Source organism: Trifolium pratense, linkage group LG6, assembly GCF_020283565.1.
Source record: "Trifolium pratense cultivar HEN17-A07 linkage group LG6, ARS_RC_1.1, whole genome shotgun sequence".
In the NCBI taxonomy this organism is placed as follows: domain Eukaryota; kingdom Viridiplantae; phylum Streptophyta; class Magnoliopsida; order Fabales; family Fabaceae; genus Trifolium; species Trifolium pratense.
The window spans coordinates 23,791,553-23,905,778 of record NC_060064.1 but is presented as its reverse complement, the minus strand read 5'-3'; the positions used below and the strand labels follow the sequence as shown (position 1 = coordinate 23,905,778).

The following is a 114,226-nucleotide window of genomic DNA, read 5'->3' as shown; positions in this document are numbered from 1 at the left end:
TTTCTTGGAGAAGCTCTTGTAAGTTGGTGTTGCAGAAAACAAAACACCATAGCACTTTCAACAACTGAAGCAGAATATGTATCTGCAGCAACTTGTTGTTCTCAGGTAATATGGATCAAAAATCAACTTGAAGACTTCTCATTAAGGTACACAAAAATTAAAATCTTATGTGATAACACTAGTGCTATTAATTTGTCAAAAAACCCCATTCAGCATTCTAGGTCAAAACACATTGAAATTAAACATCACTTTATTCGTGATCATGTTAACAAAAATGATGTTGAATTAGTTTTTATTGATACTGAAAATCAGTTAGCTGATATTTTTACTAAGCCATTAGTTGAGGAACGATTCAATTTTATCAAGGAAAAGTTAAAAATCATCAGAAATCCAAGCCAGACTTGAAATATTAAATTACTTAGTCTTTTTGCAACCTTCTGAGAACGTTCTCAGATCTGCGTTTAAGTAAATTTTTGAATTTACTCTCAAACGGTTTTTTCCTTGGTTTTTGCTTTTTAAATTTATGATAAGCATTAAAGAAGATATGTTCTCCTTCCTCTCATTGGCTTACCACGATTGGTTTCTCTTTCTCCTTTTTTCTTTTCTAAAATCAAGTGCAATAACTCACTATTCATCTCTACCATCAAGTACACCTAGCCTACTACACTCTTCCTCCTTCCCAAGCTTCCACCTCTTTTTATACTCACCTAAACTCATCATTTCATCACATCACCTTCAATCAATTATCTTTTCTTCTTTCTTCAAAAAATGGCACGAACTAAGAATCCAGGAAGAAGAAGTACACGAGCTCCATTTCCACCTCTACCTTCATCCTCATCAAACTCTTCATCTTCATCAGAAACATCTGACTCCTCAAACCCTCAAACCTTTGATCAATCCAATTTCTATGATCCAAATGAACCCTTAGATCTGCAACTTCTTTCTCAGATTTTTCCACCCAAATTAATTGAACCTCCTTACAATCAAATGTTCAACCTCCTGCAGAACAAGCTGATGAACCTTCTGAGAACGATCCCTCAGAAGAAGAAACCATCCAACTTACCCAGAAACCTAACCCTAAAACGGATGGTACCACCACTCCTAAACCTACCATTGTTGTACCAAGTCAAGCTGAAACTCCACCAATCATTTTCAAATCTAAGAAAGCCAAATCTTATGATTCTTCAAAAATCAGAAGATCATCTCGTATTATGTCTGGAATTGGTACAGGAAAGAAACCTGTTGTTGACAACACTGTCACACCATTCATGATTCAGATTCTGACAAAACCATCTCAGATTCTGAACTTGAAAAAATTGTGCTTGAACCTCTCACCTCATCAAAATCTGTACCTGCAAAACATTCGCCTGTTTCAATCAAAAAGGGTTCTGCTACTGCTGTCAAAGTTCCAAAGAAGAGGAGCTTACCTAAAAGGAAAAGACCTCAAGGAGAGCTGCTTGAAGTTCCACTCATTCATCCTGATGAAGAAGCTAAGTTTGATCAATATTGGAAAACCAAACCTGTTGCTTCTGGAAGAGTTTATGATTTTGAAGAAATTGCTAAAGGAGGAGTAGACTTGCTCAAGTTTGTGGAACCACAAGGATGGACAAAATTTTTCCAGATGAAAGATACCACAATGCCTCTGTTAGTACAAGCATTCTATTTCAATGCCAAGGTACATCCTGACAAAGACTTGATCATCTCCAACATCAAAGGAGTTGAAATCCATGTTACAGCAGACTCAATTAGTAAGCTACTTGAAGTGAAGAGAAATGGAGAAACTCTGTATGGAAAAGAATGGTATGCAGCTCAAAACATAAACAAAGATGCTTTGATCGTTGAGATGTTTACTGATGAAGGAGCTCATAGGGAACAACCACCATCATCTCTGCTTAAGAAGGAGTTTAAAATCTTCCATAACATGTGCCAACATTCTTTCTTTCCTAGGACAGGAAGCAAAGATAAGGTAACTGATAATGATCTACTTGTCATGTATCATCTATCTAAAGGTATTCCACTTGATTTACCTTTTTTGATTCTTCAACACATGATCACAATTGCAAATTCTGGAATCAAAAAGATAGCCTTACCTTATGGAATGTTACTCACTAGGATTTTTAGAGATAACCATGTAGATGAGTCTAAACAACTCTTTGATAATCAATGGTTTACTTTTGGAACAAAAAATCTGAGTCACATGAAAAAGGAAATCACTCCTGGCAACACCTCTACTGATATTGGAAACAAAAGGAAGAGAATTGATCCTGATAACAACTTGGATATGCTTGCTAAAGCATCTGGAGAACAATCAGAGAACGTTCTCCCAACTGATGAAAATGTGGAAATTCACAACACCATTTCTGATACACAGCCAATCCATTTGAATACCTCATTGAATTTAGGACCAACCTTCTCTCAAGAAGTAGAAACTTCATCTCAACAAGCTGGGAAGATTCTCCAAGGGTTTCATTCTATAACTGCTCCATTTAACACCTCTGTGTTTTCACCACTCATGTCATCATCTCATGGAAGCTTGCAATCCATGTTTAGCACTGATTTTGTAAGGAACTTGATGACATCCAACAGCCCTGATCCATCACAAATACCTGTTCCCATCTTTTCTGCTGGTACACTACCATCTTTACCAAACTCTTTTGCAACTTTGGACTCTTTTTGCTCCTCTGCAAATGCTGCTGCTGCTGCTACTTGGTCTATGCCTGCTGGTTTTGAAGGAAATTTTCAACATGAGGCTGGTACTTCCACTGATCCCAGGCCTCCCAAACGTACCAAGATTGAAAAGAGAATGTCACAGATGAGAAAAGATTTAACTCAGCTGATGAGAGGCATGTCAATGCAAAATGACATGTTAATGTATATTATGCTTGAGTTTCAGATCATGAGAAACTGGTTGAATGAGTGTGTTTGTACTCCTCTTCAGATTGTTCCACCTCCTCCAAATCCACCACCACCTGTTGAGCCATTCCCACAACCTGAAAACTCCACATCCTCTGATGATTCCAGCCCCACCATTCCTGAATAACTTCTGCTGCAACCCTCTTTTTTCTACCCTTTTCAATGATGACAAAGGGGGAGAATGATTTGAGAAAATGAGGGGGAGATTGAGAAAATGAGGGGGAGATTGAACTTGTCTTTTTGAATGCTTAATCATGTTTTAATTTACCTGTTTAGAGGATTAGATATTTTGGGAAGTTCCTTTTGCTGCTATAAGAACTTCTCCTACTATGTTGTTATTTTCTAAACTAGGATTTGTGTTTTATCTTTTGCTTGAATCATTATGTGTTAATCATGAACTAGAAATCATGTTGGATTCTCACTTTGTGAGCTTGATGATTAATGAAATCTATTTTGATTCATATTATGTGTTTTTGCTCAATTCTTTATGCTTATGCAATTATGAAAATTGGATGCTTGAATTGAGGGGGAGCTTGAAAATTAAAACACTAAACAATTTATTTGTGTTTACTAAATTGATTATATCAGAATCCCATTTTTAAAACATAATTCAAGAAGTTTGTCATCATCAAAAAGGGGGAGATTGTTGAGGCAAAATGCAAAATCCCAATTTGATGTTTTAAAGATAACAAACATCTTAATTATATTTTAAATGTAATTCTGATCTCATTGTTATCTAACAAGTGCTCTTGAGTGTTTTAATTAGTCAGGAACAATTAAACTTCTAATCTCAATGATATTCATTATGTTTTGGCAAAAAGAGAAGCTTCAGGATCAGTCTGAGAATGATCTCTGGTTTAAGTGCAACATTCTCCTCATGAACAAGAATACATGCAAAAGCACTTATATCATTAAGTCAACCATATACAAGACAAAGAAGCACTTTATCTTGGTTTTAACTCACAAGATCACAACAGTTCATGAACATTTAAGGCAAGGAATAAGTTGGAAAGAAAGTGACTTTCCTCTTTGGACAAAGTTAATGATCAAGCATGTGCAACATGATAATTTCTCAAGGCATCATCTAATCAGGTGTATCAAGAATATTTGGACAAGAATTACATAGACCAATAAGGATGAGACAACACACATTCAACTCATAGTTGTCATGTACCTTCAATGTCATTATTTAATGAACATTCTCCAAGAGATTAATTCTTAATCAAGAAAAGGAAGTACATGGAAAGGACAAGTGAATAGTTATGCAAGGACATCACAGCTGCATTCCCTTCACACTACAGCTGGCCACAGGTCTGCATCATTCTACATTTGAAGATCAAGTGCAAAAATCGCCCAGATTGGAGAACGATCTCAGAATGATGCTGAGAATGACTGTCATTTGCTTTTGAAGTTGCAAGCTCATCTACAGCTGGCCAAAACGTGCCTAAATGATCTATAACGGATATACTTGGTGAGGAAGCAATGAACAACTATCTACAGCCCATTGCAAGCTGTCATTTTGGCCCTTTTAAGTGGAAATATGAAGAACAGCAGGGAGAACGTTCTGAGAAAGATTAGTTTGAGCTTATCCACTCAACAATTCAGCATGAGCTGTCTATTTTGAATCAACTAGCCGTTGGAGAACTTCCTTTGGGACCAAGGAACTGAAGACTCAAGGTTCAACTATAAAAGGAAGGCTTTGGCAACATTGAAGAGCAAGAGTTCAATTTACAACAATCAATCTACTTGTCTTTGTGACACAAGATTTTTTAAGCTCTTCTTTAAAGATCTCTTTCACTCCATATATTGTAATATCATACTAGGATCAATATCCATTTTGAGTGAACAAAGAGAGATTTTATTGTAACTAGCTTTTTAACTTAGTTCAAGTGAGAAAGCTTTAGATCCAAACCATTATCAAAGTTGTAAAAGATTGGCTCAATTCAATACGTAACTATTGATTGAGTGACACCTCATAAAGTCTAGGATAGACTTAGGTAGATCAAGCAAGTGAAGCTTGGAAGATTGTGATCTTGGATTAGATCAAAGAAGAAGTGTATCTTGAGATCGGTAGAATCTCTTAGTGGACAATCTCACAGGAGCGTGGGGACTGGAGTAGCCCATAGTATGTTGGAACAAAATTGATTTAAAAATGTTTGCCCCTAAATCTATAAAGGTTTTGATGATAACAAAGTATTAATTAACAATTGGAAGGACTAAAAATTTATTTTAAGTGTGCAGATATAAGCATCATATAAGCTCTGAATAAAGTTCAGAGGATGTGAATTCAGAAGTTCACAAGCGCTCAGAAGATGTTAGACTTCAGAAGTTACAACCTTCAGAGGATGAAGTCTTCAGAACTTCTTGACTGACTACTAAGCTTCATCAAAGTCTGAAGATCTCTTTGAAAGCTGTGAAGATTCCCTTCACCAGTCAACTCTTCTACCAATGGAGAAAAGGACCTTTCAAGCCTGATCAGTTCAGCTACCCTCAGTTTGTCTGTTCTCTTTTGAGAACGTGGGTTTTCAGTTTTGTTAGCTGAATAAGGAAAGTCCACTCTGCAGTAGTCAAAGTAACTGAAACTCTTTCTTAGTTTTGGATACAACCAAACTGCATCAAGACAGACTGCTTGAAGACAAAAGGTTATCAACTCCAACGGCTCCTTTTGCAACGACTCTTTTCTAGTGGTATATATACTAGAAGGATCAGCTGCAACATATATACAATTATCAAGAATTGAACGTGCGCTGAACAAACTCTGAACTCTGTGATATACAAGCTCTGAACCTTTCTCAAGTGTTTTTGCACTTTAGCCAAATACTCTGTAATATTTGTATTTGCTCTATTTAGGTTCATCTAAGAGTATTTGTATATTTTTATATACTTTACTATTTACTTGAGGAAACTTAAGCTTGTGTGCTTAAGTGTGAAACTTAAGCTTGTGTGCTTAAGTGTGAAGTCTTAAGCTTGTGTGCTTGAGCATTGTTGAGAAGTCTCTTGCTTGTGTGCTTGAGCAGGTGTAATCTTGTGTGATTATAGTGAAATCCCTTGGAAGTGCAAGGGGACTGGACTACTCTCGTTTTGTGAGAGGAACCAGTATAAATTGCTTGTGTGATTTCTCTCTCTCTCTTGTTATATTGTGTGTGATTTATCCGCTGCTAACTTAGTTAAGTTAAGAACTTGAAAAAGTTTTAACTTAGCTAAAACACAATTCAACCCCCCCCTTCTTGTGTTTTCACACCTTCAATTGGCATCAGAGCGCCTGGTTTGTTACTTTCACTTAACAGTGAGACAGTAAAGATCTTGTGAGAACACTATGTCTGGAGGAGATGATAGTAGTACTAGAACTACTGGTGAAGGTGAGGCCAGTGGTGCTGGTGGTGGTCCTAGAAATGCTTTTGGTTTTGACTACTTAAGTAATGAATCACATGAACATAGTGGCAACAGAAAAGCCCCTATATTCAATGGTGATGCTTCATTATTTGAGTGGTGGAAAGAGAGACTGTATAGCAATATTACTGCTATTGATCATGAGTTGTGGGATTTGGTTGAGTTGGGAGTAACTTTTGAAAACTTAAATGAACATGGAAGGTTGTCCATTGAGCATAGAAAGTTACTCACACCAGCTAACCTAAAAACCTACACTAAGCATCATAGAGTAAAGGACATTGTTGTTGGTGCTATTAGACATGAGGATTATGTCAGAATAGAGAACAAGTCTACTGCTAAATCTATTTTTGATTCTATGTGTGCTACCTATGATGGTAATGAAAAGGTTCAAGAGGCTAAGGCTAGTCTCTTGATAAGGCAATATGAACTTTTCACTATGCAACAAGATGAAAACATTGAGACTATGTTTACAAGGTTTCAAATCCTTGTATCTGGTCTTAAAGCTCTTAAGAGAAGTTATTCCACCTATGACCATGTTCAGAAGATTCTGAGAAGTCTTCCTATTGCTTGGAGACCCAAGGTCACTGCAATAGAGGAAGCTCAAAATCTCAAGACTCTGAGTCTTGAAGCTCTGATAAGCAATCTCAGAAGCCATGAGATGGTTCTGGATGCTGACTCAGAAACTAAGAAGAAGTCCAAGTCAGTGGCTTTACAGTCAACTAGGACTACTTCTAAGGCTCTTAAGACTCAGCTTCTTGATATTGAAGAAGAATCTTCTGCTGATGGTCAAGAGGATGAGATGAATGAGGATGAGTTTGCTTTATTCACCAAGTTTCAGCAATGGAACAGATTTAACAAAAGAAATTTCAGAGGTAACAGCTCCAGAAATTTTGTCAGCAAAAAGGATGATCAGAAGAACTGCTTCAACTGTAAGAAGCCAGGACACTTTATTGCTGACTGTCCAGAAATGTCTGCTAAAGACAAAAGCAAAAGATACAGCTCAAAGAAGCAACAATTCAAGAGTAAATTGAGAAAGAGTCTGATGGCTACTTTTGAAGAGCTATCATCTGAGGAAGAAGTTGAGGAAGAAGAAGAGGCAAATCTAGCCCTGATGGCTTCAGCTGACTCAGATGTAGACTCAGACGATGAATCAGAATCAGATTCAGAAGTAACTGATGAGGTATTTTCTGACTGCTCTAAATCTCAACTTATAACTGCACTTAACAAGGTCATTGAGAAACATCTCAGAGTGTTAAGTAAACAAAAAGTTTTACAAGAAAAGCTTAACACTCTGACTGAGCAAGCAGAACATTTTCAAGGTCTATATCAAGAAACTCTGAATAGAGTAGATGACTTTGAAAAGGGTTGTGCTGTTTGTCACAAACCTATTGATGAGCAGGAAATAGCTCTTCAACAGTTTGTGCATCTCAACCTTGGGAAGAGCAAAGCTGCTAATAGAATTTATAATGTTTTAAGACATAGAGGAGAAGGACTTGGCTATGAATATGGTAGAACATATTCAAAGCTGAAGACCTTTGCCAAAAAGGTTGGAAAATCTTGGGTTTATTATGTTGTTCCACCAAGTGAAGAGGGAAAGAATCATGGTAGTGTTGAAAATGACAATGATGATCTGAATGATTTAGAAGCTGACAGCTCAGAGGAACCAAGTGCCTCAGGATCTGGAAAGAAAAGTTCAGAAGATAGAAGCTGTTCAGAACCTGAGAACATTAGTTCAGATGTTCTGAAAGCTTCAACATCTGAGACTTCAAATTCTGAATCCAAAGGAACTTCAGTACCTGAAGCTAGTCAATCTAAAAAATCAGAAGTTTTTAAAAGAAAAAATTCTAATTTCAAATCTCAGATGAAGTACAGGACTCAGATTATTTATGATTCTAGAGTCAGTAGATATAATCAATCAGAACTTGGGATTGATGATAAATACAAACCCTGGAATCATAAACAATCCAAATCCTGGAATAATAACAAATTTCAAAAGAAAAGATTTCAAAAAGGTCATTATTCCAAACCAAGATCTTTCTCTAACACTAGACAACATAATAAGCATGTTTGGACTAACAAGCGTGGACCCAGAAGATGGGTACCAAAAGCTGAAATCATGTATCATTCAGATTTACCAACTAGGAAAGGATATGTCCTACCTAAAGTATGGAAACAAGTCCTATGCAAAGGAAGAAGGGCTTATGTCCTTGACCAATGGCTGACAAGTTCTCAAGATAACAATCAGAACTTGATAAATGAAGAGGAAGAATATTGGGATGACCTTATCATTAACTGTGATAAAGAGTTCCACCGTAGTGATTAAAGTTGTTTCTCATACAGCCTGTCACTCAAAGAAGTATCATGAATCATTCATGGTATCTGGATAGTGGGTGTTCAAGGCACATGACTGGTGATAAACAACTATTTTCTAAGCTGACTATGAAAGAAGGAGGTTCTGTTGGTTTTGGAGGAAATCAGAAAGGAAAGATAATAGGTACAGGTACAGTAGGTAATTCCTCCCTATCTATTAATGATGTTTGGTTAGTTGATGGACTTAAGCATAATCTATTGAGCATAAGTCAATTTTGCGACAATGGTTATGTAGTTGTCTTTAATAAGGAATCATGTACTGTGTCTAAACAATCTGATAACACCATGATATTCAAAGGTCTGAGAAAGAACAATGTTTATAAAATTAATCTTTCTGATTTGAATGAACAAAAAGTAATGTGTCTTTTGACCTTGAGTGAAGAAAAATGGATCTGGCATAAGAGGTTAGGCCATGCTAACTGGAGGTTAATCTCTAAGCTTAGTAAGCTTGACCTTGTCAGAGGTTTACCTAAAATTAAATATCACTCAAACACACTTTGTGGTTCATGTCAAAAAGGAAAGATTACAAAGTCATCTTTTAAACCTAAGAACATTGTCTCTACCTCAAGACCATTGGAACTTCTTCACATTGATCTTTTTGGGCCAGTTAACACTGCTTCAATCAATGGAAAGAAGTATGGATTAGTAATTGTTGATGATTACAGTAGATGGACTTGGGTAAAATTCCTAAGAACAAAAGATGAAGCTTATGATGAGTTTAGCATCTTCTGCAAACAAATTCAAAATGAAAAAGGCTACACTATTTTAAAAGTTAGAAGTGATCATGGTGGAGAATTTGAAAATGAACCTTTTGAAAACTTTTGTGAAAAATATGGCATTTTGCATGAATTCTCTTCTCCTAGAACTCCTCAACAAAATGGGGTTGTAGAAAGGAAGAATAGAACTCTGCAAGAAATGGCCAGAACCATGATGCATGAAACTAAAGTAGCAAAGTTTTTATGGGCAGAAGCTGTAAACACAGCATGTTATGTTCAAAATAGAATCTATATCAGATCTAAGTTGAACAAAACTGCTTATGAATTGTTCAAAGGAAGAAAACCTGATATTTCTTATTTCCATCAGTTTGGATGTACATGTTACATCTTAAATAACAAAGTCCATCTAAAGAAATTTGATGCTAGAGGTTATAAGGGTATCTTTATAGGATATTCTGAACGCTCAAAAGCATACAGACTGTATATTTCTGAAACACATACTGTGGAAGAAAGTATGCATGTCAAATTTGATGACAAAGAGCCTGACCAAGTGTCAGAGCTTGTGGAAGGTTTGTCCAGATTTCAGGTATCAGAGGATCAATATTCAGATATTCCAAACTACTCAGAACATCCATTCTCTGAAGTACCTCTGAACACAATAGTTCCTACAGACTCTGAACAACCAAGAACTGAAGCATCTGCTGAACCTGATGTTGATGAGTCTGAAGATGATGAGCCCCCAAGAAATACTTTCAAATACAAATCATCACATCCAGAGGAACTGATTTTAGGCAACAAGGATAGTCCAAGGAAGACAAGATCTCAACTGAGAAATGAGGAATCATTAGTTGGTCTTATCTCAATGATGGAACCTTCAAAGATTGATGAAGCTCTGAAGGATGATGCTTGGATTGTAGCAATGCAAGAAGAGCTGAATCAATTCCAAAGGAATGATGTATGGACTCTAGTGCCTAAACCCTCACACAAGAACATTATTGGAACAAAATGGGTATTCAGAAACAAGCTGAATGAACAAGGTGAAGTGGTAAGGAACAAGGCTAGATTGGTTGCACAAGGTTATAGTCAACAAGAGGGGATTGACTATACTGAAACCTTTGCACCAGTTGCTAGGCTTGAAGCAATCAGGTTACTTCTATCTTATGCTGTGAATCATGGAATAACCTTGTATCAGATGGATGTTAAAAGTGCCTTCTTAAATGGTTTTATTTCTGAAGAAGTGTATGTTAAGCAACCTCCTGGTTTTGAAGATGTCTCAAACCCAGAACATGTTTTTAAATTGAAGAAATCACTGTATGGTCTGAAACAAGCTCCAAGAGCTTGGTATGATAGACTCAGTAATTTCCTTCTTGAAAAGGGTTTTGAAAAAGGAAAGGTTGACTGCACACTCTTTAGAAAAACAACCAAAGAAGACATCTTAATCATTCAAATTTATGTTGATGATATTATTTTTGGTTCAACTAATGCTGCTTTGTGCAAGAACTTTTCTAAGATAATGCAGGATGAATTTGAAATGAGCATGATGGGAGAATTGAAATTCTTTCTTGGAATTCAAATCAATCAGAAGAAGGAAGGAACTTATGTTCATCAATCAAAATACACTAAAGAACTTCTGAAGAAATTCAATCTAGATGACTGCAAGATAATGAATACTCCTATGCATCCAACTACCAACATGGGCAAGTCAGATGATGAAGGAAAGGTAGATCAAAAGGTCTACAGAGGTATGATTGGTTCCTTACTCTATCTGACAGCCTCTAGACCAGATATTTTATTCAGTGTTTGCTTATGTGCAAGATTCCAGTCAGATCCTAGAGAATCTCATCTTACAGCTGTAAAGAGAATCTTTAGGTATCTGAAAGGAACAACTAATCTTGGGCTTCTCTATAAGAAATCCAATGATTATGTGCTAAATGGATTCTGTGATGCTGACTATGCTGGAGATAAAATTGAAAGAAAATCCACAAGTGGCAATTGTCAATTTGTTGGTGAAAACCTTATCTCCTGGGCTAGTAAGAGACAAACTACTATAGCTTTGTCTACAGCAGAAGCAGAATACATTTCAGCAGCTAAGTGTTGTACACAGCTACTCTGGTTAAAATATCAGTTAGAAGATTATCAGGTAAGCAGTAACAATATTCCTTTATATTGTGATAATACTGCAGCCATTCATTTATCTAAAAATCCTATTCTACACTCTAGAGCCAAACATATCGAAATTAAACACCATTTTATCAGAGATTATGTTCAGAGAGGCATTATAGATATTAAGTTTGTTGATACTGAAAATCAATGGGCTGATATTTTTACTAAAGCTTTATCTGTTGAAAGATTTGATTTTATTAAGAAACATCTGAACATGTTTTCAATCTCTGAATGAAAAAATTTTTTTGGCAATTAAAGTGTAAGAGGTTATGTATATCAGAACTTATGATTCAGAACATCTGAAACACAAGCTCTGAAGTACTTGACTCTGATAGAGACTTTTAAATAACTCAGAGGCTCTGAACTATTTAAGTGGGAAACGTTTAGTATTCACTGCTGAACAGTTGTCCATTAAAATAGCAGTTACCGAGTAAATTTCTGCACGTGGTCTACGTGTGTCAGGTAGTGGGTGGTTAATGATGACTTTTGGTATTCAACTTTCTGTCAATTAGCGTGACTTCCCAAATTTGCTATTTTCGTGTTAACTGTGTGCATTTAAATAAAACTTACACAATACACTTGCACACTATTCACTTTCACAACCTACACTTTCATATTCTTTCTAAACCTCCAACAAACTTTCTTTCTCTCTCGTTAGTTTTCCAAACCTTACCCTAATCTCCAACAATGGCTGGTGCTTCGTCTTCTTCGTCAAAAAGGATTCCACCGTTTATATTCAAAAATCTTCAGATCGTTGGAACGAGATGGAGTTTCCAGAATCTGAACTCACTTTTCTTTCAGAGAAGATGGTTGATTTCGACGGTCTACAAGCTAATGGGTTTGATGTTAAAAAGTACTTTATCACTCAGGGATGGGATAAGTACTTTGACATGCTCAATGGTCCCATTTATCCAGATTTGTTGAAGAAATTTTGGATGAAAGCAAAGGTATTTGATAAGCATGAAGCTAAGAAGGAAGAGCTTGCAGCAATAGAAAGGAATCCTAGTCTGAAGGGTAAAACTAGGAAGGAAATGGGTTTGCTGGATTATACAGGTGTACAAATTAGGTCTAATATCTGTGGGATGAACATGGCATTCTCGCCTATTCATTTCAATGCTCTTCTTGGTCTACCTAACTCTGGGATAGAGTTAGATGTGTTTGAAAAGGATACAAGATACAGAGATGACCTTCTGCATCTCATATGCACAGATTTCTCCTTAAAAGGGAAAGTAAAGGGTTTGACTGATGAATGTAGAGTTCTTTTCAAGATCATCTTAGCAGCTATCAGTCCAAGGGTTGGTGGGACTGATACAATCTCCTGGACTCATCGTCATCTGCTGTATTTCCTTCTGACAGAAAAGAAGGTTAATCTTGGAGATTACCTCTTTGAACGGATTTGTGAAGCTATTCTTGCAAGTAAATCTCAGAGGAAAACTACTATAGTTTATCCTAGGCTGTTGTCAGACCTTCTGCATCAAGGTCATGTTGTTCAGAACTTGAAGAAATTCCACCCTGAATTGGTTGAGAAGAAGTTCTATCCAGAAATTCTGAACGCTAACTTTCTGTCCAAGATGCGTTTGATTGCATCTAAGCCTGTTGCTCCTCCACAAGAGTTCACTGTTAGGCTTGAGGATCGTCTGTATGTCGAAGGCTACCCAGTTATATCTGAAGCTGATGCTGAGCATGTTATTCAGGATTACTTGGAAGTGCTCAGACAAGAAGGTTTTGTTGTTGATAGGAGTATGGTTCCTCCTGCTCCTGTAAATCTGTATAACCCTAAGAGGAAACCAAAGAGAAAGGCTGAAGCTCAAGCTGATCTTCCTAAGCCAGATCTTCTGGTTCAGAAGAAGATTAAGGTAGAAAAAGCTATGGTTGAGCAAAGGACTAAGAGGAAGCATGAAGAATCTGCTACCAAGGCTGCTGAAGGAGCTTCAAAAGAGCCTATTGTTTTTGAGGAAGATAGTTCAGACAGTTCATCTGAAGGATCTACGTCAGAAGATGAGACTGAATCTGATGAGGAGACTCTTGCTGCTCGTTTGAGGAAAAGACCTGCTCCTATTTCCAAAGATAAAGGTAAATCTACTAAGTATGTCTTCAATGAAAATGAGATTGGAATAGGTTACACCAAACCTCTCAGAACTATTTTACCAACCTCTGATATTCCAACCTCTGATAATCCTCTTTCTGAACTCGAAAAACATCTGAGTCCTGACCCTCTAAATAATCACCCTCCCTCTCATGAAACTCAACACAAATCTAGCTCACCTCCTAAACCTAAATCACCTCAACCTCAACCTCAACTTGAAATTTCACCATCTGAACCTCAACCAGATATTCCTGTTACTGAACCAACCTCTTCTATCAAACAACCTTCTCCACAAAAATCTCCTAACCCAACTCCTGAACAAATTGCTCCTGAACCAATCCCTGAACCTAAATCTCCTGAACCATCTCCTGAACATATTTATCCTGAATCAACTTCTGACATCTCATCACCTGAACCAACCCCTGAACCCCATCCTAACCCAAGTGCTGAACATGCTTCTCCTGAGCGTATTCACACTTGTGCTCCCAAGCCTTCAGATGCAGAAGTTGTGGTTATTGACAACCTTGCTACTGAAACACCTACTCTCTCTACCATTCCCAATCCTTCACCCTCATCATCCAATCCTTTTAGTAATCTATCCACTCAATTTCATGAAGATTTGCTTAGATTATCTACAATAAAGGACAGGTTCTTAGTTTGTCCTTCTGATGTGGACCTAGAAGTTTCAAGCATTAAGGCACGGATTTGCAATGCTTTGGATGTTGCTGCTGCAAAGATTAAGGCCGTTGTTAGTAAAAGGGATCTGGATGGTATAAGCTTCATGAGGAACAGCTTGGCTAGGGCTGAGTTGAAAAGGTTAACGCCGTTCAATCATGAAGAGCATGAGCGTGCTAAGCTTGTCGCTATAGCTGCTGCTGTGAGGCGTCTGTCTGCATTCAATGATTGCTGGGTTGATTCTATTCTTCTGAAACGTCTTGAAGATCAACGGATTGAGAATGAACGTTTAGCTGAAGCTGCTGCAAGGCTTGCTGAAGAACTTCCTGAGATAAACCAAGAGGATGCTTCAGATGATGTGCTTGCTTCTCTGAACCAGGATGATGTCCTGATGATTGACTATCCAGAGGAAGGAGAACCCTCTGATAAAGGCAAGGCACCTTTGGTTGAAGAACAAGCACCTGTGATTGAAGATCAAGCTCCTGTGATGGCTAATCAGTTGCAGATTTTTCAAGAAGCCCTGAGGGAACAGCAACAAGGTTTAGAACGTCAAAGAGCTGCTCATGAGACATTGGAAACCAAAGTGGATGGTTTAGTTTCCAATGTGGGTTCCTTGAATGATAAATTCGACCAACTCTTAGCCTTTCTTAAGAAACCCTAGGATTCTATGCACATGTTTTATGCTTTCTTTTTATTCTCTGTTTATCCTCTGAACAATTTTCTTTTTAAGCTATATTTTTATGTGGTTTGTTTTATGTTTTGTTTGCTTTGCTTGTGCTAATTTTCTTTGATAAATAAGAACATAAGAACACAAGATGCTTCTAAACGAAAATTTTTATTAATGCTCCAACCATGTTGAGTACATTGGTAAAAAGAAAAAGAAAAAGACAACCTAATCCTAATCAGATGGATAAAACTCAGAAGAAATCTCTGATTTCTCCTCAGCATCATCTGATGAAATTTCAATGGGATCCGGGTTTTGCTCTTGTTCTTCTTCTTCTTGTTCCTCTTCTGGAACATAGCTAGCCAAAAACTCAACATAGTCAGCATCATCTTCATTCTCTTCAGCTTCAGAGTCTGATGAGATGATTATTATCTCCGCATCTTGTGGTTTCTTGTTGTCTTCTTTTTGTTTCTCCTCGTCTTCGCGTTTTTCGTCTTCTTTCTTTCTCTTAAACTCTGCGATGCGTAAACTAAATCTTTTCATTATTCCTACCTTCTCTTGCTTCACTTGCTTATTCTTGTTTTTACGAAGAAGGAATGTTTACTCGTTCACCTTTTTATAAAACCTTGAGCGCGTTGGTTTTCGTTTTTAAAATTAATTCACCTTTTGTAACAACCACTCTTCTTCTTTGACTGTCTTGGTTATCTAAATTTGTTTTACTTTTTGATAATGACAAAAGGGGGAGTAGTTACGCATTAATTGATAAGTTCCAAAACTGAAACCATACCTTTTATCTCGCTTTTATCTGTTAAATTAAAAGTTGTTTCTTTTAAGTTGTTTTACGTATTTTAATGCGGAGACTAAGTTAGTTGAAACTAAAATAAATTTCATAAGTAAGGATAAGTTAAGAGTGCAATTTTAACTTAGCCTTATGAGACTTAGGGGGAGAGCTTGCAAACCTCTCACTCTGAAGAAAAAATATGAAATTTGTTTTATTTCAAACCATCTTAATCTTATACTAAATTAAAATATCATGGATAAAACATAAAGTTCAGACTTTATGAAGTATCAATCTTAGGGGGAGCTTGCAAACCTCATAAACCTAAGAGAAACATGATAAGTTAATTTAACAACAATTGTCAATTAATACTGATGTTTGTCATCATCAAAAAGGGGGAGATTGTTGGAACAAAATTGATTTAAAAATGTTTGCCCCTAAATCTATAAAGGTTTTGATGATAACAAAGTATTAATTAACAATTGGAAGGACTAAAAATTTATTTTAAGTGTGCAGATATAAGCATCATATAAGCTCTGAATAAAGTTCAGAGGATGTGAATTCAGAAGTTCACAAGCGCTCAGAAGATGTTAGACTTCAGAAGTTACAACCTTCAGAGGATGAAGTCTTCAGAACTTCTTGACTGACTACTAAGCTTCATCAAAGTCTGAAGATCTCTTTGAAAGCTGTGAAGATTCCCTTCACCAGTCAACTCTTCTACCAATGGAGAAAAGGACCTTTCAAGCCTGATCAGTTCAGCTACCCTCAGTTTGTCTGTTCTCTTTTGAGAACGTGGGTTTTCAGTTTTGTTAGCTGAATAAGGAAAGTCCACTCTGCAGTAGTCAAAGTAACTGAAACTCTTTCTTAGTTTTGGATACAACCAAACTGCATCAAGACAGACTGCTTGAAGACAAAAGGTTATCAACTCCAACGGCTCCTTTTGCAACGACTCTTTTCTAGTGGTATATATACTAGAAGGATCAGCTGCAACATATATACAATTATCAAGAATTGAACGTGCGCTGAACAAACTCTGAACTCTGTGATATACAAGCTCTGAACCTTTCTCAAGTGTTTTTGCACTTTAGCCAAATACTCTGTAATATTTGTATTTGCTCTATTTAGGTTCATCTAAGAGTATTTGTATATTTTTATATACTTTACTATTTACTTGAGGAAACTTAAGCTTGTGTGCTTAAGTGTGAAACTTAAGCTTGTGTGCTTAAGTGTGAAGTCTTAAGCTTGTGTGCTTGAGCATTGTTGAGAAGTCTCTTGCTTGTGTGCTTGAGCAGGTGTAATCTTGTGTGATTATAGTGAAATCCCTTGGAAGTGCAAGGGGACTGGACTACTCTCGTTTTGTGAGAGGAACCAGTATAAATTGCTTGTGTGATTTCTCTCTCTCTCTTGTTATATTGTGTGTGATTTATCCGCTGCTAACTTAGTTAAGTTAAGAACTTGAAAAAGTTTTAACTTAGCTAAAACACAATTCAACCCCCCCCTTCTTGTGTTTTCACACCTTCATAGTATTAAGGGGTGAACCAGGATAAAATTATTGTGCCTCTTCTCTCTCCCTTAAACTCATATCAATTTTATGCAAACACAAACACACAAATCACTTATTGTTTTGTTTGCAGCTCAGAGATCATTCTAAGATCATTCTCTTAACTTATACTATTTATTCTGAGATCATTCTAACATATGTTTTGATATCTAATTTTTAAAAGGACAATTTTTAAAGGTTCACAATTCAAACCCCCCTTTCTTGTGAAAAACTTTGCTACTTCAATAATAACAATAACAATAATAGTAATAGCAACATTAAGAGTAATAGTAACAACAACAGTATTGGTAGTAATAATAATAATACTAATAACAACAATAACAAAACCAACGGCGAAGCTTGTTGCAACAAACAAAAACTTGTTTTTATTTACAACGGTCTCCACACACCGACATACAACACCTCATTGTAAAGTCGAACAAATTACTCATTGTGAGAGAGAGGGAGCAAATAAATTTGCATGTTATCAATTGAATTAAATCACATCAATAGTATTAATCGTCAAATCCATGCAACTGACTTTTATACAATTTAATTTCTATTTACATTACTTGTCTGTGTTGTTCAATACCAAATCATCGACCACTTTAGGTTCCAATTTGCACTTGTAAAATAAAGTCAACATATTTATAAAATTTTGTTACTAAATATGTATTTTATGTCTAGTCAATTATTTTATTCCTCCAAAATCTTTTTATAGGGCCGTTTAGTTACTCTCTTTTTTGTCATCATGTTATGTTATAAGTATGAAGTTTCCATTACCGATAAGGGTGGCTAATCTTTGGTGTAGAATATGTTATTTAATCTCTCTCAACCGAACTTTTTCATACATATGAGCAGTTAGGAATCAAACTTCAAACAACATGCATAATTGGAAATATAATAACAACAACAACATTGAAGCCTGCTACAACAAACACCAACTTATTTTTCTTTACAACAACAGAAGTTTTCCTCCCTTCTTCTCTATACACCACCTCATTGTCTAACTGTTCCCCGTTTCATCGTCAAGTCATCTATATCGTAGCAGACTTCTTTGCATAAGTTTTTAAGATAATTGCATCAGTTCTTATTGTTATCATAAATAGCGGGATATCAGTGCTTCCACACGTGGCGCAACTTCGGCGCGTGTCGTGGGTACCGTACTTATTTAAAAAATATGTTTTCTTTAGTAAATGAAAAATTAGATTAAGTTTGTAGAAGACATTATTAATTTAGATTAGAAATGAAAAGTTGAAAATAGTTGAAAATGTTATGATGAAAAAAGTTACTCAACAGGCAACATACCATTATAACATAACAAGAAGACAGCGTTTTATATGCTTCAATTTACTGACATTAACATGCAACACAGTACACACTATTCTTTAATAATATTAGTTGCAGGTCTAAAATTTTAACAGTAACTTTCAATATACTGACACTAACAATAATAATAATAATAGCAACATGCAACAGGCAACCTGAGCCAAGCAACAATAACAATAACAACAACAATAATAGTAATAGCAACATTAAGAGTAATAGTAACAACAACAGTATTGGTAATAATAATAATAATAATAATAATAATAATAATAATAATAATAATAATAATAACAACTAACAACACCAACCGGCGAAGCTTGTTGCAACAAACAAAAACTTATTTTTATTTACAACGGTCTCCACACACTGACATACAACACCTCATTGTCTCGGCGTTTATCTATTTCATCTCGCCATCTTTGTAAAATCGAACAAATTACTCAGTGTGAGAGAGGGAGCAAATATATATATATATATATATATATATATATATATATATATATATATATATATATATATATATATATATATATATATATATATATATTATAACAAAGTGTGCTATTGCCCAAGAGAGCAAATATATTTGCATGTTATCAATTGAATCAAATCTCATCAATAGTATTAATTGTCAAATTCATGCAACTCACTTTTATACAATTTAAGTTCTATTTCTATTTACATTATTTGTCCGTACTGTTCAAGACCAATTGATTGACCATTTTAGGATCCAATTTACACTTGTAAAATAAGATAAGCATATTTATAAAATTTTGTTACTACATTTGTATTTTATGTTTATAGTCAATCATTTCATGCCTCCAAAATCTTTTTATTGGCTCTTCAGTTACTTTCTTTTTGTCACCGTTATGTTATAAGTACGAAGTTTCCACTACGATAGAGTTGACTAATCTTTGTCGTAGAACATATGAGACACACAAGGTGAGTTAATCGATCTCTCTCAACCAAACTTTTCCATGCATATATGAGCAGTTATGAATCAATCTTCAAACATCATGTATAATAATAATAATTACAACAACAACAATAACGACCGCGAAACATGTTGCAACAATCACAGACTTATTTTTCTTTACAAGGATGGAATTTTCCTCCTTTCTCTATACACAGCCACACACCTCCTCATTGTCTCGTTGTTTCGTCATTTCATCGTCTCTCCATCTGTGTCATAGCAGATTTTTTTGCATCAGTGTTTAAGATAACTTCTGACCACATGCGTAAATGACTCAAAATCCTTACACTTAGACCAATTTATTGTTGGTGGATCTGTCAGCTACTTTAAGCCCAACAAAACCATCTATTTAATAAATTACCAACATCTTTTGATAAAAAATAAATGTCACCAAGATCTTTTACCAAAATATCCAATTAAACAAGACTATATAAAAGCCAAACCATAGACTTATATTATCATCAAATTATGGGTTCTTCTCTTACTAATGTATTTGAGACTGACAATTACACTACTCAGTTGCTAATGGTAGATTCATTTTCACATACACAATATGGTACAATTTTGGTCTTTTCTATTATAATATCTCCTTAATTTAATTATAACTTTCTTTTTGTAGTTATGTATCTAATTATTGACATGTGTTGATCAGTTCCACCACCAAAATCTCTTTTGATAGCAACTCCTATTGAAGGTGGAGAATTTCCACTTCTACTTTTCTTGCATGGTTATCTTATGTACAACTCCTTTTATTCTCAACTTATTCAACATGTGGCTTCTCATGGTTTCATCGTGGTTACTCCTCAGGTTAGTTCCTGTTTGACATTTAAATATGTAGGTAATATCTTATCTTGTTTGCAAGAAGCACTTCTAGAACATAAAATGGTCATAACCTTGAAATTAATATGAACATAAATTGGTCATTATTGACCAATAACTTTTTTTTTGGGGGACTTAAATCACATTTATTTATATTCTTAAAGACAAAAAACTTATTTAAGCCATATTTAAACAATGTGTCTTCTTGTTAAATATATAAATTTAGAACACTTAATATACACGATAAGGAAGTGTATATATCTTAGAAATGACATGTCTCATAGTTAATAATTTCTTGTAATATTATTACAATGGTATATTAGTACTGTTTATAAATTATAAAGTTTAAATATGATTTTACTCTTATATTTTCTTACAGCACATTTTTTTTCAATATAGTTACATTTTGGTGAAATAAAAGTTTTTTTTTTTTCAATCTCAGTTGTATGAAGTGGATTTACCAAATATAAATGGTGAGATTTACTCGGTAGTTGCAATAACAAATTGGTTATTTAAAGGACTTAGCAAGATTCTTCCATCAAACATAATACCAAATCTTGATAAGTTAGCACTTGGTGGACATAGTTGCGGCGGTAAAACATCATTTGCTATTGCTCTAAGAAAATTAAACATCACAACTGATTTAAAATTTTCAGCCATAATAGGAGTTGATCCAATTGATGGACCAGAAACAGGAATACATACATCACCACAAATTCTCACTTATGTTCCTCATTCATTTAACTTTGATATGGCAACACTAGTTATTGGTTCTGGTTTAGGTGATTTAAAAAAGAACCTTTTGTTCCCTCCTTGTTCACCTATAGGTGTCAATCACGAGAATTTTTTTAATGAATGTAACAAACCATCTTGGCATTTTGTGGCTGAGCATTATGGTCATAATGATATGATGGATGATGATACTAAGGGAGGTAAAGGGAAATTGAGTTATTGTTTTTGTAAGAATGGACAATCAAGGAAACCTATAAGGAAATTTGTTGGAGGAGTTATGGTTGCATTCTTGAAAGCTTATATAGTTGGTGATAATGTGGACTTATTGGCTATAAGAGACAAGAATGTGAGTGTACCTTTGGAGATGAAATTTGATTATATTGTATGAAATTAAGAAAAGATATAAAATAAAGTATATGTTTTCGTTGGGCATTCATGCCAACTAATGAGACAATAACTATCTCTATGCATTTTACATGAACATCATGTTTTGAGATATATAAAAAGTCATGTTGGAGTTAATTTCAAATTCAAATATTGAAATTTTTTAATAATTAAAACAACACTCTGATGAATCGTGTTTCAAAGTATCATTAGGAATATGGTAGACTTAGGGGTGGAAATAGGCTGGGTCAAGTTAGAATTTGCAAGGTCTAAGTCTAATATGTCAAAAAAATTTAAGGACTAAGTCTGACTTGTAGCATGTCATAAGATTATTTTCTAGTTATGAGTCTGACATTTTGAGAGCCTAATAACGATTGTTAGCATGATTAAAAGTTTATTTTATATGAACATATTTAAATAAGTTGTCGCGACCCAACTCAAATCATGACCAGCACACAAACTAATATTGGTCCAGCAAGCCTAATGATCGAATTTAACAAACAATAAATATAATATTTTATGCTAACTCTCATGATTTGAGTAGAAGTAAATTGCATAATATCAATTGAAGTGAACGCTAATTCTCACGAACGTCTCCTCGCGAGGAGAGCAAAATAAAGCTCCAACGAGCTCCTCCTCGTGGGTGTCTCGCAAAGCCCTTTACGAGCACGCTAGAATATCTCATCTTCGTAAGCCCTTAAACGCTCATGAACATCACTTCGTATCCGCGAGCAGAGTTACAACAAACTTATAAGTGATTCTCCTCGATGCGCGAGCTAATCATAAAGTCATTATTCTTATGTCTAGGAGCAACGACTTGGGGGCTCCTATTTTGGATTGGGCCTAAAGACTAGCCCAAATCCACTCCTGTTAGGATGTCAAGGACGACCCAACAAGGACATGACCTTATTGCCCATGTCATCGCGCATATTTCCCACGTACTCCTCATGATGAGGACACGTGCTCTTCCGAGTCTACTATAATATAGACCATATTCACTAAATATACAATGAACCTAAAATGTACATTTTTGCTTATAAAGTGTTACGAATTGGAGGGAGTACATTTTACCCTAAAAAAGAAAAACTCTTAATATGTGATTAAGATTTACTTGTGTCACCCTATCGGTTACTCACGCGCCCTACGCCTTTCCCATTTTACCCTTCCCCTACTTAAGTAGCGGACGTAAAATGAGAAATCTTGAGGAAAAACACCCTACATGAAAATTCAAGATTTTTACAAGTTCTCTACTTAAATAGCGGATTAATTCTCTACTTAAGTAGCGGACGTTAACAAAATTTGAGAAAAAAACACTCCCCTAACATGAAAATTTCTCATTTAAGTAGCAGATGTTATAAAATGAGTTTTTTGAGAGAGAAAAAAAACCCTCCTACCATGAAATTTTCAAGATTTTAAATGTAGAATCCGCTACTTAAGTAGCGGATGGAGGTATTTTAATAATCTTGTAGAACGCGTCTGAAATCCAGTAGGGTGGCAAAAGTAAATCTCACCTGATTTATCATTGGAATTTGGAAGGTATATCTAGAAGACAATACACTATTAAACTTGATGTACTTCTAAACTATTTACCAATATTTACATTGGAAAGAAAGAATTCTGAAATCTGAACCACAAAATATATTACATTGGCAAGAAGGAACTCGGAAATCTGAACCACAAAATTTAATGGAGGATGATTTCGACACCTGATCTTTGCCACTACAGACCTTCTAAAAGTTTATCTTCCAATGTGTATAAGCTTAATTATATTCTTATTCTGGAAACTAATTTACAGACAATTTTTTTTGTTTGAAAATATATTTTTAATAAATGTAGTTGCAAAAATGAGGTGTCAATATCAACTCCTAAAATTACCAAGGCGACCTTGTTAAAAGATGATCTTATTAAGATGTTCCCTTAGAATATTTGTTAAAGAATTTAAAAAATTATTTATTTATTTTTTTGGTTGAAAAAGACATTTTGGTAATTTATTGCAATGAGAACCTTACCACTTCTTTCACCATCACCATCCATCTCTCCCATAAAATGATTACTAGTAAGAAAATACCAAGATATTTATTTCCATCGTTGTTTTTCCCTTTTCATTTGCTACCATGTGATGTGTTTCATATCAATGTGGAATCTTATTTGCTCCAGCTAAGTTGCAACTCATAATTAACTTATTTTGGTTGCTGCTGTCACCAAACAATAATAGAAGCCACACATTATGATATTTTTCTAGTGCTTAGTATTGTTCTTTCTTTCTTTAGTTAGCATATTATATGCATAGATATGAAATTTTTACCGTTATTTGACAGTCACTAATATTCATCAGAAAATTTGTAGAACATACAAAATGAATTCTTTCATTTGTTGAAGAAATCTAAATTTCTTACTACTTAAATTAATCAATTATTGGTTTTTTTAGTCTTTCTTTAATTAACACCTTTGTGGCAACCCCACAGAGTTGAAAGTCACCCGCTAGGGATAGTGAACCTAATAAAGGGAAAAAGCACAAAAAAAAAGCTACAAAGAAAGAAGCATTCCAAAATATAGCATCTCACCACAACTAGCAACATCAAAGTCCCTCTTGCATCTTATTAACTGTACAGCCACTAAAAAAACCACTAAAAACATTAAATAAAAATAGTACAAAACACTTCAAAATATAAGCTTACAATTTAAACATTTTTAAATAATAAAAAAAAAAATAAGATCAAGAGAAATACACCATCATACAAAGTCTAAGAGAGATACACCATCATATAATTATAACCTACAAATTGAAAAAAAAATCTAAATTTGAACTCAAATTACTACAGTGTAAACAGAAGGTCCAATCATGTGTATCAATCTTAATGTTTACAATTTAACCTTTTATAGTGCCAAAAATAGCATAACACTATACCCGTGGAAATCATGTCAATGCTTACTAGCTTCTAATAAAAGAAAATGACATTTCAACAATCATGCAACACTACTACTGGAATACATCTTATTTAAACAAAACTGGTAAAGTCTCACACTGATGTTACTTAAATGACATCTAATATCTTCCTTTCCCTTTTCTAAATACCAACTAAATTCAAAGAAAAGAGAGAGAGATGCTGATAATCCTTTTTCTTTCCAACACTCTTTTCAAAACAGTATTATTGAGTGAAATCCATTTGGACCCAATCTCACTTTGAAAATTGATAGCAGGAAATACAAAACGGTTTTTGCCTTCTATTTCACACACCCTCTCTCCTCTTTACGTGTTAAGTTACCTAAAGGTAGAGAACTTGGCTATCTCTCTATTTCTCACACCCTCTCTGCTCTTTATACCAAAGGCAGAAAACTCGGCTAGAGGGTTCAGGGAAACAATTATTATAACAGTGATTGGTTCTTTTAACATCTCTCCAATCAAAATTGTACATGTATCATTGGCGTGTTTCGTTAGCTAGCAGTTTCCATCATACTAAATAACATTGCTGTTAGGATTATTCATTGAAAAAGAGAGCCTATCCCTGCAATTAGCAGTTTAGCATCAAAGTTGGATGCAATAACAATGTCAATGATTTAGCTTTCTATCCTCCTACCCTACTTAGGAGTTATTTTTAGGTGCTTGCTTCCCGTTCAAGTAAGTATGATTTGACTATTTATGAATTTGTCTCAAAATTAACAATTTTAGGAAATTAACAAAGGAATACTTGACTTCAAGTCTCACAAATCAACACTGTTTCCCATTTATGGCAATGAACGTAAAGAAAACTGTCACACACTTTCAAGTGAAAAGCCTCTGACCTTAAAATCCCCTAACAGTTTTAATGTACATATAATAAAACCAAACTGACAAAATAGAACAATCAAATTTATTCCAAAAAAATATAAAAATAGAACAATCAAATTCTCTTCAGAGTATAAGCAAATAAGAGATGACAGAATCTAGTTATCAATTTCCATATCTATACAAGGTAAATCAAAGATGACATATGAGCAGAGAATACAGTTAATTTCAAGAAATGCATTGATTTTCAATTCCAATGTTTGCATGGAAAGAAATTTGAAACAAGGTAATATTCTCTAATTTCTATTGTGTGGGGAAAAAAGGGAGGATGGGAAGTGATATATTTGAAAACAATAGTGTTACGGAACAAGTATAGAAGAATTTCACCTATCATGCAATTAAAACCATTGATGAACAAGAATTCCACTTTGTCGAAGAGAATTGAAGAGCTCCAAGCATTGATCATATGTTTTCTCATACTTTGAACTCCTCTGCCCAGGACAACATCTCTGCCACCTATTGTAATGGCATTCAAGGAAAATCTCATCTATCAAACATATCGCCCCAGTTTCAAACAACCTCGGAATGAGATCAAATTCAGTACCCTCCACATCCATTTTCATCACAACAAAATCATTCTTTGAAACCGTGTTCTTCAACCAATTAGCAAAATCAAATCCCTGCATCTTCTCCACCTCCCCATCAAACTCCTTCCCTGTCATCTGCAAAGGTTGAATCCTACCCATTCCTCTTCCTTTAACTGACACATGCTCCCCTGGATCACGATGAATCTCAAAAGCCAAAGTCTCATTCTTCACCCAAGCAGCATAAGGAATCAAAGTAAGCCCTTTCTTCATCCCATACTCCTTATGGAAAGTCTTATCAGCTTCAATAGCATACACATGAAATGTCTTGTTCTGTTTAGGATACTGTTTCCTAAACCAAGATCCTATACTAGAACCATAGCTTCTAGCTCCAACATCAACATACAAATACCTATTTTTGAAACTTATATCAACCATTGAAGAAAGATACTTTATGTTCATTATATTCCTTTTCAATGTAATCCATGGTTTCAACGGTTCCGTTTCAATCAAAGGCTCAGCAATCCTAATCAAATCTTTCTTATAACCAGGAACATAACAATTTCCATTTGAATGTGAATAATAATCACTGTCAAATTTACCAGAACCATAATCAACACACTCATTTTTCAATACAGTTTCATGTATATAAGGCATTGAAGAATCAAACCCTTCTAAAACATGCAATTTCACTACTTTGAAACAATGAAACAAATCAAGGAATGAATTGAAACTATAAGTATCTTTAGGGTTTGTGAAATGAAATACCGCAAATCCTTCCGGTTTCAGCGTCCGAGCAATCTCTGCTGCGAAAACAGCCGGCTTCGCCGACCTCGCGAACGAGCCTTCACCGGAAAACACAAAATCAAAGTAACCGTCACCGAACGGAATCCGCTCACCGGTTCCTGATTTCACAAGCGGCTTTACTGATTTCTTCGAGATTCCGATGGCGTTTTTGACGCCGATTTCCCTCAGAGCGAAAACATCCCGTCCGGTCGGCGTTTCAACGCAGAGAGACTTCGACTCCGGCGAAAGGTAACCGCCGCCGATCAAATCATGAAAAACCGACGAGTAGAAACTCACACTGTCAAGCCACTCCTTGCTAGAATAAAGCTCCGATAACGATGAATTACCACGGCCGGCGCCGGGACCTGAGTCAACGGAGATAGGATCATTACCGGAAATAGCGAGACTGAATGTCTCCGGAAGTGAGAAGAAGCAGAAATCGGCGACGTTACATGACTCGCCGGCGATGGAGATGACGTAAGCGAAACGAATAGCGATGATGAATACGCCGGAGAGAAGTAACCGTATTAGAAGGTTCCGGACAGAGCTAGGTTTCGCTGCGGTATGTTCCATGGAAGCCACTGTGCACTTCTTTTTCATAATAGAAAAATTTAAACTATAATAAAAAATAAAAAAAAAAACAATTAAAAAAAATTAGAGTTTATTTTATCGGGAGCAGAATCTTGATGAAGTATGGTTTGCTCCGATTAAGGGTTTTGGTTCGGTGGTAGAGATTGGGAAATAGAGAAAAAGGCGAGGGGTAAAACGGGAACAGCGCATGGTTTTTGAGAAAGAATGAGGTTTAAGGTTTGTGTGTTTGGGGAAGTGAAGAGTGAGCCCGTGAGTGACTCGGGAGTGTGTGACTCAGTGATGATGGTAGAAGAAGAATAAAAGAGAGTGGAGAGGGAAAGTGTGAGTAAAGTGAAGCGGTTTGTGATGCGTGGATGGAGGAGTTTAGTCTTTTTCGGATTTCTATATTGGAAAAAGTTTCCTAATTTACGAGGATCAATCTCTTGTAATTTTATAAGAGAATCTATTGGATTTTTTGCTTTTTTTGACACATAAATGATAAATCTATTGGATTTGAAATTTTAAGAGAGTGTTTTGACAAAAGAAAAAGAGAGAGCGCCAAAGAGAACAATTAACCGTCTCGCAGTGTTTGACATGTATTGGTGTCTCATACTCGTATAACACTTGTACGATCTATGTTGAATAGCTCAGATTGATGTCCAAAAAAGTTAATTTTTTTATTTACTTTGACACTCATTTGATTCGTGTCCGACACCTGTAAGACACTTATACGACACGTGTCGGATAAGTGTCCCAATTTTTTTCTTTTCTTATACACTTCTTAAGTGTATATGAAACATATCTACAAGAGTTAAAAATGTGTCGAAAAAACAATATTGATCGATGAATGATTGAAGACATTACATTTTGATTACAGTATTTTTAGTTTTTTTTATGGTAGATGAATAAATAAAGGTAAAATATTATTATATACTGTTTTAATTTTTTTTCTTCAAGAAATAACTTATTCAACTTAAATTTACATGTATATATTATGATTGTCAATTTATATGTTTTATAAATATGGAGCGGTATCAGTCTCCTATATTTTTTTTATTATTTTTGTTGATAGACGAAATAATAAAGTATTTGAAAACTCACACACATAAAGTGGAGTGATCGGGGTTCGAACCTCAGTCCTGACGTCCAACACTAGCAATTTCGACATTTCTGCCAATTGAACTAGGATTTGTGGTCAACTCTTAAAATTTTATTAATAATTATAATTATAATATATATTTCAAAAAATTACAATATATATAATCAACTTTGTTAAACACCCTTTTTTTTCAATATAAGTCATAAAACAATCATTCATAAATTCATCATGCATTTGATTACGCAATTTAGTATTTAAAATCTTCAAAATAGAAAAGGACCATTTTGCAGTTGCTTGCAAAATCATTACTAACTTTAAAAATTGATAAACTAACGAATAAACTAGGGGCAGACCCACACTCAGCCCAGAGTGTGCAAGTGCATCCACTCAAATTTTGATAATTGCATATGTTATCAAACTTTATTTATATTTGCACCCCTCAAAATTTTAAGTTGCACCTTGCACTGGACCCTTCCTCGTTAGATCACCACCACCATTCATTCATACATTGATAAGTGGCAAACCTATACTATGCCCAAGTGCAGATTTACTTAAGTAAGGGTATCCTATTGCTAAACATCCTGCTACCCATAGTTTGAAGGGAAGATGGAGCTATGCCACCGTAGAATCATTAATATTCGTGGAGACGATCATTTTAATATTTTTAACAGTATTTTATTATAGTTTAATGGATATACTCTATCAGTATAAATTAATTTTACATTAACATCCAATAAGAATCAAATATTTCTCCACATATACATTTTTCTCTTTTATTATTTTGTTGCAGTTATTCTAAAAAATTCTTATTTAAATTGACAAAACACGGCCATGCAGTATCAGCCCCATTCTCCTTCAGTTAATAGACAAATACCCTAACCAATTAGCTACAGTGATTGATGATTATGCATATTGCATGCACAATTGACTGTTATAATTTTTTTTATAAGCAAAGAATATTATTATAAGGAGTACAAGGGGTACTCAAACCCTTACAACTGACATCAAAAAGTCAAGAACTTTGAATACAAGACACCGGGTCTAAACACCAACTAGAAAATGGAATACAAGCATTACGGCCATAACGACGAGAAAACCATAGCCAAGAAAAAAGTTTAATATCCTCTAATAACGACGACGCGTCCTGGATGGGTCATTTGAAGATAGCATTATTCATGTATTTCCATATATTCCAAGTGGTTACCAACCAAACTAAGTGACGAACCCACCCATTATCTTTTGCTTTAAACAGATCACCAAATAACAAAAACTGTTTCGTACCTTCGACTCCCAGTTGAAAAGAATGTCGAAGCCAAAGGAGAACATTGCGCCATACTTCCTTACTGAATCGACACAAAAAGAAAAGATGTGTGCCGTCCTCAATTTGCTGAAAACAAAAAACACAAGGCATATCATGAGGCATATCAAAAAACACAAAAAACACAGTAACCGCCACCCAAAAATTTTAATCTTAGATGGAATATTCGTTCTCCACAACCTTTGAATGACATCCAATACTTTAGCATCCAAGCTGTCAACCTGTTTTAAAGATAATAAACAAGAATAACAAGATTTAACCGAAACCAGTCTATTATACATATGAACTCGCTACAATTTAAATATTTATATTTAGTTTTTTTACTAAGTTTATGTTTTAATTTAGCATAAATATCTTTTTCGTCTCGATAAAATTAACAAATTTTGATTTCCGTTCCTATAAAAACAACACATATTTTCATTCCCAAAAAAAAAAAAAATTGGTTGTTAAATTTTAACATGTCTTTGATATTTATTGAACATGTATGACATAGATTTATATAGGTTTAACATAAAATATGTACATTTTGAACATAAAAGGATCATAAAATTAACATTAAAAAGAACAAAAATTGGTCATTATGGACTAAAAATTTAACATAAACTTTTTAGAAATGAAAACATGAAATTCTTTTTATAGGAACGAAAATGTTAAAAAAGTTTGCACCCCTAACTCAGGGTCATGAATTCGCCACTGGGATAAACAATATGATTTTTAGTTTCAAGTAAACCATTTTTTATTTTGAAAGATCACTTAATTATTTCCTTTAAAAATGAAATTCAATACTCCTAATTTTTGTGTATATATATATATATATATATATATATATATATATATATATATATTAATATAATAAAGAGATATAAACAAAGGATAAAGGTGAATCATATTTTGTCCTTTGATGTATAGATAATCTTGTTTAGAAAAAAAGAGTTCAATATTTGAAAAGAATAAATAACAAAATAAAAAAAAAGAAAAAAGAAACTGAAACAAGCAATCGATAAGAATGAAAATTATATTTAAGCCAACATTGTGCTTTGCGATTAAGAAAGAACTTACAAATACAGGAACCAGGGTGGAATGAAGAGGAAAAAACAAAGAGTGGGGACACGGGTAGTTTTGCTTTTGGTAGCATTCAATTGAAATGATTTTTTTTCATTAGCTGGAAAGTTGAATCTGATTCGGGGACAATTATGTTATTAAATGGTTTTAAGGAAATTGAACTTTGGTTGTCACTACCAAATTTAATGTCAATCATCACGGGATAAACTAACGATTGGTTCATTCAATTGAAAAGATTCATCATAACAAGACTTTTGTCTTGGATTAGAAGGAGAGCCATCTAGATTTTCTCATTAAGTCATGAACGCGAGTTTTTGTTAATAGTTGGTTGGTTTAATGGTGATTGACGCTGAACTTGGTAGGGAGGACTATAGTTCGATTTCTCGCAACTGCGATCGGAGGGGATTGGAACCACTTGATGTCAAAACTGACCCCGAACCAAATTAAACTTGTGGTGAAAGAAAAAGAAGTATTAGATCAAGTGTATATTGATCTAATAATGTAAGACGTGTCTCACTATATTACTTGTTCATTACCCCTCCGAACCAAATTATAAGTCACTTTGAGGAAAAAAATTTGTACCAAATTATAAGTCGCTTTACATTACCAATGAAATATTTAATGTTATTTTTCCTATTATACCTATAACTATTTATTACTCTCTTCTACTATTTCAATTCTTCAATTTATTTTTTCCTTATCATAAATGAAGGATAATTTTGTACATCAGCCCATAATTTCTCTTTTCCATACATCATTAATTACATTTCTTAATACGGCTACATCAATGTTTTGTTCACGCAAGTATTTATGATATCTTTAACAAATAAACATGTCGTAGATAATAGTTTATGCGCGTGCTCGTATGTTTATTTTGCTTCCGGCTAAAGTATTATTATTGGTTATAATCTTCTATTGAGCATGTGTCGTATTGATTAATTGTTAAATTAATTTTAACAATCAATTTTCACTTAATTCAAAACAAATAATATGAAATCCAAATAAAACCATTATTTCGTCAAAATAAAAAATAAAAAAATAAAACCATTATATTTTATTATTATTTATTTTATTTCACACTATAAAAATAGTCTTATCTTAAAACATGTCGTATTCATGTATTTTTTTAACCATTATATATTAATTATATCACTTTAATTTATATAGTTATTTTTTTGACGCATTTTTATATAGTTATTTTAGAACTATAAATTTTCGTTTGGATATTTTAAAATAAATTTCTTAAATTTACAAAAATGGCGGTCCAATTAAATTGAACTAAACCAAATTGTTATTCATCGGTGTTTGATTGCTCTAAATTTTATAAAAAGATATATTGCAAAACACAAACCAAACCAATCCAACTATTTTTTATTGATTCGAATTTTCTCCCTCCAAAAAAACCGAACCAAAATAACATTTATGCATCTTAATTGTACGAGGCCAAAGTAACAAGTTTAGAAATATTGACCACATTCTAGCTTCATTTTGCTTTGAGGAACGGGCTTAATGCTTAAGTTATGGGAGAAGTGGAGTGAGGTGTTTAATTTAATTTGCTAAAATTGCAACTTACTTGTCCAGAATCTTTACCTTTTTTCATTTTATGATTCTTATTCTGTCCTCTTTCAAGTCTCATCCCCGTGCCACCGTTTTATAATACTCTGCGTCATAAACAAGGTTAAGCATCTTTGACCACAAAAAAAGAGTAAAGTGGTGGTTCATTCATTTGTTTACTTTTTAAAAGATGTTAAAAGATTGGTGGTCATTATCAATTTAGTGAAAATTTAACTAAATTTTATCTTGGAACTTGTGCAAGTAATATATTAAGGAGAATGTTAACTTGTGCCCTTAAGGACATATGTTAAGGAAGCAAATATAGAAATTATTTTTGGGAATTTGTGCATTTTTACTTTTAAGCATTAAATTTCTTACATTATTAAATGCAGTATTTCTATATTAGGATACCTTATCATGTGCCCTTAGGGCACACGTTAACATAACCCATATATTAAAAATATAAAAAGTCATCTTCCTATCATTAATTTTCTTTTATTTATATTTTTGTAATGTTAACTAGTGTCCCGGAGCACTGACCCTTAAAATTATAGTATAAATTATAAATGTGACTAGGATTTGCACTCAAATTTATAACAGACAAATACAAATAATAACTTGTACAGTACATTTAAAAAAAAAAATAGTAGTATATCTTAGTCACAGAAATAGAAACTAGACCTTAAATAAAAAATTTCAAAGGAATAAAACCACACATCCACCTCATAGATTTCAAAAGCAGTGATGGAGGAATCTCAACAACTTCATGTAGTTTTTGTTCCATTTCCAACTCCTGGCCATATGATTCCCATGGTAGACACAGCAAGACTATTTGCCAAACATGGTGTTAATGTTACAATAATCACTACACATGCCAATGCTTCAACATTCCAAAAATCCATAGACAATGACTTCAATTCAGGATACTCCATCAGAACTCAACTTATTCAGTTCCCTTCAGCTCAAGTTGGTCTCCCGGAAGGCGTCGAAAACATCAAAGATGGAACTTCACTTGAAATGCTTGGAAAAATCAGCCGTGGAATATTTATGCTCCAAAATCCAATTGAGGTTCTGATTAAAGATCTTCAACCAGATTGTATAGTCACTGATATGATGCATGCTTGGACTGTGGAAGCAGCTGAAAAACTAGGTATTCCAAGGATACACTATTACAGCTCAAGCTACTTCTCCAACTGTGCCTTTCATTTTATCATGAAGTATAGACCTCATGATGGTTTAGTTTCTGATACACAGAAATTTACTATTCCTGGTTTTCCTCATACCATTGAGATGACTCCTCTGCAGATTCCTGATTGGTTAAGGGAGAAGAATGCAGCTACACCCTATTTTGAACCAATGTTTCAATCAGAGAAAAGAAGCTATGGAACACTATACAATAGTTTTCATGAGCTAGAAAGTGATTATGAGAAACTTAATAGAAGTACATTGGGGATCAAATCTTGGAGTGTAGGACCAGTTTCATCATGGGTTAACAAGGATGATGAAAAGAAGGCCAATAGAGGACATACGGAGGAACTTGGAAAAGAGGCAGCGTGGCTAAATTGGCTTAACTCAAAAAAAAATGAGTCAGTTTTGTATGTAAGTTTTGGAAGTCTTACTAGGCTAGCTCATGCTCAGCTTGTAGAAATTGCTCACGGGCTTGAAAATTCAGGTCATAATTTTATCTGGGTTGTAAGGAAAAATGGTAGAGATGACGGTGAAAACAGTTTCCTGCAAGATTTTGAACAAAGGATGAAAGAAAGCAAAAAGGGTTATATTATATGGAATTGGGCACCACAGCTTCTGATATTGGATCACCCTGCAACTGGAGGAATTGTGACTCACTGTGGTTGGAACTCGATTCTTGAAAGCTTGAATGCTGGTTTGCCAATGATCTCATGGCCAATGTTTGCTGACCAATTTTACAATGAGAAGTTACTGGTTGATGTTTTGAAGATAGGGGTCCCAGTAGGAGCAAAAGAAAATAAGTTATGGAATAGTGTTAGTGTAGAGGCAGTGGTGAAAAGGGAAGAGATAGTTAAGGCTGTGAAGATTTTGATGGGAAGTGGCCAAGAGAGCAAGGATATGAGGATGAGAGCAAAACAGCTTGGTGGTGCTGCCAAAAGGACTATAGAGGAGGGTGGACATTCTTACAACACCTTGGTTCTGTTGATTGATGAGCTGAAATCATTGAAGAAATCTAAGGCACTTGATGAGAATTCAAATTAGATAATTGAAATGAAAGATTAACCTTGGTGCTTCAGAGGGTGTAGCTGATGAAGGCTTTGAATATGATGAAACAACATCCAAGTATTTTTCTCCAATGTGTTTTTTTTCTTTCTTTTCTGCATTGATCTGCAGTTCAATAAGACGAAACAGCATCCATTCATTCTTGTGTACTGCAAATCTGCAATGGTGACAAAAGAAGTTAGTTTTTAGTTTTACTTCGCAATTTTCATATTAAGCCATTCATTCTGATGATGAGTTAAAATTTCTTTGGTTATATTGATTCATCACTACAAATATTTTAGTGTGCCATCACTCCACGGGCTATATATTTAATAATTCTGGATTGAGTAAAGTATATGCTAGTGAGAAAAGTTTCGAAATTAAAGTAACAAAGGTTCCATAAGAAGCTATACAATGGGATCACCATAAACCCATAATGTGCTTTAAAACGATTCTCCGAATAAACAAGGAACTAAGAGCTGTACTCTATAGAAGCTGTAATCAATTTTAAGAAACTCAACACAAAAAAAGGCAAGATTTCTTTAATATATAGTTCAAAGTAGTGTCGTGTTAGAGTTCTGTTGCAACATGATTTGTATTAAAAAACTGTAGGAAAGCTGAAAGCAGAGGTCAACTCGTTCACACTCCAACATATGAGACAATATCCATAATTAGAATGGTGATTGCAGCTTTGTAAAGGTGACTTGTTATTGCAGCTTGAAGGAAAGAAACATATCCTTACCGAAGCATTGAAAGCGAGGTGTAGTCTACAAATTGCATAGAAGAGCAATAACTCAACATATGTCATTATTGCTTTTAATGCAACAATGGTTATAAACTGTATAAATGGTAAATCTTCCCTAGCTCCCATTGACAAATAATTCACTATGAAACACCAACACAGACTTGAATCACGACACTAACAAGTAAACACCGATAATAATTTGAGAAAATGGAATGACTGACATGTTTTGGACACCGAACATACCTTCGATCTGAAGTGCCAGTGCTTCATAAATAATTGAAGACTTTGAGTTAGAAATGGCTCCAGTTATCCACATTACGAGACAATTAAATGTGATTCTCACAATTTGGTATGTTTAGCAAAGAGAGTAGGATCAAGAACTTGGTTGGGGGATGTCACACCTTAGTTTGATCATGTACTTGATTATGAATCAGATTTTTATTTAATGAAAGCTGATGGTCCTGCTTTGTAAGTATGTTTGCATGCTAATTGATAAAAAGCACATGATGAAGTTGGCTCAACAATGCTGTAACTTTTTTCCACAAGAAACTACTTTAGACCCTAAAATCACCTCACCAAACCTATAACTAAGAGTCCAAGACTACCCTTTAGCATTTCCATAGCCCAAAGCCCCAAATGCAATTCCAGCTTGATTAGTAACAAAACCAATAGAGGTTTTCCAAAGTGAGCCAGTATTAAATAAACTTCACTCCATTGGGGCATTTCATCAAACAATACATGGTTAAGTTTATGAATAAGAAAACCCAGAAATACAAGAACAAAAGGCAAAACCAATTATATTGCAGAGATTTCTTACACATACTGGAAAAGTACCATGTTTCCCTTCCAGCCAGAAGTTAACATCTCCGTTATCTACTTCTGATAGAGGAATGTTCCAGCTCCAATGGCCATGATCTTGGTATATCAACAACTACCTCCACAATTATATAATATGGTACACCACCTAATTATTTAATACAGTACTATATAATTTTTTATAATTAAATATTTTAAATTAAAATTTTGAATTAATTTTTCTCGCACTTACAAATATAATTTTATGGATTTAAATATGTTTTTAGTCTTTGTAAATATATCAAATTTCGATTTTAACCTTTATAAAAAATTTCAGCAAGTCTTGGTCTTCAAATATTTTCTGTTATGATTTTTAGTCCCTGCTTTTCAGTTAAGCCATATATGTCATTCGAAATTTTAATTTTTTTTTTCTATGGTTATGTTTATTACATTATAAAAATTTCTCTTGCATAAATTTAATTTTTTTTTAATAAGGGATGAATTAAATATGAATTTTTTATTTTTTGCGCTTATAATTCATAAATAATTAATTTTAACTTTTTTTTTTTATCAAAGATAATTAATCTTAACTTAAAAAATTCTACTTGTCAAAAAAAAAACTTAAAAAATTCTAAATTTTTGTAGGAGAGGTTATTATAATAGTATAAACATGAATAAAAAAAATCCATTCTAAAATATGAAAGTACACAAGAATTGATTAACAAGTAGCAACCAAAAATTGTGGTAGAAAATATTTTAGGACCAAAAGTTATTAAAATCTTTTATAGGGACTAAAAATAAAATTTGAGATATTTATAGGGACTAAAAAATTTATTTAACCCTATTTTTTCACAAGTTACGACTTAATTGCAATTATAGTCCCTATATTTTGCTTAATAAATAATTTTTATGCTCTTATTTTTAAATGTACAAATTTAGTTATCGTATTTTTTAATTTTCATGGAATTTTGTTCATGATGTGAGAGATTTTAAGTTAGTCTTATCAAAATCGATATCTCTAGTCTTATCTCTTGGCATTAATAGTTGGATTACCGGTTTTGAAGTGCAACTATGTTTCATTTCCTAACGCTCATTTTCTCCCTTTTCTTTAATAGATTGATGACATGCGACAACGATAAATATGAGGTTAATGCTACGGTGGACCACCTTTACAAGTGGTCCATCGTGGACAAGTGATCTACCGAATATGAATTTTACGAAATTCATTGTTGGATTGAAAGTTTATATCGTATAGATTATCCATAATTTTTTTTAGGCTTAAATGCAGTTTTGGCCCCTCAAGTTTCACAATTGCTTGATTTTGACCCCCCACATTTCAATTGCTTGATTTTAACCCTCCAAGTTTCACAATTGCTTGATTTTAGCCCTCCAAGTTTCAATTGCTCGATTTTGGCCCTCCAAATTTACCCCCTTTTGCATTTGCTAGCCCCCCGTTGACTTTTTTGACTATAAATTGCTTATGTGACATTTTAAAAAAATTAAAAATATGTTTTAATTAAAAAATAATAATATTTGCTTTTATAAAAATGTATTAAAAATTGTTTTTTTAATAAAAAGTTTAATAATTATTTTTTATTTAAAAAAAAGTTTACAAAGTTTTTAAAAAATAATTCATAAAATGTTTTTTTTACTTTTTTATATAACAAAATTAATTTACAAACTACATATAATAAAATAAAAATTATAATTTAGGTTGTAAAAAACAATTTGTAATTTATTTATTTATTTTTAAATACTTATTTAATTTTAAAATGCCACATAACCAATTTTTAATCAAAATATTCAACGGGGGGCTAGCAAATGCAAAAGGGGGTAAACTTGGGGGGCTAAAATCGAGCAATTGAAACTTGGAGGGCTAAAATCAAGCAATTGTGAAACTTAGGGGGTTAAAATCAAGCAATTAAAATGTGGGGGACCAAAATCAAGCAATTGTGAAACATGGGGGGCCAAAACTGCATTTAAGCCTTTTTTTTAATTTTTTTGAAAATCATTTGATATGTTATTGAGATCCATCAAGATTTACGTTATTTAATAAACCGTTAATTTTGATGTGTCTCAATAACATATCAAATGATTTTCAATTTTTTTAAATTTTTCTATAGATGATCTATATGATATAAACTTTCAATCCAACGGTGGATTTTGTAAAATTCGCATTCGTTATAATGTTATTCATGACTGGTCCACCATGGACCACTTGATGAAGTGATCCATATTAGAATTTACCTAAATATGATGGTTGTAATTTAATGACTATAATTAAATAATTAAATTTTTTTTTTTAAAAATAAGGAAAACGCGAGTTAGTGTTTGTCTTTCCATATTCTAAAGTGTAGGAAAATAGAAACATCAAAACAAAAAGGAGTACGAAAACATTAAAACACAAAACGGTAAAGTATAAGGTACGATCTTTGTATTAATTCTTTTTCAAGCCTCTTTTTCGGCTTTTTCTATTTTGACTCTTATCAAGTTTCTTTTTCTTATTCATTCCAAGATATCATTTTAAGTTGGAGTCTATTTAAAAGCAGACAAAACTCTTCCTACCTATCATTTTTAATAAAACTAAACATAATATTACCTAACAGTCTTATTTTTTCTGACTGTGCCATTATCCTGCACAAGAGGTTCCACAACTTGAGAAATGACAAGAACAATAGTGTCCTCAGCAACCAGAAGGGGATCAGAAACTTGTACAATATGACACACAACTTGATGAAGAACTGAAACAGTGGTTTGCAATAGCACATCCATGTCTACACCACCAACTATGTTGTGCTCAACCGACAAAAGTGGGTTTGGAACAATAATATCCTCAGCCGTCATAAGGGGATATAAAAGCGTGTCATCCTCAACTTGAGGAAGAACTGAAACACTAGTTCTGTCATTAACGAGACTATTAAAATTTATGGTTATGATTCCAAGCTTATTGCGTTCAAGGAAAAGGACCCAAAACTATTGATGCCAAAGTCACAACATTACATGACAAGAAAAAGAAGAGGAGAAGAAGGTTGAGACCGACTCAATATAAAAACGTTTTGGAAATGTTCTGATATTGTCCCACAGGTTAATGCTGCCTTGGGTTAGTTTAAATTAAGATGTTCATTATTAATTTTGTTACTTTACTACCTCAAGTTAATGCAAAAGCTAATATAAAAGCTTCAATCTTCGCTTCAATTCAAAGCTTTTGAGAAATATTTTTTTTATTTTTTTTGATAAAAATGAAATGTTTTTTATTGTTTGATAACCTTGTTACTTCTTAATAAACTCGTAATTTAGAAAAAGAATTATAACGAAGACGTACTTGAGGAGGAGAAAAGCAATTATGTACCTATATACGCATCAAACTAACACAAAATTATTAACTATATCACTATACAACATATTTTTTAAGATGCTTCAAAAAACACATTTTTTAACATTTTTTAAGAGAATTTTTTTTCATAGTAAAATTGTTTGAATCCCCCGTACAACATACAAGATTGAATGAATTAATCATTTAGTTATCTTATCAATTGAGTGCAAAATGCTAAAATTATTTGCTTATAAAACTTTGATAAATAATTTTGCAACGTAAAATCTAGAAGACTACTATAATTTTTTTATAAGACTAGTATATATAAATATTAGAGGGGTATCAATTTTTGTCTTTTTTCTTGAGCCAAACATCAATTTTTGACTTTACTACTAGCAAAACTAGCAAGATACGGTGAGCTTGCACCGATGTCTTGTACATTTATGTATGCATATGCGCAAAAAGATGAAAGAAAAGAAAAGAAAAAAATATAAAAGAATAGATAAAGAAAAATAAGAGATCAAATAAATAAGTTATGTTTATTTACAAAATAGTAACTATAAGAATTATAATTTGTCCAAAAGAACTGAAACATTAGAAAGTTTTATGCGATTGTTTGTCAAAAAAAAGTTATTTGAAAGATAACAAATTCATAAATTTAATAAGGCTATAATTTACAATAATTTTGTAGTTTTAACTAACACATATATAATATTCATTATCACATGATGTGTATGACTATGTGATTTGCATTTAATATATAAAAAATTAGGAAAAATGAATTCAAAATTCATGCATATAGTTGATTGATATAATTGATTGATGGTGTTCTTGGTGATTAATATGCATGTAGGTTGGTTAGTAGTGTTTGATATGTATGACTATCAGGGTCTATTTAACAATTGTTCAAAATTTAATTTTTAAATTATATTTAATGATACATTATTTGTAGGGATGTAAACAGGACGAAATTGAGTGAGGATACATTTTCACTCTCTTTCCTACCATCTAAACTACCTTTCATCCACATCCGCATTTTCTACTTTGAAGAATATTCTTTTCTCATCCTCATCTTCATGGAGGATCCATCAACATTATATAAAACATCAAATTTCTATTATTTTCAATCAAACTTGTTATAAAAAATATTAAAGTTTAATCATAAAATAAATAAAAAATTATGAGATTATAGTAAGTCTTATAGCAATAATAAGCACACATATAAACAAAATTGATACACATCATGTGTCAAAATATAAATAAATATAATTTACAAATACTTAAATGTATTTTTTTATAGAAGAATACTTAAATGTTTCATAATAATTTACAAATGTATATAAAATTGATTTTTATAAATATAATGCTTGTGCGGACAAAATTACCAACCATATGGCATGCTATTCTAAAACTACAAGCTACCATTTTTAGTAGAATTAATTCCAACGAAAAAAAAAACCCAACATGTCAAAAATCCAACGAAAAAAATTAATACTATTTTAATAAAAATTCCAACATGTCAAAACTAATTCTAATCTTCACAATTATAAAATAGATTATCACGTATGTTTCCATGTTCAGGGACAATGTGAACAACCGCATCTTTTCCTTCTTCAATCACATAATGATATAACTAGGACTAGGAGGAGGTGTACACACAATGCCTAATTACTTAACAAAGAAGGAATGGAAGCATTTGAATTGCTTGTACATTATAACCATAGCTTATCACATTATTATTTTTATAATTTTAATATTATGGGATGAAGAGGTGAAAGAGGTGGCATGTTCCCATTTGACCCAAGTATGAGTTAAGAAAGGATAAAGACACTACGGTGTCACTTTCTCCTTAATCCAACACATGAAACTTTTAACATTTAGGAGGTGGCATTAGTTTTCCCAATTTTATACTTACCATGCCCAAAGAAAAAATGAGTCCACATCAAATAAAAAATAGATATTAAATATTTTATAAATGACTCATAAACATTTTGCAGAAAAAAAAAATGACTCATAAACATAATGTCTTTAAGATTTTAAATAAAAATGTGTTGAGTCCACCTAACTTATATAATTATTCAAGGCCATAATGATCTCCAAACACACTCATGACCCAGTAAATGTTACCAATTAATCTTTGTTTTAATGGTAAACCTTTGGCCTTTTTTCTTGTTGTCTTTTTGCTGTCGACATAGAATTGAAAAACAATGTATCTCAGGCACCGAAAGTACCCTTAATAAATATAAACTCTCCCAAGTACAGAACTACACATCCACTTCAAAGATTTCAAAAGCAACAATGGAATCTCAACAATCACATAACCAATTAAATGTAATTTTTGTTCCATATCCAACTCCAGGCCATATGATTCCAATGATAGACACAGCAAGACTATTTGCAAAACATGGTGTTAATGTTACTATCATCACTACACATGCCAATGTTTCAACCTTCCAAAAAACCATAGACAGTGACTTCAATTCAGGTTACTCTATCAAAACTCAACTTATTCACTTCCCTTCAGCTCAAGTTGGTCTTCCTAACGGTGTTGAAAATCTCAAAGATGGAACTTCCAATGAAATTCTTGATAAAATAACTCGTGGAATAAGCATGCTTCAAGATCCTATTGAGGTTTTGTTTCAAGATCTTCAACCAGATTGTATAGTCACAGATATGATGTATCCTTGGACTGTAGAAGCAGCTGCAAAACTTGGTATTCCAAGGATTCATTTTTACAGCTCAAGCTACTTCTCCAACTGTGCTTTTCATTTTATCATGAAGTATAGGCCTCATGATGGTTTAGTTTCTGATACACAGAAATTTACTATTCCTGGTTTGCCTCATACTATTGAGATGACCCCTCTGCAGATTCCTGATTGGTTAAGGGAAAAGAATCCTGCCACAGCTTATTTTGAACCAATTTATGAATCAGGGGAGAAAAGCTATGGCACACTATACAATAGTTTTCATGAGCTAGAAAGTGATTATGAGAAACTTAGTAGAAGTACATTGGGGATGAAATCTTGGAGTGTAGGACCAGTTTCAGCTTGGGCTAAGAAGGATGATCAAAAGAAGGTGAATAAGGGACACTTGGGGGAGCTTGGAGAAGAGGCTGAGTTGCTAAATTGGCTTAACTCAAAGGAAAATGAGTCAGTTTTGTATGTAAGTTTTGGAAGTCTTACTAGGCTAGCTCATGCTCAGCTTGTAGAAATTGCTTATGGACTTGAAAATTCAGGTCATAATTTTATCTGGGTTGTTAGGAAAAATGATAAAGATGAGGGTGAAAATAGTTTCCTGCAAGATTTTGAGCAAAGGATGAAAGAAAGCAAAAAGGGGTACATCATATGGAACTGGGCACCACAGCTTCTGATATTGGATCACCCTTCAACAGGTGGAATTGTGACTCACTGTGGTTGGAACTCGATTCTCGAAAGCTTGAATGCTGGTTTGCCAATGATCGTGTGGCCAATGTTTGCTGAGCAATTTTTCAATGAGAAGTTGCTTGTTGATGTTTTGAAGATAGGAGTCCCTGTTGGAGCTAAAGAAAACAAGTCATGGAATAGTGTTTGTGTAGAGGCAATGGTTAGAAGAGAAGAGATTGCAAAGGCTGTTGAGATTTTGATGGGAATTGGCCACGAGAGCAAAGAAATGAGGATGAGAGCAAAAAAGTTTGGTGATGCTGCCAAGAGGACTATAGAGGAAGGTGGACACTCTTATAAAAACTTGATTCAGTTGGTTGATGAGCTGAAATCATTGAAGAAATCTAAAGCATTTAGTGATAAAGCAGATTAGATCATTGAATGAAAGAGTAATCTTGAAGCAGATTAATGAGCTAGCTGATGAAGACTTTGAATATGATGAAACAACATCCAAGTAATTTTCTCCAGGTTTTTTGTTGCTGTAATCTAGAGTTCAATAAGATGAAACAACATCAAATCATTCTTGTGCACTGCAATGATGATAAAATTAGTTAGTTTTTACCAATCAACTTTCATATTACACTAAGATAAATATATGATGATAAATGTTATGATATATTTGTACCTTTGTAAAGGTCTAGATATAATGGTTCACTTCTCAGTACTCAGATCATTATCCATTATCCATAATCAATAATCAGAATGCTAATGTTTTAATTGCAGTTTGCTAGAGAAAGAAGATATAGTAGTGTATCCAATTCTTATCAAAGTATTAAGAGGGAGGTGTAGTATAGAAATTGCATCTAATGCAACAATGGTTGTAAAGTGTATAATTGGTAAATGCTGATATTAAATGAAACTGATGTCATTCATTGGATCCTAAACAGAGTTCACAAGCAATTGTTGTGAGTTAACAGCATTAGTACAACACTAAGGCCCGTTTGCATTGGCTTATTTTTGTGCTTATGCAAAATAATTTATGAAAATAAATAAGCTTTTATGTATTATTCATAAGATTGTCAAGGTAGTTTATGAAAAACAGCTTATGAAAATACAATTTTCATTAATGAGAACTTATGAATTAATACAAAAACTTATTTATTTGCACAAACTATTTTTCATAAGCTCAAAAATAAGTCAATTCAAACGAGCCCAATTCAATATCATAAAACCACTTTATTGAGCAATTTTAACAAATGGCGACTTTTAGAATCGTTAATTCTCTCAATCTAAACAACATATATGCAACAACAAACTAAATTTCTTCAACCTTTTCACGGTGTTTCTTTGCATGTTCAGCACTGGAATGACAGTCACCACTTTTAACTTTCTTTTTGTCCCTATCTTTGTCACAATGTTTGTGCTTCTTATGCTCTTTCTCACTTTATGATTTTCCTGCAATTGTTCTAAAGTGCTTGGTGAGCTGAAATCATTGAAGAAATCTTAAGTGCTTGGTGAGAAAGCAGATTAGATAATTGTAATGAAGGCTTTAAATATGATGAAACAAAATCAAGTATTTTTCTCCAGCGATTTTCTTTTTGCTATGATTCTTGTGCACTACAATGATGATAAAAGTAATTTTTACTAAGCAATTTTCATATTAAGCTAAGAAGAAGATCTGCTGATGAATTAAATTCCATTGTTTACTTTTTCCACCCCGAAATTACATCGGAAATACACATCCGAAAAAACAAAGTATTTCGGATGTGTATTTATGGTAAACAATGCAGAGAATTTTTTCTCCGGTGGGGTGGATAAAGTTTTTGTCACAAAGTTAAGGTAGAGAAGGTCCCATTTCTCGTCTAGGCATGTTGAAAGCAGCCAAATTCAGAGCATAATCCCATCCCATAAGCCCATAATATGCTTTACAAAGATTCTATGAATAAACAAGGAACTAAGAGTTGTACTCCATAGAAGCTACAACCATAACCAATCTCAAGAAACTACAGTAAAGTAAAAGCCAAGTTTTGTGTAATACACATCAGATTAGTGTCGTGTTAGAGCTATGGCAAATCTTTGATTTTTTTTTTTTTGAGATATTTATGACAAATTAAATTACAATTTAGAAATAATAGAAAATTAATAAAAAAAAATTAAGAATAAACGTGGAATTGACACGTGATATAAAATACCTTACTCTACATATATAATACTATTGATTAGGAGACCAATTTAATAGATGTGATGCTCAACAATTTGGTTTGTCAAGCAGAGAGACTAGGATCAACAATTTGGCTTTATTATGTATAGTTGGTTCTGACTCAAAATTTTAGGTAATGAAAGCTGATAGTTGTTAGTGGCCAACACTCGGTGGGATTTAGTCCCACATCGGATAGATAGGACTCTTGAGAAGAGTTTATAAAGAGGAGGCAATCCTCACCTTACAAGCCGGTTTTGTAAGGATGAGTTAGGTCTCGATATTCGTGACATGGTATCAGAGTCTATCGGGTCTATCGTTGGGCTTCCGACATCATTCACGCTTCAGGTCCACTGGGCCGGGCTGAAGAGTGAGGGACTGAGGGGGTGTGTTAGCGGCCCACACTCGGTGGGATTTAGTCCCACATCGGATAGATAGGACTCTTGAGAAGAGTTTATAAAGAGGAGGCAATCCTCATCTTACAGGCCGGTTTTGTAAGGATGAGTTAGGTCTCGATATTTGTGTCGTGACAATAGTTTCCAGGAAAAAAATAAAAATAAAAAGAAGATAAAATGGCCAGGTTTGGTAATTGATAAGTATGTTTCCATGCCTTATCAGCATTAGTAATTACCATTTGATAAAACATGTGATATGATGGTGGTTCAACAATGTTGATTTTTCCATAACCTGCAAAGTTTGAACCTAAAATCACATCTCCGAACCTATAGCAAACTAAGACTTCCCTTTAACCATATCCATAGCCCAAACACAGTTAAAGCTTGATTAGTAGAAGTACCAATGAAGGAAAATTCCAAACAGATTATCATCTATCCTTTTATTACTCTAGCAAGCATAAGGTTACTAGGGGTTCTCTTAAACAAGGTATGTTCCTACTTTCTATCATACAGTATATTCTTTTCCTCCTTGTGAATTTTTTTAGATGATTAATTTAGGCCCATTATGGCTGAAGTTATGGTTGCGGATCATAATTTAGAACTACTTTTAGGCCAATCACATGAATGAAATTCTCTGATATATGTTTGAAAACCATTTTCTTTATCTATATATCTCAGGAACAAGGCTTCATCTCCCATTAAGATCTCAAAACAGAAAACTATACATCATCCTCATAGATTATAAAAGCAATGGAGTCTCAACAACTTCATGTAATTTTTGTTCCATTTCCAACTCCTGGCCATATGATTCCCATGATAGACACAGCAAGACTATTTGCCAAACATGGTGTTAATGTTACCATCATTGCTACTCATGCTAATGCTTCAACATTCCAAAAATCCATAGACACTGACTTCAATTCAGGATACTCCATCAAAACTCAACTTATTCAGTTCCCTTCAGCTCAAGTTGGTCTCCCTGATGGAGTTGAAAATGTCAAAGATGGAACTTCCAGAGAAATTCTTGGTAAAATCACTCAAGGAATATTGATGCTTCAAGATCAAGTTGAGATTCTGTTACAAGAACTTAAACCAGATTGTATGGTCTCTGATATGACTTATCCTTGGACAGTTGAATCAGCTGCAAACCTAAACATTCCACGGATTTACTTTTACAGTTCAAGTTACTTCTCCAATTGTGCAAGCTATTTTGTCAGAAAGTATAGACCTCATGATAGCTTAGTTTCTGATATACAGAAATTTACTATTCCTTGTATACCTCATACCATTGAGATGACACCTTTGGAGCTAGCTGATTGGATTAGAGTAAAGAATTCAATCACAGGCCTTTTTTATGCAATGTTTGAATCAGAGAAAAAAAGCTATGGAACACTGTACAATAGTTTTCATGAACTAGAAAGTGATTATGAGAAACTTAGTAAAACTACAATGGGGATTAAATCTTGGAGTATTGGACCAGTTTCAGCATGGACTAATAAGGAAGATGAAAAAAAGGCTAATATGGGACACATGGAGAAGAACATTGGAAAATACCAAGAATTAATAAATTGGCTTAACTCAAAGCCAAATGATTCTGTGCTGTATGTATGTTTTGGAAGCCTTACTAGGCTTTTTCATGCACAGATTGTCGAAATAGCTCATGGACTTGAAAATTCAGGTCATAATTTCATTTGGGTTGTTAAAGAAAAGGATAAAGATGGTGATGGAGAAGCTTTTCTACAAGATTTTGAGGAAAGGATGAAAGAAAGCAAGAAGGGATATATCGTATGGAACTGGGCACCACAACTTCTAATATTGGATCACCCTGCAACGGGAGGGATTGTGACTCATTGTGGTTGGAACTCAATTCTTGAAAGCATGAATTCTCGTTTGCCGATGATCACATGGCCGATGTTTGCTGAGCAATTTTACAATGAGAAGTTGCTCGTTGATGTTTTGAAGATTGGAGTTTCAGTTGGATCAAAAGTAAACAAGTTTTGGCTTAACATTGGTGATGAGGTAGTTGTGCAAAGGGATGATATAGTGAAGGCTGTGGAGATTTTGATGGGAAATGGTGAAGAAGGAAAAGCAATGAGGATGAGAGCAAGAAAACTAGGTGATGCTGCCAATAGAACTATAGAGGAAGGTGGACAATCTTACAACAACTTGATTCAGTTAATAGATGAGCTGAAATCATTGAAGATAGCTAAAGGACTTGAAAAAATAAGATTAGAGAATTGAATTGGTGTATTAATTAATAATGACATTGGTTTAATAATATTGCTCTAGGAGTTACAGCTGGTAGATTTTATGAAGTTTTTTTATTCTGTAACATGATAAACATGCAAGTACTTCTGATGCTAATATATAATTCTCATGTAGGGATCTAATATGCATCTAAACATTTGTTATTACTTGTGTGATTTTTCATTGGTTGATCTAAGTTTTCAGTTTTACCATATCATTCGAATAATTTGAATATTTTAAACGTTGCCCAAAAGTATTTTACTGTGTACTGTTGAGTTAAATATATAATCACTGGTAATATTACTGATCAGTATAGGAAGTTAGTTGAGCTCGTGGTTTTAAATTGTGGTCGGGATTACGCTGCACTCCTTTATATTGCAAAAAAATGTAGTCGAAATTGTGGTTGCGATGTCATTGCAGAAACCTGAAAATCTTTTATATTGTGGTTGTAAAATTTAAAACATGGTGGAGCTTTAGTTAGCTAACACTTCAAGAAAATCTGAGAACCAAAACGACAGTTTCATCACAATCATGAGTATGATAAACTTAGTAAAACTACAATAGGGATCAAATCTTGGAGTGTAAGACCAGTTTCGGCTAACAAGGATGGATGATGAAAAGAAGGGGAATAGGGGACATATAGAGGAGCTTGGAGAAGAGGAAGAGCGGCTAAATTGGCTTAACTCAGAGCAAAATGAGTCTGTAATTTATATTAGAAGCCTAACTATGCTAGCTCATGCTCAGTCCCTAGAAGATTCATTATACGTATAAAGTTTGGACAGTTCTCATCTTATAACCAGTTTTGTGGGATTGAGTTAGACCCTAAATTGAAATTCTAAGATACTTGATGAAATGGCTCACTGCTAATCTTGCATCATTGATTCATTATCCATAAACAGAATGATAAAGTTTTAATTATAGCTTGGGAAAGAAGACATAACAGTGGATCCAATCCCTGCCAAAGGCATTGGGAGTGAGGTGGAGTCTACAAATTGCATAGGAGAAGAAACAACTCAATATAACTGGTGAATCTTTCCTATCTACCATTGATTCCATAATTCAAGATTGCATGAGTTAGAAATGGCTTATGTACCAAAATTGTGTTAGGAGAGTTGGTAACATGACTTTACCACCAGGAAAATAACCCAAATTCGATTCCTAAATCCAATTGGGTGTCAAAAAAAAAAGGATGTCTCGTTACAAACTCGAGGATTAGTCTCATAGTGAGACCAAATGGCCTCTGTTATCCACATTAGTAGACAATAAAACTCAATGCTAGCAATTTGGTTTGCTTAGCCAAGAGAGTAGGATCAAGAATTTGGTTCTATTTGAGAAAGTACGCGTAAAAAGAAACCATGATTGAATATTCACTTCTACTATAACCTACAAATGCATCAGAGTTTCCACTGTCCAGCATCAGAGCATAATTATCACACACTTTTTATCATAACACAATCTTTTTAACAATATTAACCATATGAACAAAAAAATCTAAACCTATCTTCCTGCGTATGAAGAATCAAATAAAGCTTTTCTCCATTGGGGCATTTCATCAAACATGTGGTTTGTTACTTCTCATTCCTAGCTTAAAAGGTTAATGAAGCACAAAAAATATTCATCATGTTAAGTTAATCATATTTTATAAGAAACATTATTATAAATAATAAACAGTGCACATATACATGTCATGAAATTAACAAAAACATTATATAAAATTACTGAATTTCATATTAGACATATATTTCAAGCGAAAAAGAAATGCACTTGCACATACACAGGAAGGAGTATTGGGATACATACCTCATTCCTAGCTTCAAAGATTGATGAAGCACAAATTATATTTGTGCGGAAGCAGGGACGGACTAAAAAATCTATGAAAACTATATAAAACAAATTTATTTTTTACATTAGGATGATACAATTTATTAAATGTGATGCTCAACAATTTGATTTGTTAAGCCAAGAGAGTATGATCAAGAACTTGGCTGAGACATGTCCTACCCAGTTTTATTATGTATACTTTGTCCTGACTCAAGATTTTAGGTAATGAAAGCTGATGGTTTCCCAGAAAAAAGATAGATACAATGGTTTGGATTACCGGAGCCCATTTCCGCTGGAAACTAGAGGGTTAACGCCAAGAAAATAAATAAATTAGTAATTACCATTTGATAAAGCATATGATATGATGGTGGTTCAACAATGTTCTAATTGATTTTTTCATAACCTACAAATTTTGAACCTAAAATCACATCTCCAAACCTATAACTAACTAAGACTACCCTTTAACCATATCCATAACCCAAACACAGTTAAAGCTTGATTAGTAGCAATACCAATGAAGGTATTTCAAAGTGATCCAATTCTACTATAACCTACAAAAGCATCAAGATTGTTAAATTAATTCTTTTTAATTCTACTATAAAGAAACCATGCTTAATTATCACACTTTATTTTTGTCATAATGCAATCTTATTAACAATGTAAAATAAAAAATATAAACCCATCTTCCTACTTATAAAAAGTTAAATAAACCTCACTCCATTGGAGCATTTCATCAAACAAACATGTGGCTATGTTAAATTAATAATATTTTTTAGTAATCAATATTATAGTAAATAATAATGAGTGCATGTGCTTCTCATGAAATTAACAAAAGCATTATAAAAATATTTTATCAAACCGCTATTCAACAACTCCTTTTAGACTAAATAAGATTTTTTAACTTATATTTAAAATCGGAGAAAGCATCAAATTGTAACATGTCAAAGATGGGTGGAGAACGCAGTAACACAACATGTTACTTTTATTTAGTCCAAAGGCCAATATAATTCATTATTTAAATGTGTGCAGACCTTGTTTTATTTGTGGCCAATTAAATTATAATGATGCTTAGGCTTTACAATATTATAATATAGGCCATGTGTATGTGTACATAGTTAACAATGAGAATGAATTCTCTCCCTTATATGAGGAAATTGAGGAAATTGAGGAAAATAAAATTAAGAGAATCCATTCTCGTTAACAATCTATTTGAAAGTTATTCTCTTTATATGTAAATCTCAGGAACAAAAATTTATATCTCATTAAGATTACAGAACAAACTTCAAAAGCAATGGAAGCTCAAAAACTTCATGTAATATTTCTTCCATTTCCAACTCCTGGCCATATGATTCCCATGATAGACACAGCAAGACTATTTGCCAAACAAGGTGTTAATGTTACCATCATTGCTACTCATGCCAACGCTTCAACATTCCAAAAATCCATAGACACTGACTTCAATTCAGGATACTCCATCAAAACTCAACTTATTCAGTTCCCTTCAGCTCAAGTTGGTCTCCCTGAAGGAGTTGAAAATGTCAAAGATGGAACTTCGAATGAAATTATTGATAAAATAATTCGTGGAATAATGATGCTACAACATCAAATTGACATTATGCTTCACGATCTTCAACCAGATTGTATTGTCTCGGATATGGCTTATCCTTGGACCGTTGAATCAGCCGAAAAACTTAACATTCCAAGGATTTACTTTTACAGCTCAAGCTACTTCTCCAATTGTGCAAGCTATTTTGTCAGAAAGTATAGACCTCATGATGATTTAGTTTCTGACACACAGAAATTTACAATTCCTTGTTTGCCTAATACCATTGAGATGACACCTTTGCAGCTAGCTGATTGGATAAGGGTGAAGACTTCAGCCACAGGTTTATTTGTTGACATGTATGATTCAGAGAAAAGAAGCTATGGAACACTATATAATAGTTTTCATGAACTAGAAAGTGATTATGAGGCACTTAGTAAAACTACAATGGGAATCAAATCCTGGAGTGTAGGACCAGTTTCAGCATGGATTAACAATGACGATGAAAGAAAGGCCAATAGGGGAAACATGGAGATGAACATTGGAAAAGACTCAGAATTGTTAAATTGGCTTAATTCTAAGCCAAATGATTCTGTGATCTATGTATGTTTTGGAAGCCTTACCAGGCTTTCTCATAAACAGATTGTTGAACTAGCCTATGGACTTGAAAATTCAGGTTCAAATTTTATCTTGGTTGTTAAGGGTGGAGAAGATTTTTTGCATGATATTGAGAAAAGGGTGAAAGAAAGCAAAAAGGGCTATGTCATATGGAACTGGGCACCACAGCTTCTGATATTGGATCACCCTGCAACAGGTGGAATTGTGACTCACTGTGGTTGGAACTCGATTCTTGAAAGCTTGAATGCTGGTTTGCCGATGATCACATGGCCGATGTTTGCTGAGCAATTTTACAATGAGAAGTTGCTTGTTGATGCTTTGAAAATTGGAGTTTCTGTAGGATCAAAAGTGAACAAGTTTTGGCTTAACGTTGTTGAAGAGAAAGCGCCGGGACTTAACATTGTTGAAGAGGAGGTAGTGGTGAAAAGGGAAGAGATAGTGAAGGCTGTTGAGATTCTAATGGGAAGTGGCCAAGAAGGAGAAACAATGAGGATGAGAGCTAAAAAGTTCGCTGATGCTGCCAAGAGGACTGTAGAGGAAGGTGGACACTCTTTCAACAACTTGATTCAGTTGATTGATGAGCTGAAATCATTAAAGATTGTTAGAGAACATGAAAAAATCAGATTAGATAATTGAATCCGAGTGTTAATTAATGACATTAATTTAATGTTATTGTTCTTGTAGTTGCGACTTGCGTGTGATTTTATGAAGATTTTTTATTTTGTAACATGATGAATTACATACAAGTACTTTTGAAGCTAATAATTCTCTTGTATGGATCTTCTATTCAGCTAGGCCTTTATTATTACTTCTGTGATGTATCGTTGATCTAATTCCAAATTCGATTTCTGAAGTCTCTCATTTGGGAGAAGATCCAATCCCGTGTGAAAAAAACCCCGGTTGTCTCGTTGCAGACTCGAGAATCAGTCTCATAGTGACACCAAAGGGCCAAAGGGTATACCTTAAGGCACCTTGTAGGCATCAAAGCAATGCTCACAATTTGGTTTCTGACTCAAGAATTTAGGTAATGAAAGCTGATGGTTTCCTTAAAAAAAGAAAGATAAAATGGCCAAGCTTGGTAATTATGTTTGCAATACCAATGGAGGTAGTACAAAGTGATCCAGTACTATTAAAATGAAACTGTGCTCGAATATTCACTTATACTATAACCTACAAAAGCATCAGAGTTTGCATTTTTCCAGTTTTCTCATAATACACCCTGCATAAGAGCATAATTATCACACACTTTTTGTCATAACACAATCTTCTTAACAATATAAAGCATATGAACAAAAAAATCTTAAACCTATATTCCTACGTATGAATAATCAAATAAAGCTTTTCTTCATTGGGGCATTTCATCAAACATGTGGTTGGTTACTTCTCATTCCTAGCTTCAAAGGATAATGAAGCACAAAAAATATTGATCATGTTAAGTTAATCATATTTTATAAGAAACATTATTATAAATAATAAACAGTGCACATATACAAGTCATGAAATTAACAAAAACATTATATAAAATACTGAATTTCGTATTAGACAAAGCTTTCAAGCGAAAATAAAATGCACTTGTGCCTACACAGGAAGGAGTATTGGGATACATACCTCATTCCTAGCTTCAAAGATTGATGAAGCACAAAATATATTTATGCGGAAGCAGGGACGGACTAAAAATTCTATGAAAATTAAAATTATATAAAACAAAATTAGTGTATTTATGAGGTGAAATGATGCACAAATTTGTGTTTATTTACTTTATGAGGTGAAATGATGCTGTGTACAGTGAAGGAAATCAATGTAGGATACTGATTTTTTTTTTTTTGACGCTATGTAGGATACTGATTTATGTTTTAGGATTTTGGTTTTGAGCATGAGTGGTTTGTTTACCATAAAATTACCAACTATTATGAAATGATTTGATTGTATAAGAGACTTTGAGTTCCAACTAGTTACTCTAGCTAGTGTTCTTATCATTATACTGATGTATGTTTTGCTACCATAAAATTTGAAGGAAATCTATGCTGGTCCTGAAATCCTCACTGCAAAATATGTAAGAGCAGGCCTAAACTTGTGAAAGATTTTAAGTTTACTTAGTTTTCCAATTTGTGTTCTATTGCAAGTGGCCCTCTGTATCCTCCTCTGTCACAAATATTTTTCATTACATGGTTAATTTTGTCATTATTTGTGATATAAAGATTTACTATATGAGGTGAAATGATATTGTGTATGCTGTACGGTGAAGGAAATCAATGTAGGATACTGATTTATGTTTTAGGTTTATGGTTTTGAGCATGAGTGGTTAAAAGAAATAATTAACTCTTCTTTCTTGCAAACTTATTTAGGTATCATGAATATTTAGGTTCTTGGTTTTGAGCATGAGTGGTTAAAAGAAATCAATGTATTTGTACATATTTCTTCTTTTATTTGTGTAGAATAGATACTAGATGTAACTATAGATTCATTAGCTATGGGCTATGGCTGTTATATGTTTCTGAGACCAAGAGGATTGAACCAAAATATTTCTGACAGTGAATTAGATCTCTGCAACTGCAGTGTTCTCAATGTATAGGATTTTATAATATCTGCATTTTTAGATCTCTGCAACTGTGCAGTGTTCACAGGAGGATTCATTTAAGGTATGGTTTTACATTGTGGTCAAGCAACTGCAGTTGTAGCCACAATGTATAGGATTTTATAATATCTGATTTTTAGATCTCTGCAACTGTGCAGTGTTCACAGGAGGTTGCATTAACCACATTTATGTTTGAATTCACAGTGAGTTTGAATAGTCCTAACTCCTAAAACTGGACGTGGTTTGTTAGTTAGTATAACTTATAAGCTGTTTGGTAGATTTGGAAACTCTGTTTGGTAATCTTTTAAGAGAAAGCTAAATTTCATTAATTAGGCAGCCATGTGATGTGAGTAAGTACAACTGTTTTAAGGGAGATGTATTCCATTTCCAGCTACATAATACACCTTTTGTTTTAAAGTTGTTTATCTAGTTACCTCATATGTTTTCTCATTTTTATGAATATGCAGTAATGGCAAAGAGAAAGTGTTTCCCAAATCCATTAAGATCAACACTTCAAGGTTCAACTTCAACCAATTCTTTACATCAAGTTCCACCACAAGGCATGCCAAAAAGTTACTTTGATGATTGCTTTGAGACATTCTTAAAGGTATTAATATTATACTTTTATAGCTTTTCATTTACATTAGCAGTTAAAATAATTATTTAAATGGCTAGATTCTGAGTTTGTTTTATTTATTTTGAAGCCTCGATTTAAATTTATGACTATGACTACTGAAGCCCTTGCAAAGAGATATTGCAAACTTAGCATTTCAAAGAAGTGGGCTGCACATAAACAAAATTTGTGGGGTACCTTCTATGATCCATCAAAAACCCGAGATGAAATCTTAAGTAACGTTCCTGATGGTGTAGACCCAATTCAATGGGCTCAGTTTGTTAACTATCGTCTTAACCCAGAAACACAGGTAAAACTTGATTGCTTTGATCGATTTATTGTTGTGGTTAATCAAATTAGAATGATCTGATACTATATTAGAACGAGGAAGAAGATGATAGATTCATCTCTGTTTTACAGAGAGAAAAGTGTGATTCCCTATCTTCATCAGCTGTATGAGTAGTAGAACCATAAGCTCATGCATTGTGTACCTTGCACTTCTTTGTAGTAAATCTCCTTTGTATGAGTAGTAGAACCATAAGCAGTATGAGTAGTACTGTAGTACAAACGAATATTCATCTTGAATATTAGGACTGGTATATGAATTCTGATGCATGAATATTCTGCATTTAAAAATGTTCTTAATATACATACATGTTATTTTAAACGTAAACATATACATATTAAATAAGTTCTCAGTTAGTATTACACATACAAACATGGTTGTTAACTATTCTTTTTGGTTGGCATTGCTCTGGTTTAATTAAGCTTAAGTTTTGAATGAAGAATTGAAGATTTACTTCATATACTGTTTTCTCTTCTTCTTATGGCATTGTTGTGGTTTTAATAGTTTGATGTAACTGATCATAGACTTAATTATTTTAGCTTATTTTTCTGTTTTTGTCTGCTCGAGGATAGTGCTTCTATATAAGGCCTTCCTCTTATAAGTTCTCATTAATGTTGGAGTTTTTTTTTTCTCTACATATTAAGATTGGTTTTCCTCATATCCCATCATTAATGTTGGAGTTGTAATTCAATAAACACAATTAATAGAATGAGTATTATTCAGTAAATTTGAGTTTCTCTTTCTGTTTTCCATTCCTTTTCATTCATCTAACTCCAAGTCAATATGGTATCAGAAGATTAATTCTTCTTTCTGCTGCATTTCTGCTGCATTTCCTTCGTTTTTTCCACTCCTTATTTCATTAGCTATGGCTTAAAACATGGATATGTACAACGATGTCAACCCCCTATTCATTGCTAATTCTGATAATCGCGGATCAGTTCTTGTTACTCACCCTTTCGTTGGTGAGAATTACGGTTCTTGGCATCGTGCCATGATTCTTGCTCTTACTGGACAAAATAAGCTTGGATTTGCCGATGGATCAATCGCTGAATCACCAGAAGGTGACCCTCGACATCTTGCATGGTGATGAAATGATAGCATCCACGCATCTTGGATTCTGTCTCGAACGAAATTGAAGCATCAGCAGTTTAGTCCAGTTCGGCTTTCGACATTTGAGATGACCTTCATATGCGTTTTCATCAAAACAACGGGCCTCGCATATATGATAGAAAGTAGACTAAATACGACTTTTTGTTTATAAAAATCGGAGGAAATATCAAATTGTTACATGTCAAAGATGGGTGGAGAAAGCAAGAACACATTGAATAATCAAACAAATAAACTAAGAATACAAACACAAAATATTACTCTTAGTTCAATGAACAATATTATTCAGTATTTAACTATTCAGTAGGCATATATGATTCAGTATTTAAATGTATGCAGGCCTTGTATGTATTTGTGGTCAATTAAATTATAATGATGCTAAGGCTTTACAATATTATAATATAGACCAACAACACGTAGTTAACAATTGGAATAATAACTCTACCTCTTACATCAGTTATTAGCAGCACAAGCAACATTTTGACGAGGAACTCTTCTTGACACATTATCATCACCCTGTAAAACACACAAACACATATCATCTATAATGAGTAAAGAAAAATACTTATAATTTATCAGAAATTCTCTTTAACAAGGTATGTTTCTACTTTCTATCATAATATATTATAGGCAAAATTACACTTTTATTCCTTTAACTTAATTTCAAGCAACGATTTGGTCCTTTATCTTTCTTTTTCTCGTCGTTTTAGTCCTTTTTGGTCCTTCATCTATGTTTAAAATTGGTTTTTTTTAAGCTTCAAATCTATAGTTTTATTTTAGGACATAACATATATTTATGATTGAGAACATACATAGAAAGAAAATCATATATTTGAAGCTTGAAATACATATTCAAACATTGAAAAAGGACTAAAACGACGAGAAACATATATAAAAGATCAAATTGTTACCTGAAATTAAGTTAAAGGACTAAAAGTGTAATTTTGCCTATAATATATATTCTTTTCCTCCTTATGAATTTCTGCTGATGTTTTAGGCACATGGTCTATATTGTAATTATGATTATGTTGCGAATCTTGATATTTCCGCCTAATGATATGGATAACTGCAACTGTAATTGCAATTAAGATGTCGTTACAAAGACTTCTAAACTCAATAATGGTCGCAATTATGGTTGCAGATCACCAATTCAGAACATAGAAATATTTTTATGCATTCCATGATTGCACTATATAAATTCTCTGATATGTATTTGAAAATTATTCTCTTTATATGTGTATTTCAGGAACAAAAATTATAACTCATTAAAATTACAGAACACACTTCAAAAGCAATGGAATCTCAAAAACTTCATATACTTTTTGTTCCATTTCCAACTCCTGGCCATATGCTTCCCATGATAGACACAGCAAGGCTATTTGCCAAACAAGGTGTTAATGTTACCATCATTGCTACTCATGCCAATGCTTCAACATTCCAAAAATCCATAGACACTGACTTCAATTCAGGATACTCCATCAAAACTCAACTTATTCAGTTCCCTTCAGCTCAAGTTGGTCTCCCTGATGGAGTTGAAAATGTCAAAGATGCAACTTCCTCAGAAATTCTTGGTAAAATCTCTCGAGGAATAATGATGCTACAACATCAAATTGAGATTATGCTTCACGACCTTGAACCAGATTGTATAGTCTCAGATATGACTTATCCTTGGACCATTGAATCAGCCGCAAAACTTAACATTCCAAGGATTTATTTTTACAGTTCAAGCTACTTCTCCAATTGTGCTAGCTATTTTGTCAGAAAGCATAGACCTCATGATGATCTAGTTTCCGACACACAGAAGTTTACAATTCCTTGTTTGCCTCATACCATTGAGATGACACAATTGGAGCTAGCTGATTGGATTAGGGTTAAAACTTCAGCCACGGGTGCATTTGCTGCCATGTTTGATTCAGAGAAAAGAAGCTATGGAACACTATACAATAGTTTTCATGAACTAGAAAGTGATTATGAGACACTTAGTAAAACTACAATGGGAATCAAATCTTGGAGTGTAGGACCAGTTTCGGCATGGATTAACAATGATGATGAAAGAAAGGCCAATAGGGGAAACGTGGAGAAGAACATCGGAAAAGACTCAGAATTGTTAAATTGGCTTAATTCAAAGGCAAATGATTCTGTGATCTATGTATGTTTTGGAAGCCTTACCAGGCTTTCTCATGCACAGATTGTTGAACTAGCCTATGGACTTGAAAATTCAGGTTCAAATTTTATTTTGGTTGTTAGGGAAAAGGATAAAGATGAGGGTGGAGAAGATTTTTTGCATGATTTTGAGAAAAGGGTGAAAGAAAGCAATAAGGGCTATGTCATATGGAACTGGGCACCACAGCTTCTGATATTGGATCACCCTGCAACAGGTGGAATTGTGACTCACTGTGGTTGGAACTCGATTCTTGAAAGCTTGAATGCTGGTTTGCCGATGATCACATGGCCAATGTTTGCTGAGCAATTTTACAATGAGAAGTTGCTTGTTGATGTTTTGAAGATTGGAGTTTCAGTTGGATCAAAAGTGAACAAGTTTTTTTTAAACATCGGTGAAGAGAAAGCGGCGAGGCTTAACATTGTTGAAGAGGTAGTGGTGAAAAGGGAAGAGATAATGAAGGCTGTTGAAATTTTGATGGGAAGTCGCGAAGAAGGAGAAACAATGAGGACGAGAGCTAAAAAGCTTTCTGATGCTGCCAAGAGCACTGTAGAGGAAGGTGGACATTCTTACAACAACTTGATTCAGTTGATTGATGAGCTGAAATCATTAAAGATTGCTAGAGGACTTGAAAAAACCAGATTAGATAATTGAATTCGAGCATTAATCAATGAAATTAATTTAATGTTCTTGTTCTTGGCGTTGCAGCTGGTGTGTGATTTTATTAAGGTTTTTTATTTTGTAACATAATGAATTTACATCCAAGTACTTTTGAAGCAATGAAGCTAATAATTCTCTAGTACTTTTGAAACATGATGATTTTATTTTTACTTCTGTGATGTGGTATTGATCTAAGATTTCAGATTTACTATTAGCTCAAGGGTTGAATTGATTAGGAGCTTTTAGGTTTAATTCCCTCCACTAACACAATACATAAACTACTAATATTTGTTCTAAGCTAGTAACATTATACTTTCTTCTTGTGTTGTTTATTTTAAGATAAGAAGATAAATGAAATTTTGCTCTTTACAAAATATGCTTGAAATACAATCAAAGTGAAAATAAAACAATAAAAAGCCCAAAAACGCCAAAAAACTATAAATAGAGTTCTCCTCCTCCTTCAAAATTATTCATTCAGAAGTTCAGAGAACTATATGCTCTCTAAGGAGCAAAGGAGGAGGAGCAAGGAGGGCTAAGGAGCTCTCAAGGGAAGGAGACTCTCCCCCACCATCGGGAGAAGAAACTTCCTCCGCAAGGAATCGAGGTTATTTTTATGCATGTTCAGTATGCTTAATAGTAGCTAAGTCCCTTTAGGTTAGGTCGAGTAGATGAACTCCCGTATGAACGCTCAGACATGTAATTTGGTTCGAACAAGACTATATACAATTACTATTTAGTTATTATCTGTTATTGTCTCTGCTTATTTATACACTTTCATATATGAATGACCACATATTTTGTTAGTAACTAGAGTCGAAGTGGATCCCATGACACATTCCGAACTAAAGAGATAATATAACCAACCAACATGAGATCATGAAATCCAGCATCTTAGGTTATGTTTGTGATTAAGATTAGCACATAATTAAATTCTGCATGATTTAAGTTAATCAAACATGGTAGGAGAACACGTGACAACTTGTTAAACGTTGAACTCGAGGGTAAAGATACTATAAAAACACAATTTGTTAAACGTTGAACTTAAGGGTAGAGATACTATAAAAACAAGGGGGAAACCTACCAACAGTTAATTTTACTTAGTCAATCGCAATAGAGGTAAGGAATGGTAACACTGAACTTATCTTAATAGAAATTAATCTACCAGATAATAAAGTAATCAGATATAGCGTTAGTTACCGAGCAGGAATAAGGGAGGGATTCGAAAACACTTAACCTACTTTTATCATCTTGAACTCTTTCTTTTATCTTTAGTCTTATATTATCTAACTTCTGTCTCAAAGCCTTTTTCAAACAAACAAAGCGAAAGCAAAACTATCTTAATTCCTAAACGAAACTAGTCACCTTGGCACGATCCCTGTGGAAACGAACTCATTCTAAACACTAGAGTGTGAATTATTACTCGACGACAGACTGGTCCACTTGCCAGACTGCAGTCAATAGTCAATTGTGCCTTAAGCCCCTAAGGAGTGATATGGGCAATGAAGTTTATTTGAAGAAAAACTCGTGAGAGATATATTTTGTTAGGGTTGGAATTTAGGGGTTTTCTTTTCAAGTAGCTTATGAGATGAGTTTATAGCTTATCATTTTTTCTTCCAATTTTACCACTATTAGAAAAAAAATTAAAAAAATATATAATTACTCAGTAACATATGATAATTAAAAAAAGGACATCAAATTCATAATAAGAGCAGGGCACTCAATTTCAGGGACCACCCAGCTGACACCTAGTCTAGCAGCCAAAGCTTCAGCCGGGTGCCACATTAGTACCCTGTTTCAAACAAAGTGAAATTATTGCACTTTCAAATGTATGCATCAACACTAAATAAATAAAGGGAAACAAGCATAGATCTAGAAAAACAAGATCTAAAACACCAATAAACAAGAAAATATAGAATAACTTGTAGAGAAAATAAAAATCTTAAGATGTAAAATGAATATATACCAATAACAATAAACAAATTCACGTTAAACAAAAACAACATTAACTTTGTTTATCGTTGTTCGTGAGACATTTTTAACTCCTCAAACACAATTTAAGAATGAAATCAAAATAAAGCTTTAGAAACACGGACATCCTCCATTACCGGACAAAATAAGTTTGGATTTGCCGATGGATCAATCGTTGAACCACTAGAAGGTGACCTCAATATCTGGCATGGCGAAAAAATGATAGCACCGTCACATCTTGGATCCTAAATTCTGTCTCTAACAAAATTCAATCATCAGCAGTTTACTCCAATTCGGCTTACGACATTCAAAATGATCTTCATATGTGTTTTCACCAAAACAACGGGCCTCACAATATATGATAGAAAGTAGACTAAATATGACTTTTTACTTATATTTTCTTTACTTATACTTTTTACTTATATTTAAAATCGGAGAAAGCAAGGACGTGATGAATAATCAAACAAATAAGCAAAAAACTGAGAATACAAACACAAAATGTTAGTTTAAGTCCAAAGGCCAATATGATTCAGTATTTAAATGTGTGCAGGCCTTGTTTGTTTTGCGGTAAATTAAATTATAATGATGCTTAGGCTTTACAATATTATAATATATAGGCCTTGTTTGTGCATCAGTTACTAGGCTTTACAATATATAACAATTGGAATAATAACCGATTTTCCAGAACTCTCCCTCTTACATCAGTTACTAGCACAAGCAACATTATCATCACCCTGTACGTTAAACACAAACACAACATCTATAATAAGTAAAGAAAAATAATTATATATAGTTTGTTTGGAGTCTCTTTAACAAGGTATGTGTTGATGATAAGTGAATTGAGATAGATTCATTGTTGCTTGTAATACAAGTTACCAAGTTAGTTAGTTAGTTTTACTTGTAAGAAACAGTTTTAGTTAGTTACAACTACTTCTACTAGTTGGTTATGATCCCTTAACTTGTATATAAGGTAGAACACTGAGATTGTAATGATCAAGTTGCATAATAATTTTTTCATTCTTTCTCTCAATACGCGCTTACTCTGCAACTCCTTCATCTTGTACCTTGCAAGATCTCTTTTCATGGCATACTTAACTCACTATACCTACTCTTTGCTGCAAGGAGGCATGTATCTTGTAATAAATCCAAAGTATACTTTCTTTGACATAGAGAAATGCACTTATCAGTTCTATCAACTTCAAATCCCAAGAAATATTTTAGAACACCTAAATCTTTGATGCTAAATTTCTTGTCAAGAAGGATTTTGAGTTGATTTATCTCATTTATGTCAGTTCCTCCTAAAACCAAATCATCAACATAGACTAGAATAAGGAATAATCAACTTTGGATTGTTGATAACCTGATGCAATAAGTGTTTCAGTAAGCTTTGCATTCCATTGTCTGCTTGCTTGTTTCAATCCGTACAAGGATCTTTGAGCTTGCACACCAAGTCAGGTTGTTCAAGCTTAAGTGTGGTTGCATATAAACTTCCTCAAGTGGTGCCAATGGAACCATTTGGTTATTTGAGGTTAATGGGAGATATTTTTCTGATGCATTGAAAAAATTCAAGTGAAAAACAAATATGATCAGTAGCTCCTGTATCCAAAATGAATTCATTGGAGTTACTAGAAAGAGGAATGGTACACAGAACACCTGAATGTGTGGTCACATGATTTATGCTATGAGAGGGCAATGATTGAGAGCCTTGAAGGAGTGCTAACAATGCCTTATGCTGTGCTGGTGTAAAGAGCAATTTTCCAGCTTCTGAGTTATTGTTATCTTCATCATAAGTCACTGATTGAGTCTCATCATCATCATCATCATCATCATCATCATCATCATCATCATCATCATCATCATCATCATCATCATCATCATCATCATCATCATCATCATCATCATCATCACCATTAGTATTAGCAAGTAGCAACATTATTCACAGTGCCATTAATTTGTAAATGTTGCAAATGAGGTGGATATCCATACTTCTTCCAGCAATTATCAATAATATGGTTTGTTTGGCCACAACGAGTGCATAGCTTTGTGCCTTTACCACGACCAGAATTGGATCTTCCACCTTTAGTGCCTCTTCCTCTGCTAGATTGACCCCTTCCTGCATAATCTCTATTACCAGAAACAGATAAGATCTTGGATTCATCAAAGGGAATCACAGTCTGCCTTTCTTGTTGGACAAGCAATGAGTAAACCTTGCTAAGGAAATCACAGTCCATAAGCATAATTTGAGATCTTACTGCAGAATATTGTTCATTTAACCCTTTAAGAAAACGAATCACTTGATCACTATCTTTGTATTCTTTCATTTTGGCAATAGCATTGCAGTTATGAACACAATTAGAAGTAGGGATTGGCCTAAAATTACGGTTCAAAATGACGGTTCCATCACACTCCCACCCTTATATACACTAATGTCTTTTTAGATCAAAACATTCCTTTTCCAGTAAGAAGAAAGAAACAGTGCTAGAATTTATAATGTTTGAAGTCCATGAAATGTGAAATATGTAGATATTCATATATGAACCCGCTAGATTGATTAGATGAAATAGTGAGAGTCTCCAGAGGGGATTGCTCGTGGTGGTGCATCGTGGATTGAGACCTGCAAACACTCAAAAGCTCAAAGGTTGAAGTGCTCTACGGAGCTTTTAGGTTCAATTCCCTCCACTAACACAACATTTGTTCTATGGTAGTAACATTGCCTTTATTCTTGTGTTATTTATTTTAAGATAAGAAGATAAATGAAATATTGCTCTTTACAGAATATGCTTGAAATACAATAAAAAGTTATTAAAATTGTTTGTTACTCAAATACTAAATTTAAATTTCTACATGAAAGAAAAATAACAATATTAACAACACGTTCCACACTAACCCAACCAGATTCCATATGCCTAAAAACAGAAATTACTTTAACATTGCTCCACGATCTTATTTGAAACTGTATCTGCTACACATCCTGAAACACCATAATTATTCATCCTTCATTTATTTAGTTTGTGTTCTCAAGCCCACTTGATATCTTGTATGATTTTAGCTCATCTATTAGTTGCATTAAGTTGTTGCGAGAGGATCCACCTTCCTCTATACTCTTGTTTGCAACATCACCAAGTTTTTTTGCTCTACTCCTAATTTCTATGCTCTCTTCTTCACTTCCCATCAACAATACCACAGCCTTTGCAATCTCTTCTCTTCTCACCAAACCATCCTCCCCCAAACTCCACCAAAATTTGTTCACTTTCGATCCAACTGGAACTCCAATTTTTAGAACATCAACAAGCAACTTCTCATTGTAAAATTGCTCAGCAAACATCGGCCATGTGATCATTGGCAAACCGGCATTAAGGCTTTCAAGAATCGAGTTCCAACCACAGTGAGTCAAAATCCCTCCAGTTGCAGGATGATCCAATATCAGAAGTTGTGGTGCCCAATTCCATATGATGTACCCCTTTTGGCTTTCTTTCATCCTTTCCTCAAAATTTTGAAAAAAACCATCTTCGTCTTCATCTCCATCTCCGTCTTTTTTCCTAACAACCCAAATGAAATTATGACCTGAATTTTCAAGTCCATGAATTATTTCTACAATCTGAGCATGAGAAAGCCTAGTCAGGCTTCCAAAACTTACAAACAAAACAGAATCATTTGGCTTTGAATTAAGCCAATTAAGACTTTCTGAGTCTACCACAAGGTCTTCGTTATGTCCCTTGTTAACACATGCTGAAACTGGTCCTACACTCCATGCTTTGATCCCCATTGTGCTCTTGTAAAGTTGCTCATAATCACTTTCAAGCTCATGAAAGCTATTATACAGTGTTCCGTAGCTTTTTTTCTCAGATTCAAATATTGCATCCATATAATCTGAGAATTTATTCCTACTCCGCATCCATTCGTCCAGCTGCAAAGCAGTAATCTCAATGTTATCTGGAATACCAGGAATTGAAAAAACCTCGCTATCAGATACTAAATTCTCGTGAGGTTTATGCTTCCTGATAAAATGATAGCAACATCTTGAGAAGTAGCTTGAGCTGTAATAGTAAAGTATTGGAACACCGAGTTTTGCAGCTGTTTCAACTGTCCAATGATAATAAATATCTGAGACTATACAATCTGGTTGCAGATCAAGGAACAGAAGCTCAATTTTTTCTCGGAGCATTGAAATTCCAATACTGATTTTTCCCATCATTTCTGGGGAAGTGCCATCTTTGAAATTTTCAACTCCATCAGGGAGACCAACTTGAGCTGAAGGGAATTGAATCACACAAAATCGGATGGAATATCCAGACAACAAGTCACTATCTACGGCTTTCTTGAATGTCAAGGCATTTGCTTGTGTAGTGATAATGGTGACATTAACACCATGCTTTGCAAATAGCCTTGCTGTGTCAACTATGGGATTCATATGGCCAGGAGTTAGATGTGGTAGAAAAATAACATCGAGTTGTTCGGATTGTGATTCCATTTTTATGTAAGATGAGATGAGAAACACTACTCACACTTTTTCTTTCCAAATACAAATAGTGCATCTACCTTTACTTAAGTGTTTCTCATACAAGTTTCAAGTTGTAATGAGATATATAAAACTAAAATTTTGGGTGAAGGGATAAATGACACTTTGTTTAGGGCATGAAAAGGCTCGAGGGCTCAGTTAACACTTGCGAATAAAAATACAACACCAGTAGAAACCTTCAATCCGCTACATATAGATACAAATCTTGTCATGCCTCACTAGATTAACCCCTGGAAGTTAAGTGATACTCTTTAAGGTCCTAAATATTCTGAAAGTTGGGTGAACACAAGTTGATGTATCTAGTTCAAAATTTGGACAAGATACATCAATTTTTGTTGACCCGACTTTTTCTTATATTTTGTAACAGATGGAGTATTAATTTATATATGATAGTAATTGGATATGTTTCTTTTATTTGCTTCATAAGGTCAATGCAATTAATTTATAGGTAATTTATCTTCTAGCCGTCCTTGGAATTGTCTCCATCTGTTGTAAATGCTGGTATATAAGAACAATTAGATTAGTTTATCAAGGTTTGAGTAGCATATTTTATGTTTAAATAGTTAAACTAAAACTTATGCCTATGTCCGTTTCTGTTTTGAAAACATCAAATTGCATAATCACATTAAAAAAGGTGGAATGATTAATGGTAGGTAGAGCTTGTTGTTGATGTCAGCAAATTTGGATTTGTATATTAAATTTACATTTTAACAGCTAGAACCACAAAAAGAACTAATTGTAATCTAAGAATTAAATTCTGCAAAAATCTACTTAAATTCTGATTCATTATTTAAAGATAATTAGCAAATAAAACAGTTAAAACTTCTAATTGTAATCTAAGAATTAAATTCTGCAAAAATCTACTTAAAAACATTAAACTAAAGCTTGAGTCCTAACAAATTACTCCTCAAATACACTGTAAAAAATTATAAATACAAGATTCGTCAAGAACTGTGAATGATTAGTATAAGTCCTTATACAACTATATTTTAGTCCTTATAAAACTTAAAGTGATTATGCAGTTTGATTATAAATTTAGTCAATTTGATGCTGTCGAAACAGAAACAAACAGTCATAAACATACTTCTAAATTTTGCTAATCTAATTATTCTTATACCAAGAAATACAAAAGGAAAGAACAAGAAGAGGAGACAAATTACCTATAAACTAATTCCAATGCCGTATAATGCAAATAAAAGATACGTATCTAACTATGTCAAGACTCAAGAAAGAACAAAAACCAACTTAGTGAATAAACAAGACTAAACAAATTATTCTTTTTAAATTGACAAATAAAATTATATATACTTCTTTAACTCAACATATTCATCATATGAAAAGAAATATCACTTACCACTTAAAACTTGAGTGAGAAAGATTAAAAGTAAGGTAGACACTAAAATTGTCATAAAAATGGAAACTCATTCGCAACAACTCAATGTTATTTTTCTACCGCATTTTACTCCTGGTCATATGAACCCTGTGGTTGACACAGCAAGACTATTTGCTAAGCATGGTGTTAATGTTACCATTATCACTACACAAGCAAATGCCTTGTTATTCAAGAAAGCCATTGACAGTGATTTGTCTTCTGGATATTCTATCAGAACTTGTTTGATTCAATTCCCTTCAGCTGAAGTTGGTCTTCCAGACGGAGTTGAAAACATCAAAGATGCGACTTCCCAGGAAATGCTTGTTAAAATCATTCATGGAATTGCAATCCTCCAAGATCAAATTGAGCTTCTGTTCCAGGATCTGCAACCAGATTGTATAGTCTCGGATATGTTATATCCTTGGACAGTAGAATCTGCTAAGAAACTCGGTATTCCAAGGATTTACTACTACACCTCAAGCTACTTCGCAAGTTGTGCAGCTCATTTTATCAAGAAGCACAAGCCTCATGAGAATTTAGTTTCTGATACCGATAGTTTTTCAATTCCTGGTCTTCCACATAACATCGAGATTACTTCTCTACAACTACAAGAATGGGTGAGGACAAGGAATGAACTCTCAGATTATTTTGATGCAATATATGAATCAGAGGGAAGAAGCTACGGAACACTTTACAACAGCTTTCACGAACTTGAAGGTGATTATGAGCAACTTTACAGGAGCACGAAGGGGATCAAAGCATGGAGTGTAGGACCAGTTTCAGCAAGTGTTAATACGGGACACAAAGATGATCTTGCAATAGATTATGAATTGCTTAATTGGCTTGATTCAAAGCAAAATGATTCTGTGTTGTATGTAAGTTTCGGAAGCTTGACAAGACTCCCTCATGCTCAGATTGTTGAAATAGCTCATGGACTTGAAAATTCAGGTCATAATTTCATTTGGGTCGTTAGAAAAAAAGATGGAGAAGGAGACGAAGACGGTTTTCTTAAAGAGTTTGAGCAAAGGATGAAAGAGAACAAAAAGGGCTACATCATATGGAATTGGGCACCACAGCTTCTGATATTAGGCCACCCTGCAACAGGAGGGATAGTGACTCATTGTGGTTGGAACTCAATTCTTGAAAGCCTAAGTGTTGGTTTGCCAATGGTGACATGGCCAATGTTTTCTGAGCAATTTTACAACGAGAAGTTGCTAGTTGATGTCCTTAAAATTGGAGCCCCAGTTGGATCAAAAGTGAACAAGTTTTGGTCTAGTAAAGGCGAGGATGCTGTGGTAACAAGGGAAGAGATTGCAAAGGTTGTGACATTGTTGATGGGAAGAGAAGAGGAGAGCATTGAAATGAGGAGGAAGGCGCAAAAACTTGGTGATGCTGCAAAGAAGACTATAGAGGAGGGTGGATCCTCTTACAAAAACTTGATGCAATTCATAGATGAGCTAAAATCATTGAAGATATCAAAAGGGCACGAGGAATAGTGACGGTGTTTCACGATGTGGAGCTGAATTTTCTTTATTTTTGAATGTAAACAATAAACACGCAAGATTTATCGAGGTTCTGAGCAATTTGCATCCTACATCCTCACTGAGGTCTACCCCATCACTATGATCAAGTTGAATACATAGCAAGAATGTTGCAACTTGCAAGAAGGTCTGGGAAAGAAAATCACAATCTCCTCACTTCAACACTTTATTTCTCTCTTGAACAATGATTCTGTGTAATGTCACTGTTATGTACTTTCACAAAGATGCATCAGCTTATATACTACCGAAATACAAAAGTAGTTATAAAGTTAGTTGGTGACCAACAGCTCATTTGATAATGTTACAATGTTTGTCAGTCAGTATCTCACTTAATACTGTCTCATACAAATATCATTATCATCTGACATAGATCACTCGCATCGCATCACAAGACTATATGATAAAAAATAAAATAAAAAACACTCGTGCATTGCAGGGTTCATGATCTAAGGACTACCAATACAATTATTCTTCAAGAGAAAGTCAAATTAAGGACCCCAGGTGGCGAGTCAATAAATTCGCACAACAATTAACCTCACGGAAACAATGAGAAATTGAAGCATTAAAATTAGATAATTGAAGATTGAGAACCTCTTCAAGGCTGTTTAAGATAGAAAGTAGAGGTCAATATTCTAGTGACAGTAGTGGTCTATTTGATGTGTGTGGGGTGCATGTTCGAACATGTGATTCTCGACAGTGGACTATTTGACAACAAAAAAAACACATTATAATGTTAGTTTTTAAACTATCTTCGTATTCATAAGAAAACTTTCATAAAATTGCAATTGGTACATATAGATGAACTTTCCACTTACACGAATTTTTACTTGTGCAGTTGTGTTCTAGTCACGATTGTCTCAATTGGTAAGTTATAGACAAATTCTACTATAAATCATCAATGGGGTTGATGATTCTCTCTGACCTTGCATGAGACAAGAGTGCACATCATTTAATTTATTTATTTTTATGAAAAAAAATATATTTTCATAAATATTTACTTGGAGAGATATTATAGTATGTAACTATGTATAAAACAACTTAAATCCATAAAGTCCCTGTGAGTTTAACTCAGTTGGTAGGGCTATCGCAATATTAAATGCAGAACCGGAGTTCGAATCCCGAACACTCCACTTATTCATATTTTTTTGGACTACTTGACAAAGCAGTTGTTTAATGAAAATTGTCAAACAGTGAGAGTATCTTTGGCACTGATGGTATGTTTGGAATGGTGACTGAAGGATCTAGTGATTTCTTCTTTTGTATGATTATAACTCTACAGTTTAATCACAATCATAGCAATGGAAGGGAAGATCCGAAAGATGTATTTTGCTCGCTTCAGTTGGTAAGTGCGTTGTTTAGCTTTTCACTATAATAGTCCCACATCGCTTAAATGAAAGAAGTTTAAAGTGTTTATGTAATGCTAGAACACATAATAGTTCGTCCCTTCGGGGACATCCGATAAAATTGGAACGATACAGAGAAGATTAGCATGGCCCCTGCGCAAGGATGACACGCACAAATCGAGAAATGGTCCAAATTTTTTTGCCATTTTTTTCTTCGAATTCTCTGTTTTCTCTTTTCATCTGCGTTTTCCGAACTATTCATCTCCATTTTTCCCTCTTAATGTCTGCATTAATTTGAAGTTTTGTTTCTGATTTTAGGGTTTTTCGTTTTTGCAGTTTGAAGCTGTTGGTGTAAAGTATTGAAGATTACAGACAACTGCTAATTTTAGGTTTTTTTTTTTCTTTTGCAGACTGAATCAATTTTGCTTTGGTTGAAATTTTTTTTTTTGTTTAAGATGAGTGGGAATCGAACCCATGACCTATAGCGTACTACCCAAATCCCTCACCACGACCAAACCAAGTGGCTTGTTTGAATGTTTATTTACTTTCTGTGATTGTTGAATTGAATATCGTAATACCTTATGGGAAAGATAACAAGTTAGATTTCATTCATGATTTTGGAAAATTTCATGAGAAACTGTTCTAGGAAAATTTGTCTGAGAAAAAAAAAAATTAATACCTGAACAGAAGTAAAGAAGAGATTTTTTGACTAAAAATTGGCAGGACCAATTATTTAACCTTTGTAAATGAACTTATTTTCAAGATTTGTTGATCAATGCTGGAATGTAGACGTTTTGTTGAAAATGCTGAGTGTTTTCCAAACTTGATAAAGCTGGCCTGCTTGTTGCCACAAAAAGAAGATAATTTACGGAGCCGAATTTCGAAGGTTGCTTGCCTTTCCTTTGAAGTTTTTCAAATTTTGCATGAGTTCTAACAAAAGTTATTTCTCAGTTTTTGCTGATATAACCTATGTAAATGCAGTTTCTGTTATATGTATCTGAATGTTTTGGGGAGTCCTATGTGACATGCATAATGCTACCGGTAATTTTAACTGCAGTAGGGGATGACGCAGACTTGACTTTTTTTCCTACTGCTATCCATTCAAGAATTAAAGGTAACATTTTTTTCCCTGTGAATTTATTTTGTTACATAATTGCTTCATATTTGACCGTTCACTTGTAGGTTTGAGGCCAAGATCTGCCGTTGCTGACAGGCTTTCTGCAATGTGTGTCTTACCGCTTCTGTTGGCCGGTGTTTTGAGTGCTCCTGGAAAACATGAACAGTTAGCTGGATATTTAAGGAAGCTTCTACTAGAAGATAATTCCATGGAAAATCGATCAACCAAGCAAACTCCTGATATTATTAATGCTATCCGCTTCATTTGGTTCGATTATCACCACAAACATTTTTAAAATTCAACGTATTTTTGTCCAAAATTCATTACGAGCTTTCTTTATAATGCAGCACATATGAAGAATAAATGCTGGTATTTAATATATTATGGGAAATGGTGATCAGCTCTAACATGTGCATGAAAATAAATGCTGCCCATCTGCTGAAAGTTATTGTAAGAGTGCTGCTTTCTTAGTTTCGAGATGCATCTCATACAAATGCAAAAACTAAGATAGCTTCTTAATTAATAGGTTCCATATATTGATGCAAAGGCTGCTTCAACTCATGTTTTGCCTGCTCTAGTTACTCTTGGATCTGATCAAAACCCGAATGTAAAGCATGCCAGCATAGATGCATTTGGTGCAGTGGCTCAGCACTTCAAAAATGAGATGGTATCTGCTACTAGTATTTATCCCTGGTTTCTGTTGAAGTTATGATGTTAATGCAGCTCTTCATTTCAAATTCCGGATCAAATAAAATATCTTCCAGATTGTTGACAAGATACGTGTTCAAATGGATGCTTTTCTTGAAGATGGTTCCCACGAAGCTACTATTGCTGTTATTCGTGCGTTGGTGATTGCCGTACCACATACAATAGAAAGACTTAGAGATTATATCCTTAACCTTATTTCTGGAAAAAACTGTTTGGAGAAGTAATTAATGTCCCGACATTTTTGTGTCTCATTTTTCTAGTCTATGCGTGGTATGTATGTTGGCTTCCAAGGTCTCTGAAATAGTGTTTTTGTTTCTTTAACTTGACATACATCTTTTGTCCAAGATTTTCCAACTTACAGCAATGCCGAATGCAGCAAAAGATTTATGTGTTGACGAGAGCGAGCTGATGCATTCTGTGAGGCAATCCGTGCTCTGGATGCTACAGGTTTGCTCATTAAAAATTATATTACTCTGGCATGCCTAAATTCTTTTGAGATATACTTTGTTGTTCAAGTTAAGGTTTGATTGATAGCGTTAATGCTTTGGACTTGTACCAGATAACCGTGTTCTGTTGTCATAAGATTCAAAAAAAAAAATCATGGATTGGAAATATGTAATCTACACATGGATCTACCAGTTTTGTAGTTTTTCTGTATCCCGATTGGTAACTGTAATGTATGGATCTTTGTAGCTTTTCTTTGAAAGACTTGGATGCACTGGATCTGTGTAGCACTTTTACTCCTTGAGGTGCCATAACCTCCACTGAGTAGATGGAGTTAGGATTTCCCACATTTGTATGAATTATGTGCTGCTTATTGCTTCCTTCGTTTGAATGCTGCAATGCAAGGAAGAGGGACCAGCCCACCTTAAGTTCTGAGTCTCTCATTATCATATAGTGCAACATAACAAACATTTAGAGTAGTTTTGTATTCACTAGTATTTTAGTTTGAACACGGCATCGGGGACCAACTACCCAAATACAAATGTAGTTATAAAGTTAGTTGGTGACCAACTAACTTAAGTTACTTAACCAGTATTAAGTCATATAAAAATAGCAGTTTTTTTTCCATTCTAAGGAGCCTAACTATAAAACTCACACACACACAGACGAAGTGTTGATAAGTGGGGAATCATGGACTCGAACTCGCACTCCAACATATCAAATGTCTATGTAACATTTTACCATTGAGCTTTACTTACGGGACAAATAAGTAATAACAGTGTTTTAGTGACTCAAGTGTTAACATGTATAATACTGCTTTGCATTGAGCTTTGCATAGAGTTGTTACCTTACCTTACATTTGTGATTTCTTAGTCACATGGCAGCAACTTTCAATGTATAATGGAAGTCTCTATATTTCTCAAGCTGAAACATAATCTTGCAGTTAAAGCCCCAAAACTAAGGTCTCCACTGTCTTCATTTGCAGCTTTACTTGAATAATCATATTTTTATGCTTTTCAGAATTAGAATCAGTGTTTTGGAAATATTTTTATGCAATGAAGAAAAAGATTGTATGAGTAACAAGAGCAAAAAAAATTAAATTTCTTTTCCTTCTATTCCTGGAACACTGATTCAAATGCTAAAAAAGTAAGTATAAAATTGTCTCTTGTAAGTATGACTCAGTCGGCAGGGACATTACATGTAATATGCAGGACTGTGATTCAAACATGGCAACTCCCACTTATTCTAGTCACTAGACTTCTTGAATAGAAAAAAAATAAAGAATCCATATCCGAATAGAATCGCGAGTATCCGTTCGAGCCCAGTGAGGCGGGTAATGGAAACATTAATATCCACATCGGACTCATCCCTAAACTTGCCCGTTTAAATTGAAACTACATTTTATCTCTTTTAAATTAGAAACCATTAAACAAACTTTTAGATTATATTCATATGTTTATTTTTAAGTAGAGTCTCATGTGCGGGTGGGTGGGATGGAATACCTGAACCCCGTCAGGTATGGGTTTGAGGCTCTATTTTTTATTCCATTAGAAATTCTACTGACAGTATAAAATAAAATAAAAGAAGCATCCAATAGTATTAAGACTCAAGAACCAACTTGGTCATTAAATAATTAAGACAATAACATTGAACTCTACCTACTAATAATGATCATATAAATTTCAATAAAATAAACTTCCAATAATGTATAAGACTCAAGAACAAACGACAAGAACCGGCTTAGTCATTAAATAATTAAAACAAAAACATTCAACTATAGAACCTACTAATCATGATCATATAAAATTTATATCACTTACCATTTGAAACTTGTATGAGAAACATTTAAACAAATTTCAAATTGTGTTTAGAAACAAAAGTTGAGTAGTGTTTTGTCATCTAAAGTTTCTCATAGAGATGGAATCACAATCTCAAGAACTCAATGTTATTTTTCTACCATATCTAACACCTGGTCATATGAACCCTATGATTGACACGGCAAGACTATTTGCAAAACATGGTGTTAATGTTACCATTATCACTACACAAGCCAATGCCTTGTTATTCAAGAAATCCATAGAGAGCGACATCATTTCCGGATATTCCATCAAAACATGTGTCATTCAATTCCCTTCAGCCCAAGTTGGTCTTCCAGAAGGAATTGAAAACGTCAAAGACGGAACTTCATTAGAAATGCTTGGTAAAATCGGTCATGGAATTTCACTGCTTCAAGAGCAAATTGAAATTCTGTTTCAAGATCTCCAACCAGATTGTATAGTCTCAGACATGTTTTATCCTTGGACAGTTGAATCGGCTGCAAAACTCGGTGTTCCGAGGATTTACTATTATAGCTCAAGCTACTTCTCAAGCTGTGCTGTTCATTTTATCAGAAAGTATAAGCCTCATGAGGGTTTAGTTTCTGATTCTCAAAAATTTTCAATTCCTGGAATTCCACATAACATTGAGATTACCTCTCTGCAGCTACCAGATTACTTTAGAACTAGAAGTGATTTCTCAGATTTTTTGGATGTCATATATGAATCAGAAAGTAGAAGCTATGGAACACTTTACAATAACTTTCATGAGCTTGAAAGTGATTATGAGCAACTTTACAAAACCACAATGAAGATCAAAGCATGGAGTGTAGGACCAGTTTCAACGTGGATTAACAACGATGGTGCAACTGAAAACATTGCAGTAGATTCAGAATTGTTAAATTGGCTTAACTCAAAGGAAAATGATTCTGTGTTATATGTAAGTTTTGGAAGCTTGACTAGGCTTTCTTATGCTCAGATTGTTGAAATAGTTTATGGACTTGAAAAATCAGGCCATAATTTCATTTGGGTTGTGAGGAAAATAGATGGAAACGAAGACGGTTTTCTTAAAGACTTTGAGAAAACATTGAAAGAAAGCCAAAAGGGCTATATCATATGGAATTGGGCACCACAGCTTCTGATATTGAATCATCCTGCAACAGGTGGAATTGTGACTCACTGTGGATGGAACTCGATTCTCGAAAGCTTGAGTGTTGGTTTGCCAATGATTACATGGCCAATGTTTGCTGAGCAATTTTACAATGAGAAGTTACTTGTTGATGTTTTGAAGATTGGTGTTTCAGTTGGATCAAAAGTGAACAAGTTTTGGGTTAGCATTGATGAAGATGTGGTGAGAAGGGAAGAGATTGCAAAGGCTGCGGAAGTGTTGATGGGAAGAGGAGATGAGAGTGGAGAAATTAGGAGAAGAGCAAGAAAACTTTGTGATGAAGGTAAGAAGAGTATAGAAGAGGGTGGATCTTCTTACAACAATTTGATACAGTTCATTGATGAGATTAAATCATTGAAGATATCAAGAGAGATTGAGAAAACTAAGTAAATGAAATGGAGATGCATGGAGGAATAATGAATAAGGTTTCTTATTAATGTTGCAAATAAGAAGGAATGTTATGCAGTCCACAAATCTTAGCTCAACTGCCAGAAATGCTGAAATTGCTAGGTCGGACGTTATGACTGGGGTTCGAATTCCGGTCCCTCCACTTTGTGTGAGTGAGTTTCCAATGGTTTGTCATTTCGTCTATGTAAAAAAAAAAAAAAAACAAAGGAATGTTATGCAAGTATTTTCTCTATGAAATTAACTTTTAGGATGGTAGCTTTGAGTCTATTTTCAATGTAGAAAATGTTGATGCTTAACCCTTTGAAATTAACTTCGGAATTGTCTGCTCTTGTTGTAAGTGTTAGTCTACAAGAACAATTAGATTACTTTATTATGGTTTGAGTAGCATATTTTATGTTCAAATAGTTAAACACATGTCTATATCTGTTTCTGTATTGACAGCACCAAGGATTTGTATATTAAAATTGAACTAAGTAACTATCATCCTATAGTAAAAAAAACAGATTCAGAATACTCAGAAATGCAAGGCTCCACACTACTGCCATCTTCGCCCGCACGAAGCCTAAATTTTTTGCCCTTCTCACCGATTCATTAATTAAAGAAAATTAGTAACTAAAGCACTTAAATATACCAATCCTTATAAAACTAAGAGTGATTATGCAGTTTGACAATAAATTTGATCAAATTTGATGCTGTCGAAACAGAAACAGTCATAGACATACTTCTATGCTACAATCAAAACATGTGTGATTCAATTCCCTTCAGCTGAAGTTGGTCTACCAGGAGTTGAAAACATCAAAGATGCTACTTCCCGGGAAATGCTTGTCAAAATCATTCATGGAATTGCAATGATCCAAGAGCAAATTGAGCTTCTGTTTGAGGAAATGCAACCAGATTGTATAGTCTCGGATATGTTATATCCTTGGACAGTTGAATCAGCTGGAAAACTCGGCAGTCCAAGGATTTACCACTACAGCTCAAGTTACTTCGCAAGCTGTACAGCTCATTTTATCAAGAAGCACAAGCCTCATGAGAATTTAGTTTCTGATACCGATAGTTTTTCAATTCCTAATCTTCCACATAACATCGAGATTACTTCTCTACAACAAGATTGGGTGAGGACAGGGAATGAACTCTCAGATTATTTTGATGCAATATACGAATCAGAGGGAAGAAGCTACGGAACACTTTTCAACAGGTTTCACGAACTTGAAGGTGATTATGAGAAACTTTACAAGAGCACAAAGGGGATCAAAGCATGAAGTGTAGGACCAGTTTCAGCAAGTGCTCAATTGGCGTAATTCAAAGCTAAATGATTCTGTGTTGTATGTAAGTTTTGGAAGCTTAACAAGACTCCCTCATGCTCAGATTGTTGAAATAGCTCATGGACTTGAAAACTCAGGCCATAACTTCATTTGGGTTATGAGGAAAATAAATGGAAACTCAGGCCATATCAAATGTCCATGTAACATTTTACCACAAATAGCAGTGTTTTATTGACTCGAGTGTTAACATGGAACATTAAAGTACAATCCGGTTTGTGCATAGAGTTGTTACCTTACCTTACATTTGTGATATCTTAGTCACATGGCAGCAACTTTCATTGTATAATGGAAGTCTTTATATTTCTCAAACTGAATCATAATCTTGCAGTTAAAGCCCCAAAACTATAAGGTCTCCAGTCTCCACTGTCTTCATTTGCATCCTTATTTGAATAATCATCTTTTTATGCTTTTCAGAATCAGAATCGGTGATTCAGGAATAGTTTTATGCAAAGAAGAAAAAGAAAAAAGAGATTTTGAGAGAAGTATACATGACACTATAATAGAATTTGTATCCGCGAGTATCAGTCCGAGTCCCCCGACTTTGACGAGAAAAAATTAAATTGATTGAGTTTGGTTCGGTTTCTCCCAATTTTAAAAGACGGGTGAGGTGGATAATGAGAACATTGATATCATCCACCACCCTGGACTTGTCCCCGAACTCGCCCACTTATATCGAAACTACATTTTACCTCTCTTAAATTATAAATCATTAAACAAACTCTTTCATGGTGTTTATTCATGTGTTTATTTTTAAGTTTGATTCTTAAACACATTTTCTCTATTTGCTTTTCTTTATTTAAAATACTCATATCGTTGAAACAAAATAATTTTGAGTTTTTAACTTTCTTTTAATAAAAAATACGAAAATGCAATCCAAATTCATGTGCGGGTGGGTGGGATGGGATATTTTAACCCAGCCAGGTATAGGTTTGGAGTTATACTTTTTATTCCGTTAGGAATTGGTTGGGTTTGGGGAGGGCGAAAACTATGTCTTCCCCACCTCGTTGCCATGCATAGCGAAAAGACAGTTTCTCCAAATATTGACTAAAATAGCAAGTCTTTCATGGTCAGAAGGGCACACTAAAATGTAGAACAAGAAGTTACTACTAACCATAAATCAATCCTTCTATTTTAATGTGGATGATCAAATTAACCACATTTCTTGTGAAAACAGAAACAGTCATGACACAGTGTTAATAAAGTTGACCTTTTCAACTTAAACTATGCTACTCAAGTTTCAAAACTTGTTAAACTAATCTAACCGTCCTTATACCAACAAATACAACAAGAAATGAACAAACAAGAGGAGACATTTCCAAGGATGGCTAGAAGAAAAACATTACTTATAAACTAATTTCAATGCCACTATAAAATAAAATAAAATAAAAGAAGCATCCAATAATGTTAAGATTTCGAACATTTCCAATAGTGAAACTTGCACAAAAGTATTTTGTGGGTTCCATTGTAGCCACATCATTTCAAAACAAATTACTCATTTTTTATTCCAAAGGTGAAACTCTAAAGAACTTATATTGGTCTCAGTGTTTTACCTCACATATTAATATTTTATTACTCCAATGGTGCAAGGTTTGTGGTAAAAAAAAAAAGTAACAAACATATTATTTATTTTAATTCAAGTTCATTCAAAGTTCATTCATGCGAATAAGATTTTCTGCAGTAAATATTTCACGCGATTTTACGCTGTTTTTAATCAGGACCGTTCGTTCTAATATTATTGGTTGAGATTGATTTGTACGGATTAAATTAACATGTAATACGAACCGACCGATTTGAAATTGACGGCTGAGATCTAAAACTGTGTGTAACTTTGTGATTTACCAACTGCAATGCATCGTGATCCTTTAAAATACTCATTTTTCGAAATGCCATGCTCGAAAGGAACGCATGTGAAGTAACGCCCATTGGAGTTGCTCTTAAGAACAAACAGAAGAAACAAGAACCAACGTGGCCATTCAACTCAACCTAATAATGATCATATATAATTCAATAATTAAAACAAAAATATTCAAACTCTAGTACCAACTAATCATGATCATATAAAATTAATATCACTTACCACTTGAAAGTACTTGTATAAGAAACATTTAAACAAAGGCAGAATCACAAATTGTGTTTAGAAACAAAATTTGAGTATTGTTTTCTCATCTAAAGATGGAATCACAATCCCAAAAACTCAATGTTATTTTTCTACCATATCTAACACCTGGTCATATGAACCCTATGATTGACACAGCAAGACTATTTGCAAAACATGGTGTTAATGTTACCATTATCACTACACAAGCCAATGCCTTGTTATTCAAGAAATCCATAGACAACGACATCATTTCTGGATATTCCATCAAAACTCAGCTTATTAAATTCCCTTCAGCCCAAGTTGGTCTTCCAGAAGGAATTGAAAATGTCAAAGATGGAACTTCCTTAGAAATGCTTGGTAAAATCAGTCATGGAATTTCACTGCTTCAAGAGCAAATTGAAATTCTGTTTCAAGATCTCCAACCAGATTGTATAGTCTCAGACATGTTTTATCCTTGGACAGTTGAATCGGCTGCAAAACTCGGTGTTCCGAGGATTTACTATTATAGCTCAAGCTACTTCTCAAGCTGTGCTGTTCATTTTATCAGAAAGTATAAGCCTCATGAGGGTTTAGTTTCTGATTCTCAAAAATTTTCAATTCCTGGAATTCCACATAACATTGAGATTACCTCTCTGCAGCTAGAAGAATACCTTAGAACTAGAAGTGGTTTCTCCGATTTTTTGGATGTCATATATGAATCAGAAAGCAGAAGCTATGGAACACTTTACAATAACTTTCATGAGCTTGAAAGTGATTATGAGCAACTTTACAAAATCACAATGAAGATCAAAACATGGAGTGTAGGACCAGTTTCAACATGGATTAACAAGGATGGTGAAACTGAAAACATTGCAGTAGATTCAGAATTGTTAAATTGGCTTAACTCAAAGGAAAATGATTCTGTGTTATATGTAAGTTTTGGAAGCTTGACTAGGCTATCTTATGCTCAGATTGTTGAAATAGCTTATGGACTTGAAAATTCAGGCCATAATTTCATTTGGGTTGTGAGGAAAAAAGATGGCGACGAAGACGATTTTCTTAAAGATTTTGAGGAAAGGATGAAAGAAAGCCAAAAGGGGTACATCATATGGAATTGGGCACCACAGCTTCTGATATTGAATCATCCTGCAACAGGTGGAATTGTGACTCACTGTGGTTGGAACTCGATTCTCGAAAGCCTTAGTGTTGGTTTGCCAATGATTACATGGCCAATGTTTGCTGAGCAATTTTACAATGAGAAGTTACTTGTTGATATTTTGAAGATTGGTGTTTCAGTTGGATCAAAAGTGAACAAGTTTTGGCCTAGTGTAGGTGATGATGATGTGGTGAGAAGGGAAGAGATTGCAAAGGCTGTGGAAGTGTTGATGGGAAGAGGAGATGAGAGTGGAAAAATTAGGAGAAGGGCAAGAAAACTTTGTGATGAAGCTAGGAAGAGTATTGAAGAGGGTGGATCTTCTTACAACAATTTGATACAGTTCATAGATGAGATTAAATCATTGAAGATATCAAGACAGATTGAGAAAACTAAGTAAATGAAATGAATATGGAGGAATAATGAATAAGGTTTCTTATTAATGTTGCTAATAAGAAAGAGTATTATGCAAGTATTTTCTCTTTGAAATTTAGTTTTAGGATGCTAGCTTTGAGTCTATTTTCAATGTAGAAAATGTTGAGTCTATTTTCTCTTTGCAATTTTGTTTTTGCTTTTATGTAATGAAGTTGCTCACAACATATGAAATGGAAGATATGAACAAGAAACACAGCTAGCTGCATGCACCTGAGATCACTTAAAAATCTTGAAAACATATAATGATAGATGAATGCAATTTATACTGCCTAAGAAAAGAAATGGTGTAGTATATGAGATCAATCTTAATGTGAAATGAAAGTCACACATAGTAGGAGGAGGTGATGAATGTAAAAAAGAGGAGTGATAAGACTCTCTTCTGAACATTCTTTCGTACATTTACTTTCTAATTGGTTGAAATTATTGTTGGTCCCTCATTTTAAAATAGATCGCATATAAAGTGGTGAGATAGACATGAATTTCATTCAATTAGATAATGAATATTAGAGAGTATTCAAAAGATAGTGTTAACAAACTTCTCCTAGATCGAATCGTTCAAGAGAATCCAAGTTTAATTCCTAGTAGGAACAATTTTTTGTCAGAATTTATTTACCTCGTAATCGAACTCTAAATTATCAGACCCTTTCATGAGAACCAAAGAGTTAATAAAAAAAAGGTGCATTTTGAATGGTATGATATGAAACAATATCAAGATAATCCGTGGTCCAAATTTCACACTACTTCATGAAATAGTAAATCTAAACTGTTGATTTGATATTCGACCATCTACGCCATACAATTAATTTAAACCACAATAAAACAATTTCAATTCTCTTGACAAAAAAAAAATACAATTACAACTCTATTCATCACTTATTTTATTATATAAGTTACTGTTCACAATTTAAATAGATGTTGTGAAGCCTTGATACTCCAAAAATGGCAAAGTATCATGTCTAATACGTACTCGATACTGATATTCGTCCAATACTTTCTGATACACGTATCGGAGACGTATCGTATCGGAGAAGTATCGGCAATTAATATTATTTTTTAAAATAAAATATAACCAATACTTGTCGGATACTTCTCCGATACGCGTATCGATCGAAAAAGTATCGGACAATTAATGTTCTTTGATGATGGAAACGTAGGAGAGGAGATTGATTCAATTCGTATTTTCTCTTAAGTATTGAATGTTAGAGTATGATGCTACCAACTATGTCTTTATTAGTTTTTCTCCTTATCATGGTTTGAACTCTAGACCTCCAACTCCTTAACGCTTTTGAACTCTGAACCTTCAGTTGAGCTACTCATCCCACCCCTCTTTTTGTGTAGTATTTAATTTAATATATGTAATTGTCACTTGTTTTCTTATTTTGAGTAATTTGAATGTTAATTTTTATCATTATCGATTTTAGTTATGTTTATATGTTATGTATTTATATATTTAATTTTAAATTTAATTTTTAAATAACGTATTCCGAACATATCATATCGGGAATTTTGAAAAATTTCTCGTATCACCATATCGGTGTCATATCGTATCGGTATCGTGTCACATCGCTTCATAGATGGTCATGATTGTAACAAAGGAAAAAGTGAAGGGAGAGGATCTCCTTCTAAATCGGACGGGTAAGAACTAGGAAATCCAATCAATGTACTCTGAACTGGTATAAGCCAGCTGGCAATGCTTTTGTAATACTTCTTTCTTATCTGGAAACCTCTTTACTTAACTTCCATTCCATAACGATTTTACCGATATAGTGCCAGCTCAACATATATGTAACACACACACACGAAACTAACCTTAACAAAACCAAAAGACAACCCAACAAAAACAAAACAAACTTCGGTTCCTTGTTCTAATCTTATTTTTCTCAAATTCAATCCTCCTTCATATCTGAATCTAAAACTTTGAGAAACTCATCAAATACTACAATTCATTCTAACAACAAAAACATCCTCAAAAAATGTCGAACATTGAGGAAAATTCATCTCCCCCGAATATACACATCCAGACTCCACCAACTGCGCCACCTACGACGGATAGAGACTATCAGACAACAGCGAACGGAGGAATTGCCGGAATATTGAAGCGGTGGAAGAGAGAAGACTTGATAAAGAGAGGATCATTGGGATTAAGAGGGATCGCTCTGCTTTTCTCTCTGATTTCATTCCTTGCAATGGCTAGCAATAAACATGGTGATTGGAGAGATTTCGATAGATATGAAGAGTATAGGTAAAAATGCTCAACCCCTTTTCATAATTTTGTGTTTAGATTAATGGGTTTGGATCAAAATTTGATTTTTTCTTTGTTTGATGTTCAATTGGGGTGATGATGAATTGATGAATTTTGATGTAGGTATTTGCTGGCAATTGCGATTTTGTCGAGTTTGTATACTGGTGCTCAAGCTTTTCGTCAAATTCAAGAACTTTCTAAAGGAAAACCATTGATTAAACCAAGTGTAGCAGCTATAATTGATTTTTTCGGTGATCAGGTTTGTAATGTCAATTCATTTCTATATGGTGTTACATTAGTTTCAATGTGTCTATGATACTGTGAATAGTGTGTGTGTAGTGTGAGTGAGAGTCATGAATCATGCTCATGTGTTGAATTAGCATTCAATTCTCTGAAAACCAATGTGTTGATTAGAGTACAAGGGATTTAGGTTGTTAAAATCTCATGTTCTTAATTGTCATCAAGTATGAAGACCGGTTAGTTAACCTTTTTAAATAGTTTTGGGTCGAAATGTGTGTCCATTGGGTTCGAGTCATTGGTTAGTCTCACATCAACTATAAATCGACTAAATATTAGATATATTATATATAAAAGAGGTGACTCGTATTTTCAATGTCTCAAGATGTTTTTGGGTAAACATGTGTTGTCTGGTTTCTTGTTGATCCTGACGCATTGGCATGTTTGTTGCTTTTGTTAGAAATTGATGTTCTTCTTAAGTCCATATCCATTGTGATCCAAGCCCATCCATTGTAGGATCCCTCGATAACATTTTGTATGTGATACACTTGGCTTGTTGCAAGTATCACACTTGTATTATTGCATGTAGTTTCCCTTACCACTTGTATAGATGCATGTACTTCCTTTACCACTTGTTATGTTGCATGTATTTCTCTTGACACTTGTCTTCATGCATGTAAGCTAAGTAGTTGCTCCTTCTACTATAAATAAGAGTTCACAATGTACCTTGTATCATCAAACAATTAGCAACATAACTTCTTCCTCCAAAACTTTATTGTCTTTCTAGTTTTCTAGTTTCTCTAACCTTCTTCTCCACCACTTTATAATAGCCTTTGTTTTTTCTTACATGGTATCAAGAGCTTCATTGATCTTAACGGGTCTGTGAGGAAACAAAACCAGCAAGAAAACATTCAAAAAAAAAACCTTTATACACCATAAATGGCTTCCAACAATAGTTCTTTACCTCCTCCTCCTATGTTTGTAGGAGAAAACTATCATTTGTGAGCTGCAAAAATGAAAACTTATTTGAGAGCTCAAAGTTTATGGGATGTTGTGGAAAATGGAAGCACCCCACCGGCTCTTCCAAACAACTCAACAGTAGCTCAAATAAGAAATCACAATGAGGAAGTGGCAAAAGAAGGAAGAGCACTTGCCATAATACATGCAGCTTTACATGATGATATATTTATCAAGATCTTGAATCTTGAGACTACAAAAGAAGCTTGGGACAAGCTGAAGGAAGAGTTCCAAGGGAGTGAAAGAACAAAGAAGATGCAAGTGTTGAACTTGAGAAGAGAGTTTGAAGCACTAAAAATGAAAGAAACCGAAACTGTTAGAGAATTTTCTGAGAGAATTTCGAAGGTGGTTTCACAAATCAGATTGTTGGGAGAGGATCTCAGTGATCAAAGAGTTGTGGAAAAAATTTTAGTGTGTCTTCCAGAGAGGTTTGAAGCAAAAATATCCTCTCTCTCAGAAACTAAGGACTTTTCTCAAATCACACTTGCAGAGCTTGTTAATGCTTTGCAAGCTACTGAGCAGAGAAGATCTTTAAGGTTGGAAGAAAGTGTTGAAGGTGCTTTTGTGGCAAACACAAAAGGTAAAAACCAAAGCTACAATAGTTTTGGGAAAAAACCTTTTGGTGAGAAGAAAGGGAAAGGAAAAAAGGAGGATGTCAACAACAAAGGAGAGAGCTGGAAAAAGAAGTTTCCAACTTGTCAACATTGCAAAAAAGATACTCATTTAGAGAAGCATTGTTGGTATAGACCAGATGTTAAATGCAGAGCCTGCAATCAACTTGGTCATGTGGAGAAGGTTTGCAAAAACAAAGCAAACCAGCAGAGACAACAAGCCCAAGTTGTCGAACACCACCAACAAGATGAGCAATTATTCATGGCTTCTTGCTATTCAACCGGAAGTAGCAAAGAAACATGGCTAATAGATAGCGGGTGCACCAATCACATGACTCATAATGTTGGCATTTTTAAGGAACTTGATAAGTCCTTCTTCTCTAAAGTTACTATTGGCAATGGAGAACATGTTGATGTCAAAGGAAAAGGTGTTGTAGCTGTTGAAACTCCCTCAGGTATCAAATATATCTCAGATGTTTTATTTGTACCTGAAATAAATGAAAGTCTTTTAAGTGTGGGGCAAATGATGGAGAAGAACTATTCATTGCATTTCAAAGATAAGAGATGCACTATTCTAGATCCTTCTGGATCTAAGTTAATGACTGTTGAAATGAGGGGTAAAAGTTTTCCAATTGAGTGGAAGCAAAAAACCATGCATGCTTTTCCAAGTAGTGTTAATGATTCCTCCTTGTGGCGTAAAAGGTTGGGTCACTTTAGTTACTCAACCTTGAAACAAATGAGTTCTCATGATTTGGTTGAAAATTTACCAATCATCGAAGATGTTGTTAACATGTGTGATGTATGTCAATATGGAAAACAAAGTAGATTGGCATTTCCCGATGCATCAACCTGGAGAGCTTCTAAAAAGTTACAGCTGATACACACTGATGTGTGTGGTCCGATGCCAACGACGTCTTTAAATGGCAGCAAGTATTTTCTGTTATTTATAGATGATTTTACAAGGATGAGCTGGGTATTTTTTCTTAAGCAGAAGTCAGATGTGTTTCCTGCATTTCAGAGTTTCAAACTTATGGTTGAAAAAGAGACTGATTATCAGATTAAAAAGCTCAGATCTGATAATGGAACTGAGTATACAGTAGGGGAATTTAAAACCTTTTGTGAGCAAGCTGGAATTCACCATCAATTTACTGTTCCATACACTCCTCAACAAAATGGAGTGAGTGAAAGGAAGAACAGGACAGTCATGGAGATGGCTCGATGTTTGCTCTTTGAGAAAGGTATTCCTAAAACTTTTTGGGCTGAGGCTGTAAACACCTCAGTTTACTTGTTGAATTTGTTGCCTACCAAAGCCTTGAGAGGAAAAACACCGTTTGAAGCATGGTATGAAAGAAAGCCATCTGTTGAACATTTAAGAATATTTGGATGCGTGTGTTATGTTCACATTCCAAGTGTGAAAAGAGATAAATTGGAAACCAAATCTGTGGTTGGTATCCTTTTGGGGTACAGCAGTAACTCTAAAGGGTATCGAATTTATAATTTGGAGACAAAAAAAATTCTGGTTAGCAGAGATGTGAAGTTTGATGAGTACTCTAAATGGAATTGGGAGAAGAGTCAAGCAGAAGGTTCAAGTAAGGTATTGCCTGCTGAAGATAGTTTGGAAGATGAAAATTCAAACTATGATAGTGATGATGATTTTCCAATCCGAGGTACTAGAACCTTGGATGATATTTATGCAAGGTGCAATATAGCTACATTAGAGCCTACACAGTATGCTGAAGCTGCTAATGTTGAAGGATGGAAAGTTGCCATGCAGGAGGAGATGAAGATGATAGAGAAAAATCAAACTTGGCAGCTTGTAGACAAACCAGAAAATCAAAAGATTATTGGTGTTAAGTGGGTTTATAGAACCAAACTCAATCCTGATGGTTCTATAAATAAACTTAAGGCCAGATTGGTGGTAAAAGGTTATTTTCAACAACATGGTGTTGATTTTTCAGACACTTTTGCACCTGTTGCAAGGCATGATACAATTTGGTTGTTGGTTGCCTTAGCAGCAAAATTGGGCTGGAAAATTTATCATTTTGATGTTAAATCAGCTTTTTTAAATGGGTTGCTTGATGAAGACATTTATGTCGACCAACCTGAAGGTTTTAAGGTTGCAGGAAGTGAAAATAAAGTTTACAAGCTTCACAAAGCCCTCTATGGCTTAAAACAAGCACCAAGAGCATGGTATAGTAGAATTGATGGCTATCTTCTGCAAAGTGTTTTTAAAAGAAGTGAAAATGAAGCTACTTTGTATGTTAAGTGGTTGAAGAATGAAGTGAAGCTAATAGTGTCCCTGTATGTTGATGATTTGTTGGTTATAGGGAATGAATCCAATTCTCTAAGTCAATTCAAGCAAGCTATGGAGAATGAATTTGAGATGACAGATTTGGGTGAAATGAAATATTTTCTTGGTATGGAGATTTTTCAGTCAAATGTTGGAATCTTCATTTCACAAAAGAAATATGCTTTGGAGGTATTAAAGAAGTTTCATATGGATAAGTGCAAGCCTGTTTCCACACCTCTGGTTGTGAATGAAAAATTATCAAAGGATGATGGTGATAATAGTGCAGATGCTTCTATTTATAGAAGTATAATTGGATGTTTGTTGTATCTTTCAGCAACAAGACCTGATATAATGTTGCTGCTAGCTTACTTTCCAGGTTCATGCATTCTCCAAGTCAAGTTCATCTTGGTGCAACTAAGAGAGTTTTGAGGTATATAAAGGGTACAACTGATTATGGTTTTCATTTCTTGAAAAATGAAAGTGGAGACCTCCAAGGATATACAGATAGTGACTGGGCTGGGAGTGTAGATGATGCGAAAAGTACCTCTGGTTATGTTTTCTCATTTGGCAGTGCTGTGTTCTCATGGAATTCAAAGAAGCAAGAAGTGGTCGCCCAATCATCAGCTGAAGCTGAGTATATTTCTGCTGCTGCAGCAACAAATCAAACTATTTGGCTAAGGAAGATTTTATCAGATGTGGGACAATTTCAAAGCAAAGCTACTGTCATATGGGTGGATAACAAATCTGCTATTGCTATAGCAAAGAATCCAGTCCAACATGGAAGAACCAAACACATCAAGGTTAAATATCATGCTATTAGAGAAGCTGAAAAGTCAAAGGAAATCAGTTTGGAGCATTGCAATTCAGAAAATCAAATTGCAGATATAATGACTAAAGCTCTTTCTAAGGGAAAGTTTGAAGAGTTGAGGTCAATGCTTGGAGTATTCAAGAAAAACATCAAGGAGGAGTGTTAGAAATTGATGTTCTTCTTAAGCCCATATCCATTGTGATCCAAGCCCATCCATTGTAGGATCCCTCCATAACATTTTGTATGTGATACACTTGGCTTGTTGCAAGTATCACACTTGTATTATTGCATGTAGTTTCCCTTACCACTTGTATAGATGCATGTACTTCCTTTACCACTTGTTATGTTGCATGTATTTCTCTTGACACTTGTCTTCATGCATGTAAGCTAAGTAGTTGTTCCTTCTACTATAAATAGGAGTTCACAATGTACCTTGTATCATCAAACAATTAGCAACATAACTTCTTCCTCCAAAACTTTATTGTCTTTCTAGTTTTCTAGTTTCTCTAACCTTCTTCTCCACCACTTTATAATAGCCTTTGTTTTTTCTTACAGCTTTACTCCCGACCCTCTCTCGGTCTCCCCAACAAGATCTTCAATTTTTGAGCTTTCTCATAAGTTTTAGGCTAAGAAGACAACAAATACACTTTATAAACTATATTTGATAGGCCCTTATATCATCTTAGATATATAGCAACTGATGTTAGATTAGATTCTTATCCATTTATATGGAGAAAAACATAGTGAGTAGGAATCATGTTGATAGGTTACTTTATCTCATATTTGTGTAGAAGATTTTGGTGGGATTTTTTTAAGAAAAAAAAAATGACCTTTCATTTTCAGACTAGATTTAATTTTATTTAGAAGATTTCAAAACTAATTAATCTTTGAGGTGCTGATAAGATGCATTGCAACTTGGCTTTAGCCTCTGCATGAGGCATTGAGCTATAAGCCTATAACCATTGTGAAAGAGACTGGTTTGAAAACTTGTGACATCTCTCTGAAGTTCCTCTTATGTAAGAAGTGAAAATGAAAGCTCATTTAACTTCAAGTTTCATTGACCTTTCAAGTGGTTCAAATACAATCACATGGGAGAGAAAGTTCAGTTGACTTGATTTATTGATGTAGAGAAAAAAAAAAATCCTTTTGAATTTGACAACCATGTAATTCAGATGACTGGTGTATGTATGTGTACAAGCTTCATTTTGAATAATTCAAAGCTTTATATACAATTATTTATTCAAAAATTTTATGACTAAACTCTTCGATAATGTTATGTTTGCTTTTGTAAAACTATGAAATGCTAGCAACTTGATCTGAGCTTGAATATTGACAAACTTTTTTGGTTGCAGATAATGGCATATCTTTTGATATCATCAGCATCTTCAGCAATTCCACTAACAAATAGAATGAGGGAAGGTTCGGACAATATATTTACAGATGCTTCAGCTGCAGCCATCAGCATGTCGGTTTTCGCGTTCTTTTGCTTAGCAGTATCAGCAGTCATTTCTGGCTTTAAACTATCAACTCAATCTTATAGTTATATTTGAACAACTACAACAAAATTCTCCATTTATTGTTTCATACATCAATTTACTTTTCTGTAAATCATCACATTTATCTGTATATCATTCTTGTGAAAGGGAGTCAGGCTCAAGATTCTCCTCCCTTTGGTTGTGTATGTTACAGTGAAAGATTATGATATTGATTTGATATACAAACACAAATAGAAATAATATATAATTTTTTCAACTTGAGATTCTATTGACATTTTTCCTACGCATACAACAAAAGAATAATAGTATTCATCAGTTAATACTCATTTTTTGTATATCCTTGTAAATATTGATGATTCTTTGTTTCTATTCCTATGAATAGAAGAATAACTAAAATCCTACATTCTATACAAAAAGATATGCAGCATAATATATGAAGCTGTGGTCCCAGATTTAGAAGTCTTTTGACAGAAAAGACTGAAGGAATGAATCATCCTTCCTCTCATCCTTGGCCTTTAAGTATCCAGCATCTGAGTATTGTGAATGATTGGCCGATGAATATCCAAAATTTCCATTACCCTGCAACATGTCCGGTCGAAATGATTCTTGATTTCCGTTTGTAGGCAGCCCGGTCTTGTTATAAAATGAATTTGTGAAACTTGATGAATTAGAATAGCAATTCACTGCTGAGGGCCTAATAGGCGCCGGTACGATGGCATTGTTCATAGAATTTCTGTTCATGTTATAACCTGCAGAACCGCGCGCAGCTGGTACGTCATGGTTGTGTTTCCCTTCGTAAGTTGTGATCACGGCTTTGATATCATGTGCAGCTCTTTCAACGTGTTTTCGAACTGTACAACCATGGGCAGTGCATTTGTAATAGCTCCTGCAGATTTTAAAAAAATGAGTAAGTTAAGGCGTTGGCAATTATAACACTCGAAATGTATTTATAGCTCTAAATTGCAGTCCACAATTTCAATTGAAGCCACAATACAACAGTTTTAGATGTGTCTGTAAGGACATCATAACAATAATTGTGGCTGCACATTTGCATGCATTTTAGCACAATATAAACGTTTGCAGCGTAACCGCAATCACAATTTAGAACCATTGACTAAAGTTTTGTGTTTTCGTCAATTAATTACCTTGCATTTGGGTTTCCTTTAACAACTTTCTGTCCATATTTCCTCCACCTAAAGCCATCATCAAGTATATCGATTTCACTTGTAGTTTGAACTACAACTCTAGGTTCTTTAACAGTTCTACTAGCCGAGGCAGAATAGACATCATTTTCATTATCACCCTTCCTGCAACAATAAGAATTAGAATCACAATTAGTTCCATTTAAACTAAGGGTACTATTAAATCTCATTCTAAAATCATATAAATGAAGTTGTTAAACTTAGTTTGCTTATCTTACCATCTTTTGGCCTCCGGTCCATTTGCGTCATCATTTCCTCCACCAGAATAACTGGTCTGTGATGTTTGCTCAAACTCTTCCTCTCCCACGGAAGCTGAAGAATCTTCTTGTATGGAAACATGATCCATCACCGATTGATCAGAAATTCCAGAGTTAGTGCAAGACGAAGATGGTTGAGAGCTTGTTCTTCTATTTGACTGAGGCTTAGGATGATTATGAGTTCCCTTATATACAATTTCAGTAATTTGTCCATCCAAATCCTTCTCAACTTTCTTCTTCATTGAGCAATTCAAATGCGTGCACTTGTAATAACTGCGTGGATTTTCGCTTCCTTTCACTTGTTTCTGTCCATATTTTCTCCAGTTGTACCCATCTTCTGACCTCCTTTGTTCTCGAACGGATTGCGATGCATTATTGTAGTTATTGTTATTGTAATTATAATAACCAGATCCATTAACTGAGCTATTATGTGTTTCTGGTTTAATTAGTGCCAATTCTGAGGAAAAGTTCTGAGTTGGTTGGAATTCAGATTCCGATACTGTCCTTTCGGATAAAATATCGTTTTGGTTTGTAGGTTCATTGAATTTCCATATGTTTTGTTTCTTAGCTTGTTCCTGCTGTTCAAGTAAAACAATAATTTAATTTAATTAGAATTATAATTATAATTATAATACAGATTTAGATTAAAACTATATGATATGAATGACAAATTCAAAGGTATTATCAATAAACTAAACCTTGTTTTACTGTGAGATTTTGTGACTATTCAACATGATAATCATTGTAATATCGTCTATTAATTTATTTATCAAAGCATAGAAACATAATTGAAATATTTTCAACCAATACTTGAGAATGAAGATGCTTGTCAATTTTTTAGCCATCTTTGAAATATTCAACATGTGTTTTTTTATACTAAAACAAGAAAAAGAAAACAAAAAGATAAGAACAAACAAAAAGATCATTTAAAAGGACATAAAAAACTGCAAACAAAACTAAACTGACCCCACAAGCCAATAATGTTAGACCAAATATACGACACACAAAATGATACTCCTTCCGTCCCAAAATATAAGCAAAAATTAGTCAATGAAAGTTGATGTATTTGCTTTAAAATTTAGTCCAAATACATTCACTTTTGTTGACCTCCTTTTGCTTATATTTTGGGACGGAGTAGTACTTCTTTAAGACCCTCTTCCGATAAACAACTTAATTAGAAACGTATCTTATAACCAATTATCATAGAAGTTCTTATGTATAAGCTATTTCTATGACAAAGGATACCGTTAAAACTGTTATGGAGTAACAGAGTTCGAATCTCAACTCATGCATATATAATATCATGTCTCTACCAGTCTTACCAATTGAGCTAAGTTCATGGACATCATACAAGTTCTTATGTATAATCTATTTCTATGATAAAGGATAAAGTTAAAATTGTTACCATATAAACTATAAGTTGTTTTCATCTTCAAACCTTACAAAAATAAGCTAAAAACAGCTTATGAACAAGTCATAAGCTATTTCCATAAATCTTTCAAACAGTTGTTTATGCTAGTACATAAGCTAAAATAAGCCAAAACACACAAAGATTAAGTCATAAAAAAAAAAGTGCTTACCAGTTGAAACATGTCTGAGGAAGATTGAAGAACAGAATCAGGCTTTGTTTGAGTTGGAAAAGAGAAATCAGAGTAGTTTTTCACATCTTTCTTATCACCTTGTTGTTGCTCTTCTTCCTCTAAACTGTTCTTATTCCAGTTAAAGCTCTGGTTAGCAAAAGCCTCAGTAGTTGGAGAAGCAAAAACCTAAAACATAAAACATAAAACAAAAACAACCCACAATTAGAAATGTCATAAAAATTGAAACTTTCATAAACAAAAAAGCATGAAAAAGTTAAAAACTTACATTTGGAGAAGAAAGAAAGAAAGGTGAGATCAAAAAATCAGATGGGCTGAAAGTAGATGAAAAAGGTAGATGAAAAGAAGGTGATTGAGAAAGAGGAAGAGAAGGTGGTTGAACAGATTTGAATTTAGGAACATCATTAAATTCAACAAGGTGATTAAGACTATGATTATGATTATGATTATTATTATTATTATTAATATTATTATTTAGTTCAGAAGTTTCCCAGTTACTATGATGATGATGATGATGTTGTTGTTCATCCATGGTCATGTTTTTGTTGGAGAAATGAAAGAATGAGAAAAAATTTGTGTTTATGTTAGTCAAAAGAAGAATTTTATAAATGAAGTCTTTGTTAAGTTATGAAATGATGAAGAAAAGGTTTGAATATATATATTGAAGAGAAAATGTTTTTGATGATGTAAGAAAAGGAAACAAGAGTGGTGTGATATAGAAAAGGAGAGAGGTGAATGATTGTTGGAAGGAGTAACAAAAGTCATGCAATATGTAGTTTCTGAGAAGCTGAAGATTTGTTTGACCGTGGAATATCAATAACTATACTTGGTCAATAGTCAAGAAATTGTGGCTTTGACTAGCCTTAAAGAGAGAGAGAGAGAGAGCCATGTGGATTATCTTTTAACTTTTAACTAGAGAGGGAGGTTATACTTTACATAACAAATTATACCAACAATTGATATACTAGAGCGCAAGTTTAAATATATAAATCATCATTTTTTTTTTTTATTTAGGATGTATGTTTTCAAGTTATTTTTATAGATTATTGAGATTAAAAGATAGAAAATATATATTCTTAATCTATATAGGTTGATTTGGTGGTTAAAGTTTGAGACTTTGGAATGTCCTCCTTTCAAGAGCTCAAGTTCGAATCATTCCAATGTCGCTTTCTGTTTTGGATCAGTCTGTACAGAGTTAAACTCTAGTAATGTTTATATGGGCACAAACACAAATATTTTTTCTTAGGAACACTCACAACAAGTGAAAAAAATGAAAGAGAAATGAATTTAAGTGATATTAATTGACGTGACAAATTTAATTTTCTTTAGATTTTTTTATTTGTGTGTATGTGACTAAATTTTATGCCCAAATAATTGTGTCTATTAAAATATTAAATACTTATTTTATATTTTTGGAGGTCTAAGACAATTTGTCTTAATGCCCTCCTTCCTTTATCGCTGAGCCATCACTCAATAGCGGAGTTAGACTAAAATGTCTGGGATGGTCGTGGCGAAGTAAAAAAATTACACATGTATAATATTATACTATTCAATATTTGAACGAATACAAATTTAACAATATACACAGTTGGGTTGAAAATTTGTATTATATAGATCGTTCAGTAAAATTTTAAATAAATCTAGAATAATTTAATGTTATTAAGACTTATCAAAATTAATCTATAAAAAAAAGACCTATCAAAATTACGCACTCTATTCTACCACTTGGCTGGCTGACGCTTTTGTTAATTAACTTGAAACAAATTATATATAACGTAATTTTGAAAAGAAAATATATATATATCTATATACCTATTAAAAAATGAAAATTTGGGGACGGGTCGTGGCCCTCCCCAGCCCATAGGGAGCTCCGCCCCTGCCAGCACTAGACGGTCCAATTAAGTTGTCCTTAGTAGGAAGTTTGTTAAGAAAAAATCTCCAAACTAAAAAGAGATATATTTATAGAGGAACTAAGTTATTTCAAATAATCGTCTTAAACAGCAAGGAATTTGTCTGAGTTAACAATTGATCAACATCATTAACGGAGTGTCCTTTATCGACATCAAGACACCATTCTCATTTATCTTGAGTGCGTACTTACATAATAAAATTATCCAACACCAAACAACACTCTACCACCATTTCATCCTCCCAAAAAATTTACCTTTGTCTATAATGTGCCACCCTTCACCACGACTCTCTCACTCCAAAGTAAACATATTAGTCACCGAAATATTCTTATTTAAGGACAACTCAAATAACCTTATAAATTTATCACACAAAAGCTCTTCCAAATCACACTTATCATTCCAAAAAAGAATATTTACCTTATTACCTACGACTCTCCTAATATTATCGTCAAACCAACCTCCTACAGTTAATTATTATTTTTTTAATTTAATTTAACAAAATTTATAATATCTATATTTTTATATAAAAATATACTAAATTTTAATGTAACATTTTTCTTCTAATTATATAAAAATATACTTTTAGTGATAAAAAATTATTCAACTTAACTATATACAGATAGATAGAGATAGTACAAGAAATAACATCACAAATGGGTTCTATGGTGTAGTGGTTAGCACTCTGGACTTTGAATCCAGCGACCTGGGTTCGACTCCCGGTAGGACCTATTATATTTTTTTTTCTGCATTTTTTAGTTTTACTCTTTAGTTTTGTAAATTCCAAAAGTTTTAAAAAGAAAATAAAGAAATATAATTAATTCCACATAATCCATATCTTTTGTGCTTCATCAATCTTTAAAGCTAGGAATGAGGTAAGTATGTATGTGTAAAAAAAATCTCTGTTTTGCTTTTACATTTATGGGTTTTCTTATATAGAGGTGACAACATGGTGTTTGATGAAATGCTCCAATGAAGTGAGGTTTATATAATTCTTGATATGTAGGATAATGGATTTATATTTTTTATTTCATATTGTTAATAAGATTGCATTATGACAAAAAAAAAAAAAAAGTGATAATCAAACTTTGATGCAGGGTGTTATTATGAGAAAATTGGAGCAGTGTAAACTTTTTTATGCTTTTATAGTAGATGCTGGATCACTTTGAAATACCTTCATTGGTATTGCTACTAATCAAGCTTTAACTGTGTATAGGATATGGATATGGTTAAGGGTAGTCTTAGTTATATAGGTTTGGAGATGTGATTTTAGGGTCAAAATTAGTAGGTTATGGAAAAATCAGTTAATTGGTTGGGTTAGCCAACCAAATTGCGAGCATCGCAATTAATTGTCTCATAACGTGCACAACACAATCACTGTAGTAGGGAAAAAACATCAGATGATGTTGAATTGAATTCGAATGCTAAGGCTTGTTAAAATCTTGCTAGCCTCTTACAAAGCTTTTAGCTGCACAATTTAGTTAACTAGAAGATCCACCCGTACGGTGCACGAGTCTAATTAGCGATAAAATAAAATATGATAATTTCAAAAATAAAATGTACACGAAAAAAGTTGATTAACATTGAGACGGTTGCTTGTTAATGACTATTTAGTTAACTATATATTAGTTTTTTTTTTCCTAATATAATGTGTATATAATAGTATGGGTATTATTATGAATCAGTATTACCAAAAATAACCGCCGACAATTTTTTTTTCTTCTAAATATCAATATTACCAAAAATAGCGTTGACACTGTTTGTGTATTATGAATGAGTTTGGGTATGGAGTATAAGTTTTAATTTAATTATATAATCATTCATTCCTATCATTATTACCAATTATACCTCTAAAGTTTTTGTTGTCCTCATCGATCAATGAGTACTTGATTGCATTTTTTTATCATATATTTGAATTACTGATTTTATTTTTATTGTATTATATTTATATTATATTATTATATTATATCTCTTATATTCTATTATATTTACATTATATTATATCTCTTACTTGATTGCATTTTTTTATCAGATATTTGAATTACTGATTATATTATATTATATTTATATTATATTATATCTCTTATTTTTGTTATCATATTTTTATTACAAAACTATGTAAAAATAATAAATTAAACTTAGAACACAATAGCAGATCTATAAAACGACACTAAAATTTTAAACTTAGATTTTTATTATATATTTTTGAGCTAGTATTTGTTGTAAAAAGAAAGAGATAATAAAAAGAGATGATAAAAGATTTTTATTATATATGTTTTATATTGATGTGTTGTAAAAATCAAATAATGATAGAGATAAAAAATTAAAAATGGATGGATATGATTTATTTAGTTTAAATGGTTGAGATTAGAAGAAGAGATGAGGGGACCACATTTAGTGTAATGCTTGCTTTTTGGAACAAGGTTAGAATATAAGAGATTCATTGTGACAATAAGAGTAAAAAGATAGCTTTAAGACCATATTTACCAAGCATACCTCTTGTATTTACATTCTAAATACGATACAATTATTTTGTCGAGATTGAAACAATTCCCTCAAATACAAACTTTATAAATGTTATTACTTAACGATAAATTAGTACACTTGCTAATTTAAGAAAACCGAACCACATCGCAATATCTAAAACCAAACCGTTAAGCTATATATATACTCGTCCGTCCGACTTTAGGTTGTAGATTTGGCGACTTTAGGTTCTTCCTTCTTCTTTTTCGTTCCCTTGTTCTGAATTCACCATCTTGATTGAGTGATGTGTGCATTTTTTTTTTTCTATTCCAACTCGTCGACTCGCTCTCTCTCTTTACCAACGCGCCAGATATTCTTCCATTGTTCAAGGTATTCTTCTGTTTTGTATGTTATTTGCTTCTAGAGAGATATTCGTTTATTTTTTATTTTAAAGGAACCTTGCCAGCCAGCAAGCAAGTCTCTAAGAAGGGAGAGAAGAAGCCAGGTAGGTAACTCATGTCGTTAAACAAGTCGTCTTTTTTGCTGTATGCATTTATTTGGTCATTGTTGGTTTCTTATTTGATCAGCACAACCATACCAAGGATCGGGGTTAAAACTAGTACAAGAGGCAAGAAAATTTACATTTCTAGGGAGGACATTGATTCAAAACCCTACCTTCATGCTCGATGGGATAACTGCTCAGGCAAGTTTTTCTTCAAGTCTCAACAATGTTTCACAAATTTAGTTTCTATGTTCATGCATATTTTAATTCTTTAGTATCAATGTCTCTTAACCTGCAGGAAGTTGTGGCAGCCTGTGATAAAGACATGGAAAAACTAACTTCTTTTATCATCATTGCGGTGCACAAGAATGACCGGATATTGTTTTATCATAGTTAAAGGCAAGGCAGCATTCATCAGCTACACCTCTTGAAATACAAAGATTACATTTTCATTTCAATTATCTGATCGTCTTTCTCACCAAGTGCTTTGGATTTCTTCAATGACTTCAGCTCATCAATCAACTGAATCAAGCTATCGTAAGAGTGTCCGCCTTTTTCTATAGTCCTTTTGGCAGCATCACCGATCTTTTTTGCTCTCATCCTCATTTCTTTGCTCTCTTTGCTGCTTCCCATCAAAATCCCCACAGTCTTCAGTATCTCTTCTCTTCTCACCGATGCCTCTTCACCAATGTCAAACCAAAACTTGTTTACTATCGTTCCAACTGGGACACCTATCTTCAAAACATCGACTCAGCAAACATTGGCCATGTGGTCATTGGCAAATCCGCATTCAAGCTTTCGAGAATCGAGTTCCAACCACAGTGAGTCACAATTCCTCCCGTTGAAGGGTGATCCAATATCAGAAGTTGTGGTGCCCAGTTCCATATGATGTACCCCTTTTTGCTTTCTTTCATTCTTTCCTCTTCTCCATCTTCATCTTTTACCTTTTCTCTAACAACCCAAATGAAATTATGACCTGTATTTTCAAGTCCATAAGCTAGTTCAACAATCTGTTGATGAGAAAGCCTGGTAAGGCTTCCAAAACTTACATACAGGACAGACTCATTTGGCTTAGAATTAAGCCAATTTATCAATTCTGACTCTTTTCCAATGTTGTGTCCCCTATTGGGCTTTTCCTCATCATCTTTGTTAATCCATGTTGAAACAGGTCCTACACTCCAAGATTGTATTCCCATTGTAGTTTTACTAAGTTTCTCATAATCACTTTCAAGTTCATGAAAACTATTGTATAATATTCCATAGCTTCTTTTCTCTGATTGAAATATTGGTTCAAAATAGGTTGCAACAGAAATGTTAGTCCTTAACCAATCAGGAATCTGCAGAGGGTTCATCTCAATGATATGAGGCAAACCCGGAATTGTGAACTTCTGTGTATCAGAAACTAAATTATCATGAGGTTTATACTTTCTGATAAAATGAGAAGCACGATTGGAGAAGTAGCTTGTGCTGGAATAGTAAATTCTTGGAATGCCAAGTTTTGCAGCTGAATCCACAGTCCAAGGATACATCATATCAGTGACTATACAATCTGGTCGAAGTTCTTGAAACAGAACCTCGATTGTATCCTGGAGCATCCATAATCCGTGGCCGATTTTACCACGTATTTCTGTTGAATTTGCATCTTTGATGTTTTCAACACTATCAGGGAGACCAATTTGAGCTGATGGAATAACCTGAATTGAAGTCAGTGTCTATGAATTTTTGGAATGTTGAAGCATTTGCATGTGTAGTGATGTTAGTAACATTAACACCATGCTTTGCAAATAGCCTTGCTGTGTCTATCATAGGAAGCATATGGCCAGGAGCTGCAAATGGAACAAATATTACATGAAGTTGGTTATGGGATTGTTGAAATTCCATTGTTATTGCTTCTGAAATCTATGAGATGGATGTTTGCGTCTGTTACTTGGTGTGAGTGGATATTGTAAGAAATGTCGGTCGTGCCTTTTCATTGATATAATCAGTCCTGTCTACATCAAACATATCTCCTAAAGATTCTCACACAATAATGAGTAATACTTTACGAGGTGAGATGAAAAGTTCAACTGGTTAAACTAGTTGAGTTAAGGGTTAAGAAGTTTCAGATCCAAGGTTCGAGTTCTGACAATGAGAAACATTAACATAACATTATAATATACTAAATGAGTGTCACTTCTGACATCAAGTGGTGAGGCCTTAGTAATTGGAGTGAGACCGCGAGGTAAGTAAAGTCTAACTAAGAAATTGTTTCATCCAAGTATCGAACTTTTGAGAACTTGAGTTGGGGGGTCTGCGGCAAATACTTGAACAAGAAGATGTGCACATAAATTTCAAAGTTGTGTGAACACACTAAGCTTTAGGTTTGATTCGCCCCCACCAGTTTATGCTAACCGGCGAATTCCCTTCAGTATACTTTGGAAACCATGATATAAATTGCACACATATCAAGAATATCGATTAACAATAGTTTACCGAATAAAGTTCCTTCATTAACTCTTTTGCACTAGCAAGAAGATGTGCTCATAAATTTCAAAATTGTGTGAACACAATAAGCTTTAAGTTCGATTCTCCCCCACCAGTTTATGCTAACCGGCGAAATCCCTACAATATACTTTGGAAAACATGATATGAATTACACACTCATATCAAGCATATCGATCAACAATAGTTTACCGAATAAAGTTCCTTCATTGACTCTCATGCACTAGCAAAATGAAGTAATGATTTAGAAATACTGAACGATCCGTTCTTTGATGAAACTCATTAACCACTTGAGTTGACTTACTTGCTTAGTTGATACTCCCTCCGTCCCAAATTATAAGAGAATTTTTTTTTTTTTTTTATCCCAAATTATAAGGGAAAAACCATTTTCAATAATGTTTTTTCCTTAATCTCATAAAATTAAATGCAAATTGCATTTAATTTTCTCTCTCTCTTTTCTCAATAAACAACGACCAATAAAAAAATTAAAAATGGGAGTATTGCAGTAAAAAAAAATTGGGGGTAGTGGGAGAAAAAAATCACAAAACTACTCTCATTTAATTAAATTAAATTGTAAAGAAGTGGAATTGTAACCAAAAATAAAGAAGTGGAATTGTATTCTACTCAAATCGTTTTTTCTTACGTAACTAGTACGTTTAACCCGTGTGCATCACGAGGTAATATATGGATATATTAAATAATTTTCTTTTCTTAAAAATAAATAATAAATTTAAAACATTTTTTTGGAAAAAAAAAATTAAATAAGAGAAACGTTTTATTTTTAGCATGTAAAGAAGAATTGTAGGATATAAAAAGTTATATCAATAGTTTAGAACATATAATTATAAATAATTTGCATAACATTTGAAATATACATATTTATTGGTTGAGCTCTATTTTTTTTTTCTCAATAAGCTCTGGTGTGAAGCAAGAAACATAGAATTACACATATATACTCTTCCAAAAAAATTATTTAATCATTCAAAACACAAAATAAAACGAAGTGGATTAAAATGTAAAGAGAAAAATAGATTGCAAATGATAATTGATGAAGTAATGTTGAGAAGTGGAGCAATTTTGGTGATAAGCTATTGTGTGAAATCTTTGGATTATTATGTTGATGTTTGAATGGTTTTTGTGATCTTTTGAGATTAATGAAAATCTTGGTTAATCCATTAAAGAACAACTTGAAGTATGATCTATCTTCCTTCCTTTGATGCATATTTGCTACATAAAATCCTTTTCTTCAACTAAGTTACTTGGAGAGAGCAAATCACCTTTTCACAGATAAAACTCAACATTATGAATCAAACATCCCTCTTTTAAAAATTGAGGTACAATAGAATGACACAAAAGTTGTCCTAATTGAGTCTAAATTAAGATCTATGGACTGTGGCACACAAGAATGAGTTGAAAAATATCAATAAAAGCTTGATAAGAAAAAAATACACAAGAAATGCCTTTAACTCACAATTTTGCAACAAATAAATGTACATGTGCTATGTATTTGTAAACCTGATGATGGAACCAAACTTCTATGCTCGCTTATCGTCTTGATATGCTGTTAATCTGCAGTTCATACACTATATATATATATATCACCTTCGTAAAATGATTTAGTGTGCTCTGAACACATCATGTGAAACTCAAGAAAGTTAACTGCTTGAAGAAAAATCGTCTTCACTTAGAAGAGATACGGAGGAGTATACCCTTGGCCCATTTGCTGATGTTTGACTATCTTGTGACAGAAACTCGGAGGATTTGAGACTTGCATGTTGACCGCTGTCCCTCCGATTGATTACTGTCGTTTGGATCGGAGTTTTTCCTTCAAGCATGCTCACTACCGATGACATCGATGGCCTAAGAGTGGGAGATGTGTTTGTGCATAAGAATGCCACATTAAGCATTCTCATGGCTTCCTTTGTGGAGTACCTTGAGCCAAGAAGACTTGGATCCACTAACTCCAAAATGTTTCCTTGCTCTTGAAGATCACAGGCCTTCAACAACGCGTGCAAATAGGAAGTAGAAAATAAGCCAAACCATAAATATAACAAATAAGAAATAAAGAGGATAAGTTTGGTGTTATGAGACTGATTAATCATAAACTCACAAAGTAAAAAAGGAAGTTCAAACATACCCAATCCAGAAGATATGAAAACTCCTCCATTGGATTAAAATTTGTATTGCTTTTTCCGCTAACAATCTCTAAAGCTACAACTCCAAAGCTATATACATCTGCCTTATCAGTCAAGTAACCTCGCATAGCATATTCTGGAGCCATGTATCCACTATTGAGAAACAGTGAAACATAAGTGATTACAAAATATGCTGTATAATTTTATTTTTAACGCTAATAATAAAATAATAGCTATTTTTTAACGTTGTAGTGGCAAGTACTAACACTGTTCCTGCTATCCGTGTACTGATATGGGTATTCCCATCTTCATCAAGCTTAGCTAAACCAAAGTCAGAGATTTTGGCATTCAAATCCTTGTCAAGTAATACATTAGAAGCCTTAATATCCCTGTGTACTATTTTCAACGCTGATTCTTCATGAAGAAATGCTAATCCCTTTGCTATGCCAAGACAAATCTTCATTCTTGCAGGCCAATCCAAGTGCAGCTTCTGTTCTGGACGACCTATCCGAAATGAAAAGATTTTTAGTTACATCTTGATTTTGAAGTAGAAAACACACACACATTCACAAGGTATTATTGTTTACGAGGCACTCACCAAAAAGTGCGCGCGCAAGACAATTATTTTCCATGTATTCATATACCAGCAGCAACTGCTTTCCTTCAATGCAACAGCCATAGAGCTTAACAAGATTTGGATGCTGTAAAGCAGATATCATTCCGATTTCATTAACAAATTCACGGTTCCCTTGATGTGATTTGGAGGAGAGTTGCTTAACAGCAATGACATCATCATCTGACAGAATACCCTACATTAAGCCGTGGCCATGTTTTGAATATAAATTAGTGAAGATAACTTGCAAGATTGCACGTTTCATTAGCAGAAAACTTTTCTTAGAATAGATACAGGTTTTGTGGGATAAGTAGCATGATTTATCCATAGTTACCTTGTATACCGGTCCAAATCCCCCTTCACCAATCTTATTTGCAGGGTCAAAGTCATTAGTGGCTATTTTAATTTGTCTTAAGCTGAAATAACCAGTTTTGAGATCAAGAAGTTCTGCAACAGGAAGATTTACAATTAAATCACCATTCAGATTTTTAAAAATTGGTAAGAAAAGAATTACAAAAAGGCAAATTAGAAAGGAAAATAGTGAACCATACAAATTTCTAGGAGAAAAAAGTTGTGTTTACCACAATATTGAATCCAAATCAGTTTTTTCTTTAAATTTGTCCGCATTTTGTATCCATAGTTCCATACGGTAATTTTTATGCCTCCGGCATACAAATCATGTTTGTTCCTTATTTTATATTTTGGACTAGAATCTTACCTTTCTCTCTTACATATTTTCTGCCAAGCAAACCCATCTTCCAAAGGGTAACCAATATCAATATGACAAGGATACATGATGCGGCTACAATTCCAACAATAACTCCAGCAGACAACCCTTTTGAATGATTTTTGAAGTCTACATCAAAGTTGAAATGCTTATAGAACATGTCTTAGCATGGTAGTTGATAGAAAGATGATAAGGAAAAAAAAACTTACTTGGTGTTACTGTGATAGCAGATATAAGAGGTCCATATACACCTCTGACAGGAATCGCATTGGTTCCTTTCCCTGCCCAGTATAAGTGAATTTCCAACGTGTTGTCGTTGACTTCGACATCAAATTCCTTAGTGATGCCCTTTCCAACTCCACCAGCTTCTTCCATAATGTTAAAATCTTTCAAATATTTAAAACCCTGTGATGATGTAGCACTTTACGTTTATACCTTCAGTTTAGGACATTTAGCTTCTTCAAATACCAGATACTTTCTCCGTTCTTAAATATAAGCTAGTATTTGGTATTTCGAGGTAGTACAAAATATAACAAACAATCAAAATAATGAAACAAATTATTTTGATTCAGTACTCACTTGAATTGAAACATCAAATATGCGTCTTCCAAGACTGCTAAAAGTTTTGTCGTCTGAAAACATTATCTCAGCAAAATGGAGATTCACTTTATAACTTCCCTTCTCCATACAAAGGCCATAGTATTTAAGTGACATAGGTGAAAGCCGTGCGGTATTATAGTATTCTGAGCCATTAATATTCAAAGAATATGTATTTGATGCCATATAATTTGCGTTAACAATTCCCATATACACTCCCGTGCTGCTATAAGCCCATTGTCCTTCATTTCTAACAACAAAATTTGAAACGCGATCTGTTTGCAGATCGCCAAAATAGTGATTTCCATCATAATCCTTTTGAGGTCCTCCGCAATTTATGAACAATGAATTATCTTCAAAAACAAAGTGAAAGATCTAATCACAATTAACACCAGAAAGAAACTATCACACATGTTCCAATTGTTTACTAGATAAGATCAAAACTCACACTGAGGTTTTCCTGCGCAAGGAAGGTTCCTCTTCAAACAAAATGTTCTACAAGATTATGTTAGTTAGTTTCAATGGATTATTCAATTCAATTGTGATAAGCCAAGTGTAGAAATATGGAAAGAACTTACGAAGGTGTAGTGACCGATGAAGACGATTGGCTTGAAGCCAAGTTCCTTTTCAGCAAGAGTAACTAGTTAGCATAATAACATTGACACGAATGAAATGCTTATATAGTATTGTAAGACAAAGAGAACCTTACAGATTCAACTGTTGGCAGCCAGTTGCAGAAGACTTTGTAAAATTGTTGTAAGATAAATCTCTGAAATAAACCACGTCGTTAGATTGAATTTTAATTTCTTCATAAGTAACGCAATTACTACTTGAGATAAATCACAAGAGAGAAAACTAAACCAAATATATGGTGTAATTCTGCAATGCTAAATTCCTAGTGACAAGTTTAAATTATGCAATTGGTGAAAGTATAGTAAATGAAATATGCTAACATGTTAATTTTGAAGTTCAGTATCCAGTCTTGAATCGGTCCACTTAAAGAGTTATTCGTCAGAAACCTGCATCCATACAGAAAAGTTAAATCAATAAGAAAACATAGCAAATTTTCAAGATATATATATCCTCTTGGCTGATCTTCTGGTTAGTTAAGGGATTAATGTTCACTTACATGTAATCAAGGTTTTTTAAGCCCTGAATTGAATTTGGGATTGAACCGGTCAACATATTGAAGCTTAGATCTCTGCGAAGTAAATTTACTATAATGTTAAGTAACGGTCTTATGAATCATTACACATATGAAATACCTCAAATTCCATAATTTGACTCACAAAGTAACTAAACTTTCCATTTCACCAATGTAATCAGGAATAGGGCCTGTGATTAAGCAATTTCTCAATTCCCTGAGTCATAAACATAACTACATTAAGAGCCGAAATGAATCATATTGTTCTTGACAAAATAGCTAAAAATGTTTTCAACTTACAAGAGTTGCAAGTTTTTGAAATCCTTTAGATTAGGAAATGTCATAGCTGATCCTGTCAAATCAGATATTCTCCTGATACAAAGAAATTTTTCATCGGTGAGAAGGAAATATTCCACCCATTGAAGATTTTATCCCACAACAATTGTACAATATATGCACAACCAATCACATGTGTGAATTTAGAAGTAGTTATGATTAAAGTCAAACATTTTTAATGATCTGACGATTATGATTGATTGATAGTGTAAAGTTTTTTAAAAATGCATAAGTACTCACAACTCCGTCAAAAGTTTCAACTCAGATATGGTGGAGGGAATAGGACCTTCCATAGATGTTCCCTGCATGTTCCTATCAAAACATAAAATTTCATCAGAAAATAGGAACGATATTAAGCATAATGTAAAATCTTATTCTGAAAATTCTCCAGCAAGAAAAACACAGGTCATCGATGAATCAAAATGTATGTATACTAACAATCTGTCAAGTTTGGTCCAGTTCCCAATAAAACTAGGTATCTGTCCAGATAAACTGCTTCCATCTATCGTACTGCAGAAAATGCAAAGAAAGTTTTCAAAATTTAAAAGATACATACATATATAAGAGAAACATTTGTATCAGTTCATAATAATATCACTAATAATATCACTCACAAATCAGTGAGATTCTTTAGTTTGCCAAATGATTCTGGTATTATCCCTGTAAAATTATTTGAAGAAAGAAGCCTGCATATTCATTTAAAAAGATTATTAGCTATGCACAGAAAAAGCACTTTTGAAATAATTGATTAAGATTTGTTATGTGTTTCAAACTGAAAATAGAAGAAGAAAAAAACAGTCTTACAGTGTCTTCAACTTGCTCAAATTTCCAAGACTAGGAGGAAGTGGTCCACCTAGTTGATTATTTTCCAAGACCCTGTGAGTATGTAAACAAACATTATCATAATAATAAGTATTAAATCTGTTATATGTAACATTTTTTAATATAACATCAAAATTAATTTTGTCTAACACTTACAGATCCTCCAAGCTAACAATATCACCAATTTCTGTGGGAATTGGACCACTTAATCCGTTTCCCGAAAGTGACCTGAATCATAGTAACAGTAGTACATTGATCATTTGAAACACAAAAACATGGTAAATAATAAAAGCCACTTAGGTAAAGTTTAAAATGCTTCTTATTCTCAAGGAAAGTTTTTATTCCGGACTGGGCCAAGGCCCATCCGTGAGCTAGACCGGGTTACCCGAACTACACTTAACAGGTTGGACCATACAACGGACTCGCCCTAAAATGCACGTAATTACTGCTTGCTGGGACACGTGAACCGACAGATTCTGCCGCCTAGCTATCAGCTAACACCTTTTCACAGTTCAAGTGTCCAAGAGAAGGTTCTAGGTTTCTCTAAACCCTAGTTCTCTTCAACATAAACCTGCATTATGGGTTAGGTTATGTATGTCTTATGTGTGTGCAGGTACTGCCCCTCCTTCACAACGCCGTACAACCACCAATGGTCATAAACCAACGACCGACTACAATCTATCAGCTAGATCTCATGTCCGGAGTGGATCAGTTTCCAAGTTAGCAAATTATCAATATAAAACAATTTAACTGGTTAACCACTTAAGCTAAGTTTTAAATCTGTTATTCTTCTAACAAAATTAAAAGAAAGTATTTTAATCTGAATTTCGCAATAGCCATAAAATTGAAAGTTCTTGACTTATGCATAAATAGAATCACAAAATACGCACGGAGCAAAGGTAATGACAAACTTACAAAACAACTAGAGAATTGCTAGCAAAAGTCGTCGGAATTGAGCCATTGAGATAGTTACGAGAGAGATCACTGCATATGAAATAGAAACTTCAATCACTCATTAGCAGATGAATGTTAAAACGAAACAATAAGCAATCATACTTATGGTATATATTGGCATATTGCTATCTATCACAATGCTCTTTTCGGCACACTTAATTTACCAATGTGCATTTTATGCAGTTAGCTGTAAATGACAACATTTTCTACGACAATAATGAAACGAGAAATTTATGAACACGCAAAGGAAAAGATGAAGGAAACAGAATATAAAAAAACCACTTACAGTACTTTCAATTGAGTAAGGTTTCCAAATTCACTAGGCATAACTCCAGCTATATTTTGGCCCTTTAGAAATCTGTCATAGCAAAGATGATATTAGTATCCCGTAACAAAAACTAGTTAAATAAAATTACAAAGGGAAAATTTAAAAAAATTCAGTTAACTTAATATAAGATAGAAAATGGGAAATGTTAAAAGAAATTTTGAGCTATAACAAATGGTTTTAAGCTTGTTTGGATCGACTTATTTGAATTTATTTACCGACATAAATTTTGTGAGACTACTTCTGAGAGCTTATGAAAAGATTATACGAAATGGGAACTGAACTTAGGTATTCAACTTTAACTTAAATTCAATAATCACTAGAACACAATTTTTTTTCACCAGTATCCACTCACTAAACCGCCTAATCTGGTTCGGGAGTAAGTTCTTGGATCAAGTGGTTTCAGCCCCTCCCGAGTCTCGATCGCAGTTGCGGGAATTGAACTGTGGTCTCCTTACCAAGTTCAGCATCAATGGACTAACGATTGGTTGGAACACAACTTATTGATTTAAAGAAAAAGTTTACAATACCCTAGCTACATAATATCAATTGAAACAGTAACAAAATAGAAAGAAAAAAACGTACATGCTAGTAACATGACAAACGGTGTTATTTTGGAAATTGCAATTGCATGAGACATTCCTGACGATGTCATTCTCAGTATTAAGATTGTCATTACTGAAGCCTCCATCATCAACGCAGGAACGTTCTGTGACTTTCCATTGCACGTTCTTTAGTTTATCTGATATTGCTTGTAGTGATTTTACTGCAACATACACAAATCAATTACTTTAGGTAGTTAGTTACACCACTACATGCATTTCAACTATGTAAATTCTTCCAAGTTAGACTCTAAAGCATTAGCTTTATTAGCTTTAAAGCATTACTTTAGGTAGTTAGTTACACCACTACATGCATTTCAACATTTTACATAGAATATGAATTCAGTTAATAGATTTTTTTATGAATTAAAAGTATAATGAGATCAAAGATAATAAAAAATATGTCAATTAGGATGAATTCAGTTAATAGATAAAAAATACTATAAAATGCTTTTTATTTTTATTTTTTGGGCGCTCCAAATTATCATGTGGTATATAATATTTATATTAATGTACCAAAAAAAACTTAGCTCAGAACAATGGTGAATTATTTAATACACATCTTATTTGAATATGTACTATTTACATCGTTGAGGTGAATAATTCTAATAGATTCATTAATAGTGTTTATGTTTATTAAAAATCTTAATATATATATATATACGTTGGAGTGTTATGGTTTAGCATGGTCGGTGATTAAAATTAATAAAAACTTTAACAATTATCGAAAATATTCTTTGCAGGTAGAAATTTATAACTTATATAGATATAGATAAAATTGGAAAATTAATACGTAGATCGGGAAACATAAAGAATTTAATTTATATGCATCATTAGTGTAAAGTTATTTTACACATGCATTCAATAATATACTAATACATTATGTATGGTATTTAAGAATACATGATGTGTCACATTTATTAAATGATGTGACAACACATTATTGAATATATGTGTAAAGAATCTTTTGCATAACAATTAAACTCAAAAGTAAAATGACAGTGGTAATGAAATTGAGAGTAAAAATAAAGTTGACACTCATCAAAAGAATTCAATTATTTATATAGTTATCTTTGTACTTTCGGTTGGTCAAAGTCATTTGTGGTGGGCAAGCAAAAAGATGATGGAGAGAGGAAGAAAAAAGATGAAAAGGAGGGAGAAAGAAAAATATAAGGCAGTTTTAGCATTTTTTTTTAAATAATTTTTGTAGTGTATTATTTTTTCTTATAAAAATTAATTTAAATAGCTTCTTTAAAAATGACGTTTTAGGTATTTTATTATTTTCTTACAAATTTTATTAGATGATAAAATTTTAAAAAATTTCTAAAATAAGAAATTATTTTAAATAGCTTATCATAAAAAATAACTTTTTATAGATTTATTTTTTAAAAAAATGTTATTTTTATTAAACTAAAATTTCTAACATGAATATTTAAATTACTGAATGTCAAAATCACTCTTTTAATTTATAAAATGATGAATTTATAATATCTTTTACTATTTTTGTTTTAAGTTATTGTAAAAATCTTTTTTAAAAATAAAAAGAAAAATCTCTTTTTTAAAAACTAAAGCAATTTTTTTGGTATACGAAAACAAATTTCAACAAAAAATCCATTCGATACTCACCATTTCTATAATTTTTGTTGCAACATAAAAATACTATTATATTTTATAAGATTGCATTAAATCTTGAATTCTCATAATTAATTTGTCGTTGTTTTTCATATCGTCACCAAATATCACATCATTACATTATTTTTTTTGACTTTGGGTGTTGTTTATTGGTGGCTCATATTAAATTTGCACCCTCTATTTGTTTTATTATATATATCTCATTTTAGTTTATTCAAAAAAAAAAAATTACACCATCTTTTTTAGTTGAGATGTGATGTGACACATTTGTGAAAACTGAAGCAACTATAATTTGCATGAGAGTGGTTTTCTCCTCAATTATTATACAAAGCTTTCAATCATCTCCCAACCTGATTACTTACAATCTAAGAAATACTTTCTCTGTGATATTTTATAAGCAATTTATCCTTTTAAATTTATTGCATAATTAATATATCTAAATTCAGATACATTAACTATGAAATAAACTTAAAAATATAAAATTTGCTTATAAATTATCACGGATAGAGTAGATGATCAAACCATTTGACTTTTACTAAACCCATGAATATTTTAGGGTGTATATAGTTGGAATGTGACCTAATTAGCATATATATAATAATATCTTTAAATTAACATACACGTATGTGTAGTATTAAATTAATTAACATGCATGCATTTTGTTTTATAAAATTATTAACTAAGATAACAAAGCTGAAATTAGTTAGGATCAATAATTAGGGCAGGTAATGACCATTATCAAGTTGTTAATTGTATTGTCAATTTATCAACACTACTGTACTAAATAATAGAAATGAGTAACAGCCAAAACCCATGAATAATTAATAGCGGTCAGATTCGAGTTTGACATCACCATGCATTCTCTAGCCTCTCCAAATTTGACTTATGAAAATAAAGAAAACGTTTCTAGAAAAACTTCCCAATTAGCCATCATTTACAAATTATTCGGGAAAAGTTGACTTCGACATCTAAGTGAATTATTTTTGTTTTCAATTTTTTTTATAATTTAATAGTTTAAAAAAATGTTATTTTTAAAACACAAATTCTGAAAATAAAATTATATTTTTCGTTCGTAATTTATATTTTTGGAACATTTATTTTGTTAAACAGTCTAGTAATAAAAATGTCTGATATTAAAGTGAATAAATAAATAATTTCATATTTAAATTTTAACCCATAATAAGATGTATCAATCAATCGGAGTTATGCTCAAGGAGATAACAAGAAGTTATTTTTTTTAATATAAACATGTCTGGCCCAAAGGAAACCATCTCACATGGGATTGGTGATGAAAATAAACAATAATGGTTTTTCCAAAATAATAATAATAATAATAATAATTTATCATAATAATTTTACAGGATATATAACAAAGAAGGTAGCTCATGCAGAGAGAGGATTTTGTCCAAAAATTTAGGAAATATATATATATAAAAAATTAAGAAAGAATAAAAGAATAAACTAGCTAATCCTATCTGCAGAGAGGAATTTAGTAGAACATTTTCAACGTAGATTTACACTAATCTCATCTTCAATTTTAAAATTTTCTCGTATCCAAATATATGTGTTTTATTATATTCGCCTTAGATTTAAAATTCATAACTACAAAATCGAATTTGGATAAAAAGGAATATTTTTGGTCCTGTATTATAACTTTGAAGTATGATTTGAGAAACCATGCTTTAAAAAGTTTTTCATGGTAGTTTTTGTTGTATTATAACTTCGTGAACTACAAACATTATGATCGAAGAAAAATCCTCAAACTAAGAAGCCGTGTAGAAACCGACTCCATAGTAGTTTTTGTTATTGTCTCAATCTCTAGTAATTGGGCTACCCTCTATTTAATCTAATTTAATTTCTTCACTATAGTATAAAGTAGCATTGAATTGAATCATAACTAACAAAAAATGAATGGTACGTACCTTCATCTTGTGGAATGAGTTGACCATTGGATCCAAATTCTTGAAGAAAGCAATTCAAAGCCAAAAAACATGACAAAATTAAAATATTAATATTCACTAATTCTGAGCCTGACATTGTGGACAACATTTTCATTTATCTCAAAGCTAGCTTCATCGATTTTGTCTTTCACACACAACACTCTATGATTTATGAGACAACAAGCAGAATAACATGGAGAATCCAAGCAATAATAGGTTTTGTCTTTTTGGTTGTGTTAATTTGTTGAAGGAAATTTTAAATGAAGTGGAAGTAGAAAGATAAAAATTGTCTGACCAAAGATGGAAAGAAGAAAAAGAGTTCAACTCAAAGATATAATAAGAAAGAACAAAGGTAAAGGATATATATGTAATGCTAGATTATGCGAAAAGACCAATCTCACCCTAGCTTCATTAATTTTGGGACTCATTCAACAAAAATAAAAACATTAAAAACATGTGCTGTGAAAGCCAAAAACGGACCCCCCACAACTGCAATCGTAAGAGAGCTGAAACCATTTGATGTCAGAACCGACTCCGAATGAGATTAAACTGGTTATGAAAGCCAAAAAAAAAATAGGCTTAAATGCAGTTTTACCCCCCATGTTTTGAAAAATGCGGAATTTTACCCTCTATTTTATAATTTGTTGGATTTTGCCCCCCACAAAAATTCTGCACAAAATTTGCTTCTGAGCCTCAAGTTCAAAGCTTCGCACAGAACTCAATTTGGATCACTAATTCACCAAACTGGTGACGAAACGACCGCAATCGAGTTGGTTTTCCACAGAATCAAACTCCACTAAATTTAGAGTTACAGAGAGAGATTAATTACTGTTTTAGTGAAGGTATGTTCAAATTAATTATCGTATGAAACTACTACTGGTATTTTCGTTATGCCTCTCACCCTGTAGATCATTTTTTAATACTATTTACATGTATGAAAAGCTAACGAAATTACCCTTGTTGGCATTTCAATTTCGTCGAATTTGGAGTTACGATGCGTTCGGTAGACGATGTTGAATTTGAAGGTCATAAGTAGATTTCTGCAGAATTAGTAATTGGACAGACCTTCACTAAAATGGTAATTAATCTCTCTCTATAACTCCAAATTTAGTGGTGTTTGATTCTGTGGAAAGCTAACTCGATTACGGTCGTTTCGGTATCAGTTTTGTGAATTATTAATCCAAATTGAGTTCTGTGCGAAGCTTTGAACTTGAGGCTCACAAACAGATTTTGTACAGAATTTTGGTGGGGGGCAAAATCCAACAAATTATAAAATTGGGGGTAAAATTCCGCATTTTAAAATAAAGAGATAAAATTCCGCATTTTTCAAAATGGGGGGTGAAACTTCATTTAAGCCAAAAAATTATTAAAAACATGAAAGACCAATGAGAAGAAAAAAGGAATGACTACCACCTTGCAAGTCAGTGTAGCACATGATGGCGGAGAAAAAACCTTCATCTCATTAAATTTATAGTCACTATAGAAAAGCACTCTTGATATTTGATTGATTGATTTTTAGTCTTCATGGGACTAAGGGCCATCAAGATGAGGGTCGGTCAAAAATATACAGAGGCTTAAGGCAAATTTAAAGACGAACTAATTTATTTTAGAAAAAGAGGACTTTTCGTAGAATACAAAATAATCAACTTACAATCTTACACACAAACATATCATAGTCTATTACTCCTCTATTGATGCAAATCTAATATTTTAAGAACATTAATAATATATGATTATTAATGTAGGACCTCAAAATTTTGAGGGACTTGATGTTGTTGCACACCTCACACTTGCCTCGGTGTCCGGCCTAACAACTACTACCATGTGTAGTGTATAGTATGTGAAAGTGGCACTACAAAAAAACACATTCTTTATCCACGGTCAAAACCGTAGCTAAAATTAAAGCATCATAGATTGTGTCTAATAAATTGTACCACGTTAATTTTGAGTGTGGCTTATTCGGACATCGCATAATTTAGTGACGGCTAAATATTGGTATTTGCCACGGCTATAAAAAAGTTTCCCAAGATTTTTGAGTTTCAATGGACATTAGTTTTCTATATGAAAAAAAAATTGATTAAAAAAGGAGAATCCATCTTGATTAAAAAAAATTGAATTAAATTATATTAAAAAATTTAAATTTTAAAAAGTTAAATAAATCTTTTTAAAAATATTTTACATTTGTCTAAGACCACATGTTAGCAATTTTTTAGAAAAAAGTTAAATACCTAAAGAGGTTAGTTTGTTGGAAATAAGAGGCTTATTTTTATAAAGAGGTTTATCACAAAATGGAAATTGAATTGTACGACTGATAAGGCTCCACGAATTAGAAATATGAAGGGTAGAGGGTGACAATAGATTATGTGAATTAATTAGATTAGATGAATTGATTTTGTTTGGAGAAAAGATGAGTTGTTTATTTTTTTTAATAAAAAGGATATGAAGGGTTTAGGCGGCTAAGTGTGTTGCTTGTGTTCTCTCTTAATATATAAATAAATAAATGAATGGATAAAGGATATCCGTTAAGTCAGAGTGGGCAGTAAGGGGATCATCCGTATTGAGTTCAAGAACAACTTCATAAGTGAGTTGGACACCACACTCTTACCCAAAAACTTAAGGTATTAGGTTTATGGGTCATCTCACTTTCAACCTCCACTTTTCTAAGCAATGTGGGACTTTGCCACTCACACTTGTCAAATGAGACACCAAGAAGGCTTGGTATGAAAGAAAAGAAAAACAATATTTCATACTAGAATGAACATTGTAATAAGAATTAATTAGCACAAGCTTCTTGCTGATTTCCCTATTTTATATCCTTAAAATCTGTCTAGCAAATTCTGGATCATTTAAATTTTTTAGCTTTATGGCAATGTTGGTGTTATTGAGATTTTTATATTGTGT

The 114,226-nt window shown here is 33.5% G+C and overlaps 16 protein-coding genes, 2 non-coding genes and 1 pseudogene across 23 annotated transcripts; 14 read left to right on the top strand and 5 right to left on the bottom strand.

Moving 5' to 3' along the window:
• Nucleotides 1-20,065: 20,065 nt before the first annotated feature.
• Nucleotides 20,066-21,536, top strand: LOC123893214 (chlorophyllase-2-like). Its single transcript, XM_045943150.1, has 3 exons — nt 20,066-20,153; nt 20,250-20,404; nt 20,859-21,536. Exons 1-3 carry the CDS (start codon nt 20,066-20,068, stop codon nt 21,534-21,536), a joined length of 921 nt encoding a protein of 306 aa, XP_045799106.1.
• Nucleotides 21,537-25,361: 3,825 nt separating this feature from the next.
• On the bottom strand, nt 25,362-27,725 carry LOC123891269. Its single transcript, XM_045941106.1, has one exon. The coding sequence runs from the start codon at nt 27,266-27,268 to the stop codon at nt 25,697-25,699; it is 1,572 nt and encodes a 523-aa protein (XP_045797062.1). The 5' UTR covers nt 27,269-27,725; the 3' UTR covers nt 25,362-25,696.
• A 5,111-nt stretch (nt 27,726-32,836) lies between these two features.
• Nucleotides 32,837-34,951, top strand: LOC123893137 (soyasapogenol B glucuronide galactosyltransferase-like). The gene has a single exon (XM_045943061.1). It carries the CDS (start codon nt 33,016-33,018, stop codon nt 34,498-34,500), a length of 1,485 nt encoding a protein of 494 aa, XP_045799017.1. The 5' UTR covers nt 32,837-33,015; the 3' UTR covers nt 34,501-34,951.
• Nucleotides 34,952-41,457: 6,506 nt separating this feature from the next.
• On the top strand, nt 41,458-43,654 carry LOC123892876 (soyasapogenol B glucuronide galactosyltransferase-like). The gene has a single exon (XM_045942756.1). It carries the CDS (start codon nt 41,499-41,501, stop codon nt 43,143-43,145), a length of 1,647 nt encoding a protein of 548 aa, XP_045798712.1. The 5' UTR covers nt 41,458-41,498; the 3' UTR covers nt 43,146-43,654.
• A 1,846-nt stretch (nt 43,655-45,500) lies between these two features.
• On the top strand, nt 45,501-47,545 carry LOC123890604 (soyasapogenol B glucuronide galactosyltransferase-like). The gene is made up of 2 exons (XM_045940245.1): nt 45,501-45,791; nt 45,983-47,545. The coding sequence occupies exon 2, from the start codon at nt 46,055-46,057 to the stop codon at nt 47,543-47,545; it is 1,491 nt and encodes a 496-aa protein (XP_045796201.1). The 5' UTR covers nt 45,501-45,791; nt 45,983-46,054.
• Nucleotides 47,546-50,521: 2,976 nt separating this feature from the next.
• Nucleotides 50,522-52,328, top strand: LOC123890170 (soyasapogenol B glucuronide galactosyltransferase-like). The gene has a single exon (XM_045939717.1). It carries the CDS (start codon nt 50,664-50,666, stop codon nt 52,167-52,169), a length of 1,506 nt encoding a protein of 501 aa, XP_045795673.1. The 5' UTR covers nt 50,522-50,663; the 3' UTR covers nt 52,170-52,328.
• Nucleotides 52,329-54,549: 2,221 nt separating this feature from the next.
• On the top strand, nt 54,550-59,195 carry LOC123890475 (soyasapogenol B glucuronide galactosyltransferase-like). Its single transcript, XM_045940081.1, has 3 exons — nt 54,550-54,715; nt 54,813-55,031; nt 57,421-59,195. Exon 3 carries the CDS (start codon nt 57,469-57,471, stop codon nt 58,987-58,989), a length of 1,521 nt encoding a protein of 506 aa, XP_045796037.1. The 5' UTR covers nt 54,550-54,715; nt 54,813-55,031; nt 57,421-57,468; the 3' UTR covers nt 58,990-59,195.
• Nucleotides 59,196-63,677: 4,482 nt separating this feature from the next.
• Nucleotides 63,678-65,701, bottom strand: LOC123890225 (soyasapogenol B glucuronide galactosyltransferase-like). The gene has a single exon (XM_045939787.1). It carries the CDS (start codon nt 65,432-65,434, stop codon nt 63,968-63,970), a length of 1,467 nt encoding a protein of 488 aa, XP_045795743.1. The 5' UTR covers nt 65,435-65,701; the 3' UTR covers nt 63,678-63,967.
• Nucleotides 65,702-66,865: 1,164 nt separating this feature from the next.
• LOC123890812 (soyasapogenol B glucuronide galactosyltransferase-like) lies at nt 66,866-68,633 on the top strand. Its single transcript, XM_045940513.1, has one exon. The coding sequence runs from the start codon at nt 66,896-66,898 to the stop codon at nt 68,348-68,350; it is 1,455 nt and encodes a 484-aa protein (XP_045796469.1). The 5' UTR covers nt 66,866-66,895; the 3' UTR covers nt 68,351-68,633.
• Nucleotides 68,634-69,586: 953 nt separating this feature from the next.
• Nucleotides 69,587-72,811, top strand: LOC123891595 (RAB11-binding protein RELCH homolog). 5 transcript variants are annotated; one of them, XM_045941489.1, is made up of 9 exons: nt 69,822-70,127; nt 70,502-70,624; nt 70,720-70,852; nt 70,921-71,122; nt 71,203-71,305; nt 71,382-71,522; nt 71,620-71,743; nt 71,895-72,010; nt 72,123-72,811. In XM_045941489.1, the coding sequence occupies exons 5-9, from the start codon at nt 71,219-71,221 to the stop codon at nt 72,180-72,182; spliced, it is 528 nt and encodes a 175-aa protein (XP_045797445.1). In that variant the 5' UTR covers nt 69,822-70,127; nt 70,502-70,624; nt 70,720-70,852; nt 70,921-71,122; nt 71,203-71,218; the 3' UTR covers nt 72,183-72,811. The 5 variants fall into 5 exon arrangements, with proteins under 5 accessions (XP_045797447.1, XP_045797446.1, XP_045797445.1 ...); XM_045941491.1 differs by adding an exon at nt 69,587-69,737 and having other exon boundaries at nt 70,075-70,624; nt 70,921-71,305; XM_045941490.1 differs by having other exon boundaries at nt 69,816-69,925; nt 70,075-70,624; nt 70,921-71,305.
• On the top strand, nt 69,835-69,937 carry LOC123893410. Its single transcript, XR_006803505.1, has one exon. It is a non-coding gene; the product is annotated as a U6 spliceosomal RNA (small nuclear RNA).
• A 728-nt stretch (nt 72,812-73,539) lies between the features above and the next one.
• LOC123891594 (soyasapogenol B glucuronide galactosyltransferase-like) lies at nt 73,540-75,778 on the top strand. Its single transcript, XM_045941488.1, has 2 exons — nt 73,540-75,418; nt 75,465-75,778. The coding sequence occupies exon 1, from the start codon at nt 73,925-73,927 to the stop codon at nt 75,377-75,379; it is 1,455 nt and encodes a 484-aa protein (XP_045797444.1). The 5' UTR covers nt 73,540-73,924; the 3' UTR covers nt 75,380-75,418; nt 75,465-75,778.
• A 32-nt stretch (nt 75,779-75,810) lies between these two features.
• LOC123891945 (soyasapogenol B glucuronide galactosyltransferase-like) lies at nt 75,811-76,659 on the top strand. The gene is made up of 2 exons (XM_045941807.1): nt 75,811-75,850; nt 76,163-76,659. Exons 1-2 carry the CDS (start codon nt 75,811-75,813, stop codon nt 76,657-76,659), a joined length of 537 nt encoding a protein of 178 aa, XP_045797763.1.
• A 2,179-nt stretch (nt 76,660-78,838) lies between these two features.
• Nucleotides 78,839-80,596, top strand: LOC123891592 (soyasapogenol B glucuronide galactosyltransferase-like). Its single transcript, XM_045941487.1, has one exon. It carries the CDS (start codon nt 78,895-78,897, stop codon nt 80,350-80,352), a length of 1,458 nt encoding a protein of 485 aa, XP_045797443.1. The 5' UTR covers nt 78,839-78,894; the 3' UTR covers nt 80,353-80,596.
• A 1,585-nt stretch (nt 80,597-82,181) lies between these two features.
• Nucleotides 82,182-89,344, top strand: LOC123889382 (CASP-like protein 4B1). The gene is made up of 3 exons (XM_045938683.1): nt 82,182-82,629; nt 82,753-82,888; nt 88,945-89,344. The coding sequence occupies exons 1-3, from the start codon at nt 82,361-82,363 to the stop codon at nt 89,140-89,142; spliced, it is 603 nt and encodes a 200-aa protein (XP_045794639.1). The 5' UTR covers nt 82,182-82,360; the 3' UTR covers nt 89,143-89,344.
• Nucleotides 89,308-92,861, bottom strand: LOC123889380 (probable WRKY transcription factor 33). Of its 2 annotated transcripts, none has more exons than XM_045938682.1 (5): nt 92,414-92,861; nt 92,128-92,313; nt 90,509-91,125; nt 90,234-90,395; nt 89,308-89,974 (listed from the first exon to the last, which is right to left on the bottom strand). In XM_045938682.1, exons 1-5 carry the CDS (start codon nt 92,681-92,683, stop codon nt 89,542-89,544), a joined length of 1,668 nt encoding a protein of 555 aa, XP_045794638.1. In that variant the 5' UTR covers nt 92,684-92,861; the 3' UTR covers nt 89,308-89,541. The 2 variants fall into 2 exon arrangements, with proteins under 2 accessions (XP_045794638.1, XP_045794637.1); XM_045938681.1 differs by having other exon boundaries at nt 90,509-91,122.
• A 1,850-nt stretch (nt 92,862-94,711) lies between these two features.
• On the top strand, nt 94,712-94,783 carry TRNAQ-UUG. Its single transcript has one exon. It is a non-coding gene; the product is annotated as a tRNA-Gln (tRNA).
• A 2,579-nt stretch (nt 94,784-97,362) lies between these two features.
• Nucleotides 97,363-98,898, bottom strand: LOC123892520 (annotated as a pseudogene).
• Nucleotides 98,899-100,326: 1,428 nt separating this feature from the next.
• Nucleotides 100,327-111,663, bottom strand: LOC123889466 (probable LRR receptor-like serine/threonine-protein kinase At1g53430). Its single transcript, XM_045938809.1, has 24 exons — nt 111,308-111,663; nt 107,737-107,917; nt 107,113-107,184; nt 106,788-106,856; nt 106,029-106,100; nt 105,855-105,926; nt 105,665-105,736; nt 105,489-105,560; nt 105,291-105,362; nt 105,015-105,086; nt 104,860-104,931; nt 104,700-104,771; nt 104,524-104,589; nt 104,280-104,339; nt 104,149-104,193; nt 104,019-104,065; nt 103,553-103,923; nt 103,183-103,378; nt 102,965-103,102; nt 102,581-102,693; nt 102,232-102,442; nt 101,900-102,137; nt 101,636-101,786; nt 100,327-101,495 (listed from the first exon to the last, which is right to left on the bottom strand). The coding sequence occupies exons 1-24, from the start codon at nt 111,438-111,440 to the stop codon at nt 101,154-101,156; spliced, it is 3,009 nt and encodes a 1,002-aa protein (XP_045794765.1). The 5' UTR covers nt 111,441-111,663; the 3' UTR covers nt 100,327-101,153.
• Between the last annotated feature and the right edge of the window lie 2,563 nt (nt 111,664-114,226).

Bases quoted from the DNA above. Each gene is read 5' to 3' on its own strand.
- LOC123893214 (XM_045943150.1), top strand. From the start codon at position 20,066: ATGGGTTCTTCTCTTACTAATGTATTTGAGACTGACAATTACACTACT. The intron at 20,154-20,249 runs GTACAATTTTGG...TGTGTTGATCAG, and splicing joins ATTTTCACATACACAATATG to TTCCACCACCAAAATCTCTT. The intron at 20,405-20,858 runs GTTAGTTCCTGT...TTTCAATCTCAG, and splicing joins TCATCGTGGTTACTCCTCAG to TTGTATGAAGTGGATTTACC.
- LOC123891269 (XM_045941106.1), bottom strand. From the start codon at position 27,268: ATGAAAAAGAAGTGCACAGTGGCTTCCATGGAACATACCGCAGCGAAA.
- LOC123893137 (XM_045943061.1), top strand. From the start codon at position 33,016: ATGGAGGAATCTCAACAACTTCATGTAGTTTTTGTTCCATTTCCAACT.
- LOC123892876 (XM_045942756.1), top strand. From the start codon at position 41,499: ATGGTAAACCTTTGGCCTTTTTTCTTGTTGTCTTTTTGCTGTCGACAT.
- LOC123890604 (XM_045940245.1), top strand. From the start codon at position 46,055: ATGGAGTCTCAACAACTTCATGTAATTTTTGTTCCATTTCCAACTCCT.
- LOC123890170 (XM_045939717.1), top strand. From the start codon at position 50,664: ATGGAAGCTCAAAAACTTCATGTAATATTTCTTCCATTTCCAACTCCT.
- LOC123890475 (XM_045940081.1), top strand. From the start codon at position 57,469: ATGGAATCTCAAAAACTTCATATACTTTTTGTTCCATTTCCAACTCCT.
- LOC123890225 (XM_045939787.1), bottom strand. From the start codon at position 65,434: ATGGAATCACAATCCGAACAACTCGATGTTATTTTTCTACCACATCTA.
- LOC123890812 (XM_045940513.1), top strand. From the start codon at position 66,896: ATGGAAACTCATTCGCAACAACTCAATGTTATTTTTCTACCGCATTTT.
- LOC123891595 (XM_045941491.1), top strand. From the start codon at position 71,219: ATGCTGGTATTTAATATATTATGGGAAATGGTGATCAGCTCTAACATG. The intron at 71,523-71,619 runs GTATCTGCTACT...AATATCTTCCAG, and splicing joins AGCACTTCAAAAATGAGATG to ATTGTTGACAAGATACGTGT. The intron at 71,744-71,894 runs ATATCCTTAACC...AACTTGACATAC, and splicing joins AATAGAAAGACTTAGAGATT to ATCTTTTGTCCAAGATTTTC.
- LOC123891594 (XM_045941488.1), top strand. From the start codon at position 73,925: ATGGAATCACAATCTCAAGAACTCAATGTTATTTTTCTACCATATCTA.
- LOC123891945 (XM_045941807.1), top strand. From the start codon at position 75,811: ATGTCTATATCTGTTTCTGTATTGACAGCACCAAGGATTT. The intron at 75,851-76,162 runs GTATATTAAAAT...AATTCCCTTCAG, and splicing joins ATTGACAGCACCAAGGATTT to CTGAAGTTGGTCTACCAGGA.
- LOC123891592 (XM_045941487.1), top strand. From the start codon at position 78,895: ATGGAATCACAATCCCAAAAACTCAATGTTATTTTTCTACCATATCTA.
- LOC123889382 (XM_045938683.1), top strand. From the start codon at position 82,361: ATGTCGAACATTGAGGAAAATTCATCTCCCCCGAATATACACATCCAG. The intron at 82,630-82,752 runs GTAAAAATGCTC...ATTTTGATGTAG, and splicing joins GATAGATATGAAGAGTATAG to GTATTTGCTGGCAATTGCGA. The intron at 82,889-88,944 runs GTTTGTAATGTC...TTTTGGTTGCAG, and splicing joins TTGATTTTTTCGGTGATCAG to ATAATGGCATATCTTTTGAT.
- LOC123889380 (XM_045938682.1), bottom strand. From the start codon at position 92,683: ATGACCATGGATGAACAACAACATCATCATCATCATCATAGTAACTGG. The intron at 92,314-92,413 runs GTAAGTTTTTAA...TTTATGTTTTAG, and splicing joins TCTTTCTTTCTTCTCCAAAT to GTTTTTGCTTCTCCAACTAC. The intron at 89,975-90,233 runs GTAATTAATTGA...TAAAATCTGCAG, and splicing joins AAAGGAAACCCAAATGCAAG to GAGCTATTACAAATGCACTG.
- LOC123889466 (XM_045938809.1), bottom strand. From the start codon at position 111,440: ATGAAAATGTTGTCCACAATGTCAGGCTCAGAATTAGTGAATATTAAT. The intron at 107,185-107,736 runs GTACGTTTTTTT...TTGCTATGACAG, and splicing joins GTTTGTCATGTTACTAGCAT to ATTTCTAAAGGGCCAAAATA. The intron at 104,772-104,859 runs GTGAGTCAAATT...TTTACTTCGCAG, and splicing joins ATGGAAAGTTTAGTTACTTT to AGATCTAAGCTTCAATATGT.